The sequence below is a fragment of the Ambystoma mexicanum genome, chromosome 6p (assembly GCF_040938575.1).
Source record: "Ambystoma mexicanum isolate Mex_15411 chromosome 6p, UKY_AmexF1_1, whole genome shotgun sequence".
Classification (NCBI taxonomy): Eukaryota; Metazoa; Chordata; class Amphibia; order Caudata; family Ambystomatidae; genus Ambystoma; species Ambystoma mexicanum.
Window position 1 is genome coordinate 1,348,656,907 of NC_090935.1, and position 144,179 is coordinate 1,348,801,085.

The following is a 144,179-nucleotide window of genomic DNA, read 5'->3' on the forward strand; positions in this document are numbered from 1 at the left end:
TACTTCCATCGCTGACTTGTTTTCAAATACTCAACACAATGTTTAAAATAAAGGACATTGCACATAAACATTGGCCAGTTCTTTCACAAGTGAAGAGTTTGAGATGACTATTTGATGAATATCCGGTATTTGCCTATGCAAGAAGCAAGGATCTTAAAGACATGTTGGTACAGAGTGATACTAAGATCATAAAGAATAACGGCACAAGGACGTGCACTTACCCATGTTTACAATATGTACATTGTGGAAATGTCCTTAAGGGCCATTTGATTCACCACCCAAACTCGGGAGAAAAGATTATTCTTAGTCATTATGCAAGTCTTGACAGTATAAATGTGATGTATCCATGTCCATGTGGAAAATACTATGTTGGAAAATCATTTAGCAAATCTTCTAGAAATTACGATGAAATGAACACAACTCTAATTTATTCACAAAGAACCTCAAATCATCTGTGGTTCAACATTTCTTAGAAGAGGAGCACCAAGTGTCTCAAATGAAATTCCAGATTTTGGAAGTAGTGCTTCCTGCACCAGCGCAACATGCAGACAACTTCAAACCACCACATCATCGTACTAAGCATTGAATGACCAGGACTTTGCATCGCAGCTTTCATCGAACCGCTGGATCATCGCCTCAGTCCTTGGCCAGAGCAAGCAGTACTTATGGGTTTGAACCATATGCGATTGTCGAACCGCTCCTGGTGATTCATCGACCTGCATCGCTCACCACCACCTTTGTACCGCATGGAGCACCGCTCGAACTGGACTGGCCACCTAGGATCAATGTGATCACTGCATTCAAGACCAGTTCTACACGCAAGCATTGCATCTTGATTACTGATAGCACCATGGTCCATTTTCTTGGGCCCTCGAGACTGGTTAAAGTCCATGTTGCATCCTTTTCCTAAAGAACATAATCTTTTGATTGACATTACTGAAATTCTTGCCTTTTTCCTCCCTGCCAAACCATCCGGAAGGCCTACACATATTTCTTCTCATTTCCTGTCTTCTTTAACAGGGGTGGGGTTTTATAGTGTTTTTAGCAGTTAGTTGTATAATTGATTTGTTTAATTAAAGTATATATTTTTAAAGAACCTTGATTGGGCATTCCTTTGTTTTGGAACTGTTGTACTATTGCTGTTTGGGTTAAGGATGAGGGCTGAGTAGGAGGTTCAGCTGCTACTCATCGGTGTACTCCTGCGGCCAGAAGTAATTTCATCATACTGACTCTCAACTCCTTGATCCAATCCCCGTGTTGGTGCTGTAGGAGAATACCGGGAAAGGTTCAGAATGGCACCCTGACTATTAGGATTCTTTTTGCTGTCACCATAATTTGAACACTCTGGGCCTGAAGAAAAGTCACAATATGTGCATACTTCTTTGACGCTGCCAGGTTCTAAATCTATTATGCAACAGTGGCAGCACTTATGGGAGTTCTCATGGTTAGACCCCGGTCTTATGATTCCCATTCATAGTAACATTAAAGGTATTAACTCATGCCTCAGGATTTCCATACATGGCAGACAGTATCACTCTAAGACAGTTCAACATTTTCCCTTCTTGTTTTTATGGTTTTCTTTCCTTTATTTACTTTTAGCTTGTACAATGCCCTGTATTTGTGTAGGAAATGCTAAATAAATATAAAAATCTACATCGCGATAATAGGGTTTAATCTTTGAGAGTATCATATGAATACTGGCAGTAGTATCTGGCAATTACCAGCTACTGTGAAATACCACAAATTTGGCCAGCGTAAAATACCCACTGATCATAAAATACACTCTGTTGGCTTACCACAAATGGTAAAATTACCATTGTCAGTCAAAGTCATATATTCTGTCGAAAGGTGGTGGTAACTACAGCAGAGAAGAAGAGGGAGGGAGAGATGATGATCACAGGATAATGAACCCCCACCCCCCCAACAAGTTACTGCCTGAGGCGCAAACAAGGACTATAAGTTAAGGAAGGGTCATTATCCCAAATGATCATGACCCTTCCTGGGGTCACTAAAGCTATTAGCACATGCAGTTGTGCAACCAAAAAATGGAAATGTGTATAGGTTGCTGCTAAAGGGAGAATGTTTGGAATGAGGTCATTACCAGGGCATTTTGATTTGCTGAGAGTCCATCTTTCATTGAACCCATGTACTAACAGGCAAAATAATTGCCATACAAAAATAAAGGAAAGGCCATGAGATAGCCCCAATTTACAACCAGATTTCTTCAAATTAAAGCTTTCCTCTATTTGTAGGAGATCACTTGACCCTCCCCATTGTGCGCATGTTGGATAACATAGTGCACACTGTAGATTTTTTAGCATGCTAGTACAATATCTGAGGGCGAAGAGGCCCATGGAGGCATCTCTGAAACTCTACGCTGCCCTTATCAACCCCACTCATATGGCAAGATAGGATTCTATGACACGAACTCAGGTGAGGCAAGCAATGGGGTAAATGCATGCAGGTGACTACCAGCGTTAGCACTTATGTGCTGCTTGGTCACCGGCAGGGCAACATCAATATTTACAATGTAGAGTTTAGAGGATAGAGTAGCAGCAAGGGAAATGGACTTTACTCTTCACTTGTACTCTCAGTTTTGCTAAAAATGTAAATTCCTCTTGCAAATTATGATTTGAAGACAGTATTGACTATTTTCAAATTAATTCCTATAAAATCTGCCTGCTTTTAGCAGTTACTAAATGGAGGCTGATTCTATAGGAATCCATTCGCTTTGCACCAGTGGCGTAACACAAAATGTGGGGGCCCCCCTGCGAGCCATGCTGAGGGGGCCCCCCAACTCGGCAACAAATCACGGGTTGCGCCACACTCTGGGCCGGCCTAGACTGTCACGCTTGCACAATACGCATGAACGTGCTGCTGAAGGGGTATGCCGCACACTGCACTAGGAAAAAGATATAAATATGTGTTTTAATGCAATATACAGCACACTTTCTGAGATAAATTGGCTATAAAGCCAGAGTGTTTGCAATTGTTTTGTAGGGTAACACAATCCAATACATGCAAGTCACCAACAGTGCACAGGAACATTAATGCTTCCAACTGGCTGCACAATGTAGACCAGTGTAAACACGTAATAATAACATTATAGTACAGAATGCCAGGCCACATTTAGACATACCTAGACTGTTTTCAGCAAAATGCCAGTCAAAGCAATAACACTCATCAAGAAGAGAGCACACAATAAAGCATGTGTCTCCATGGCCTCGAACAACACGGCCAAACTCTTTAAAATCTGCAAGGAACTGGTCAATCCTGTTGTGGTCTATACCTCTTCTGTTCCCTCCCATGCCCTCTGTACAGCTCTGGCCTCTCATTTCTCTGCTAAATCTCAGGACATCCTGTCCTCTATGTCCTCTTCCTCTCTTGGCCCATTTTCACCATCTCTTCTCTCCTCCTCCTTTTTCCTCTTTCTCTCTGACAACACCTGCCGAGGTTTCTAGACAAGTCCGATCTATGAAAGTGTCGTCCAAACAGGTGCTCCGCTGCTCCTCCAGAACCATCAAAGCCCATATTGACACCCTCGCTCCAGCCTTGGCCGATTTCTGTAATCACTCTTTCGCCACTGCAATGTTCCCCTCTCCCTTTGAGCACTCCCTTGTGCACCCACTCCTCAAGAAGCAGTCTGCTGATCCTACCTGCTGGAAAACTATCGCTCAATCTCCACCTTTCCTGAGCAAACTCTTGGAAAAGCTTGCCATCTCCCAGCTTACTCTCCACACTGAATCTGTTGGTTGTCTCCATGACCATCAGTCTGGCTTCAGAGCTGCCAGAGGCATGGAAACTGCTCTCCTTAACACCTGTGCTGCTCTCTAACCTCGATTCCAGCATTCCTTCTATTCTCATCCTTCATCTTTCCTCTGCTTTCGACAGGGTCAACATCGCCATCCTGATCAATCGACTCTGTGAGAACCTGGGCATCACAGATCAGACCCTAGAGTGACTGACCTACTTCCACTTGGACCGCCACTCCGCTCCCAGGTCGATCGTGGTCCCATTCTCTCCGCCACCTCTCTCTACCTGTGGCATTCCCCAGGGCTCTATCCTCTCACGCTGGTTTTTCAACCTCTACTTGGCCACTTTGGCCTCCCTGATCTCTACCTTATCCTCTAACTTTCAGTGTTGTGCGGATGACTCGGCTTACCTTCAGGCTCCCCTCATCCTCCTCTCCTCTCTTGCTCATTCCTGACTGTCTATCCACGATTCAGGATTGGTGCGCCTCCAACAATCTCTGCCTTAATGCCAGTAAAACAGAGATCCCTCTCATTGGGACCCTTGCCACTGTGTTTCCTCTCTCACTATAGCAGACCACCTTGGGCCCTCTTCCTTTGCCTTCCTGCGAGGCAAAAAACCTTGGTGTCATCTTCAACGCCACACTCTCTTTCTCTCCTAACATCTCGGACATCACCAAGAAGTCCCACTACCAGCTGCTCCTCCTCAAAGGGATTCTTCCCTTTCTCACTCTCCACCAGAAGCTCACTGTCTCTAAGCTGGACTACTGCAACAGCCACTTTCTCAATCTGTCTTCCTCTAGTCTCCGTCATCTGCAAATGATCCAGAACAGGACTGCAAGACTTAGCCTTGGCCTCAAGCCCTGGGATTGTATTTCTCCAGCCCTGAAATCTCTCCACTGGCTGCAAGGATCAAGTTCAAGAACCTTTGCATTACCCACAAGGCTTTCTGGGGCCAGTGCCAACACTAAATCCAATTCTCTCTTCCAAAATACCTTCTTTCTCTAACCCTTCACTCAGCTACCTCCAACTCTCTAAGGCTTAGACATTTCTCCAGGCAGAGAGTGGGGGTAGACCTCTCTCCTCTGCTGGTGCCTCCAACTGGAATGGCCTCCCTGCCCCTCTCAAACTTGAGGCGGACAACCTGAAGTTTCGGAAGCAGCTAAAAGCTTTCCTCTTCTCTGCTGCTTTCGCTCTCTCTCCCCCCCTGCTGACCTACCTGACCTACCTGTCTGCTGTACTGACTGGCTGCTTGGCTACCCTCAGAGTCTCTCTGAGTCCAGGCTCTTTCTTGATTGGTCACCCTTGCACTGCCTCCGGGCCTACCATGCACTTAGGGGCTGTAACTGTAACCCTGCAGTCCATTGTTCTCCTTGCACAACCAATAGCTGCTCTGCCCTGGCTGCACTTACTGAGAGCATTGCTGCCCTGTTTTCCCCTCCCCTCTCACTTGCACTTCCCTGCTCCCTTTTCCCTTGCACTTCTCGTTCTCACAATGACACAAGGCCTAGTGAGATCGTTTGTCTTGTCCTCCCTCTATCATCCCTCCCTTGTGTACACTTGTGTACAGGCGTGTTATAAATGACTTGAATCACATCATATCATTTTATCACAGATGCCCAGAAAAATATACAATGCCGCAGTAAGAAATGGCTAGACTGGCAGCACCCAAATGCCAATCTAGCCAGGTAATTAAAGTTAGCAGGACTACTTTATCAGAAATGTCCAGTTAAAAGAAAGTCATACCAAAGTGAGGAATGACTAGACTGGCTAAATCAAAATGCCTCTCTAGCCACTAATACCACATATCATGCCTCCTTAGCCTGGACATGGACAACCATTATGATTTATCACACAATCCTGCCCCCCCACACATCCACTCTCCCTCCCACCCACTACCCCAACCTCCACAAACAGCTCCTTGGCCCAGAATTACCTCTGTGTCCCTCTTCCTTGTCCCAGAGCTTTCGTATGAGGCTCCTTGCCTCATAGGTAAGTACTGGGATGAGGAACAGTCGGACTAGGAGTGATGAAGATTACAGGTAGCTAAATCAGGCATTACCTCCATGTACCTCTACCTCTTCCCAGCACTTTTGTATGAGGCAGAGTGCCTCAAACACACGTACTGCCTCGTATATAAGTACTGGGACGAGGAAGAATAGGGCTAGGAGTAAGCAAGGCATTAAACACAAGTAGTAGCGCAACACCATTGAGTTGACTGGGCTTCAGCACTACCCCCCCTGACATTTTGGGCTATATTGACTCAAATTGGCTAACCTTTAGAGCAGTTGCCAGACCGAACAGGACACAGATTTTAAACGGCACCTGGTTTTTGCTGTTAACAATAACCCAGCAATTACCAACGTAAAGCATTTCACTGTTAGTACCTGCATTCAAATGCCACATTGTTTAGGCGATTGAAATCGTGATGTGGGTTTAGTACTTGCATGCTAGGGGAGTGATTGGAAGGGTAGAGACGGAACAGGAGACTTATAGGAGAGAGTTAACTGCTTGTAACATTGAATCTGCACTAGAATAGTCTCATTAAAATGCGTAAATAATTTGGATGCGCCCACACAAATAAGTTTCCCCCTCCCCACCGCATGTGACGTTAGCGCCTCTCCCAACATTTGAAGGGTTAGCCCCCCCGAAATGAAGGTTTTCTTGTGCCCCTGTACACAAGCACACACACCATTCACCTTATACACACCCAGTCATCCACACATTTAAGTGTGCACCCTTTCACCATACACTCACACAGGTAGCCACCTATACATTTAAGTGTGAACCCTTTCACCATGCAGGCACACCCACACAGCCACCCATACATTTAAGTGTGCACCCTTTCACCATACACACACAGGCAGCCGGCTATACATTTGAGTGTGCACCCTTTCACCATAGACTCATACACGCACACCTCATGGAGTTGAGGGGGGGCCCTATTACTTAAAAAAGAAATTGGGGCTCATTACGGGTCCAGCGGTAACTGTGCCGGTGCTACCGGCGGGTTGCCGCCAGACCCATAATAAATTACTATGGCCTGACTTCCCGGTGCCACCGTGCTATTTCAAGTCCGGCGGCTGGGAAATCAGGTGCCGGTAATTTCGTTAAACCCCAGACTCCACGGGAATGGGGACACAGAAGCACCTGCACCATTGTTAACGGTGCCGGTGCTTCCGTGACAGGTCTGCCTACCGTGGCTGCTGTGCCTGGCAGGGTCAGACCTGTCGGGCACGGCAGCCCCACCAGGCAGACCTGTAATATGCCGGTCCAGAAACAACAGTGCCTGTAAGCTTACCAGCACCGTTGTTTCCGGACCGGCATGGTCAGAATGAGCCCCATTGTTTCTTTTTTAAGTCACTATAACTTCATTAAGAAATTATTTCAGTTAAGGACCGAACCATAATCAAAATAATTTCTTTATGATGGCTGAGTGGCTTCAAAAACAAACAATTTCTTTTTGAAGGCATAGGGTTCCCCCCCCCACCCCCACCCCATGACATGGAGGCCTCCAGCCTAGGGTCTTCCATGTCATGGGGCACGGGGGCCCTCAGACTTCAAAAAGAAAGTTTCTTTTTGTAGTCACTCTGCCTTCATAAAGAAATTATTTCTGTTACAGAAATGTTCTTTATGAATGCAGAGTGAATTTCAAAAGAAACTTTTTTTTTTTTAGAAAAAAATATTTTCATTTTTTTTTTATTTTTTTTTTTACTGGGGCCCCCTCCCAGCCATGTGCTGGTGGGGCCCCCCACACCGCGGGCCCCCCCGCACCGCAGGGGCTGCGGGGGCCCCTGTTACGCCAGTGCTTTGCACCTGCATGAAATTCTCAGGTAGGTGTGGAACAAAATGCACTGTGAGAGGGAGGAGGAAAGCATGGGTGAGATGTTAACTCCACTTCTTGCCCCTTCTTCGCCTTAAAAGCAATTGAAAATGGGCTGGTAAGTCAATGTGCTTTTGTAGCTTTCATGCCCCGGAGGCAGGGCGGATATGGCCTTTAATAGCGCCCCACCACCCTCGTGTTTCATAGGCCCAAGCGAAGGGAGCTCCTCAGCTCCGGCTGTGGGCAATTAAAGCCCATGCCTGCCCCACCGCCGGGGCATGAAATCTATTTGCACCCCGGTGTTTACCAGGGTGCAAATAGTTTTCATTTTGTTTCCTTCTGACAGGAGATAAGCTCTGCGGAAGCACATCTCCTGTTGGAGAAGTTTCTTTTTTTATGGCCGTGCTATTAAAATTGACAAGTGACTAGTTCCCTTTTCGCATGAAGGCAGCGATGGAAAATAAGTTCCAAAATGGCCGCCATCCATTTTTTATGACATTTGTTTATAAACAACGTTGCAGGCGGTGAATGGACAATCACGCCTGGGAAAGGTGGATTGTGATTGGTAAATCTGCCTTTCCCGTGTCCGAATGTACTTTTCCGACCCCTTTTAAAAGGTAATGCCCAAAGTAAAAATCAAACGCTGTTCGACATGTGAGTATGTTGGTCAGCGTTTATAATTGTAATTGTACATGATGTCTGCCATACAGCGTTCATAGTTACAATGCAATTACAATGCAGGGCAAGAAGCTTGTGGAATTAAAAGTAAACCCAGCTTGGCATGCAAGCATGTCAGGAAGCGTTTACTCACTTTGTGAACACTCTTTCCCAAAAGCAGCATACACAGTTGTATGCGACTTTTGCCCAGCGCATTTGTGCTCCACCATGCAAATGATGAACATTTACCGGAGGGGACCTGGCAACACCCGAGTGCAAACGTGCCAGATCACCGCTGGCAAATAACTAACAGGAGCAACATGAGCTTCAAAGTTCCACTGAGCACTAATGTCATTAAACTATCATATGGGGCTATTTTGGGGCTACTTTTGAGGACATTGAAAATCACCCGAATGATATGATATTCTGATGCACCACTTTTGTTAATTTGACCATGAGTGCATGTGTGGAATTACAAACTCTGGTGTGCTGTTGATCATGGGATTGTGGTTTTCCTGGCAGGGGCTACAGGGGAGCCGAAGGCAATGAGGAAAGTCCCATTGCAAGTAAAGGTACTTTCACAAAATTGGCCTTTACCGGGAGGTGTGGGGGGGGGGTGCCCGGGCTCCGGAGCATTTGCATACTTGGCGCTCCTGCTGTTCATCACAAGACAATATTGGGATCTAATGACGATCTTGTAGTCTGGAAAACCTCTAAATTCCTAAAGACTCCTTGTGAGTTTGGCATGAATTCCTGCGGTAATACAGCATGGGCGATACAGCGGTGACTACCACCACACAAAAGCATGCTCATTCTTCACATATAAGACAAGCACTATTCTCAAATACTGTGGCCAGATTCTAGAAAACGAGCACACATTCATGAAGCACAGAGGTTGCGTTTTTAAGGTTTTGGCTAAAGCGGCACCTATGTGTCAGAACCGTTGGCAGTGCTGGAGGGGAGATACAGTGGCACATGCCATGGGACGCAGTGGCAGACGTCCTTTGGTTATGAACCCACCCATTCACCACACTCAGGCTTGCTAATGCATATATGCATTTATGCCCATTCCCACCCATTTCCGTCCAAACCAGGCCCCGGGGTTATTTTGCTTGCTTGCCTTCTTTCTGCTCTCCCAACTTACGTATATGTTTCTCTCAATGTAATATTCTTGAATCCCCAAATTTTAATCTGACTCTTCGCTTCCTGTGTATATTAAAATATTGAGATGAAAGTGTGCATGCACAAAACACGGCATGCAATGAACAGCTAATGCACTTCATTCTGTGCTGGTCACTCGTACCTGAGTGCAAGCGTTTAGGTTCTGCAATGATACAACAAGTCTGCGTCCTGGAAGCTTGCAGAAACCTAGGGCCTGATTCTGAGGTGTGTGCAAATCTGAGAAAGTGTTCCTCCGTATAAGAGGAACACTTTAATTATAAACACCATATTTTGAAGAAGAAAGAATGTGGTGCATGGACATGAACGCTTCAGCTTTTGCAAGTGCCTGATTTAGGGCTTGAAAACTGCCCTAGCAACCATCAGGAATGCAGGGCAGCCACATGGAGGGGATTCTCCTCCCAGCAGCTCTGGTTTAGAACGACAAAAAAGGAGTAAAAATACGGTAACCTTGAGGTGCCGTTAAACTACACCGCACACTTTTTCCCTTTATAAACCATGCATTTCTCAGAATGCAGCACCACTTTTCTAATTCTCTCTCCCTAAATATCTTCCTTCTCGAGCTCTTCGCTCATCTGCCTCCAACTTCCTCAGGGTCAGTCGCTTCTCCAAGCAACGAGTTGGTGGCAGATCACTCTCTTCGGCAGGGGCCTCTCTCTGAAACAGCCTACCTGCCTCTTTGAAACTCGAGGAGAACCATCTCCGGTTCCGGAAACACCTCAAAACGTTTCTCTTCTGCTTTCCACTACCCCTCCCCTGCTGAATTCCTGTCTGAAACTCCACTGGTTACCTGGCCACCCTTTCTGATCTCTGGCCCAGGCCCCGTCAATTGCCCACCTGCACTGCCTCCCTGGCAACCCCTGCACTTGGGGACCGTTTTCAGTATCCCTTCAGTCCCCCTACCAGCACTTATGTCTGCACTTCCTTGCACTTGCCACTAGCTGGCTGTTTATTTGTCTTATTTATCCTATTTATGTCTATTTATTCCGCTTTCCCATGTACTGCACTTTCCCCTCTCCCTTCCCCCCGTGCACTTCGCCTCCCCTCCCTTCCCATGTGCTTGCACAATCTGAATGACACCTGGCCTAGTAGGATCGTTGTCTGTCCTCCCTCTGTTTCCCCCCCCTTGCCACGTCGTGCCTTGAAACACTTGTGTATAGGCGCGTTATAAACGCCATATCATATCATATCATATCAATGGAAGTTTAAGAAAAAGCACAACCTCTCCCCTCCAATATTTCCACGCATCTCCAAATGATGGTGCTGGAAACTGGAGGGAAGAATGTGGTTATTTCCACACACTTTTTATCACGGGCTCAGACCTCCAGTCGCATCTCCCTCTGTGCTGCTGCCTTGTTGAGGTAATTTATATGGAAATGTTGGGGTGTATATGTCCTGCATGTCTCTCTTCTGTGCCCCATTCAGATGTCAGGTTTAGAATCTTGTGCAAAGCAGAGCATTTAAACGTCCCAAATTCTCCAGGACTATCTTGCCTTTTGGGCTTGTACCGCACAACATTACACATAAATCTCAATGTGAGCCAAGATGGCACCAATATATACAAACATCCTTATGTACCAGGTATGATTTGGTGCACTGGATCTGGATCTGGCACGAGTCTTGTTGTAAGTGATAATAGGCTGCTTGCCAAAATGAACTCCTTTGAACTCCTTTGAAAAAAACAGCAGTAAGATGTGATGATCACAAAATACCTTTATACCTTTATTTATGATCAAAAAATACCTTTACTTTACATTTTTAGAGGCACCCTTTAAGTTGACACGTGTTTCAACCTCGTCACAGGTCTTTTTCAAATCTGGGCACAAGAACATTTATGTCTCTAATGCTGACAATCAATGCCAGTTTAGTTAGAGTTGATTTATATGGGGCCAAATCCCCTGGTCCAGTAATAGATGATGTGGTCCCTGTGTACCTTTGGGATTACTGAGCCTGATGGCACGCCACAATCTGCTCTTTAAGTACCAGTTTTCATCTTAAGTCATTTGAAATGGAAAGTCTGCCTCAATGTTTTCTAAAAGGTAGATTATATTTTTCTATTTAGGAACATTTGACACTTTGAATACATTTTTCAACAATATTAATAATACACATAGCCAAATTAAATTTACCTTTTTTTAGATTCATTTTTGGGTATTAATCAGGATTGGGATCTTGGTTGCTTCTTGTAAACACAGTTTTGATGTACAAAGCTTTTTTCTCACATCTAATAGTTATTTCACTAAGCAACTTGATTGAGCAATGTAAACCGATTGTTACGATTATAGAACTTTCTGCTATTTTGGTGTTATCTAACTACAGAATGTTAAATATCTATTGATGGAATTCAACACATTTAATGAATTGCCAATATAAATTAAAATGCAAATACACACATTTTATGGAATGGGGACCAACAATTTTAACTTAATATCTTCAAATCATTTGGTCTTAAATTGAGAGATATTCAATCTCTTTAATAATTGAATAACACATGAGCGGCATGACAATTCGTGTTACTTACCTCAATCACACACACAAAGAATACTGAAAAGTATACTACATTGATGAACCCGAAATTCATTGAGAATTGTTCATCACAGGATTTTTAACAAATTTGATTTACTATGGAAACTTGATGATTATTTGACTTTCTATGAGTGTTCAACCAATTCATAGTATTAAAAGTTAATGCTATTGCATGCAAACATTATTTGATTATTACCCTTTTATGAGTTGTTACAAGCAATTGTTTTTGCCTTTGTTTCTTTAACTTGTTGATTTAAACACATGAAGTCATTGTGCTATATTTGTGATTTATAGAGCTTGAATATTCATTGAGGATTTTATTATAGAAATATTGCCATAAATTATCTGACAACAAATTATATTTAATTATTTTTGCAAATCATGTTTGCTAGTTATATTCGGTGTAGTGTGCTACACTGTTTGCATATGATTGTTACACAACCTATATTCACAGGTGACCTTTCCCAGGATGGTGTAATTATGGATTCCCAGACACCACAATGGGTTATACTTAGATTTGTCATCTGCCACTAAGTTCTGGGAGCATAAATCATATGATTTAATTTAGGATCAGGTCTGCCCAAAGTTCAAGGTAGATCCTGGCTGTTGGAGCATTTTGCACCACCAGTCTGTTGGCAGGAATTTGTACTACAATGTTTCCAAACGACAAGGCAGCAGCTGAGAGGTTTTAGCAGACATGCCCAGAAGTTACGTGCTAGCACTATACTTTTCAACATGGCACATTAAGAAAGGGTGCTTTGATTAGCAGTTCTCGCTTTCAAAGACAGCTCAACCCGCATCATTTTATTAATAAAAATAAAAACATTTCAGGCTATTCCACCCTCATAGATGGCATTCTGTCACATTACCCCTGCATGTTTGAATGTTACCACAGTACTCATAATGAGGACTTTAGCATATGACCTACGATCTCAGAAATGTACTGTTTCAAATCTGTAGAAAGATATTTTAAGAATCTGTTGTCAAACACGATGTTCTGCTGTGCTATGTTCATTTACAGAAACTCTTACGATAAATCAAAATATGAGATTATTCGTCTTTACGTTTCTGTGAGGGAAACTCAACATTAGTACCCTAACCTCAAAAACATTTATGACATAGCTGTTGTGAAATTGTCAAAATGTATCCTTGTATGCTTGAATCATCTCGGGTGTTTCTCTACATGGAACACTACATCTCTCACAGAATATTCTTGTTGTCATTGTACTGGACTTGTGTCTAAATGCATGTTTTGGGTGTTATGCTTTTTGAAATGTATCCCCATGTGTATAGCGATGACTTTGTTGGCCTCTATTTGTACTCAAAGGGCTCTGTTGAGTCTATAAACTTTTTTTTAGGGCCTCAAGTCTTGCCTAAGGATGCTGCTGCTGCAGGGCACTGAGAGACTAGGCAGGCTGGAGAGAAATCTGGTCCAGGGCTTCCCAGAGTCTTTGAAGGTACATTATTGGTCTTCGTGGCCTAACTCTAGGACTCCCTTTACCAATCACTTCCAATGAACATTCTGTCTTTCTGCCCCATTCGCTTGTCACGCTACTTGCCATTTCTGAACTGTAATCTTATTTCCCTTATTATTCGCAACCCCTTCCACTTTGTTTCTATTCTCCTAGCTCCTCTAAAATTACGTTGGCTATCTCATGATCTATTTTCCTTCTCTAGCTATCCTCCTTTCCGCCATTCTCTGCTGCTTCTATGTTCCTATCTCTTTCCCTTACTGACATATTTTTATTCTCTTGTCCCTTCTTTCTTTACCTCACACTCTCCATGTAGCTTTGCACTCTCGCCCTACCTTATCTTCTTCAACTCGTAAGTCTGTATTTGCTTTATCTCTATCGTTAATCTCCCCTACCCTTTATCTGCTTTGTTTGTATCTTTCTCTGACTCTTTCCTGTCTTCCATATATTATTTTTAAATCATTTTCCTTTCTCTGCTTCCCTTCTTTGGTGAACAATTCTCTATATATGTTGTTGTCTTGGTACCCACGTTCTTGCCTATCCCTATCAAGTAATATCATGTAATGTCATGCTCGCCGCCTTGCACTTCCTACAGCTTTGAATCTGCATTCACTATTTACGCTAATGTATTTGTAGCTTTCTCTTTGCTCCCAGTTGGCCTCCTCTATACATGCTTGTGCACATTTGCATTCTGTGAGGTAGTTTATCTGAGTTGCCTGTTTATTCTGGATTATGTGCACCTTTTTCATACGATATGTGCCCAGCCTTTATACTATGGCCGGTATACCTTTGCTGTGGTTGCTATTAATGCAAAGTGTTTGTACCTATGCTAGAACATAAGCACCGGTGTCATGGACTGTTAGGCAGAATCACTTGCAGTACCCTTTGGGAACACTACACATATTTAAGACTACAAGTGTCAGTACAATTTCACCTTTGGTACAAGCCCGTATACACAGTAATGTGGTAGCAGTGGCTGAGCAGCCAGACTTATCTCAAGAGTAAAGTGAGCAGTACAAGAGGTTACACAAAGGACTAGCAATAACAGTGATTCAAACAAACACTTACTCAAGGTTTCTTGGTAAAAGAATATACATTTATTTACACAGTCAGTTGGAAAACATTCCACTAGACAGAGCAGCTCAATATCACAATCTAATACACTACAATACACAACCAATAGGTTCCTGAACAAGTTCAGCTCCCCTGAAGTGGGAGCAAAATGGCACTTCAGTTACTTTAAAAGGGGGTAAAAAGACACAGTTATAAGAATCAAAAGCACCAATAGGAGGTAGGGAAAATAGTTTCAGTTCACTACATCCAGAAATTCAATTCAATAGGCCTGGGCCAAAGTCAATGGTTCAGAGTCTTGGATAGGATAGCACATTTCTGGTACTAAACGGTTAAGTCTTTGCCACGGTTTTTAGAAGTAGTTTGTCAGACTAAAAGTTAGATGTTGGTATAGGGAAGGACAAGCCTTCAAAGATAGGAAAGTTTCACAAAGTTCTGAACCGCACTTGCACAGTACCTTTTAAATGAAGAAAAGCTGTAGCTGAGGCAGTTGTTCCTGGCAGTTCCTGCAGATCTCGCTGTTCCTGATCTTCAATCGTAGGGACAAGAAGGAGGATGTTGGGAAGTTCCTGCACTGCCTAGGGAAGAGGCCACAGGCTTCGCAAAACATCGGTTTAAGATTTGAGTGCCTTAAAGTCCACAAACTGGTTTCCTTCCCACTGGCTAGCCGGTTTCCAACAGCACTCTGAAGAAAATTCGACCAGTATAGGGACGGTGTCCAGGTGGCTTGCAAGCTGGTTGTTCCCACCAAACTCAAGGGAAGAAGTTAACCTTGAAGGGCTTCTCTGTCGATAGAGTCTCAGGCAATTCGGACCCGAAGCAGGGCTTCACCGGTGAAGCAGGAGTTACAGTAGTTGTCTTCCTTCAGCTCGTCTTCGGTTCTTTTGTTCCAGTGGTCGACTCTGCTTTCCAAGTCCCAGAGACCTGCTTTTAAACAGTTTTCCCCCATTCATTCCAGCCTGGCTGTCACTTAAACAGCAGGATGACTGTCCTTGCCAGACAGCCAGCCGGCCAATCACCACAGAATACATTCAGGTGTCCTAGGAGACTAAACACAGGGAGTTTCGGGCACCTCCCTCACATCCTGTCCACCCCAGACACTCAGGCAACAGGGGAGGGCTTCAGCACTAAAGCCCGGCACAGGCCAACGAACAAAGGGCCCAAACCTGGTTTGGCGCGCAGAGTTAAACACAAGAAGGGTCTTTTCTAAAAGAAACGGCGAAATAAGTCGACTGGAGTCTGTTTTTACAGATAGGTCCTGGGCGCCATATTGGAAAACATGGTTGACCCGATTTTTAGCTACCGGTGTTCGCGGTTGGGAAAAACCATGCTAGTTTGTTAAAAACCACTGCCACCAGCCATTTCAAGTAGAAAAGGGTAACATTTGACTGTTACATGGGGGTTTAGACTCAGGGGATGCTAGGCAACCCGTCCAGCACTCTATAGGAAGATAGTGTGTGCTGAGCCTGTACATTTAAAAAGACTAGTAAAGTCAATTTAACTTTACATGCTCTGGGAGACAGTAGTCAGTCCCAGAGTATTAGGGAGAATTCTCGAGAATGGCTAATTTCCCTTACCTACTGAGTCCCTCAGCAGCTTTGCTGGATTTTTGGGGTTTATTTTTTTCACCTGGTAAGAGTGTGAGCCTTTTTTCCCACTCTTACACGTGTTTTCCTTTGTGTGTGTTTAACATGTTCTTGTGTTCATAGACTGTGGAGCCTCACCTACTCCATAGACATCATCATTTTACTATGTGTTACACAGCACCTTCATTGCAGTGACACAGGGTTGTCTTTTTGGCTTCCCAACTCCGGCTCCATTTTTTGGGACTGACTACTGTCTCCCAGAACATGTAAAGTTGCCATTGACTTTACTAGTCTATTTTAAAACTCACAGACCCAGAACAAACTATCTTCCATAGAGTTCTGGAAAGGGTTAATACTTATCCCTTTTTGTCTGTTTCTCTTGGAGCATTGTTTCGCTCCCTTTTCATAAAAACGTGGTTGGTGGCAGTGGCAGTGGCTACTACCCTATTTTTCCTACCACGGTTATCTAAAATAGCCCTGGTATTGTTTTAGGCTATCTTGGTAGCCTTAAACTTAAACCTGCTAGACCATTTATGTTTTTATACAGTCCTTTCGTGTAGAAGCACTCCTTATGCCCCTGTATGCCTGGGGGGCAAAGGATGTGAGGGAAGGGTATAGGACTCCCTGCACAGTGTCTCCTTGGAGACCCCTGTTGCACTGTGATCTGATTGGCTGTGTTGACTGTCCCGGTGGGACAGCCACCCTGCTGTGTTACTGACAGCCAGGCTGTGTGAATGGGGTAAAACTGCATAAAAAGCAGGTTTCTGGGGCTGGAAAGGCACAGTCGCCACTTGAACGAAAGAACCGAAGAGGAGCTGACAGAAAAGGACCCCTACAACGACTGAACCGCCCGGTGAAGCCCTGCTCAGGTCCGAATCTTCATACTCCAACGACAAGGAAGATCTTCAAGGAATCTTCTCCCCTTGAGCTGGTGGGAACAACCAGTTCACCAAACTGCTCGCCCGGTCTGTAACGCTCACCTGACTCCCACAGAGGCGCTGGCCTGGTTCGCGCTGCTGTGACCTCTTCTAAGGTGATGCACAGGGTTCGGAAGACGGACTGGACCGGGCCCCCAAATCTGGCTTGTCTGGCTCGCAGAAGTATCCTTCTGTAGACGAAAATAGGGGATTAACTGTCTGCGGGGTAATGCAATCAGCCTCCCACTTTCCCCTCTCACCCTCCTAGAAACCCTTCTGTTATTCCTCGTAGCGTCTCACCTTAGGGTCTGGAAGGACGAGCTCTCCATCCTGCTTCTGATGCAGGGGCGCGTTGGTATCCAGTTACTTCACTGGATTTTCGGATTGGTGAGAACCAAACTTGCTTGGCTTCCAGGTAAGTTTTTTGATAAGAGGTTCCCCTTGTGTCCATGCATTAATGTACTAATGCTAGTGTCTTTTTCCCCATAGGGGCCGGGGTACGGAATGCCGGGGAACAGGCACCGACCCGAGATGAGAGGTGAAATCCTTGTAGAAATCAGGTAAGTCTTTAATAGGCGTTTTTTGGTAATGTCTTTTCATTCGCTCATTAACGCTGATATCTCTTTTTCCCCTTAGGGGCCGGGGTCCGGAAATGCCAGGATGCGGCGCGGACCCGAAATGAAGAGGGAATGCATCAACAGGTAAGTCTTAACATGGAGATTTAGCTTTCCTTATTCCCTTCTCTCTCTCACCTTTTGTTCTGGTCTTTTTCTCCCTAGGCGCTGGGGCGTGACTGCGAATCCGGATGTTGCTGCTGAACAAGGAGGCGCCCTGTAAAGGTGAGTTGAATGCGGCGCTGCAGCGATCGACGCAATGAGCTTTTAAATAAAAGTCTTCCTTTTCAGGGTTGTCGGCGAGATGTCTCCGGGATGCGCATTTAGCAGGTAAGGACTTTTCCTTCTTCTGTTCTCTTCTTCTCTTCCTTTGCAGGTGATCCAGGATGCTGGCAGGCGTGGCAGAAGTCAGGATGCAGGAGCAGACACGGTGAGCGTCCAGCTGCTGGATGCAGAACAACGCGAAGCTCGTGTGGCTGTTCGGGTGGGGTTTAAATAGCCTTGGAAGAAGTTCCAGGTATGTATCCTTCCTCCAATCAGGTATGTATCCTTCCCCAACCACGCCCGGATGGTAAATTAGTCCCACAGGTAAAGTAGTTCCTTTCAGGCTTCAAGGAGGCCGGGATCCTGCAGCATGGTCTGCATCAGGTAAGTGCACCCAAGCACTTCCATAATGAGCCTGGCGCCTATGGCGCCAGGACTAATGTCTTTTATGAGCCTGGCGCCATAGGCGCCAGGACACTGTCCAAAGGGCCCCTATATGGGGTTGCTGGGTCCTTCCTTGGGGACTGGATGTCCGCTTTCGGGGACGCAGGGCTTGAACCGGCTCCCCGGCAGCGGGCATCATGACAGCACTCCCCCCCAAGGCCCCTCCCAAGGTTGTTCCCTCCGGGGGTTTTGGTTTGTCTGGGAAGAGTCGGTGGAATTTCCTGACTAATCGAGGTGCATGCACATGGTCGCTGGGTTCCCACGACCTCTCCTGAGGTCCGTACCCCTTCCAATCAATTAGGTAGAACAGTTTTGACCTAAACATTTTTGAGTCTAAAATGTTCTTCACTTCGAATTCGGGCTCCCCATCTATTAGAATAGGTTCTGGAGGTTTGAGTAGTCGGGTTCCGGGTACCACTGGTTTCAGAAGTGACACATGAAAAACAGGGTGAATTCGCATACTAGCTAGTAAATCAAGTTTAACAGCCACTGGGTTAATTATTGCTGTAATAGAATAAGGTCCCAGATATTTTGGGTTAAAGGTTCGAGGCCCTTTGAGTGGTAAATGTCTGGTAGCTAACCACACTTGATCCCCAATCTGATACGGAGGTGCTTCACTCCGATGTAGATCAGCATTCTCCTTGTATTTTCTCTTGGCTTGTTGTAAATGCATAGTTGCCTCTTTGAAGGCTTGGGTAATTGTAGAATGCAGATGTTCTACTGCAGGCATTCCAAGGTTCTGAGGTGAGTCAAGGTTTGAGGTTCGAGGGTGATGCCCAAACAAAGTATGAAAAGGACTGTGGGCAGTTCCAGAGTGTACCGAATTATTAAATGCGTATTCGGCTATCCAAAGAATGTCTTTCCAGTTGCTTTCAGATTGCTGTAACATACACCGTAAGTATTGTCAAGGGTCTGATTTGTCCTCTCGGTCTGACCATCGGTCTGAGGGTGGTGACTGGTCGATAATCTTATGTCGATCTGCGCCATTTGACAACATTTGCGCCAGAAGTGGGAAATGAATTGGCTTCCCCGGTCAGAGATTAGTATAGATGGGAATCCATGTAGCCGAACAATATTTTTGAGGAATTCTTTGGCTAGGACAGAAGCTGAAGGTAAACCTTTCAAAGGAATAAAGTGGGCAATTTTGGAAAACAAATCCACAATTACCAGAATAGTATTGTACCCCGAACAAGGAGGCAGGTCCGTAATAAAATCCATTGATAGGGTGTGCCAGGGTGCTGGCGGTATGTCTAGAGGTTGAAGGAGACCGGCTGGTCTTTTCTTTTGACTTTTATTTTGGGCGCAAACACCACAGGACATCACAAAAGATTTAACATCTTTTCGCCAAGAGGGCCACCAAAATTGTCGTTTCACCTTTTCCTCTGTCTTGGCAATACCGGGGTGTCCCTCTATTAATGCATCATGATAACCGTAAATAACTAGTTCGTGTAATTCCTTATGTGGCAGGAATAAGCGTCCTTGGAAATAAGGTAAACCATTATCTATGGTAAAGTCTGATCCCTTTTGTATCCAATCCTGTAGGGTTGTAGGGTCCAGGAGTTGTTTCACTCTGGCTTGAATGTCTTCAAGCGTCTGTAACAAAGTCATGCCTAGAATCCTCTTTTTGGGAATTATTGGTATGGTTCTGAGTTTGTATCAGATTCTCCCATTCCAATTCGGGATAAGGCGTCTGCTTTGCCATTCTTGCAGCCAGGTCAATAGGTAATCACGAAATCAAATTCAGCGAAAAACAAAGCCCATCGGAGCTGCCGTGATGACTGAGCCTTGGCGGTTTTCAAATACTGTAAATGCCGGTGATCAGTGATCACTGTGATGGTATGTCAAGCGCCAAGCAGATAATGCCGCCAGGCTTTAAAAGCGGACTTAATGGCTAACAGTTTTGTCCGTGATTGCATAATTAACCTCGGGTGCCGAGAATTTTCTGGACCAAAATGCTACGGGATGCAGTTGGTTGGTTTCGGGATCTCTTTGGGACAGGACAGCTCCCATGGTTAGGCTGGATGCGTCAGTCTCGACGACATAAGGGAGATCTGGACGCGGTTGTTTCAATATAGGTGCAGAGGTAAACTTAGCTTTTAAATCCTGAAAGGCCTGCTCGGCTTCTTCAGACCATTCAAAATGTTTATTTTTCCTCAAGAGTGCAGTAATGGGTTGTACCACGCGTGAAAATTCCGGGATAAACCTGCGATAGAAATTGGCAAAGCCGAGCATGCTTTGAACCCCTTTTACAGAGCTAGGTGATGGCCATTTGAGGATGGCATCCACTTTTCTTGAGTCCATTCGGACTCCTTTCGGTGTCAGGATGAAACCTAGAAGCTCGACTTCTGTGGTATGGAAAACACATTTCTCCAATTTAGCAAATAGTTTGTGTTGGCGCAGTTTTTCAAGTACTACCCTGACGTGTTTTCTGTGATCAGATTCCGAAGAGGAGTACACCAGAATGTCATCGATATATACGACAACACAAACATCAAAGAGTTCCCGAAGGACATCATTCATGAAGTATTGGAAGGCAGCAGGCGCGTTACACAATCCGAAAGGCATCACCTGGTACTCGAATAATCCGTATTTAGTACGGAAGGCAGTTTTCCATTTGTCGCCTTCTTTAACTCGTACCAGATGATAAGCCCCCCGGAGATCTAACTTGGTGTATATGCAAGCGTCCTTCACCTGGTCAAGGAGTTCAGGGATCAGAGGCAGAGGATAACGGTTTTTAACCGTTATCTGGTACAATGAGCGGTAATCGATACAAGTTCTAAGGTCGCCTTCTTTTTTGGGCACGGAGAACAAAGCCGAGGATGCCGGGGACTTTGACGGGCGAATAAAACCATTAGCTAGGTATTGATCCAAATATTGTCTCAAATGCAGATTCTCAGGTTCGGTAAGGGCATAAATCCTGCTACAAGGGGGTTGTGCACCGGGCACCAGATCGATTTGGCAATCGTACGATCTGTGAGGAGGTAACGTGTTGGCCTGTTCCTTTTGGAAGACGTCCTGAAAGTCTTGGTATTCCGGAGGTAGTTGCATGGAGGCAGAGGTTACAGATGCTAGATTAATCTTCAGGTTTTCTGGGTAGCAGGTTTGTGTACAATCCAGGAAGGTTATTCTCTTAGCTCGCCAATCAATTCGAGGATTATGTGTCTCTAACCAAGGGATTCCAAGAATAACCTGAAACTGTGGAGCCTTGATTACATCAAACACAACACCCTCCCGATGGCCGTCGGGACCAATAAGAGTCACCTCAGTAGTGGAATGTGTTACCGGTCCAGAGGCAATTTCAGTTCCATCGACTGTGGTGATGACATCTTTGCTAGTTTTAGGACGGAGAGGGAGGTTAATCCTAGAGACCAATTCACGATCCACATAGTTTCCAATAGCCCCACTATCGATGTATGCCTTTATTGCATGCAACCGCTTAGGCTGTTCTGGATCTACGAGAACCATTGGCACAATGAAATGCGAGGTCTGAGAGTTAGTTTTCAAGCTCGGCAAGCGGACCCCTACACTTGTCGGGCGGAGTCGTTTCCCGAAACAGAGTCTTCATGGTTTTTATCAGCGGCTCCTACCGCCTTTCGGGGCAGTTTTGCCGGGCAATCTCGTAGAAAGTGTCCAGAATTCCCACAATAAAGACATAATTTTAAATGCCGCCTCCTTTCACGTTCCTTTTAAGTTAAGGGTCCTTTAACCCCTCCAATTTGCATAGGCTCAGAGACATCAACTCCCTTGGGATTAGCATGGGTCTTGACCAACACCCGGGTCCCAAACCTGGATCGATCTGCTTTTCTGTTTTGAAGTCTGTGAACCAATTGGACCACTAAGTCTATATACTCTGTGCATTTTTGGGGCGGATTTACAACTTGGGCCAAGACATCTTTAAGTTCTCCACGTAGGCCTCGATAAAACAACGTGACTCTTTTATCCTCTGGCCATCCCGTTTCCACAATTAGTCTATTAAAGGTTGCAATATAGGAAAGGAGGTCCTGATTGCCCTGTCGCAGGGATAGAAGTTCGTCATCCAGAGCCTGCGCCTGAGAGTGTCGAGCAAATAACCTTTCCATGCTTGCTTGAAACCTTTGAAAATCACGGAGAATTGGGTCATCTTGAGTAACCAGTGGAACTGACCAATCGGCAGCGCAGCCGCTGAGATATGACAATACAAAGGCTACCTTGGTCTGATCATTAGGGAAGGCCCCAGGTCTGCATAGGAAGTGCAAACGACACTGATTCATGAATACGGCGAATCGTTTGGGGTCCCCAGCAAAGCGTTCAGGTGGGGCCAGCGGCATGTTTCCAGGTAGATTAATCTGCACAAGGTTACTGGAAACCACAGGAGCGGGGTTCCCTCCGGAACCGGGTAGAGGAGTTTGCCCAGCTTGACGTTGCAAAAGCTGTCTGGCCAGGTCATCAGTTCTTTCCTTTGATATTATTAATTCCCTCCTGAGGGCATTAGTCTCTTGACGAGCGGCATGTACTTCGGCCCGTAATTCCCCCAGTAATTGGGCCAACTGATCAGTCTCAGAACTTTCCATAGCGCCTGGGTGGGAATTTGTAGGAAGGCTTTGCGTTCTGTAACGCTCACCTGACTCCCACGGAGGCGCTGGCCTGGTTCGCGCTGCTGTGACCTCTTCTAAGGTGATGCGCAGGGTTCGGAAGACGGACTGGACCGGGCCCCCAAATCTGGCTTGTCTGACTCGCAGAAGTATCCTTCTGTAGGCGAAAATAGGGGATTAACTGTCTGCGGGGTAATGCAATCAGCCTCCCACTTTCCCCTCTCACCCTCCTAGAAACCCTTCTGTGATTCCTCGTAGCGTCTCACCTTAGGGTCTGGAAGGACGAGCTCTCCATCCTGCTTCTGATGCAGGGGCGCGTTGGTATCCAGTTACTTCACTGGATTTTCGGATTGGTGAGAACCAAACTTGCTTGGCTTCCAGGTAAGTTTTTTGATAAGAGGTTCCCCTTGTGTCCATGCATTAATGTACTAATGCTAGTGTCTTTTTCCCCATAGGGGCCGGGGTACAGACTGCCGGGGAACAGGCACCGACCCGAGATGAGAGGTGAAATCCTTGTAGAAATCAGGTAAGTCTTTAATGAGCGTTTTTTGGTAATGTCTTTTCATTCGCTCATTAACGCTGATGTCTCTTTTTCCCCTTAGGGGCCGGGGTCCGGAAATGCCAGGAGGCGGCGCGGACCCGAAATGAAGAGGGAATGCATCAACAGGTAAGTCTTAACATGGAGATTTAGCTTTCCTTATTCCCTTCTCTCTCTCACCTTTTGTTCTGGTCTTTTTCTCCCTAGGCGCTGGGGCGTGACTGCGAATCCGGATGATCGCTGCTGAACATGGAGGCGCCCTGTAAAGGTGAGTGGAATGCGGTGCTGCAGCGATCGACGCGATGAGCTTTTAAATAAAAGTCTTCCTTTTCAGGATTGTCGGCGAGATGTCTCCGGGATGCGGTTTTAGCAGGTAAGGACTTTTCCTTCTTCTGTTCTCTTCTTCTCTTCCTTTGTAGGTGATCCAGGATGCTGGCAGGCGTGGCAGAAGTCAGGATGCAGGAGCAGACATGGTGAGCATCCAGCTGCTAGATGCAGAACAACGCGAAGCTCGTGTGGCTGTTCGGGTGGGGTTTAAATAGCCTTGGAAGAAGTTCCAGGTATGTATCCTTCCTCCAATCAGGTATGTATCCTTCCCCAAACACGCCCAGATGGTAAATTAGTCCCACAGGTAAAGTAGTTCCTTTCAGGCCTCAAGGAGGCCGGGATCCTGCAGCATGGTCTGCATCAGGTAAGTGCACCCAAGCACTTCCATAATGAGCCTGGCGCCTATGGCGCCAGGACTGATGTCTTTTATGAGCCTGGCGCCATAGGCGCCAGGACACTGTCCAAAGGGCCCCTATATGGGGTTGCTGGGTCCTTCCTTGGGGACTGGATGTCCGCTTTCGGGGACGCAGGGCTTGAACCGGCTCCCCGGGAGCGGGCATCATGACAGCGTCTCCCTTCTCTGGTCGAATTTGCTGTACAGAGCTACAGTGAACCGGATAGCCAGGAGGAACGGACCCTGCTTGCGTTTTAAGGAGCGCACCTTTTATTTCGTTGCTTTTCTCTGCTGCTGGTTTCTTCCCTGGGCAGTGCAGGACCCTCCAGTCTTCCTACTTCATGTCAGTGCGACAGTCGCTTCAGGAACCGTGAGCCTGCAGGACCTGCCAGGAACGTCCGCCTCAGCTACAGCCTTCTTCTCCATTTACGGTACTGTTCAAATCCGGTTGTTCGTTAAGTCCAGCAGCGGTGAAGGTCTGTGAAACCTTTTGCCAATCCAAGGGCTTGTCCTTCTCCATTCTTTAAACTAACTTTTCTGGCGACCAGCTTCGTCTCGAACTCTTGGCAAAGACTTAACCGCAAACTACCCTGAACTGTGTGATCTTGAGCAAATACTTTGGCCCATTGACTTTGGGCCAGGCCCCTTTAATCTGATTTTTTCACTGTAGTTCCTTTTTCTAGATTGCCCTGCTTACTTACTTGTTGGTGCTGCTCAATCCTTGCCTAACTTTGTCTTTCCCTCCCTTTTAAATTGTTGGAGTGCCATTTTGCTCACACTTCATTTTGAGCCTTACTTGTCCAGAATCTATTGGGAGTGGTGTAGTGTATTAAGAGTGTGATTTTCCAACTGCTTTACTTTAGTGAAATGTTTTACAACTGATGTGTAAATAAATGTATATTCTTTTACTCAGAAACCTTGTTTGAATCGTAGTAATTGCTCTCCTGTGTTTAACTATTGATACTGCTCACTTACTCTTGAGATAAGTCTGGCTGCTCAGCCTTCGCTAGCACTTTACTATGTAGTACAGACGTGTACCAAAGGTGAATTTTCACTTGTAGCCTTAATTGTGTGTGGTGTTCCCAAAGGGTACTGCATATAATTCTGCCTAGCACAGAGAAGGTATTTAAACCTTGGGGAGTCTGAAAGACACCCCTGTGCCACTGCACTGAAGGTGCTGTGTGACACATAATAAAAAGATTATGCCTATGGAGTTGTTTTAAAACTCCATATCCAAAGAAAACAAAAGTAAAACACACATCAAAATACATGAAAGAGTTGGGAAAAAAAGGCTCACAGGTAAAAATGTAAATCCTAGAAATCCAGCAAAGTTGTTGGGGGTCTCAAAAGGTAAGGGATATTAGCCCATTCTTGTGAATTCTCCCTAACATGGACTGCCAATGTTGCCCTTGAAATGCTACTTGTTTATCATTATGATTACAGCAAGAATGAAGCGGGTAAGGAGACTGAAAGGAAGTACTGATGCTTATTTTGATCGCTGCGATGCAACATATCAATGTATGTGTTGTGATTGCGACAAGGGGGGGCACAACCAGATATTCTGGATCCCTTCATTCCTTTGGTCCGGCGGAGGAGGGCCCCAAAGGTGTCCATGCTACGAGCACCAAAAATGTTTTAACCTGGCCCTTCCCATCTCACATACGGAGCAAAGTTTGAACAAGGTTGTAGGATATGCACCAAGTTCTTAATTTCATAGCTAATTGATTGAGAGTCATAATGCTGCATTGGATATCCTTCAGTTTTATCTGAGCTAGTCATGTCTTCCGTTTTGTGAACATAATGCAACGCGGGACACCAAATGATCTCTTTTAAAAATTGTATCAATACAAATTAATTGAATAAAAGTGGTCAAAGTGCAGAGGTAGATTAATTCAGGTAGTAGTAGTAGTGCAGTGTAACAACTCTTACCTTTCAAGGAGCGGTCAGATTCATGCCGCTTTCATTTGGCTTCTCTGTTTTTCCTTAGTGACACTTGTTGCACTTTGCTATTTGGAAGGTTTAAATCCCAAGCACTGGCAAGCAAGTGCATTGTGTGTGGTGTTGTATCCAAGCAGCCAGCAAACGTGTATAGTATTCTTTGCAACAGGACATCCACTTTCTTCAGCCTGTATTCTCCAACCCATACATACAGCGTAGTCTTCCATACACCACAGCCACTTCCTGCACTTTGCTATGTTTTGCTTTGCTTTTGTAATCCAGAAGATATCAAAATAACCTGGAAGTACCTTGATGGTGATGAAAATGCTGGCTTTTCCTTGGCGCCAGCTGCTAGGTCAACTTGCCAAAACCTGGCCATGGCTTCAAGATACTGGTAACTGCAGCATCGAGCATATGAATGAGCTTTTTGGCTCTGGGTGGGGGATGTACATTTTTCCTAGTGAGAGATTTGAGACCAGAGTATTCTACACAAGAACACGCTCCAGCAGTTACTTTCTTGCTCCCTTTCTTTAGTAACTGCATCACAGGACTATCCCATGGACTGTGGGAAGGCTCAATTGCTCACAGGGTTTAAATCTCGGAAACCTCCTCCTCTGTGCTTTCCATCACCCTTTCTGACAGCAGCTCCCTGTCCACTGTGTCTATATCAAGTGCACACAAGTCTGTTAAAGCTGCACTATGTCAGGACAATACTGCAAACTGCTGCAGGCTCAGGCCGCAAAATACCACATTTCTCCTTCAATCAGATCAGAAAAGATATGTATCCCTCCCACTCATCCATCTGTGACTTCTGTGTGTAGCAGGTCTGGGAGGGTATCACGTTGCGCTTCAGCAGCATCATCGGCTGCATGAAACATCAGCTGCAATGTGATCTCAGATTGCTGACGAGAAAGATTCTGCTGGCCTATGAGAATCTGTCTAAATCAGGTAACGTACCCCACTGACCCTCCAGGGCACAGGGTGGCATCAAGTCCACTAATCTTGAAGGGCACTGGATATGGCAGGTTCAGCAGTCCTATCCATGGCCTGTACTATTCCATACTGGAGTTTGTTCAGGGATGTTTGTGCACCAACTCCTAAGTTCCTCTCACATATTTCTGGGAGTTGTCAATGTACTGGACTATTTTGCATCTAAGCCCTAGTACACAGTCCACTGCCAGAAGAAGGGGTTTGGTGCTTATCCAACAGTCCTTATCTTACCAGACTGGGAACCTACAGCAGGATAATAAGAAGCTCCAAGATACTAAACCCTACTTGGTTCTGTGGGACATATATGTTGGTGAACAAAAGACATGACAACAGAACACCCCATGTTCTACCTACGGACTCTTCCAAGGCACCTATCGTGAATTTAAGGATCTTTTTGAATCTCTAAACTAGTCCATTGTTATGTGTGTGGAAGGATTTGGTTAACCTATCATTTTTATCTTTTCGACATTTATGTTTTTATCTATATTTATTTTTTTAGTCATTTTAATTGTATTTTTCCATATTTATTGTTGCTCTGTTACAAAAAACAAAATTGTACACTGGTGCTTTCATGCATGTATTCAAGTTAGATATGCAGTGCTTTGATGCGTTTAATGGGAAGCTCCTATAGCTGGTTACTTGCAGATGAAGCTATGGCCCATTGTTGTCTTAAAACCAAACAGCATCTCCTTATGCTGACATGATAACCATCTTTGTAGCCCTTTAAATAATTTCAAATTGAAATAAATCTATTTGTTAGCCTTTCCATTGTGCTACTTGCACAACCATTGGCATGCAATTGTAGTCCTGGTCTTGTTTGGAACGTGCCCCACCTCTGTGGCCATTGCTCCTAGGCCAGGATAGGACCACTCTGCAGCCCTCTCCCCACAGTCCAGATGCAGAGAAATGGGCACAGGGCAACCTCTACAAGAACGATTTTACATAGCTACTAGACAAGCAGGAAATGGGCTACCACCTGATTTCCTATACATGTTATACTATGTTGTTATGGTTTCCTATACAAATGGCACCTTTGCTTTATTACGCCAATAGCAGTAACTTCTATTCCCTTTCCATGACTACATGTCTTCATTAGTACCACACTGTCAGGCTCCCGTGGGTCTTCCCTTCTTGAGGGCAGTTCACATCTGTTTTCGCTACCGGACCCTGCAGTGGAAGCTGCCAAGGAGACTAGGGCAGCAAGGGATTCATGTGAACTACAGTTCTCATCAGCCACAGCACCCAGGGAGTCTGATACATGGAGTACAGAACGCAGAAATATAGAGAGCATTCTTGCACCTTCACACGCTTCTCAATGTGGATCTGCTTTCCCATCAATTGATTAGCTGTTTATTTTATACATGTGTTTGGTTTGTTTGTTGGCTTTCCCCACTTTTCAGATTTCCCAGCACCCAGAGATCATTTGGACTTGAATTCTGGTTTTTGGCTCAATGGATTACTGCTAAGGTTTGTTGATTAGGAACCTTTTCTGGATCATTGGGATTATCGGCTTTCTAGGTAAACATTACCTCGAGACCCTAAGACAGAATTTGGGCGAACTGGAGATCTTATGAGAAAGCAGAACATCTTACCGTGTGCATGTTTCTGTATTTTGTTTCTATCCCGCTTATTTGGGTAACTTTCTTTTGACATGTGCACTCTATGTTTGGTTTCATGCCTGTGGGGGTCATCCTGATCCTGTGCAGTGATTTGCGTTTTTCTTTTCCTGGATCCCACATAGGTGTTATATATTCTAGATCCAAACTCGATTGTGTCATCCTCATACTAAAGGACTACTGTTAAATACATTGTGATCTCTCTTTTCTTGCAGCATGGGCAGGAGTTGTTTCTCCCCCCCCCCCACGTTTTCATCTGACTTCTTGGGGCATTGGTTATGGGGCTCTTTCCCATGCCCCGATAGGTCTAAGGAAACATCTGCTAGCGTACGTGAAGGATTGAGTTCAGGAAGGACCTCTGACACCCACTGTAGTGTTCCTGGGCCCTGGTCCATAAGCTTACCCTCACCTAAAGGAATCATGGCTGGACCACCAGGGTGAAATAACAGAACAGTATCCTGCTTCCTCTCCAAGCCACCCACCTAGACGTGGGACCAGAGGAGGTTCCCTGTAGTTGACCCCTTTCCCATGATAACCTGTGACAGGTCATTAACTACCTAACCACCCAATCCCAATGCACCCTAAGCTATATGCCCAAACATAACTATCTCTCTCACGTATCTTAATATATACTGTTCCTTAAACCAATGTACCATATCAACACTCTACTCATATTAACATGCACATTTATACTTTAAATATACCCACACATACATCATGAATTACATAATTTCATTAGGGTGACTGCTGCAGTCAGCCACCCTAAAATGGGAGGCTGGCTGGGTTTCTTTCTCGAGGGGCTCTAGCGGCCCCTTCCCACACACAACACCTTTGATTTGATGATGATGCAATTTAGGTGCTGTCCATTCCTAATGTAGCACCCTTTGCTCTGTGGGGTGCCGCTGTCACCCCTATGAGGGCCTGAGTCCTCATCTTTACTGTGGTGCCCCATCCCATGTGGTGCACAGCAATAACCACCATACACATGCAGGGTTGGACTGGGAAACAAAAGAGGCCCTGCAAATAATTTCCAAAGTGGACCCATATCACACATTTTCAACAAGCCCAATCCCTTTACCTATGGGAACTTTTGGAAATGCACCACAAAAGAGGCCCAGTGTGCCAAGGTCTACTGGGAACTCTCCAGCGCACCCTATAGGCCAGTCCAGCTCTGTACAGAGGGGGGCTTTCATTCTGATGGAGCCCAATGGCCTTGTTGGGTACTGCATAATGACCACTGCAACCCAGAAATGTTAATGTTTGTTCTGCAGTAAACCGTGCCCTTGGAGGGTGCCACACAATCAACGCTGGGGGCTCAGCTCACCCACTCACTCTTCAGGGGCAGGGGGAATCCCCTCCATTCACTGCACCTCTGCAGTGCGGGAGGGTGACCTGCCCCTTTCACTGTCCACGCTCCGGCATGGACTTTGCATTCCACACCAGGGTCTTCACCTGGGCTGCCATGAGGACGTGGCCTGGGACTTTCTTCTTCTCAGGTTCATCCCACCTTAGTCTGGGAAAGCCGGCAGAGCCTCCTTCTTTACCCCACTGACGTAAGGATGTGTGCTGGGTCTTGCTCCGTCAATTGGCCCACCTTGCCTGAATTATGGTGGGACGGTAGCACTAGTGGTTCTCTCCTTGCTCCTGCTCATGTGGTTATGAAGCGTGGACCTTCGAGCCCCACCCGGCTGGCCCTAGGCTGGCCAGTAAGCCTCTAAGGGCTCTCTGACTGGTCCAGGCTGCCTCGGCTGAGTGGCTCTGTGTTCACCGGGACACCATCCCCATGCAACCTGGACCTTGTGGGTGACCAGGAGGAAGCCTGTGGCTCACAGTGCAAGCTAGGCTGCTCCTGGCATATGTGGCACAGGCCACAGGGCTATTTACTCCACAGGGGCTCAAGGCCATGGCACACCAGGAGGCCTCTAGCTCCTTGTCCTGCTCCCTCTCTCACTCTTCCTCCCTTCCCTCTTCTGAAACTCTCCACATCATTACTTGTATTCCCAACAGCCCGGCCCTCCTCCAGAGTTCTGTGCAGTGCCATGTGCCTGGAAATGGGAGACATGTTGATTGTTCATTCATTATCAACATTCCACGGGTCCCGAATGGGAAGGGGACTTTGGTGTCACCAGGACAAGAGGTGTGTCGAAGTAAACTTAGGATAGAACATTTAAATAAAATATGTTTACACCCTGGTGTCTGTATCCTTTTTTTTCAACCTTCCTTCAGGGCATGAACAACACAGCCCTCCGAGTCAGGCCCCAATTGGGCCAGGGGCTACATAAATGCTAATATTCAACATGGAGAGCTAACCAAAACACATATATTTCTATTTGTCTATTCAGGAAAACTGAAAGGAAACAGCCAAGGAAATCACTCATAGATGGAAATAACTGACTTCCATCTCTATTTATGTGTAGAAATCAGTAACAAAATGGAAACTAGGAGCTCTACTTATAGTATACTCCACATGCATCCATCATTCCCTTCCTCTATGGCGAAGCAAGTGGGTCCCTGTATCAGAGAAAACCAACCAGGGCATATGCCAATGCATGGTCCTTTGTGCACCTTAAGAGAACAACTTCTTGTTGCTGGTCCCCAACCAGCAAGATGCACTAGTTTACTGACCCTGTTTGGGTATCCAATTGACCAACAACATTAATCCTTTTTCTCCTATTTGTCAATTCTCAATCCAGGTTCCCTCCCTAGGAGAGGTGATGCTTTCAGTCGCTTACAGTCCTATGGCTTTTAAGTGTTCCCTGCACTTTTTTCGTGACTTCATGTTGGTAGTCTCTGATACCCTGCTTCCTGTCCTCAATTCTGGGGAAAGACATGTTCCTGGGTCTCTAGGCCCATGTACAACCCCATCCTAATCCCAAACAAGAGTAGGAGCTGGAGCAGGTTAGTCCTAGACATAACTCCAGAGCTTTCTCAAAGAGCCTGGCAAACTGAGTAGCCCTCACATCCTGTCCTCACCTGTCTCCTCAATGGGTCACAATGACTATGTTATGATGGGAACCTCTCACACACCTCCTGTCCTTTCCTCTCCAATTGTTCTCTGTCTATATCTCCTCAATGTTTGCTACATGTTCATCTACACCCCTCCCAGGCATGCCCTTGTCAAGAACCAGGTTTCAAGCTTCTCTTATCTTCACCTCTCTCCTCCTTTACAGGCTCCTTTCCAGCGGAATACTGAATATCCTCTCCAATCTCTCTTTGATGTTTCTCCCAGTTCCAACCTCTTTTCCACTTCTTCACATGGCTGGCCACATTTCTACTTCCTACTTGATGTTCCAGCAGACTTAGGAAATAGTGTTCCGTTCTGTATAACATCCCAACAGCCTCCCTCTGCACACAACCCACCTCTCTCTGCCTCCTCGTTATCTCTCTTTCAAGCCTCATTTCCAAAACTCATTCCTTTCTCTTTCTTGTCTACCTCCTATATGGTGTTTTTCCTACAGTTTTTTTTTTGCCTCCTCCTCTTTGCTCTACTTTGATGTTCTCTCCACCTCCTTTATTTACTCTTCCATCCTCTTTATTGTCTTTCTCCACCTCTTCTCCTTTCACCCTTTCGTCTCACCCTCCTTTGTCTTTATTTCTTCACGTTATTTGATCCTACTTGCCTTTCTTTGCTCTCCTCTCCACCTTCTCTCACCCTGTAATCTCCTTCTCACTGCCTCAACCACCTCTCTCGACCTCTCTTCAGTCTCCTCTCCTCCAGCTCCACCTAACCACCTCCTCTCTCTGATTTTCTTCCGCTACCCTCCTGCGAACTCCAGCCACCCCTCCACCTCTTTCACCAACTCACTCCCCCAGCACCACTGTCAAACTGCCCACTACTCTTGTTGGGTCTTAGTCCCATCCATTGTGCCATTCTATTAGGGATTGGGGGCACCTGCAAGTATTTATTGGGGTTGGAAAAGGATTACAGCAGAGGCTATTGAGCATTAAATTCAGCTGAAGAAGTTGTGCACAGCAATGTGGGGCAAGATAATTCCAGGTGCAGCCACCATCTGAACTGTTGTTCTCATCTCCTGGACGCTACTAGCAGATAGCCTTCACGATCACTTCCCACCAGAACCCACCGATAGACTGTCACTGTGCACATCCGTTTGTGTAAGGTATTCAAATGTTTTCATCACTCTGAGCTGCCATAAAGGAGGGTCACAGTACAATGGACCATTAGAATATTGGCTCAATCTAAGCTTCTAACGGTTCCTTAAAGGACCAGCAACATTAAATGTCTGATGTGGTTGGCAGTACTCTACCTTAGTCCTGAGGAAAGATGGCGTGGTCGAGGCTATCCCCTGCATACTCACTCCAGGTCCAGCAACAAAGAGTGGTTGTGGCACATGGTCTCCCATGACCACTCCTCCACGTCCTCAAGGTACAGGTAGGGGATTTCATCACTCCTCGTGCCAGTGAAAGTGTAATTATGGGGTCCTTTCTTTGGTGCGTCTCCTGACTTACAAAAGGCTTCACATGTCAGCTTTCGCCTCTTCATGAGTTCTCTAAAACTCCTCAAATATTGCAGAGGCTGTTACAAAACAGAGCACAAAACTTTGGTTACCAGCCTCCATTTGACAACAAATTCTTGTTGCAAGGTCTAAGTGCCCAACGAGGGCTACTTCTCAAAATAATTCATTCATCTCTTGGAGCTGGAAGGATTGTTCAAGTTATTCAAAACACTTGACATTGTCCTTCTCCCATGGCTCTAAGTGGGCTGGGGCTAGCTGGAGCAGAGCCCCGGCAGGCTCAGAAAAATGATTCTGAGACAGGAAACTGCCGGGTCTCCCTAAAGTCCCCTGGCAGCCCAACCGCTAGAGGCCAAGGCCTTTTTTCTAAAGCCTGAAGCGCTCGCTCATGTGTGAGAGCTTCAGTTTTTAGAAAAAAAGTCCCTTGCTCCATAATGTTGGCACTGGCACCTGCGAGGCATCCCTTTAACCAAGAGATGCCTGTGGGCCGGCACCACCATTATGAAATAGAAGGTGAGCCTGCTGGAAGCTGAGGCCTTTTTTCTAAAGCCTAAAGCTCTCGCTCATTCATGGGAGCTTCAGGGGAGCCTCAGGGTTTAGGAAAAAAGGCAATGGCTTCCAGCGACCTCACCTTTTCATCCTTTTCATCCTTTTCATCCTTAATGGTTGGATGGGCCCCTCGTTAGGCATCCCTTTCATTAAGAGATGCAGCAATCACCATTAAGGCTGGAAATATGGTGTTTTGTCCCCCGCATGCATCTCTTTTATATAACAGATGCAGGGATCATCATCCGTGCAGCTTGGGGTGCAAAGGGGTGCAAAGGGATGCCTGGTAGGTGTTGGTGCCAGCATTAAAAAAGAAAACGAGAGGGAGAGGGGGCTGATCTCTGCAAAGGGATGCCTGGTGGTGGTGTGATCCTACATGCCTCCATCTGATTCGGATCCTAGAACTGTAACATGCTCAGGTCAAAGCTCTACACCTCTTAAGGCACAGGATCTCTACACTTTTGCTCTTCTAATGTTAGCTTCCTTTCCTCTAGAAAGAATTTTCTATATGGTAATGCAGTTGCAGTGATATTACCCTCAGAACTGGATGAATCCTGGACCTGCAGGAAGCAAAGATAGCCAATTCCTATTTAAAAAGTGGTGGGGGATGGTGGTCCTCCTCACTGTTCCATCTTCTTCCCTCTGACCCCCTAGTTGGTCTACCTCTTCCTGGGCCTGAGGATCCCTACCTGCTGCTCCTATCCTCTCAGCCTGCCCAACTTCTTCAAATGCTGGCAGTCTTTTGAAAGGATAGGCTTGATGAGCCATCTGAAATAGAGGTGTCCCATTTCCTGTAATGTTGAAAGTTGCATACACTTCACAATACCATGTACAGATGCAATTCAAAATAAAACGAGTGTTTTCAAAGTTGTCTTTACAGTCGTAAGCAGTCGTGGCCATTCATTACTTAATTCCCCTCACTGCCAGCAGGTTGACAACATTATTTTCTGAGCAGAAGAAATCATGGTGGGGTGGTCACAGGTATCTATGCACCATTCCCAAACGTCATGAATGCACTCTTTTTTCAAATTTATTTTTGTATTGTTTTTATGGCTAAACGAAGTTAACCTTTAACAAACACACCAGGTTAAAAAGAAAAAGCTAAAGTAGAATATAGAGCACAATACATCAAAATGCATGATACATCAAATACAATGTAAAACACAATATTAAGAGGATTATCATAGGCACAAAGAAGACAAAGTAAAAAAGACTCTTTATATAACTCAGGGCCCACTCCAATTGAATCAGATAAAAGATAACCCAGACAACAACAAAGAGGGTAAGCCCACAGAAACGTCATCTAGTTAATTCCCCTCTTCATTTTCTGCCAACCTAAGGGCTTTTAGATAGGTAACCAGAGCTATTGCAGTGGAGGTTGTGTGACTAGATAAACAGGATTCCCACATCCCCTCACTGTCCTCTACAGTCCAGGAGACCAGAAACGTGTGTAAAAAGATCATTCTTTCATGGCCCAATGCTGGAAAAGCACCAAATACGTGTTCCAGGGTTTCAGACATAATTTTCGTTTTTACAGAAGCGACACCCCAACTGATCAACACTCGAATAACCCCTTCTGAACAGAATGTCCTTAGTTGTACACAGGTCCCATCTAAAACTTAAAAATGAACAATGGACCCATTTGCAGGATATACAGCCAAACATGGGGCCAAAATTCCCAGTTACTTGTGATCATGCTTTAGGTGCGAGAGGGAAGGGTATGCATGCAATTTTTCCAAAGTGCGAGACCAGTCTATTTAAAATAAGTGTTTCTTAACAAGCTCTAGATTCTCGCACAAGTCCCTCAGTGATCTAGTCACATTCCCCAGTACCAAGGCACAGTGGTTGTCTATCTCATTAACCCAAGAGCATGTTCTCTTCTCCAAGAGGATTTTTAGATCTTCAAACAAAGAGTCCCTCCCAGGTGTCAATATTTTCCTCAAGAGTGACAACAATGTCCACTCTACATGTGCTGTCAAGGAGGTTATGCCTAATTTGTACGGAATTGCAGCAATAGGAACTGCATTAGGCACCCCCAGCACCCTACACCAAACCAAAGCTTCCAAGCTGGGCAGGATATCTAAAAGGCCAATGAACATACTTCCATCCCGTATGTGATTTTGGGAACTGATTTCCCTTCACAATATTAAAGGGCAGATTTTAAGGTGTAACTACCATATTGGCTATCCACTTTCACCAGTTGATTTATTAGAGGGAGGATATCATCTCTTACCCAAACTTCCAGCTTTGTTCGACCTGGGGTAGCTTGGATGATAAAGCCCAAATATACCCGGGAGTCCACACTCGGAATGACCTCACTCCCAATACACCATTTATAGTTAACTCTACTCCTGCACCTAGAGCACTGGAGGATCTGTGTTTTAGAGAGGTTTATGTTCAGAAAATGAGAGTAAGTACAGGCAGCAAATGAATTCAGCAACCTTTGTAATCTTACCGGGTGACATCAAAGATGAGAACGTTGTCTGCATATGACAACCAATACGGCCTCCATTGGTCAATTACAGGAGACACAAATATGTCCATGATCTACAGGTCAAAGGCGGGAGAGAGGTAAAGCAGCATAAGCATGGCTGTCTGTCCATTGTCCATAAATTGAACTAGTCTAGACTTTAAGTCTCCGTGCCATGGTTCTCCCTAAAAACCGACTGCCATTTGTTCAATATATTATTAAGTTTGAGATATGCCATAACTTGAGTGTATGCCACGTGATCAAGGATCTTGAGCAGGAATGGGGAGTTAGAGATAGGCCGACAATTCAATGGATTAAATGGGCATAGACCTATCTTTTTCAGGATCGGTGTGATCCATGTAACCTTAATACCATCTGGAACACGACTTTCACCGAATGAGGAATTTACAAATTTACATAAGGTACTAATCAATAGAGGAGAACACGTTTTAACAATCATGGCTGGGCACACATCCCCTTTACAATTGATCGGCTTCAGAATTTCTACTATCAGTGCCAGTTCCAATTCAGTCACTGATTTGAAAACAAACCGCTCTTCTGGTTCCCTTAGCTTTTGAGTAACATCAGCAATTTCCTCAAAACTGGGGACCATCACCTTCTTTGCATGTACGATATTAGCTTTAATTGTGTTTAGTCGACCAAACATGGCATCCTGATTCGAAGTACACCATTCAGTATCCCTGGTAATGCCATCTGTTTTAGCCTGACTCAGATTTTCCATTCATTCAGTATTTTGAATAATTCCTTTGGCTGAGATTGTGCCTTATTAATTCTATCATGAAGACATGATTTTTTTGCAAGGACAACAGCTACCTTGCATTTTATTTGCTGCGGTTCTATAAGCCTCCTTACACGACTCAGTGAGGGAATCTTTCCAACTGTATAGGCTTTTGATCTTTGCACTCTTAAGAGTTTGTAGGTCAGGAGGAAACCATACATTAGCCTGCCTCTGGATAACTTTTTTTGTTCTCCAAGGGGCTAAGGCATTTATGGCCTTCCGAACGATGCACTTATATTTCTCTGATAGATCATCCACTGATAGAGAGTCATTCGTATCCTGAGACAGGGATGTTAGCCATGGGCATATGGGGTTAGGAGTCATGGCTAACATTTTTAAAGTTTCTACATGCCACAGTGACTTTAAATTCTTTCCTCTGCATAGTCACCCTATCACACACAAGCCCAAAATGAATGAAAAAATGGTCTGACTAGAGATATCTCTTAGCTAGCTAAGGATATATTATGACCCGCTATGCAGTCCAATATATTACCTTTGTCGTCGGTAGACATTTTTATACATTGTTCAAATCAAATGTCCACTAAGGCATCCTCGAGAGACTTAACTTGTGTGTCACTAGTATCATGCAACCAGTAATTAAAGTACCCTAACAGAATAACTTTCATATTGGGTTTTTATAAAGAAAGCAGTAGGTTACATAGCTGATTAGTCAAGTCATTCATGGTGGACGGAGGCCGATACACAAGAACTGCATTAAGAGTGGTTTCTGTGTCTGTTCTAATTTGTATTTGTAATATATCACATCCATCAAGATTTAGGGAATCAATTCTTCAAATGTCCAGCATGGTTTTAAAGATAAAGGTGGCTCCACCAACTTCACCATCTAATCTATCATGAAAAAGGATGTTGTATCCAAAGGGTATAGCCAGTACGAGTGAGGGGCCGCCTGCCACGCAGCCCCAAGTCTCTGTAAGTGCACATATGTCAATGTCATGGAGGACTATATATGTTGCAATGTCCAGAGCATGTTTAAGTAGGGAGCTGGCGTTAAGTAACAACACTTTTAAGCCCATCATGATTCTAGTCGCTGGGAGGGATGTAACTTACTCCACGGTGTCGGTGCTGAGTGGGTATATCCCCATTCTTCTTTTTTCCTACCTGATCGTTATTTAACTTATTTATTGTTAACATGTCTCTACAGTCTAGGTATCCGTCGCCGTGGTGTAAAGAGCCATCATTATCTGTCTTTACTTGCACCACCGGTGACTGGTTGCTAAACAACTCTCCCTCTAACGGTTTTGAATGTGGCAATGAACTATCATCCCTAGCCGTGTTTCCCTTGCTAATATGTGACGTCAGTGCAACTGTTTCCACATAAAGAGGAACTCACGCCTAGCGACAGAGTGGGTGCGGCAAGGGAGGCCAACTCTTCCCCTTGTGCAGTCCTCATCTCTGACTTAGCTTTGGCCTTTTTCAATTAATCAAGTAATGTTAGCAGCGCACATATCGACTTACTTTGCTGTGTGGAGTCTGTCTTGCACCCCAGAGCGCAAAGGACCGCCACAGACTGGCTTGTCCCTCTCGCGCCGGCGCTCTCGCGCCTGTTGTGCGAATAAGAACTAGTCAGAACTACAATCCCGATGGGAATTGTAGTTCTAATTAGCAAGCAGGGAGCTAAGGCCAATATGTGCGAAGTAGCACAGCAATTTAGTGCAATTGAAATAAATGTCGATTCCACAATCTCCTTCTGTTTAATGCTCCAGATTGTCTAGTTCCAATTGGGAATAACATGAAGCAACAGGTGTAATAAATACAGGAGAAGATGCCTACAAAATCTACAAGAAGCATGCATATATAAGAACGTTTTATCAATTTTATAAAGTATAGATAAGCACTAGAAATGTACATATGATGGGAAGGTATAGGGTGGTTTTGTTGATACACATTTTAAAGTGGTACATTTGGTCGACTGGAATTTGTTTGTGGCCACATTTGCGTAAACTCTCTGGTATTGTAAACATTGCTAATTGCATGGTCCTGACACGGGAGAAACCTCAGCATTGCAGAGTTGATCTTGCATTTCACGTTTCCCTCTTGACACCTGCTGGAGTGTTTCTATTGTCTGTCTGTTATGGTGCCATGTTAGCTGGTAAAAGATAGCACTGCTGAGGTTTGGGTCCAAGATACTTATGATGCTAGGATAATAGTGGTACCCCTAAACTATCCACCAGGTTGGATGGAGTATGGATCAAAACCGTTGATTAAAAGGCTGAATTAGATGTACACTGATTACAGTGGAAACCCTGAAGTCAACATGTGAAATGGGTTTTTAAGGCGAAAAAGGGCACGGTTAAGGGATGGCTGAAATAGACCCTTTGCAATAGATTCAGATTTAGAAGAGCTTCATGTCACCAAGGGGTTCTTACCAGGCAGATGGCCTCATTATTTGGCACTTAGATCTTCCTAAAAGATAATTTGATTGGTGTTGCTTGTTATGGCCGCAAACAACTGCACATTTCTAAGTTGGATGTGCTTTGTTTATGATATGACTGTCTCTGTGCAGAGAAATAGTAATGCCACAAGACCATGCTCAGTGGGAAACTGAGAGTTACAGATGCTGACATTATGTGAGGTACTTGTAAATTGCATGGCAAAAAAGAAGTCCCACGACCCTGCGTTTCCATGGCAACAGGGGTAGATGTGATCATTTCTGGAGCTAAGTCCCTCATTTCTTTCACAGAGCCCTGCTGGGTATTGATTGCTGTTACAGTTCTCTTGAAATTTCTAGAAAAGAAGCTGACTCCATTTTCTAAGGGCGTGAGGGTGCCTTTCTTTTATCGATATCTGACGGCTTTATTTGCCTGGTGTCTGTCTGTCAACTGGCTCCAAGTATGCATTGGTCCACAGGTCTAATGCAATCAACTCAAAAAATAACAGGTGCTTTCAATGGAATCAATGTTTATTGGTTATTTTGTAGAAGTATCTGTTGGGTTTTTACGCGGGTCCCGTAAACCGTCTGGTACAAAGTCACACGGGAGCCGGGATACAGTGCAACCTCTTTATTCCGTGCCTTTAAAGGAACTGCTTCCCCCGAACTTTTCCCCGCCCCCTCCCTAGCCCAACGTCACTTCCCCTTGTCCGGGGAGCTAAGACCGCAACGGCGGTCTGCCCACACAACGATGTGGGCGGGCTGCAGAGCCCTCACCAACGACCCGACAGTATCAAGATCAACATAGCGGAAAGACCATCTTTCGACGGCATGAAGTCCTAGGCGTCATTGAGAAGTGTCCATCAGCTGGAGTTGTCTTGACAGTGCAAACACTTAGCCCAGTCTGCAGGGTGGCTGTGTGACTGAGCTCTGACTGCGAGCTGCAATATAAGGGCGAGGCGAGCCTACATTACCTGCGTACATAGAGAGTGACATGATATGTGCGTTTTAAGATTGCTTTCTTACAGAGTGAGTACAGCGGATTGCCGTTTAATATACTGTCCCTCTCAGTGCAGTCTTAGGTCACAATTGAATCCGATACTGCACAGCAATTTAGCAACGTCGCCAATTGTTATAATCACAGGTTAACAGAATTACTCTTTGTATGAACTCGAGAATCTCCAAGTCTGACTCTTCATTACGTACATTTTGATAAAGGTTAAATGCATGCTTGGATATAAATGACGTGGTCAGGAATACATATATATTTAACATTTCTCGGTCCTACTAGACTGCCATTTCCCCTGTAGCTAAATAGTGCCGAAAGCAATACTCTTTCTAAACACTACACTCTGCAAAGAAGCATACGTTAGAGCAAGCCATATCAGGCCATATGACATGGGCCACAGCGGTAAAGCAAGACATAAAAGCACAACGTAAAGTGTTCATGCATGTCCTACCCTTTGAAGGCGGGGAAGAGGCAGGAAGTAGAACAATGTTCCCGTCTGTCTTCAAAGTACAATTTGTTTTCCACCTGCATGAGACTTTGATACATGCACAAAACGAATGGATTCCTACGGAATTCGATTATAACGGGCACCTGCAGAAAGCCGGAAGGTTCCATAGCAATCCATTGCAAATGCTGCCTGCAAAGCATCATTTGCAAGCAGCACTTATACTTTTTACAAAATGGAGAGTAAAATGGACGAATACATTAGATTTTGCTTGGTTTTAATATGGGCTCCGTTTTGTCAGTGTGAAGAAATGCATTCAGGGCACCCATGGGCACATACATCCAATTGCCAGTGGCCTCCTGCAAGCAATTACCCCTTTTAACAAATTACCGTAAATGCTGCATTTATATTTTTTCAAAACAGAGACCTGAAACAAAGACTGAAGCTGATTTCAAAGGGGGAATGTTACACTAAGGGGAAATATAGGTGGTCCCCACTATGCAATGTATTCTTCAATTGAACATCCAAGAAGAGAGTCCAAGACATGGTTCACAACCAGTTCTGTCACGAGTTTTGACACTCTCCTCCCTGATGGCTACAAGATCCTCACCGAGCCCAGAACCAACCAACCGGAGGTGGAGTAACCCTGATCTTTCTGGAGTGGGTCCCTGCTTCTGTCATTCCTACGCAGGCCTGCACCTCCTTTGAATGCCCGCTCTGCAGGCTCTCTTGGCCTCTCTCAGACTGTGGCCACCATCTACAGGCCACCTGGCTAGGTTGCCCTCTTCCTCTCAAAGTGGGCTGACCTCTCCTCTGACCTCTCCTCTTCTCTTCTCTCCTTGCCTCTACCTCTCAACTTCTCCTCCTCAGAGACCTCAACATCCACCTGGATGCTTCAAATCCCTCCTTTGGGCTCTTCCGCAAACTCTGCAACACTCTCTCCCCGTCTATTCTACCCTATGCCAGACACCCCTTGGATGTTCTCATCACCTCAGACATCCCCCTCTCTAACCCTCTCACCACTCTCTCTTGGACTGACCACTTTCTTCTTTCCACTCACATGAAACTCTTTGTCCAACTGGCAAAGCCCACCCAAGCACTGCCACCTACCTTCTTGGTCATTTGGCCCATGAAACGTATGTCAGTAAATGCCTTTGCCTCTACTTTCTCTGCTCCTCCTACTCCTGCAGCTGACTCACACTCTGACACAGCCCTCTCCAACCTGCATCTTTCTATCTCCAACACTCTGGACATCCTTGCCCCTTTCATGAGAATCCGTCTGAAACCTACCTCCAAGTGCAACTTGTAGTGTTCATCGCTTCAGGTTAGAACTAATGTGGATAGCAGAATGTATAGTACAGAGTGGAATGTGGAATTGAGGTGTAGAATTCTGTAGAAGGGTTCTACGAGGGGCAGTTATAAGAGGTATCAGAGGAGAGAAGTAGCATTGATCTGGTGGGGCCAGTTATCATTACTACTTTAAATAAAGAAGTGTTCCTGTACCAGCTGTGTACAGCAAGTCCTTACTTCAACTCTTGGTATGACTCCAACCTCGCCACCCTGAAACACAAGTGCAGGGTGGCTGAGAGGAAGTGGAGGGCTTCAGGCGCATCCTCTGACAAACTGGCCTGCCGCCTGCTCCAAAGGCAATGCAACTCTCTGTCCTATCCAAGAAGAGAGTCCACATCCCAGCCTGTATCTCTGCAGCCTCTCACAACACTGACAAACTCTTTAAAATCTGCAAGGAGCTGGCCAATCCTTCTGCAGACTGTGCCTCTCCTGTTCCCACCCAGGTCCTCTGCACAACTCTGGCTTCGCACTTCACCACTAAAACTCAGGACATCCTGTCCTTGCTGTCCTCTTCCTCTTGCTCTACCTCTCTCGGCCCCCCTCTGGCCGCCTCTCCCTCACCTCCTCCTTTCTACTCTCAGACAACACCTGACAATGTGTCTAGACAAGTCTGATCTAGGAAAATGTCATCCAAACAGGTGCTCCCCTGCTCCTCCAGAACCATCAAAGACCACATTGACACCCTCACTCCAGCCTTGGGCGATTTCTGCAATCACTCTTTCGCCACTGGATCTTTCCCCTCTGCCCTCATCACTTACTCATGCACCCGCTCCTTAAAAAGCCTTTGTCCGATCCCACCTGTCTGGCAAAGTATCACCCAATCTCTATCACTCCTTTCCTGGGCAAACTCCTTGAACAGCTGGCCATCTCCCAGCTTAGTCTCCACACTGAATCTGTTGGTTGTCTCCATGACCATCAGTCTGGCTTCAGAGCAGCCAGGGGCGCGGAAATTGCTCTCCTGAACACCCGTGAAAATCTGCTCTCTACTCTAGACTCCAGCCTTCCTTCTCTCCTCATCCTCCTTGACATGTCCTCTAATTAGGATGGTGTGATTGACGGCATCAAAAGCAATCAACACTGTGAGAAACTGTGCATCAGGTATCAGGCCCTGGAGTGGTTTACCTCGTTCCTCTTGGACCGACCCTTCCAGGTCCAACTTGGGTCCGTTCACTCCACCATCTCTCTCTCCACATGTGGTGTTCCCCAGGGCTCCTCTCACAATGGCTCTTCAATGTCTACCTTTGATCCACCTGATCTCTACCTTCTCTAACATCCAGTGCTATGCGGATGACAATCAGTTCTCTTTCAGGCTCCCCTCAGCCTCCTCTCGTCTCTCGTTCATTCCTGACTGTATATCCACAATTCAGGATTGGTGCGCCTCCAATGATCTCTTCCTTAATGCCAGTAAGATGGAGATCCTTCTCATTGGGAACCCCTGCTCCTGCTTTCCCCCTCTCACTCTGGCCGCCCTGCTTGGGCCCTCTTCATTCGCCTTCCTTTGAGGCAAAATATTTGGTGTCATCTTTGGCACCACTCTCTCCTTCTCTCCTCACATCACAGACCTTGCCAAGAAGGCCTACTACCAGCTGCACCTACTCAGGTGTTGTTCCTTTTCTCACTTTCCCCCAGAAGCTCACTGTCTCTGCAGCCCTGGTTCTGTCTAGGCTGGACTACTGCAACAGCTCTTTCTCAACCTGCCCTCCTCTACTCTCCGTCCTCTGCAACTAATCATGAACAGGACTGCAAGGCTTAGCCTTGGCCCAGGGATCATATCTCTCAAGTTCAAGACCCTCTGCATTGTCCACAAGGCTTTCTGGGGCTGGGGGCACATACTACATCCAACTTTCTCTTTCAAAATACCTTCCTTCTCGAGCCCTTCGCTCAGCTACCTCCAACTCCCTGAGGGTCAGACGATTCTCCAAGCAGCAGAGAGTGGGGGGGGGGTAGATCTCTCTCTTCTGCAGGTGCCTCCCTCTGGAATGGCCTCCTTGCCCTCTCAAACTTGAGTCGGACCACCTGAAGTTCCATAAGCAGCTGAATACCTTCCTTTTCTCCTCTGCTTTCTTTCTCTCCCTCCACTGCTGACCTTCTTGTCTGCTGTGCCGACTGGTTGCTCGGTACCCTCAGAGTCTCAGTGTATACCAGACTCCTACATGATCAGCCTCCCCTGCATTGCCTCAGTGCCTACTGCACACTTAGGGGCTGTAACTGTAACATCTACAGTCCCCTGCCTCCCTGCACTTACCCAGAGCCGCGCTGCCCTGGCTGCACTTACTCAGAGCAATGCTGCCCTGATTGCACTTCCTCCTCCCTCCCCTGGCACTTCCCCCCGTCCCTTCCCACTGCCCTTTGCGCTGTTGCACTTGCACGATCTAAATGACAAAGGCCTAGTAAGATCATTTGTCTTGTCCTCCCTCTGTCTTCCCTCCGTTGTCTTGTCAGCCTAGAAACACTTGTCCACAGGCGTGTTATAAATGACATATATCATATCATAACATGACCCACACAATCCAACAGAATTCTATTAGAAACGCGTGTTCAGTCAGACTTCATAGAACAAGGGGTCCAACAATGCATAGTAATCTTCGTTAGTATACCGCATCAAGTGATTCACGTGTGCAACATCTTCTTAATCCTTGTTCTGCAGGTCTATGGGACCATTTTTCATATTAACCGAGGCAACCCCTTTAACCTGGAGGTGCTGGTTGATTCCTGGCCAGAATTCAAGACTGTAATCACTCGACCACGGAGCGATGTAAGTTATCCTACGCATAATGCATTCCGTCTGCTCAGTCGGGTCTCATAAAGATTGGGGTGTCTCTTGCTTCCCACTTACTGGTTCATTAAGATGCATGCATAGTTTAACCGCTGATTTCTGCATGCAGTAATTACCATTACCACAAGTGGAAATTCAAGACCCTCTGCATCATTTTGCCTTCGGTGCCATTAAACCAGTAAATTACGAGCATTTTCTGAAATACAAATAATATTTCAGAAAATGAGCATGTGATGTTTTGTAGTTTTATAAAAATAATTCATCTCAACCCCTGCTTTGGATCATGCAGCCATTGGTCCATGTAGAATAATGCACAGAAGGGTTTATAACGCCCCTTCTTTGCATTATACAACAAAGGTGGTGGGAAGGGAGGCATATCCAATGTTCACATTTTCACCTAAAGTCGGGGTCCTTGGCAGATGTTTGTCAGATAAGTTTGAAGACAAAGTTAAAAGATAAATAGGTTTTATCTTGCGGGAAGGTGTTGACATGTTTGCCCTCACCTTTTGTGTGGAGGAAAAAATAGGAGTGTTTTGAAACTTTTCACTTTATAAACATGGGCTGTTCACCAAATGCATTTCCTCTCTGGAATACTGTAGCAAAGTGGCCTTGTGCAGAGATAAACGGAGTCTCATGTCATCCATGGAACATTCAGCAGGGAACATTCACACCACATTCCACGCTCAGAGCACTCATGGCATCACATCCATACTGAGCGGAGTAGATAGGAAGAAGGTACGCCACAACACATCTCCCCGCGTGTGAAATTAGAATGTGAACACAATGAAATAAGCATACACTTCAAAAGTAGCACCAAGGATAACTGTAATATCTTAAAATTACCATTCCAATTCCACCACTTCCAACCCTTGTGCTTTGCACCATCCAGACACCAACTTCCTAAAACCGTCCTTGCATGTCAAAGAAACACATGCCCGCTTTGTCATGGACCATCGGACGCGTCCCTTCTGGACTTCTTGGTCCCTGACCCATAGGGGCTTGCACTCAGCAGTACTCCCACCATGGCCACCGAACGCGGAATACTGTTTACCAGTTTCCACGCTGTACGCATTACGTTCTATAAAGCAGACACGACCCCGCAGCCCTGCGCGTCTCAACGCTACCGCTTGCCGTGGCTAGACGTGTGCTGCCGTAGTTTCGCTTGTGTTTTTCCTTTGAGTCTTGGTTCCCGGTACCCCTATATTCCTCCTCCTTCATTCCTCCTCCTTGCATCCCGGATCTCCGTGCACTCGTCTTCCGTGTGCACTCTTCGCTTTTTCCTGGATTTCCTCAGACTTCCCGGACATCTGAACGTTCCCAGGACTCGGAACGCTGCACGCACGCTGAAACCCGAGAACCTGCACGTTGAGTTATACAAGACCCAAACTCTACTAAAGAAGACTCCATCGAAGAACTCCAACAAAAAACAAAGACAGGTGAGAAGGGGGGAAACCTGTGACAGATTGAGACGCCAACAAACTGATACGGACATGGAGGCTGCAGTTCAAGACCTCATGCGCGGCATGCAAGAAGTTCAGAATCTCAAAGCTGAGAATGCTGCATTAAAACAACTAGTCCTGTCACGTGATTCGCGAGCAAGGAAAGTGTATTGCTGGGCGGAGTAGTGGATAAATATGATGGCTCCTCAAAGAACCTTTGTGGCTTCCTTGGTTCATGTTTAGTGCACTTTACCTTTAAGCCCTACTACTTTTCCACCCCCAGGCCAAAGTTGGGCTTTATGATTTTGCATCTCTCCAGGAATGCGTTAACCTGGGCTACGCCCTTAGTTAATTCTGGAGATGCCATCCTAGTTGATTATGATGGGTTCGTACGGGCTCTAAAAACCATGTTTGACCACCCAGGACAGGTTTACAGTGCCCAAGAACATCTATTAGATTTCTAACAAGGGTCTCAGGACATGCTTACCTATGTAACACGCTTTAAGCAACTGGCCAAGGAAGCAGATTGGTCCCCGGAGGCCTGTTTTACTCTATTCCGGAGAGGACTAATCGAAAAAATAAAAGACGGCTAGCCAGGGTAGCTCGCCCAAGTTCCTTCCAGGCCCTTATGGACTTCTCTTTACAAATAGACTTTAGAATACAGGAAAGGAAGGCAGAAAAGAAGAAAATAAAGATGCCTTACCAAAAGACCTCTATAGAATCTCCCTCTAAACCCAAGCCCACTCCTGCCCCGACCACAGACCCTGAACCCATGCAACTGGGGGCCTTCTGCGGACCCATATCCCCGCAAGAAAGATTGCGACGGATCCACACCGGGCTGTGTATGTGCTGTGCCTCAGATAAACATCTTGTGAGAGAATGTCCTTTGGCCCCTCCACGGCATTCGGGAAACGCCAGCTCCCGATCCTAGATGGAGCACAGCTTCAGGAGAGAGATGTTTGCTCCACATCTATTCCATACTTGAACTCTCCTGGAAAAAACAACCTTTCAATCTTGCAGGCCTTTCTATCGCCGTCCAAGAAAGAAACTTACCCCATTCTGGCATTAGTGGATTGTGGAGCCATTGGGGATTTTTATAGATCAGGATTGGGTCACTACCCACCACATTCCATATGAAACTCGAGACATCATGCAACCTGTAGAGGCCATCGATGGACGACCTCTCTCTTCAGGACCAATCACCCTGCAAACCAAAGAGATCCAGCTCTCGATAAACCATCATCAAGAGATGATCAAGTTTGACATCATAAAGTCTGCCTATTATCCAATGGTACTGGGTATCCCCTGGTTACAGAAGCACAGCCCATACATCAACTGGGCAGCAGGATCCTTGTTTCTTGGCTCCGAACATTGCATGTCTCACTGCCTCAAGATCCTCTGAAGGTACGCTGACAGACCAGCAAGGCCCACTCACGGTCTCAAATATTATCCAGGTCCCCAGAGCCTATCAGGACTACACTGATGTGTTTTCAACTGCCATAGTTCAAGCCCTACCCCCTCACAGAACTGAACACTGCGCTATTGATACTGAACCTTCGGCAGTTATTCCCTTTGGAAGGATGTTCATCCTATTAGAACCAGAGAAAAGGGCCCTCCGAGAATACTTGGATACCAACCTAGAAAATGGCACCATACGACCATCCAAATCCCCAGCGGGAGCTTCGTTGTTTTTTGTTCCCAAGAAAGATACTAAGGAGCTTAGGCCTTGATTATCATGGTCTTAATCAATGCACCCTCAAGGACCGCTACCCATTGCTCTTAATCTTGGATATCCTGGAAGCGGTGAGAGGAGCCGTAATCTTCACGAAATTGTATCTCAGCGGTGCCTACCATCTGATCCGTATAAAGGAAGGGGAATATTGGAAAACGGCCTTTAGAACACCCTTTGGTCACTTTGAATACTTGGTCATGCCCTTCGGACTCGCCAATGCCCCAGCGGTCTTCCAACGTTTTATGGACCGGGTGTTCTACGATATGCTGTTCCTCTTCGTCATAGTTTACCTGGACGACATACTGATATACTCCAAGGACCATCTTAAGCATGAAGAACATGTCAAGGCAGTCTTACAACGGCTACGTGAACATAAACTCCTGGCCAAACCCGAGAAATGCCTTTTTCATGTCTCTACTGTTCACTATCTCGGATTTGTCCTTAGTCCAGAAGGAATTGGAATGGGCCACTCAAAAGTAAATTCCATACTATCCTGGCCTGTTCCAACTTCTGTGAAACAGATTCAATCCTTCCTGGGGCTTGTCAACTTCTACCGGAAATTCATACCTTCCTTTTCGGAGATAGTTCAACCGATCATTACATTGTTGAAGAAAGATACTCCCTTCCTCTGGACCACAGCCCAAGATGAATCGTTCCATCGTTTGAAGTCGGAGTTTACACAAGCCCCCATCTTGGCTCAACCTGACATTGATCGACCTTTCCTAGTGGAGACTGATGCCTCTAACTACGCCATCAGAGCAGTCTTAAAGCGGGAATTCGAAGACAAATTAGAACACCCCATCGCTTATCTCTCGCGAACCCTAACTCCTAGCAAGACCCATTATTCTGTTCTGGAAAAGGAACTGTTGGCCATCCGTCAAGCCTTCACAGAGTGGCGTCATCTACACCTGGGAGCTAAACATCCTGTTCAGGTCCATACGGATCATCGGAATCTCCAAGTCCTACAATCCATGGAATGTTGGAATAGTCGTCAAGCCCGTTGGGCCTTCTTCTTTGCCCAGTACCAGTTCCAAATCCATCATGTACCTGGAACACACAACATAATTGCAGACGCCTTATCCCGACGTCCCGACTATGAAACTCTTGAAGATCGATCCTTCCCAAAGATGTTTCCCCATACAATTTTCGTAGCTCAAGCAATCACTCTCCTGGAAGATATTCAGATTCAAACCCAGTTCTCTGAGATCTGGAAGGAATTTACTGGGAAGAATCGATGGAATCTTAAAACCAAGGCCGAGTATTTGTTCAAGGACAATGGCCTGGTCATTCCCACACAGGGACTGCGACAAAGGATTACAAGCCTCTGTCCTGATACCCTTCATTCAGGACATCGTGGCATTACCAACACTCTCCGTTTAATGCAAAGACAGTTTTGGTGGCCAAAAATGAAACGTGACGTCCAGCAGTATATCCAAGCCTGTGCAGTTTGCAATCAAAACAAGCATGATAACAAGAGGCCGGCGGGTCTCCTACTCCAACCAACGCTACCAACAAGGCCCTGGGAATTTATTGCTACAGACTTTCTTGTGGAACTACCACCTTCCAGGGGATACACAACTATCATGGTTACCATTGATTTATTCACTCACATGGCTCATTTTACACCCTTCTATAAATTACCATCTTCCTCAGAACTTGCCGGAATCTTCCTGGAACACATATTCCGACTTCATGGACCCCCTTCCAAGATCATATCAGATAGGGGTCCTCAATACATATCTCAATTCTGGAAACACTTATGCGGTATACTAGGAATCCAACGTGCCCTCTCCTCAGGTTATCATCCACAGACCAACAGAGCTACAGAACGTGTAAACCAAACCCTGGAGCAGTATCTTTGTTGTTTCACCACCAAGGTCCAGGACGATTGGTCTCTTTTAATACCTGTGGCTGAATTCGCCTACAACAATTCGGATCACTCGGCTGTCAAGACCAGCCCCTTCTTCTGCAGCCAAGGATTCCACCCTTCAGTTCTAGCATCCTTTCTCCCACATCCTACACCAGTTCCTACAGTCGACTACTGGATTGAAATGCTCATCAACGTACACAAGGAAGCCAAAGAACACCTCGAAAGGGCCCAAGCTAACACCAAGCACTATGCAGACTCCAAAAGAAGACCAGGACCTTCCTATGCAGTGGGTGATAAAGTCTGGCTATCCACGAAACTACTGCCTCAACACTTACAACCTAATAAGTTGGCTCCCGGGTACTATGGCCCTTTTTTCATAAAGGAAATCATTAACCCAGTGGTCTTCCGACTCAAATTACTAGACTCCTGGAAGAGGATCCACCCAGAGTTTCACACATCTCTAATGAAACCATACGTCCAGACCTCCCGGTCTGCTCCAAGATCTAGCCCTGTGCTTGTCGACGACCAGCTAGAATACGAAGTGTCCCGAATATGTGACTCCAGGTACAGATGTGGTCAGCTACAGTATCTGGTGGAGTGGAAAGGCTATCCACCCAGTGACCGCACCTGGGAACTGGTCTGAAACCTAAACGCCCCCAGGCTACTTCAAAGGTACCACCTTATACACCCAGGCAAACTCGGAGGAACAGGCCTTTGGAGGAGGCATGCTGTCATGAACCATCAGACGCGTCCTTTCTGGACTTCCTGGTCCCTGAGCCATAGGGGCTTGCACTCAGCAGTACTCCCAACATGGCCACCGAATGCGGAATACTGTTTACCAATTTCCACGCCGTACGCATTACGTTCTATAAAGCAGACACGCCCCCGCAGCCCTGCGCGTCTCAACGCTACCGCTTGCCATGGCTAGACGTGTGCTGCCATAGTTCGCTTGTGTTTTTCCTTTGATTCTTGGTTCCCGGTACCCCTATATTCCTCCTCCTTCATTCCCCCTACTTTTTGTCCTCCTTGCATCCCGGATCTCCGTGCACTCGTCTTCCGTGTGCACTCTTTGCTGTTTCCTGGATTTTCTCAGACTTCCCGGACATCTGAACGTTCCCAGGACTCGGAACGCTGAATGCATGCTGGAACCCAAGGACCTGCACTTTGGGTTATACAAGACCCGAACTCTATGAAAGAAGACTCCATCGAAGAACTCCAACAAACAACAAAGACAGGTGAGAAGGGGGGAAACCTGTGACACGCTTGCGAACGGGACAGAACAACACCAAACCCTGCGACCCCTCAAATTACACAAGATATGAAGACAACACAGCATCAACCATTCCCCTCTCCCTCTGTTTCTACAGTTGCTGCTTAACCTTTGATCACAAAGTAGTTTGATTGATGTGCAGGGCCCTTATGCATCCTCGGGTCCCTGACCCCCCACATTTCATCCCAGCTGCTGGCTATTCTCTGCACTTGCCTCGGCTCACCCTCCTCTACTGGTGGTTGCACTTACCTTGCTTCATAGAACTTCACCTGATGTTCTTCTTGAGTACCACAGCACCTATCCTATACCCCTGTCCCCTCTGCACTTGCACATTCTGGACACTCACAGGCTTTCTGGACACTCACAGGACAGAGTGGGTTCGTCCTCCCCCTCCCCATTGTCTCTTCTTATATCTCTGTATTTAACTATTAACATTGTTTAATTACATTGTCTCTCATCCCCTGTCCCCTCGCTGTTGCCCTATTGGCGCTTTGGAACAGTAGTTGCGTCCTGTATAAGTGTCTAACAAGTGAACAATAAATACACAAATACAATACATTAGAATACGACCCTTGAAACTGTGCCCACTTACACAGCATTGTTGCCATTGTAGCAAAGTGACCATATCCATGGTTAACCCACGGTCCACAAAGTTTCATGTAGAACACAATACAATGAATACCCAGCAATGTAAATGCTTCATGAGTCATAATCTGGCCAGTGTAATAGGCAGGCAGTATTGCAAAGAAAAACTAAAAAACGGTTTCTGCCATGACTGCAGGACTCATAATGAGGTCCCTGGACGTCTTCTTCCTTCTCCGTCTTATGCCACTGCTGGTATGTCACTGGTTGCTAATATTCTTATGTCTTTTTTATTATCTTGTTTCTACAATGCACTCTTAGGAAATGGTGGATGATTCTGATCACTACACCAACTCCTACTTCATCTTCACCAGGGACCCGTCAAATCTCAGAGAAGCCCTGGAGACGTCAGAGGCCATTAACTGGAGGCAAACTCTCCAGATTCAAGGTCGGTAAGGATGGGTTCACCACTTGGAAAATCCTAACAGCCAGTTGAAGTGAAACTAATGATATGGAAGTTGCAGGCACACTAAATAAGAGCACCCTTTGTCGTCACTGTAAACAGTTTCTCCAGGTTAGGATAATTGCATTGCATTAGTCGCCAACCCTTCCACCTTCTTTTAAGAGTTGTGTACACTCACCTGTTTCATTGTAATGCTAACTTAATTTCCTATGGCTGTAGTCACTTTTCTTCCAAGTGTATCTTCCTCATAGAGTTGCTTCCACTAATTCTTTCTTAACCCAGATCAAGTCTGGCACTCATTTTGAGTTGGGTGCAGTGGCTCCCTAAGCAGCACAGTCCGAGTCTGTGCTTTTCTGCCTGCGTGTGTGGCCTTCCACTGTGCCCGATTTTGAGTTGGAGTCGGCAGGACCTTGGCTGCGCAGACAATGGGGAAATCACCATTATTGTAAGGAGGGTAATCATCACTGTGACCTCAAGAGACAGCTTTACATGCTGGTAATGGTAGGTTTCAATTCGGGATTAGGATAATAAAGATACAGGGCCTCATTACGAATTTGTAGGCAGCCATGCCCTTATTAAGGGCATGGCTGCCTCCAAACTCGGCTCCAGGTCCGTGGTCCCTGAATGGGGAAATACCGGGCCATTCTGACTTTGGAGGGCCCGGTATTTCCCCATTCTGGGAACCTGGACCCGGACTAGCCACATTCCCATTTGAGCCCCCATAGGACTCAATGGGAATGGGGAGCATGCTAACGGGCTTGTTAATGACGGGCCCGTTGTTAGCATGCTGGTCCACTCGCGAGACACGCAAAGGACGTCTGGTCTGACCAGACGTCCAGAGCGGGTCCCGCGAGGGATCCTCGTAATGAGGCGGTACTGGTTTAACAGCACCGGCACCTTTACCGGCGCCGTTAACCCCTTACCACCTCACTTGTAATGAGGCCCACAGTCATACTCTATGCTCAGTATGTTCCTACTATATAGATTGTGAGGTGTATAATGTGATGTGTCACCTGTTTTGTTTTTTATCACAAGCAAGCCTATCACTTGCCGTCCCCTCCACCTTCAGCCATATGGCACTATTCCTGTCCCAGAAGGTGGCAGAATGTGGTAAGTTTTGCAGCATGAACAGTGCACTGAGATGAGTGTCATTCACCCACTTTCTTAAAATGTGGCGGGCACCACTTAATCATGCTCTTCCACATTCAGGACAGACGCGGGGAAAGATATATCAAGGCCCCTGTCTCTCTTTCGCTTCACTTGTTTGAGTACAAACAGCAACATAGGGATGGCTTCCCACATAGCTGTACATCTAGAATTGTCAATTGTAAGTCCTGTATCTATTTTGTAGGTTAACAGGTTTTGTTTTTGGCATATTTAATTGCTTAAGCATTGCTACAGAGATGATTAAGAAGATAAAGGATGCTGGGAAACAGAATATGTGGTTAGCATAGCAACTTAAAAATCTTTTAGCATGCATCTGCTACATCACAGATTTTATTTTGTGTACTTCTGGTCACCATTATTTCTTCTAGTTCTTTGTCCTTTTCTTTTGCCAAAGTCCTTCTCCTTTGTCATAGTCCTTCTCCTTAATCATAATCCTTTGATATAGTCCTCCTTTATTATAGTTCATCTTATTTGTCCATGCCCTTCTCCATTGTCCTAGTCCTTCTCCTTCATGATAGTTCTTATTTGTCATGGTCCTTCATCATAGTCTTTCACTCTAGTCCCTTTCCCTCATCATAGTGTTTTATCATAATCCTTCACTGACACTGAAGACCTTATTCAAAATCCTTCTCTTATATTATCATTCCATGTGATAATCCTTCTCGTTCCTCAAAGCCCTCATCCTTCGCCATCACAGTCCTTACCCTCAGTTCTAGTCCCTTTCCGTCCTCATAACACTTTGTCACAGCGCTTCTCTTTCATTATATTCCTTCATATTAATCTTTCTATTTCTTCATAGTTCTTTGCCCTAGTTTTTCAGCTCGAGCCAAGTCCCTCTCCAACATCATATATCTTCTAAATTTGTATAACCATTTGTCATTGTATTTCTCCTTCATAGTCCATTGTCATAGTCCCTCTTCATCATAGTCCTTTGTCCTAGACCTTGTAGCCCATCATAGTACTTTGTTATAGTCCTTAATCAGTAAAGATGTCTTAACCATTAAGGTGTCACCGAATAAGCTGGTTTAGCCTGAGGCAAAGCAATGGTCACCTGATTTATAAGCATGCTCCCAAAACAAATGATTGCAAGGGGGCTGGAAAGCACATCTTTGCGCTACTGTTCAGCCACTCCTAAAATGTGCAGGTCACCTTGGTGACCTGCACACTTCAGCATGAGCTCTAATGAAAAAAGTGCATCCTCTGCGCTTTCTTCATTTGCGCCCTTTATTGAAAATCAAGCCCTTAGTCTCTCACATGGAGCAAGGCTGTACCTTTGAAAGATAGAATCACAGCCTTTCATCCTCTGAGAATGATTAATGATAACAGCTATTATTATAACATTTATAAAAAGGTGTAATATAGCATGAAGTACTATATTAAAACCTATAATTTGTATTATTAATATTATTATGATTATTGATATTATTAACTTTTGACTGAACACAAAGTTCAGGTGGGTATGTTACAAGTGAGTTCCGAATTAGATAGGGGGTGGTTAAATTGTGATTTGAAAAACACTGATGTGCCAATGGTACTTCTAGGGGTTCCAAAATGTTAACTATTATTATTATTATTATTATTATTTTATTATTATTATTATTATTATTGTTCTGGTATTTATAGAGTGGTGAACTAGCTTCAGGAAGCAATAGAGCTCTTTACAATCATAGGGGGAGGTATATAGTGAGGGAAGCAGAGAAACAAGGGAGTGAGGAGCTAATGATGGAGGAGAGCAGCCAATTCGTCAGCAAGGGATTTATTAGCAACCAGGGCAGGAAACGGTGGGGCTCAGATCACTCAGTCTCAGGTAGTGTGGTGAGTGGAGGGTGTGTGGACCTAGGTGTGGACCTAGGTTTCCCAGGTGCACACGAGGCACGGACACCCTGGAAGGTAAACCCTTCACCCTTGGGCATTTACGAGCGGATGTCGACTTAAATCGGGCAAATATTCTAAAATTACTTAGGCAAATCCTAACTTTGGAAAAAATCACTACTCAGGATATCGAGTGTGTGAGCTTTTCATTTGTTGCCCGCACTGAATTGTCCATTGGAGGCCCTCATTCATCACAAGAACAATATTTGAAGAGAGAAATTAGATATTGAAATGTGGATGTTTATTTTACTTTGAGAGGAAGGAAATTAAATCAATACTATGAATGGCTACATTCTACGTGTAATCCTAGACATCAGCTTTAAGAATCAAATCTGGCATGTCCTGATAATCAATCTGTATTGGAACCAAATGATAACTGAATTAGAACTTTTTCTGAAACATATTGCTGAGATACCAGGGTCATGGTTAATGGAGGGAAATGAGCACGTGATTATGGCAGGTGATTTGAATTTGAGTTGCCTGAATATTAAGAAAAAAACAAATACCAAAACCTATTCAGATGGGACTAAATATACGTCAATGTTTAAAGAGTGGGATTTGGCAATAACAAATGAGAGCGTAAGCAGGGATTCTAACACATTGACAACTTGGTAAAGAGGTACCCAATCTTCCAGTATTGAGTATGTCGTTTTGTCAAAATCTATGCTGGAAACTTGTAGTAAATTTGATATCAAAGATTCTGTGCTGAGTGATCACAATATACAGAGCTGTATGTTTGAATTTACTATCGTACAACACATCTCGATAAACCATAGAGATCTGGTGATAAACCCTGGGGGCAACCAAATTCAGGAATTTGCACAGGGTGGAATCCTATGAGTGGCAAAAATTGAGGACTATGTCACTAAGGCTTCATTGGAAGAATTAAAACATTGTGCTCTTTTAGTGGATTTAAGGCTTTTCTGTGGGAAAGAGAATTGCCCAAAAACCTTAAATTTAATAGGGCATCACATGTCATATTTTTGATAAAGAGGTGTGGGTAAAGAAGAAAATATTACGCCAACAATTGCTGATACTGAGGGTAAATCAGACAAATAATGCAGTATATAAAAAGAAGAAACAAGCTCTACTCCAAACCTACAGACATTGGATCAGTTACCATAGAGCTTTGACAGTTGAAATGGATGGTGAACACATGCTAAATATACTGCTCTGAAAAGATAAATGTAACTTTTGGTCATTGATAAATAACCTAAGTAATTGCAAGTGGATAAACAGAGTAACTGCATTAGTGGAGACAGCTCGAAGCTAGGGGTAAGTGCGCCGATTTAAAGCACGTTTTTGGGCTCAATTAGCGCAGCCCTATTAGCACGTGATAATTGTGCCGAAAATTCCACATTGGGTCCAATGGACCCAGTGGGGAATGGGAAATTACAGTTACCGCCCAACCCGTGATCCGGCGGTAATACTACCAGAGGGATGGGCAGTAATGCTAATACAGTTGGGCGGGATCCCAGTTAGGATCCCGCCCAACTCATGATGAAGCCCAAAGTAATTTAGGGAGAACCACCATTTTTATTGAGGCTATCCTCCCTAACCAGGAAATCCGTAGTGGGTTCCATCTGTGTACGTCTGGCTTGATTTTCAAGAGGATTTCTGCGAAATTAGCCCCATATATGGTCGAAATAGTTAGGTCATTTCACTCCGATGTATATTACGTGTCTGTTGCTATCTTAAATGGGGAAATTTTATGTAAGACTTACAGTTGTTCTTTTGTAAGCCCTAAGTTTAACAGTTCTGATTTGGTCATATTGATTTTTAGCCCACTGTGGAGAGTTCTTGCAACACTGGTATTGAGGTGGCTGGGTGCATCAGGGTCAACAACATATTATCTGCGAAAGCTATTATTTTATGTTCTCCCCCTCCCCAAATCCTATCCCTTGTGTTGTCGGGTTTTGCCTTATGCACATTAGTAGCGGTTCTATGTACACTGCGTATAGGAGTGGGGACAGAGGGCATCCCTGTCTCGTCCCTTAAGAGATTTGCACTGTTTCCACTAAGCATGAGTTGATTGAGAGTCTCATCGTGGGTATGCTATAAGCGGCCTTAACCATCTGTAGAAATTGTGGACGCACTCCCATTTGTTCCAGAGCTTCCAATAAAAATGACCACTCGACTTGGTGAAGCACTTTTTCGGCATCAAGCGATATTAATACTGCCGGAATCCTGCAGCGTTCCACTTTTTCTATTAAATGGGATACCCTTCTGGTGTTGTCCCACGTGTGTCTGTCTCGAAAAAACCCTGATTGGTCTGTACCTATTAGGTCTGGTAGGAGAGGCGATAATCGGGCCGCTAAGACCCCTGGGCATGTCTTAGCGTCCAGTTTTAAAAGGGCAATGGGGCGATAGGAACCACAGAGCTCTGGGTCCTTATTGGGTTTAGGGAGTGCTACTAACCTGGCCTCTGCCATTGAGGGGGTTACCATACCTCTCTGAGCGAATGAGTTAAAGAGCCTTGCCAACTTCGGTCTCAATTTGGTGCAGAATTTTTTGTAGAAGCAGGCTGGGTAACCATCTGGGCCAGGAGTTTTGTTCTGCGGTAGACCTTTGATCACAGCCTCCACTTCCTCGCTAGTGATTTCTTCTTCCAGGCGCTCCCTACCAGTATCTAGCAGTTTACCAATTGAGGTCTGCCCAAAATAGTGTTTTACTGTCTGTTGATCAGGGATATCAGATTTGTACAGGGACCCATTGAATTCCTTGAAGGAGCGCGGTATCTTCCCCATATCCGTTGCAATCTCCCATCCCACTGTTTCAGGGCTGTAATGGTGCGGTTTGCCTCTTCCCTTCTCAGTTGTCTGGCCAAGAGTCTGTGAGCTCTCTTTGCGTTAATATAGGACTGCTGTCTGGTACACAATAAGGATCTTTCCGCCCTGCAAAAACGGAGTAGCACCATTTGAACTCTAAGGTCTTTTAACACTTTATATGAAGCCCGACTTTTCTTTTTTGCTAATGTTTGCAAGGTTACTCTTATCTGGGATTCTATTTCTAATTCTATAGCCTCTCTCGTCTTCCTTTTTTGGGACTGTAACGCTATAATTTCCCAAAGTACCACTTTAAATGCCTCCCAGATCCCTTCTTGTGTCGCATTTTCACTCTCGTTCTCCGCAAAAAAAGACCTCTATCCTGTATCCCAGTGCTCTTACCGCCGATTCATCATACATGATCTCTCGAGGGAGTGTCCAGGCCCACAAGCCTCTGGGCGGCTCCCACCTCTGCACTGTAAGTTTTAGTGGTGCGTGGTCTGATAGAGAGATTACGCCCAAGCTTACATCTTCTATCTCTCCCAGGAGAGCTGCCGAAAACCCAGATGTAGTCAATTCTAGAAAATACCTGGTGCATGTGTGAGAAACAGTTATGACCGTTCTCTTCCCCTTTCAATGTGCGCCGCACATCTTTAAGGGCCAGGTTGTCAAAGAAATATCTCAGAATCTTTGGCGGAGGCTAGCTTCCTTGTCCACTCCCTGAACTTCTATCTCTTATGGGGTCCCATGCCAGATTGAAATCTCCTGTGAGGATAATCTCCCCCACTGCAAACCACACATTTTTCCAACTTTAGCATTACTTCTCTAAGGACGTTGGCCTGATTTATATTTGGGGCGCATATGGTCCTGATCCCACCATCTGGGGGTCCTCTTCCGTTTCCGGTAGATAAGGTTAAAAACCACAGAGTTACTTTGTCTGCGTCCCTATCAATGGACAAGCAAGTCACTTCAGTCCTGCCCCACTGGTGGCAGCCATGGTGTTATCCCGGCTTGAATACTGCAACTCCCTGTACCTAGCTCAACCGAAGGGTTTGATCCAGCGGCTGCAACGCTTGCAGAATCTAGCGGCCTGTGTGGCCACTGGCACATCTTTTGGTGCCCATATTTCTCTTGTGCTCAGAGCCCTTCATTGGCTTCCGGTGAACCAGCGGGTCAACTTTAAAGCACTTTGTATAGTTCACTGTGCACTTCACGGCCAGGGTGCTGAATATCTCCAAGCTAAGTTAATTTGATATCTTCCCAGCCGTAGTCTGCGTTCTGCCTCGACTAATCGGCTGGTTATCCCGATCTTTAAGCGGGTCCGGGTCGGTGGTCGGGCGTTTTCCATAGCTGCAGCTACTCTGTGGAATGACATCCCACTTACTATCAAGAAAATTACCAACTATTTAGCCTTCAGAAAGGCCATTAAAAGCCATTTATTTTAGGCTGAGCTGGCGGTAGTTGCAATGACAGTCTCCCCCTCTCTAAGTGCCAAGATGCCCCCGGGCGACCGTGCGCTTTAGAAGTAATGCTAACATAGCATAACAAGGTCGTATATGGAAAAAAGTGCTTAATCTTCCCTCTTCAGCACCTATTGCATCTGTGCGCTATGAACTGGTTATGCTCTCTTTACAATTTTGGTTTCAATGTAGAGTGGTAACTCTCATGGGGAAAATCTGGTCAGCAAACAAGTTCTCGCTGTATAGTGATTTCTGTAAGGACATTCTCGTTGATCCCCAGAATATGTTAGGAATAATGCAGAGATATGTAGATAACAATTTAGAGAACAATCTATACAAAAATTACAAACAACAAGACGATATGATGTCCAATCCTCTTGGGGTTAAAAAAGGATGAAGGAACCAGATTGGATTTATACAATATCGAGGATTAGGATTTTAAAGGTACACTCCAATTTCTGCGGTTCCGCCTTAATCTCTTCTACACTAGGAAAATGTTATATCCATGAGCGCAATCCACTGACGGCTGTCTGTAGCTATTGTAAGGAACATGGGATTGTACAAACGCTAAGAAATTAGTGGTCGAATGTACAATGCCTAGGTAAATTAGGTCAAAATATCTGAGTCGTTTTTTATGCTAAGAGACGAGTGTTCAACTGATGATATTTGGAACCGACTGAACACTGGTAATGAATGATTATTAACTGCAGAAGTTATAAGAATGTTGGATGAATTAGGATTATTAAAGACAGGTGAACTGGTTGTTTTTAGATTAATGTAATTGTTATTGTATATCCTGTGTCTTTTCTACGTATGTATTTAATATGGAATGAATATGCTTTTAACGTAATATTGTTGGATCCTTTTAGAGTAATATTTTATATTTCATAATGTAATTCTTTGTATCTGTTTGTGAAAGATAATTGTATTGATCAAAACACAAATGAAATATTTTGTTTTTAAAAAATGTAGTATTCATAGTGTGCTGCCAGTGGCACTCACAGAGAGAGGGGACATCAGTATTTGGTTACTGTGGATTCAGGAAGCTAACCCTGGGAGGCCAGGAGCCCAAAATGAAGGCTGGCTGGACCTAGAAATGAAGGATCTGCAGCAAGCAGCAGAGCGGGAGGAACAGAGAGTCTGCCAATAGTGTGAAGTCAACACAAAAAGAAGGTGGACCCCTATACTTTTACACAAAACCAACTTGGTGAAGGCTTATTTTAGTAAAACACAGAGCGCTGCATTGCCTTAGAAAAAATGAATTCATTGAAAGCTTATTCAAAATAAAAAAAAACACAACCTAAGATAATTCCACATAATTGGGGTACACGAACAGTCTTCAAATGGTCAGAACAATTAAAGTTACCCCTCCCCCAAATGATATACAATTTGTCTTGTGAGTGGTAGTACAAACAACCACCATTCACATATCGACATTCAAATTCATACTAACACATGTGTTAAACATTAACCCACATGCAGAAGTTAAAACAACAACTGAAACAAATACAAAACAATGGCTAAATTGGTAGCTGAACAGTGTGACCAACTCCCCTATCTGGTTTACATTTCCAGCAGGCGCTGTCAATAGTGAACACTCAGTGCATTTCTCTGTGCCATGTGGCAGATGAGTGGTTTTTACACCTACGTCACTACAGATTGCTACAATTGTGTCTCATACAATTAACGAAGCCTAATCACATATATCTTGTTGACTAGGGCCAACTCGAGTTTCAGCCAACAGTGTGAGAATGATTGACTGGGTCATATACAGCCTTCTTCAGGGCAACGAAACATTTGGAGCATGGAAGCTGGTCAGGAGTTCATTTAGAGATGTCTTTGGACCTCATTCTATTTCATAATAAAATACCATCTTGTTGGATGGGCTGCCTTTCCTCGACAGGTAGGAAAAGCACACTCAGGTCTCGGACGTCCTGGACGTAGTTCCCTCCACCAACTCGAGTTTCGGCCAACATTGTGAGAATGATTGTCTGGGTCATATACAGCCTTCTTCAGGGCAAAGAAACTTTGGAGCATGGAAGCTGGTCAGAAGTTCATTTAGAGATGTCTTTGGACCTCATTCTATTTCATAATAAGATACAATATTGTTGGATGGGCTGCCTTTCCTCGACGGGTAGCAAAAGCACACTCAGTGCTCGGAAGTCCTGGACGAAGTTCCCTCCAACGGGATGCAGTTTAATTCACCCAGTGCACCTGGACCCAGTCCGTACTGTTTGTTTGTTTAATATTATGTTGTTTCTCATTGTCGGAGGTGCTGAGGGCCTCTAAGGGTCCCACTCCTCTAGTGTATTTGTGTGCTAGAGCCCACAGCAGCACACAGAAAGTAAGGAGAGACATGTTTTTCAAGTGTTTTGCCATTAGTGAGCAAGGAAACACATGTTTTAGTTGTGTGCAGTACGTGAAGGGTCACTATTATCAGGGGGTAAAAGGTTCAACCTGCATGCCAGTAGCCAGACATGGACAATTGCCTTTACTCTGTTCTCCGTGTGCACGGGACGCACAGTTCTTTGCTCTCTCGGAGCTGGTTGTTGCTGTCTAGTGGCTGGAGAACATTTTTGAAGTCTTCTAATATTATCTACCTTCATGCCTCTTACAATATATACATAACACTTCAACTATTTCCATATCTGATAACATCTTCCCACTTCCTTACAGCATCCTTCTTCCCCTTGCTCTTATCTATCTATTTCAATTTTCTGAACACAATTACCACATACATTTGGGATTGGCACCCCAGGTCTTTGGGTAGCCCACCTTTCATGGCTTTCTCAAACCTTGCCCACACCATACTTAGGATTGACCAAGCATCGCTCAAGCCTCTCATACACCAAAACCTTACATATACACTCACAAACTCGTCTCCATACTGGTTTACACACCTCTGCCCTGTTTTAATTACAAACTATTCCAGCCAGATCAAACTCTACTACCTCTGATATCACACTATTTTACTCTCAATGCCTTACAACAAAATTGTGGCCTGCGTTCCCTGGGACCGACTTAATGCTCCTAAAGTCGAACAAGGTTTACGTGCTTTGAGACCAGTATGGTAGTGAGCTGGTACAGTATAAACAAAAGAATAATATTAACAATAATAATAACAATAGTCTGTCATCATAGTCCTTCATCCTAGTTCTTCTCTCTGATCATAGTGGTTCGATCCAGTCCTTCTCTGACAACATAGCGCTTTGTCATAGTGTTTTTCTTTCATTATCATACTTTATCAAAGTCCTATTCCTTCATTAAAGCCTTTCATCGTAGTACTTCTCCTTCTTCATAGTCTTCCATCCTAGTTTTTCTAGTTCACTAGCATCCTCCATCTTAATCCTTCTTCCCCCCTAGCCATTTCTGCTTCATTATAGTTCTTCAGCGTAGTCAATTTTCTTCGTCCTTGTCCTTCTCCTTCCTCATAGTCCTTTTCCTTCCTCATAGTCTTTCTTCTTCCTCATTGATCTTTACCTTCGTCATAGTCTTTAAAGAGTCTTGAAAACCCATCACCATATAATCCAGTAGAGAAATCCGGCACTAAAGGTAGATAACAGTTTTATTTGCATAAAGCCTTGTCAAACTTGGTGCACAACTGGCAGAGTAGCCCCTTCTCAAAATTGTGGCCCCCTACCACAGAAACTGCAGAGATTTTATAGGGTTTTCCACAATGACCTCTAAAAATAAATGTCAGTGTATATATTGAGTCAGTTACATTAATAATTGACTTCCCCGCTGAGAGTAGTGGTAGCAAAACGGTTTAATTTCCTAGACAGAGAAAATATACTCTAGGCGGTGAGGACGAAGGGACCTACTAGAGGGGGCAACACTAACGTCATGACCTTTCCGGATTACACTCTGCAGTTGCAATGCGCAAGGAGGTCCTTTGAGGAAGTTAAAAGACAATTGAGAAGCAAACAGCTCAAATACATGCTAATGTTCCCGGCTAAGCTGAGAGTGACAGTGGGGGAATGCCGCGGAGAAGTCTGGGATTGGCTGGAGAGCAGAGGGATACAGCCAACAGGATCATTGGCAAGAAGGCGCCCGGACCCAGGGGCAGGCAGAGGTGGGTGTTGCAGCTGTCGAAGGGGGTGAGAAGAAAGATGGAAAGAGGTGAAGAAGCACCCTGGCATGGACTACAGTATTACAGTGCGCCCCGATGGCTCACTTAACAGGATTCAATTAGGTCTGGCCGAGGAGGTGGCTGAGCCGAAGGCCCCCCAGACGATGAAATTGGTAGGCGATGGAGCAGATTGAAGGTCAAGACTCTCCAGCGATAGACGGTCATCCTACCGCACAGGTAGGCAGTGAAACTGACAGGAATTGGCGGTGCACCTGTGCATGGGTACCCGATGTAGCAAAGGAAGCAGGAAAAGAGGGTGGAGAAGGGGTGTAGCACTGCCAAGCGCAGAAGAGGGTTGAGAGATAATAGGAAGGAATGAAGGGAGTTCCTGGGTGGAAGGGGGAACAGTGGAGAAAGTAGGACGGTTAGGAAGGGGACAGTAGAGGGCAGGAGTGGGGTTTCTTTGAGGGCGACAGAAACTTAGAATGTATGGGTAGAGGGAGGGTGGATAGAGTGGGGAAGGGGAAGAAGTTAGTTAGGGTAGGGAGTTGAGGTAGGATAGGTAGAGCAGAGTGAAGGCCAGCAGATGATGGACAGGTGAAAGAGGGAACAGTAAGGGAATGGGTGTGGGAAGCAACACGGTTTGCAACCCCATCAGATTGGGTAGTAGTGTGCTTCCTGGAATGTTAATGGACTGAACGATAAAGTAAAAAGGAGTATGGTCTTGCAGTACCTGAAGCATCATAAATCTGACTTGATGCTTTTCAAGAAAACGCATCTCATCATAGTTTCCGATCATAGTCCTTTATCCATATCCTTATTTCCCAGCATAGTGCTTCATGCTAGCATATCTCTGACATCATAGTTCTTTGTCATAGTCCTTCACGTTCATTATTATCCTTCATTAAAGTCCTTCTCCTTCTCATAGTACTTCTCCATCATAATTATTCATTCTAGTCCTTCTCCTTTGTCATAGTACTTTGTCATAGTCCTTAGTCACAGTCCTTCGCCATTGTCCTAGTGCTTCTACTTTATCATAGCTATTTTCTTTTCCCATAGCCTTTCATCATAGCCCTTCTCTTTCATCATAGTCCTTCATAAAGTCCTATTTCATCAAAGTCCATTGTAGTTCCGCAGCATGGTCCTTCTTCTTTATTACAATTCTTCACATTCATGCTTCTCTTTTGTTAAAGTCCTTAAATCTAGTCTTTATCCATCATCATAGTCATTTGCACCAGTCCTTTTTCAAACTAGCCGTTTCTCTTAGATCATTGTCTTTTGACATAGTCCTTCTAGTTCATTAAAGTCCTTTGTCATAGACCTTCTCCATAGCCCTAGTATTTTACCATCACCATAGTCTTTGTCCTTGTTCCTATGCCTTTATCATAGTTTTTCTCCTTCATCATAGTCCTTCATCTAGCCGTTCTCCTTCATCATAGCCCATCTTAATCCTTAATCATTTTTCTTTGTCAACAATCTTATGCTTCAATATAGACATTCATGCTAGTCATTGTCCTCCTTCATAGTTCTTCATTCTAGTCCCTCTCCTTCATCACAGGTCTTCTTGTTCATTATAGTCTTTTTGCCATAGTCTTTCTCCTTCATCCTGCATCATTGTCCTTCTCCTTCATTATCATTGTTCATCCAGTCTTTCTCTTTCATTGTAGTCAGTATTTAAATTCCTTCTTCATTATAGTCTTAATCGGAGTGATTTGTCAGAGCTCTCCTACTAAAACATAGCATTAATCCTTCTTCATTCGTCATAGCCTTTCTCCTTCTTCATAGTTATCATTCTATTCCTTCACATGTCTCCTAGTCCTTCTCCTTCATCATATTGCTTTTTCACAGTCCTTTGTCATTGTGCTTCATTACAATATTTCAACATAGTTTTCCTCCCTCATCATAGTCCTTCATCATAGTCCTTTTCCTTTGTCCTGATCCTCCACCTTTATCGCATTCCTTTCCCTTCTCATAATCCTTCATTCTCTTTCATCAAATACTTCTTCCTAATCTGCCTCCTTCTTCATAGCCATTCATCATATTAATGTGATACACTATCCTTTATCCTGATCTGTCTCCTTCATGACAGTCCTTTGTCAGCCCGTCTTCTTCCTCATAGTCCTTTGTCTCACTCCTTCTCCATCATAATCGCTTGTCCTAGAACTTCACTTTTATCATAGTCCTTCTAGAAGGTCCTTTGTCATAGTCTTTCCTCATACTCCTTCATCTTAGTCCATCTCCTTAATCATACTTTCCTTTCTGATCTACCCTAGCAGGTCCAACTTGGCTCCTTCCTATCATCCTCTCTACCTGTGGTGTTCCCCAGGCGTCTAACCTCTCGCCCTGGCTTTTCAACCAATACCTGGCAACTCTCGCCCACTGCATTGCCATTTTCTGCTCAAATTGTCAGTGCTACGCTGACAACACTCAACTCATTTTCAGGCTGCCCTCGGCCTCCTCCTCTCTCTCTCTCTCTCTCTCTCTCTCTCTCTCTTTCTCTCTCTCTCTCTCTCTCTCTCTCTCATCTCTGATTGCCTAACTGCCATTCAAGATTGGTGTGCAGCAAATGATCTTGGTCTGAATGCTAGCAAGACGGAGATCCTCCTCATCGGCACACTTTCACCATCCTTTCCCCTCACTCTCTGGCCGGCTTCCCTTGGCCCTCCTCCTACCCCCACCTGTGAGGCTATGAACCTCGGGGTCATCTTTGACTCCACCCTTTCCTTCTCCGCCCACATCTCTGAGGTCTCTAAAAAGTCAAACTTCCTACTGCACCTCCTCAGAGGTACTCTGCCTTTCTTCTCCTTCCCCCAGAAGCTCATGCTATCCCAAGCTCTGGTTCTCTCTTGGTTGGACTATTGTAACAGCCTCTTTCTAAATCTGCCTGCCTCTACTCTCCGCCCCTCTGCAACTCATCCAGAACAGGACTGTGAGACTTGTCCTTGGCCGCAAGCCCTGGGATCGTATCTCTACAGCTCTGAAATCTCTCCATCGGCTCCCAGTGGATGCAAGGATTAAATTCAAACCCTTCAGCATTGTCCACAAGGCTTTCTGGGGCCTGGGTCCAAAATACCTTCAGCTATCCCTCTGCAAATACCCCCCCCCCCTCTCGAGCTCTTTGCTCCTCTACCTCTAACGCCCTCAGGATCAGTTGTTTTCCAAAGAAATTAGCTGGGAGTAGATCTCTGTCTTTGGCTGGGGCCTCCCTCTGGAACAGCCTCCCTGCCACTCTAAAACTTGAGGAAAACCATCTCCGGTTCCAGAAGCACCTCAAGACCTTCCTCTTTTCTTCTGCCTTCGCTCCCCCTCTCCCCTGCTGATCTGTTCTCTCTTGGCACCATGCACCTGGCCACCCTCTGTCCTCCGGGACCAGGTACCTGCTCACCCTGGCACCCTCCCGCACTGCCTCTGGGCCACCCCTTGCACTGGGGTTTGTATCTGTACCCATATAGCCCCCCTTTTTCTTCCTGCACTTATCAGACCTTCCCTGTCTGCTACCTTAAACCTAGCATTTGCAAATTGCTGGCTGCACTACCACTGTTTGTTGCCGTTATTATTTATTTATTTATTATTATTTATCTGTTTCTCCTCTGCTTCACACTTTCCACTTCTCCCCCCTTCCATGCACTTTTCCCCTCCCTGTCTCCATGCACTTGAGCGTTCTCAATGTCACTGTGCCTAGTAAGATCGCTGTTTTGTTCTCCCCTGTTCCCCTCCCTTGCCTTGTCGCGCTCTGAAACACTTGTGTACGAGCGCGATAGAAATAAAATATCAATATCAATATCAATACATAAATAAATTAAATTACTCCTTCATCCTAGTACTTCATACTAGTGCTTCACCTTCTTCATAGACCTTTCTCATAGTTGTGTATTCTATCCATTCTCCTTTGTCCAGTTCCTTTCCTATCATTCCTTTTCCTTTGTCCTGGTTCTTCTCCATCATAGTCCTTCATTGTAGTCCTTCTTTTCATGATAGTGCTTCACCTAGTCCTTCTCCGTCATCATAGTCCTTTATCCTAGTTCTTCTCTTTTCATGATAGTGCTTCACCTAGTCCTTCTCCTTCATCATAGTGCTTTATCCTAGTCCTTCTCATTTTTCAAAACCTTTCAACCTAGTCCTTCTCCTTTGTCATAATCCTTCAGCATAGTGCTTCACAATAATCCTTCTCTTTTTCTTTGGTCCTTCTCCCTCATCATAGTCTTTCATCAGGGTTTCTCCTTTGTCATAGTCCTTCATCATAGTACTTCCACTTTACTATAGTTCTTCATCCTAGTACTTCTCTTTAATTATAGTCCTTCTCCTTCAGTATAACCCTTCCACCTTGTCCTAGACCTACATACATTGTCCTAGTCCTAGTATACTTCATCATAGTCTTTTGTCACAGGCCTTCTACTTTATCCTATTACTTTGTCATAGTCTTTCTCTCTCATCATATTAATTGACCTTCGGTCTAGTCTTTGTTTGTTCTTTTTGCCCTTCTCTTTGGCCATAGCCATTCATACTAGTCATTCATACTAGTCATTCATCCTTCATTCTAATCCTTCATCCTAATCCTTTGTCCTCATCCTTTTACTCCATTTTAAACCATCTTTTTGTCCTAGTCTTTTCCTTCATGCGCGTTTATTCTCAAACTAGTCTTTGTTCCCTTCCCATTCAATCTAGTCCTTCACCTTCTTCCTTGTCATTCCCCTTCATTCTAGTCCTTTGTCCTGTCAGACTTTGTCCTAGTCCTTCATCCTTATCCTGATCCGTCATTCTTTGTCCTAGTCCTTTGTCCCAGGCCTTTATTACAGTCTTTCTTCCCAGTCTTTCTGCTTTTTCCTTTCCCTTCTCCTTCATCCAAGTCATTCACTATGATTCTAGTGATCCATCTTCCTGATCCTTTATCATCCGTGTTCCCCTCTTTCTTCCTACTCCTTCATTCTAGACCATCTCCTTTGTCATACTTCCCGTGCCAAGGACAGTCACTGCTTGATAAAATCGCCACACCAGACTGGAAATTTGCTGGAGATTTCTATTGAAGCAGATGTGAGTGCCATGCTAATTTTAACTCTGCATTTTAACAGTGCCTTGAAGCTGCCCATGAATCCTAACTTGGCTATATCATGGTTACTCTTTATGTTATGTTATGTATTTGTAAAGCAAAGACAATCACCCAAAAGTCATCATGGCACTAAGATAGAAGAGGAAAGATTCAGAGTAACAGAGAGAAAGTTTAGAAAAGATAAGATTCAGTGATTACGATTAAGACTTGTGTTCTTTTTCTATAGCTATGGAAGTTTATATTAATGCAATCAATGTGCTTTAGTTTGTCAGAAATGTGGCGAATGCCACCTTGGACGCAAAAATAATGTGTTACTTGATGTATTCATGTAAGGAAAAAGTATGTTGACTTGCTGTTTTCTGTCTGTACCACTGTCATCCAATCATTACTGGAGGTTGTAGCCGGGGCTACCACTTAGATGTAAGATTGTACAACCAGACATGGTTTAAGCTGGTACTAGTGCACACCATGATGCTGCCATCTTATGAAGGGGGTGTGGCTCAATCATCATGTACGGTAACTGGAATGGTGCCTGCATTAAAAACAGCAACCGTGATATATTTTTTTATTTTTTATTGTTAATATTTAAATAAAATGAGAACTAGAATGAATAGGAATCACATTCATGATTATCTGGCTGTTGTCAAACACAGATTTGCGGATGCAAATGGAGACATTTCTAATCATTCCTGGCTTGCAACAGGGTAAATGGTCTCTTTCATTCTGACACAAAATCAGAGTAGCAGGCAATAAAGGTGCAGTTCCTCACGCGTTGCCAGTGTTGGGCTCATAGCCTGCACCACTGCACAGAAGAGGTCACAGATTCACTCCATGATCTCTCGCCGAAGCAAAACCAACTGTTTTGAACCCTGGCACTCTGCAAGCCGAGGCTTGGCCTAGGAGCCTGTGAGCATTACCCTGGATCCAGGAGGCTTGGGGAAACTAGAGCCAATACGACACACAGATACAAACCCCAAACAACCCCTTCAGCCCCTTCCCGTTCACAGAGAACTGGCTGACAGGGACATCATTTGGGGTTCGGCAGGGGTCGCAACTGTGACCCCCGAGGTTTCCCTTGCTACCCCCGTGGTCTCTCTTGCTACCCCTAAAAAAAATATATATATTTTTTTGAAATGTAAGCCTTGTGGCTCTTTGTTTACGGAGTGACTGTATTTCTTGTTCAGGCCCCTTAAACAAAATAAACAAAATACTAATAATGGGTTGCACTTTGAGCAGTGACCCTAAATAAGAAACAATAGGCATAACAAATACTTTGTCTTTGTCTTTCTGGAATTCTATACAATAATTGCTAGACTCATGAAAGGTTTATTTCAGGCACACTTCAGGGGTGAGTCACTGATTTAGTCTGTTCTTAAACACCTCAACTCAGCCTTTCATCCTTCTGAGGTTGATAAATGGGTTCCAACACAGGTTGTATGTATATTTGTTCTATATAAAGTGCTTAAGCCTAAGTGCTTTATAATAACTCATCATTATCATTTGGCCTTGGATGGCTGCTTGCATTCACAGTAATTTGGTAATATGGGCCTATACACACTGATATTAACGATACATATGGTGATCCGTTCCTGTATGAAATGTATATCACATTATATTAATATTCTAACCATAATTTTCGTTGTGTACTCAGGAACAATGCTGTGTGATGCCTCTTCCTCTTTTGTCAAGGAGCGAAAGGTCGTGTTCCTTCGCTTCCCGTGATGTCACTTCAGGGATGGGTCAAATTACATCATTTCCTGCGATGTCATCAGAGGTCAAGGGTCGTGTGATGTCACTTCCGCTACCTCTGGCATTTTGGTGAAATGATGTCCCTGCCTGACATCTGAACATAAATGTAAGTTCAAGCTTGTAGCTTATGAGACTCCACCTATAAGAGGCAGACGCAAGAATGCTGCATATTCTAGAGGAGAGCAGGGTGGTTAAGGGGGGTCTTTAGCAGCACTAAAGTTATGCAACTTCAACATGCTAATGTACACCGTCAGGCACAAAGATGCTGAGATGTAGTGGAGGGGTGAGAGCAGGGGCGTTGCTAGGGGGGGGCTAAGGGGGCTATAGCCCCTGATCTTTTGGTTGTAGCCCCGGATAGAATCTCAGGATCTACAGCCAAAAGACTAGCTAGCCCCCAGTCCCAACAGTTCCGACATCAGCTTAGCCCCGGGTCTTTTCCAGACCTAGCAACTCCCCTGGGTGAGAGTCAGGTGTGAGGGAGTGAGGCTAAACATAGAACCTTATAAGATGGCAACCCAATTTGCCTGCAAGCAATCAACATCTCCTTTCTTTTTAGTTTTTGCTGAAAGTCGGCGAAACCACATTTGTGAACAAAATAACATTGTTAAATGCACGCACGGACACATGCGCACACACGAACACCACTTGTATCTCAGTAGCCATTTTGATTACTGTCTCTGTGGATGGGTTAGAATGATGAAGACCATTTGAACGACAAACCAAATATTCAACCATTGAACTAGAGTTTACACATTAGTTTACAGAGTATATGAATTAGTATCTGTTCTGAAAAATGGAGAAAGGCCAACAGGCTAAATCCAGCATTTTCTATCTTCCCCTCACCTGACACAATGCTCGTCCCACCCATGCAATAATGTGTATAACAACTACAAGGCGACAGTTGCAGCACTTTAACTCCAAATATTTTAATCGACAATAATTACAGACGCCTCTTGGAGCCATGGAGGGCCAGGCGGACATCTGCTTGCTTAGGCTTCTACACTACATCCCGGGGCACCCCTACTGTTATCCCGACTTGGTTGAGTGGTGAGTGAGCTCAGTGAATACAAATAATAAATAGTGGAGTTGAAATTAACCCAGACAGGTGCATCTCTCGAACAAAGTGGTATGCTGCTTGACAAAGGTCTCAGACCCCATGCCCCACACGTGTTTTGCCATTGAGGCCCTGAAAGAATGCCCGCCTTTCAGCACTGGTCAGGCCCCTGTTGCATATTGAGTCTGCTCACCCTCCCGATTGGCTGGCTGGTCTTCTTCCACCAATCCCAGTGGGAGCCGGCCTGAGACACAGAAGACCTGCAACGAAGACCCCTGTCGGCCCCCTGGCTGCCACCGGACCGCTGCCCCCCTCCCTGGTCCCCGGTGATGTTGTTGTGCTCCCCCTCCCTGGTTCCCTGTGATGTTGTTGTGCCCCACATCCCTTCCTGGTCCCTGTGATGTCGTTGTGCCCCTCTGGTCCCCCATGATGTCGTTGTGCCCCCCTCCCCAGGTCCCCTGTGATGTCGTTGTGCCCTCAACCCCCCTCCCTGGTCCCCTGTGATGTCATTTCCCCCCTGTCCCCCCATGATGTCGTTGTGCCCCCCACTCCCGTGTCCCCCATGATGTTGTTGTGCCCCCCTCCCTGGTCCCCTGTGATGTTGTTGTGCCCCCACCCCCCTCCCTGTTCCCCTGTGATGTTCCTTGTGCACCCCACACCTCTCCCTGTTCCCCGTTGTTGTTCATTGTGCCCCCACACCCCTCCCTGTGATGTTCCTTGTGCCCCACCCCCTCCCTGGTTCCCTGTGATGTTCCTTGTGCCCCCAACCCCCTCCCTGGTTCCCCATAATTTTGTTGTGCCCTCTCACCCCCTCCCTGGTCCCCAGTGATGTTTCTTGTGCCCCCCAACCCCATTGCCGGTCCGCTTTGATGATCTTTGTGCCCCCACCCCCCGTCCTTGGTCCCATGTGATGCTGCTGTGTCCCACACCCCCCTCCGTGGTCCCCTTTGATGTTCTTTGTGCCCCCACCCCCTCCTTGGTCCCCCCTTGATGTTGTTGTGCCCAGCACCCCCCTCCCTGGTCCCCTGTGATGTTCCTCGTGCCCCCCACCCCGCTCCCTCGACCCCCATGATGTCAATGCACCCCCAACCCCTCCCTGGTCCCCTGTGATGTTCCTTGTGCCCTCCACCCCCTCCCTGGTCCCCTGTGATGTTCCTTGTGCCTCCCTTCCCTGGTCCCCCATTAGGTTTGTTGTGCCCTCCACGCCCTCCCTGATATCGTTGTTCCCCCTCCCCTTCCTGGTCCCCCGTGATGTTTTTTGTGCCCCCACCCCCTCCCTGGTCCCACATGATGTCGTTGTGCCCCTCTCCCTGATCTCCTGTGATGTTCGGTGTGCCTCCCTCCAGCTCCCTGGACCCTGTGATGTCCTTGTGCCCCCCACTCCCCTCTCTGGTCCCCTGTGATGTTCCTTGTGCTTACCCCCCCCCCTCTGGTCCCCTGGGATTTCATTGTGCCCCCAACCATCCCATGTCTCCTGGGATGTTTCTTCGGCCCCCCACACCTCTTCCTGGTCTCCCTTGTTGTCGTTGTGCCCCCACACCCCCCCTGGACCCCCGTGATGTTCCTTGTGCCCTCCACCCCCTCCCCGGTCCCCCGTGATGTTGTTGTGCCCCCCTTCCCTGGTCCCCCGTTAGGTTTGTTGTGCCCTCTGTTAGGGAGAATTCTCATTTATGGCTAATTTCCCTCACCTAGTGAGTCCCTCAGCAGCTTTGCTGGATTTCTGGGGTTTATTTTTTCCACCTGGTAAGAGTGTGAGTCTTTTTTCCACTCTTACATGTGTTTTCCAATGTGTATTTCTACTGTCTGTGTGATCTTGGGCTCTGGAGCTACACCACTCCACGAGCCCCACTTTTTGTGTGTGTTACACAGCACCTTCAGTGCAGTGACACAGGGTTATCTATGCGACTTCCCACTGACTCCATTTTTCTGGGGCTGACTACTGTCCCCCAGAAACAGGTAAAGTTGCCATTTACTTTATGTAGTCATTTAAACTGCAGACCCAATACACCCCATCTTAATGGAGTATTGGAAAGGGTTAATTCCTACCCCTTTTTGTCTGTGCCTCGCTGAGGTTTATTTTGCTCTCTTAAGACTAAGGGCCTCATTACACGGAAGGCGGTGATCCAGGGTGCTATTAGCACCCTGGACCATGCCGGTAAATTACCGGCACCGCCTTGGCGGTAAGGGGATTTACCGCCCCATTCCAAGGTCGGTGGGGCGGTAAATCCCCCTTCCGCCATTGCCCTTCCCCATTCCCATTTCTGCCCCATAGGGCTCTATGGGAATGGGGAAGGCGCTAATTACGGCACCGCAATTTTGCGGTGCCGTAATTAGCTCCGAGGTCCCTTAGCGGGTTGGTTTTTAACGCCTGCAAAAAGCAGGCGTTAAAGCACCAACCCGCTAAGGGACCTCGTAGTACGGCGGTAAGGGTTAACGGTCACCGTTGCCATTAACGGTGACCGTTAACCCTTACCGCCGTCCGTGTAATGAGGCCCTAAGACTTGGCTGGTGGCAGTGGTATCTACCCTAACTTTTGTACCGTGATTATACTATATAAACGTGGTATTGTTTTAGGCTATTGTACACATTATCTTCTTTCACTCCTCATCTTCACTTCCTTCTACCCCCTCCTTGATTTTCCTCCAAGTTTCTCATTCACTTTCTTTATCACCTCCTACATCCCCTTCAGATGTTTCTCCACCAATCTGCTTCTCTCAATAACTATTCTTCCAGAGCGGTTTCCTTTCCTCTATTGCCCTATCCCTACTCCATCTCTTTTCACTGTTTGCCAGATCCTCATCCAGAAGTTCATCCTCCTCTTCCAAACCTCCTACTGAGTTTCTACTCTCCCCTCCTTCTGGATCCCTCCCTTCCCAAAATACTCGATGCCACTGCTCCCAGCTTTATGGGTTACTTATGAGATGTTCTCCACAGTCATCTATGTTGCTGTCTTCCAAAATGTTTGGCCTTTTACTGCCCCAGCCCTATGCCATACCAGACCTCTGATCCCTTTTCCCAGACCTCCGGGTCCCTTACTTCCCCCCTTCAGAGTCGTTATCTTCCCAGGCTCTTGGATCTTCCTTTCCTTGCCTCAATTTACGGGCACTCCTGTCGCCGGCTCCTACTCCATCTCCAACTCCTTCTCCAGCTCCTGATTATCACTCCACCCAGACCCAAATGCAGTCTTCTTTCTAACTCCCACCACCTTATGACAAAGTCTCTTTTTAAGGCTTTGGCCCTACCTTTCAGCCTCCCTCTGGTGTAGGGGAACTCCAGTGTGTTTCCTCAGGTATCCAGGATGGAGATTGACTATACACTGTACCCCTGGTAATGACTTGAAGCCCTGAAAAGGGACTTAATATTGCATTGCCTGTCCCCTTGAGTGTTTTTCTTGCTGCCTGCCAAACAGTGGCCTTACCCTTGAGGTGCACTTTTTTAGCCTGTGTCTGTGGAGCTCCTGCATGGTGACTAATGGTTGGTTTGAGTTCTAGCTCCAGCTACATGCTCGACTCTTTCTCTCTGCAGTTTTATATACAGCTCCAATCCTGACACAACAGCGGCCAGGCGTACTGTCATAGCCAGATCGTCAGTCCCACTTGATTCCCTGGAAGGGCAAAGAGCATCTAAGGTGGAGATATAACAAGATCCTGACTCCTCTGAAAGGCATGGTGGTGGTATCCAGGGTATCCTCCCATGCCACCCCTATGCCCAGCATCATCTGGCTTCTGGAGGCAACTGGCCATATGGGTGACCCACCAATCCATCAGCAAGGACAGGTTGGGGACTTTGGAACAGAGTGCATGAGTGAGAGTGTATATGGGCATGTGTGGACATGCGCATGTCCCTATTTCTCTGTGAAAGGTTGTGTGTTGGTGTGAAAGAGTATCTTTACTCATGTTGGAACTCAGAGATAAATGAAGCATATCAGTTGACTGCTTGAGCACGTGAGGTTACTGTTTGGCCATTCCATAGCAGGGCATAGGAAGGTGCAAAATAGGTGAAGGTGCCTGGGTATATTATGGCATTATGTACTGCTTCGACCTGGGTATATGTTGGCAATACCTGCCTTACAGTAGGAGTGCTTGGCAATATCAAGCCAGTACTTGGACCATGATCGTATAACCCTGGGCATTTTATGGTACTATGGGCTTATTATTCCAAAATCTATTATATAATTGCTGCATTTAGACATAAGATGACAATGCATGGCATATGGTAGGAGTACGAATAGGGCATCGGTGCGTTATGCCAAAGCTGGCACCTGAACACGCAGTGGAATTTGCCACTATGATGCCACTTGCCTGGGCATGCAGTGGCATTGCTACACCACAACACTGATGCACTCCTTCATATAACACCCCAGCCATACAAATATTCACTCATGCAGCCACACATGTACACATCATACATACTTTACATTACATTACAACATTTGTAATGCACACTATGGACCCTGAGGCATGAAGGCGCAGACAATTGGACATACAACACAGAGAGAAACATATAGATAGACTACGGTGCCTAAAGTCTATCGCAGAGCCAAAGGTGAGAGTCCACAACAAGATTTAGGAGAATAGCAGCGTTTTCAAATCTCCCTTAAAAACTTGCAGTGAGCTTTGGCTTCTCATTGTCACCGGTAACTGATTCTAGAGCTTAGACACTATCAAAAAGTATGCACCATTCTCTGCTTTCAATGTTCTGCACCGGGGAGGAACAAATAGTTCTGATTGCAAGACCTCAAAGCCCTACCATTAACTTTGTCAATGATATACCTCTGTAGGTAGGGTGGCATCTGGCTGAGTCTACACTTAAAGGTGATAACCAATACCCTAAACTTGACCCGAGCCTCCTTTGGTAGCCAGTGAAGGGAAAGCCTAGCTTCCGAGACATGATCTCGGCGGGATAGTTGTATCCCTTATCACTAGTTGGTCAGCGGGGGAGGAACTATCTCCTGTTCTTTCAGGTTTTTGAAGATTCCTTTCGCGTCCGACTGGGCATTGGCAATTCTGATATTGTGGAAATTCTTTTTTGCATCCAGAATAGCAGATTTGTACACCTTTACTAGGTTTTTATAGACTGTTACAGAGGCTGAGCTCGGGGATAATTTCCAAGAGTAAAACGCCTTCATTGTCAGAGTTTTTTGTTTTCAAAGCTCTATTGAAAAACAAGGTTTGCTTCTATTTTCCTCTTCATTTTGTTTTTTATGCTTCATTGGAGCTAGGATATTTGAAATATTTGGCATATTTGATGCTAGGCATGTAGACATAACCTGAAGAGAAGACTCTGTCGAGAAATTGAGAAAACGATCTAATAAAGGTTCAGTGTTATTTACTGGGAGGCGTTTTAAATTGCGTGACATAGATGCCAAATTCCTAGATTTCACAGGGAACGAGACAGAAAGAGTGAAGTGCACAAAAAAAATGGTCAGACCACGGACAAGGCGTGGTATGCACATTGTCACAGATGATATTAAAGACCGCAAGCCAGTCCAATATATGGCCCAGCACATGAGAAGGTGTTGCCACTTGCTTTGCGAAGCGTAAGTCTGATAGGGACTGTTGTAACTCTCTAGCAGGCTGATCGTCACCGTCACCCAGCCAATGATTAATATCGCATAGGATAATGAAACGAGAAGTAGATATCATGAGGGGTAATACAAAGCTACTAATGGCTTCTGCCAAATTTACCTTCAGAGAGGGGGGGGCGATATAAGAGAAGAATATTTATGGTAGATTCCGCATTCAATCCTACTTTTATATGGAGGGAGTCAATTCCCTCTAAGATATGTCCTGGGGATTCCAATACTGATAGTGACTCTTCCAAGATAAAAGCCACACCCCCACCTCTACCCTCAACTCTATCCTTTCGGATCATTACATAACCTGTCGGGATCGCTAAGTTAAATGTGGGACCAGCAGCGCTAGATCCCCAGGTCTCCGTCAAAGCGCATAGATCTAGGTTGTGATGTTCTATATAATTGGAGATCTCAATAGCGTGCTTGACAAGAGTTTGAGTGTTGGGTAGCATACACAAAGCTCAATAGCACGCTTAGCTGGCTTAGCTTCCTGCCTATGTAATACTTGCAGGACGGTAATTCCCTGTTTTTCACCTATACCTATAGGCAAAGAATCGTGCACATCCAATGTAACAATTCGGGGCCGAGTCTTACAAACATTCAGGGATAGTGCGGTTTTAACAAGGTCAGAACAAGCCTCAGCCAGGTCCTCAATAGCAGTGGAGGACACTATCTACTCAATGGCTACGTCAACATCCTCAACCGTCCATTGGAAAGGTGGTGATGTACGTATAATTACAGAAGAATTACTACACAGCATGCTAGTAAGCTGAGGGGCGCCTACCTTTAATACTGAAGAAATATCGGATGAGCGGGAAAGAGATTTGTTTCTCTCTGCGATAATGGCAGCAAGGACTTCTGCCAAACCCATGGGGACTAGTGACCGGAAACGCCCTCCTGCGTGGACTGGCGCTGACTGGCTAAGCCCGTCCGTGCCGGCGTGTTCGCGGAGGGTTTTGGGCAAAAAGAACGTCCGGGAATCGCTACTCATTCTGGTTAGTGTAGTTCCTGCTATACACAGCATGCAGGGTTTAGAGGCAACCCTGATTCTGCTCACCCTGTGAGTACTTGCAGACACAATTACAAAGATCACTCCGACCTAAACAGGATTATTCACTAAAAATGAACACAGTTAATACAAACAATTTGAAACACACACCTATGCACATACACACTTTCATCCACCCTCTAAAACATACCCAGATATAAACTACAAAACAAGCCAGACATATAATGAAAAAAATGTATATATTTTTAACGTAGAATTCAACATGGAGCTCCGGCACCTTATTGCCCTCTTCCCTGCTACACTCACCCCACACTTTCCCGCCATCATAATTTACGATTCGGGTACAAAAACCTATTCCCTCGTAAATTTGATTATGGCAACGAAATGTGAAATTGTGTTACTCATTGACGAAATCTACCTGTTGTTACTCTAAACCTGAAGACAATATTTTGTCAGCCAATTCAAGTTATAGTGATTTTTCGACAGTCAAAGTTTCTGCATCCAAAAGTATCGACACAAAGGCATTGAAAAAAAAAAAGTTTCGAATGCATTTTTTTTAATTTTTTTTAATGGGGGGTTCCCCCCCAACCCCTGTTTTCTTTTTAAAACCTGTAACATTAAAAAAAATGCATTCGACATTTGTATGTTGAAACTAATTTTTCGAAAATATAACTGGATACCTTGTCTTCATTCTATTTTGAAATGTTCTCTCCTGGAGCCACTTTTCAGGCATGTTGCTTTGATAAAAAAAAGTCTCTAACATAATCTAGCATAGATTTCAGAGACACAACACATAGACATTGTTTTCCACAATGTAACCATACAAATGACTGCCATGGCCTAAAGTGACTCTTTTGAAAATGCAGCAATGCAGATCAGCAGTTGCAACCTGTCAACGTCAACTAATGTTATTAGCCTAATGTTGCATTCTCTCTGCCTCTCAACTCACATGTCTTTGGCCGGTGTCACTCGCCTTGTAAGCAGCTGATTTACCCACAAAGCCCCCTTCCTGCCTAGAGACATCAATGGACTCTCCACCGCCAAAAATAAAATTGGGTGATTTCCCCCACAGTAGTGGCACAAAAGGTTGAGAGCTATGCTATCTTCCGCTCTGCCTCTATCTCTTTCTCTCTCTTTTTGTACCCATCTCCGACCCTCTCTCATGCTCTCACTCTTTTTTGTCTCTGTTGTGTGTGGAGGAATTGTGGGTCTGACACCTATGTCAATAGACCCTCCACTCCCCACCCAACCTGAGACTGGGAGATCTGCTCCCACTGTTTCGTTCCCCGGTTGCTCGTAGATCCCTCACTACCAAATTGCCTGGCCTCCCCTGTTGTTAGCTCTCCAATCCCTTGTATATCTGCGTTCCCCAATGTGTACTTCCCCCTATGACTGTAAAGCGCTCTGTTGATTCTCGAAGCGAGGCCGCTGTTAATAAATACCCTAATAATGATAATATGTGTGTGTTTTCATCCTGTCTCCCCTGTGAACCCTAACCTTTTTTTAATCAACTGCTGAATCGGTTAAAGACTTTGTCCAGACTATTTATTTCCTTCTGCATTTTAGTGCAACCATGGTACTATAGTTGATGTCACGTTTATCAGTGAGATTTAAACTCTCAGTTATACACCTGTGCTTCGTCATGAAACTAAAGTGTGTAAGACCCAGATACAGCCAAATATAGATGATAGAGAGCTAGCTTGCAAATCTGAGGAAGACAAATGGGGCGGGTGTTGCAAGAGGACTATGGGCTGGAGCTGGCTCCCGGCTGTACCATAAGACAATGAAAGGTGGGCATGTACTAACAAGAGCATTATCTCATATTAGAACTCTGGCGGGGAGCGTGGGGAGCTGGCCCACGAGGATCTTTTCGCAGGTACTAGCCTGGGTTCTGATTCGCCTGAATCACTACCATCTCTCTCCTTGCCCTCTCGCCTGGCACCACGAACCATCCCAGCACTCACAAACATCACCTGTGAGTCCAAGTGCTCTTTAGAATTTTACAAAAGTATGCAGTGATCCCTCAAGCTGCAGCTAAGTACTGCAGTCCCTTTTCCTTGTTGATGACATCATGGTGCAGCACAGCTTGAGGGATCACTGCGTAAGATTTGTTTTCGGTTTATTTTTCAAAAGAGCCCTTATAGCACCCCTGTGTGCCAATGGCAGTATTCACTTCGGTCGTGGGCAGTCCCTGCCCTTAACGGCACTGTCACTGCGTTAAGTGACCCTCACTTCGCTCATGCCCTTAACATGGGTGGCGGGCTGTTATCAGCAGGGTAGAACCACTGCCTCAGTGATTATCCCCTCATTGGTAGAGATGTTTTATGGAAGTTAAACAGATCAGTAGGTCATGTGATGTGCACGCATGCACTGTCTGCAACATTCCATGGATATCGTTGCATCCTGCTCTGATGCACTCTCTCTCTACTCCTTTACAGGGCTCCAGGGGACCATAGGGAAGGTTCTGACCAGTATCTCAACTTCCAAGGCATTCAGCCTTAATACCACTCGCACAATTCTATATGTGAAGGACACACGAGGACCAGAGGCCCCCGAAAGTATTACTGGGAATCCTATGGCGCATGAGAGGGGCATGGGAACCGGAGTGGCGACAGCAACTCTACAAAGCAAAAGGTACATTCTTCAATTTCAGAGGGAATATTTTATTCTAATCCATGCCATGAAACCATAAAAACACCAGAACTGAAGCACTTTACATGTGTGTTGCTATTGTATCCTTATGTCGACTGGCTGTGTAAGTACATTCAAGCCTACGATGGATAGCGGGGATCACCTAAACAACACCATTCATGGAAGGTATGCAGCTGATTGGCTTGCTGATAAAAGAAAAAAACACACAGAACTGTTGTCATGTAGTTGTGCTGTATCATGTCTATACTGCAGCCGTTGTAGCATTGGAATGTGATCATAAGTCAATATCTGCAACCCATTGAGGGTGGGTTCAGATCCCTGGCACACCCACAAACGTAGATGTAATTAATTCAGAAGAAAATGCTTATCCGACTTTCAAACATGGCACCTGTTTAGACACCCTGTTTAAAATCCCAGCGTGTCACAAGTGCCTCCTGTCTTAGTGAGCACAGATGCTTGCCCATGGATTGTTTAGGCTCATTACAAAGAAGGTGTTCAAGGTGTGATATTCGCAATTACCCAGTAACAATTTCTTCTACAGATGCCCCCAGAAAGGAAAAAGATGCTTTCACTCTTCATTAACTGCTCATCTACTCCTAAAACAGGATGACAATACAGTAACAAAAGTGACAATCTCTACTATTTACAAGAACAGAGGATAAATCGTGCAGAATCTGTGCTGTTTACTGGGTTGAAGGGTAAATAGTGAAGAATCTCTACTATTTACAAGGATGAAGGATAAATCATGCAGAATCTTTGCTGTTTACCAGGACGAAGGATAAAATTGGAAATGAGACCTGTATTTAATCCATTAAGTGTTACAGGCCCAGAAATGTATTCGCCATATGTCATCTCTCTTTATAAGAGTTGCTCAACCATTTTGACACAGTCAACCATGAAATCCTCATCAGGAGATTGGAAGAAATAGGAATCACCGACCTGGCCCTACTATGGATGTAATCCTTCTTAACAAACAGAACAGAAACCGTATGGATCAAGCCTTACAAATCCACCACAAGGGAATCCACCTGTGGAGTACTTCAAGGGTCCTCCTTCTCGCCACTGCTCCTCAACATATACCTGATGCCTCTAATTAAGGTCATTAAAAAACACGGCCTCACTTGCTATAACTACGCTGATGACACACATATTGCCTACAAAATACAAGACCAACAGGAAGGAAACACAACACTAGAAGGACGCCTACAAGAACTCTACAGCTAGAGGAACAGGAACAGTGACAGCCTCAAACTCAACCCGGGCAAAACAGAAATAATGATCATACCCAAAAACGGGGAAAACAATCACTACATCCCACGGCTGACGGAAATGGGAACAGCACTGATTCCTACAACGATAGTTTGTTGTCCATTAAGACTCCCAGGTTCTTCACTAACACTGGAGCCACAAGTAAACACTATAATCAAGAAATGTTTCTTCCTCTTACACACACTAAAAAGGATTTTACCATTCCTCTATATCACCCACAAAACACTCACCAACATCGCATTCACCACGTCCAGAGCAGACGACACCAACAGCCTGTACCTAGGAATGCCAGACTGACTATTTAAAAAACTCCAGCGATCAAGCAACGACATACGACTAGAACCAAAATCTTACAACAAAAGAGAACATAGGGGAACTTTGTTCTCTCACCTGGCAGCGATATCCTGGAATCACCTACCCAAAAGATACGCAACACAAATGATCATCCGAAATTCAGAAAATTGCTCAAAACTTGGCTTTTTGCGGCAGAAACAGGATTAAACTACTGTAAAAGATTAGAACCCTTCTGGAACAAGATACCCAGGGATGAAATCATAACCCTAAATCAACCCCACATAACGCTAACCCACAGAAAAACCTGGTTATGTTAAACCCCCACACAGGACGGGCAGGCAGGGACCAGAGTCCTCTAACCGAAACATCTCGGACCCAGGATAAGGGAGCACAAAAACGCAAGGATATAGAAGTAAAAGAGGGAGAGAGAGAGATTCCTCATACACCTTTCATACACAAATCCAGACAACCACCTCTCTGCACAGCAATCCACACTCACTTCACCACATTGAAACAACAGACTTACAACACATAACAAAGCACATCAGCACATGGGAGCTCGCACAGACCCGTAAACCACGCTTAAGTTCAGCGAACGATGCAAACCGAACCGCAGCTGCCAACACATCACAATTTCTCTCGTTCCTATTCCCAACTACACCCTACTAACCCCCTACCACACATAATTATTTCACAATATCCTTGTCAGATCTGCCAGAGCGCCTGTGGACCACTCCAGTGGTGACGGTGCGCAGTACAAATACCTTTAACATTAACATTTTATTATTGGAAGGACTGGGAGTGAACGGTCAAAAGATGTCGATTAGTTTATGTAGATGTCAGCCCTTTCAAGTTCTTCCTCAGATTCTATTGCAGAAACCTCCCCCTTACCTGAAGAACTGCAGCTGCTGGCTGGTTCCTTTCAACTTCATCGTTTGTTATACCCCTTTTTTTATGGAGATAGGGCCTGCCTCGGAGAGAAGCCACTATGCCTGAGATACGAATTGAGAGGCGAGTGGCTTCCTGACCGGAGCAGCCAAAAACGAGGAAAAGCCAGGCTTGGCATAAAAAAAACAACCGTAGAGTGGCATGTGTCCGTGCTTCTCAGGATTGTAGGCGGGTGCAGGTATGTTGTGTAGATTCAATATTTGAAGGTGGAATTCCACGGGGGATCCAGCAGCAAGTGCACAGATGAAAGAGGAAGCACAATGGGTGTACGGAGGACTTGAGTTATTCCAGGTAAGCAGGCTAAACCACTGAAAGGCAGAGAGGATTGAGAGCCAAGAGGAATGCAAAGAAATCCAGGGGGTGAGCCAAAGAAGAGGGAGCCTCTGAAAGAGAGAGACGCGGAGAGAGCCAGGAGGGAGAAGACGGAGGGAGACCATGAGAGGTAGGCGTTTTAGAGAGAACGGACTGAAGCGGGAGGCCGCTCCGCGGGAGAGGGCAGCTGAGAGGCGGAAAACGGGGAGAAGCCTGGGCAGAGTGCGAGGCAAGAAAGGTGTTCGGAAAGCCAAACGGAAATCAAGAAACACTCGCGAAGCGCAGACCCAAACAGGCTAACTGGGTTGCAACGTGAAGGGCTGCTAGAAGAGAAGGACTAAATGGTTTCGGCAGCCATGAAAGAGAAAGAAAAGACTAGATCGCTACGATCCATGCTGACGGAATGTAGCGGCCCGTTATGGCGGAATAAACCCCACCTCTTCCACAAGCGCCAGAATGGGCGTGTGACAGCAGATCAAGAGTGGGGCAATGGAGGGGGGGGGTCTGGGAACATTCCAATCTGATTGAGAGGATATGCTATAAATGAAGTGTTTTTACAAGACACAGTTGGTATGAAAGGAAGCCTTAATAATGTGTTTTGGATAAAGAAAATGAAGGGGGAGGAAGTCATTGGGGAACGGAGATGGTGAGGTAGATTCGTGGGAGGTCAGAGAGAGAGGGGGTTGCTAAAGCAGAGTGTAGACTGGAGGATTGGACGATGAGCTCATGAGTGACCTGGGAATGGTCAGGGAGATAGTGGAGTCTACCTATCATTGATGGGCCTTACTCATATTGGAGTGGTTGAGGTTGTCCCTTATGACAGCTGGGATTTCAACCAGATCTTTTCAATTAACAGGACCAGTTCAAAGAAGAAGAGATCTAGCATGCCAGTAGGGCAGTAGATGAGGGGTGGGGGCAAGTAGTTGGACGGAGAGGCATTCAAAGGCATAACAGGTACAGTCAGAGTGGGGAAGAGGGAGGCTGCTGTTGTGCCCTGCTGGTAATTAGACCAACACAACTCTTTTTTTTTATTAAGTCAAAGAGAGTAGGAGAAGGAGTGACAATCATCAATATGGACAAATGCTGTCAGAGGGGACGCAGGGATGGGTGGAGGCTGGTTGGCACACAAGTGCTGTAAGGAAGGGGGGGGTTGAGGGTAGGAAATCTAAGAGAGAAAGGAGCTTACTGATGTAGAGGAGTAGTCAACGTGTACACAGGCGGCCATCTTCACCTCATGAAGGGTGGTTCTGCACCATTTAGCCTTTGTCCTGGGAAATAGTAGAGATTCTCCACTATTTACACATTGTGCTTGTAAATGGAAGAAATCCTACAAATAATAAATATTCTGCATCTTTTACCCTTTGCTCTGGTCAATAGCAGAGGTTCTGCACGATTTACTCTTCATCCTTGTAAATAATAGAGATTAAGCACTATTTACCCTTTGTCCTTGTAAATAGAAGAGATTCTGCACTATTTACCTTTCATCCTTGTAAACAGTAGAGGTTCTGCACTATTTAGCCTTTGTCCTGGGAAATAGTAGAGATTCTGCACTATTTACCTTTCATCCTTGTAAACAGTAGAGGTTCTGCACTATTTAGCCTTTGTCTTGGGAAATAGTAGAGATTCTAATGTATTTAATGTATTAATACTTTGTGCTTGCAAATTGTAGAAATCCTACAAATAATAAACATTCTGCACCATTTACCCTTTGCGCTGGTCAATAACAGATATTCTGCTAGATTTACTATTTGTCCTTGCACACAGCAGGGATTATGCACTATTTACCGTTTGTCCTTGTAAACAGCAAAGATTCTGCACTATTTACCGTTTTTCCTTCAGAAAATAGCAGAGATTCTGCGCTATGTATCCTGCGTCCTTTGCGAATAGACGCTACCTTTCCCCTTTTGCCTGCATTTTCTTTCAGCCATGACTATTGCTTCTCAAATACATGCTTCAGTAATAAAGTAATAACCGTCACATTGTCGAAATAGGAAATTATGTTCATGACAGGTCAGTGCTGGGTAACTCCAGACATACACATATGAATGCACTAAGGGGGCTAAAACGATCCTAACATGTTACAGGCCATTGTTAATAATTTAGCAAACTACTGTTTCTTGTATTTCAGCGGCGCGCAGTCGCCCTTTGCAGTCTCCCCTTTGCATGTCTCCCATGCAGAATTGGTGGATGGAAGCTGGGCGTTTGGAGGTAACGCGAGGAGCGTAAGATACATCCAGCGCTGCATACAGCACTTCCCCAGCATCTGCATGTTGGGACCGGATGGGCAGCCCATCTCCTGGTCTGTCATGGAGCAGTCATGTGAGATCCGGATGGGAAGTACCCGTCCCAACTTCCGCCGAGCAGGGCTGGCCAGGAAGCTCACCAGCATTTTCAGCGACTCTCTTGGGAGAAGGAACTTTCCACTCTATGTTCATGTGGCAGAAGAGAACACCAAGGCTCATGGGGTAGCACTAGGTGCAGGGTTCGCTATAGCCAGCTGCCCATGGTATCAATGGAATTGTAGGCCAGTTCAAAGCTCCTTATAGTCCAGTGCAATAGGTTACAGTGGGCATTCAAACACAATCTCTGTGCCCATTGCCAGCATGTCAGTTGATGTGGCATTACTCGATTCTTTCCTGCTCTTTAGCACTTGAGATAAGGGACGACATGAGGCCCAATACACATTCCATATGCAGGGACGTAATTTGGGGGTCGCCAGAGGAGGCAACTGCGACCTCTGAGGTCTCGCTTGCGACCTCTGGGGTCTCCCTTGTGACCTCTAAAAAAAAAAAAAAAGGGGGGGGGGTTCTCCTTTTTTTTGTAATGCAAGCTCCTGGGCTGTGGCCAGCAACATGTGGCTCTTTACTTTTGGAGTGGCTGGCTTTCTTGTTCAGGCCCCTTAAAAAAAATAAGAAAAATAAGAACAGGAGTGCCGCAAGTCTAACACTTTCAGCACTGACCCTAAATAAGAAAGAATAGGAAACCAAATAATGTGTCTTTCTGGAATTCTATGCAATAATTGCTAGACTCATTAAAGGTTTATTTCAGGCACACTTCAGGGGGTGAGTCACTGATTTAGTCTGTTCTTCTTAAAGCCTCAGCTCAGCCTTTCATCCTTCTTTTGTCGATAAATGAGTATCAACAGAGGTTGGGTGATATTGGGTGTATATTTTTTCTATATAAAGCGCTTAAGCGTAAGTGCTATATAATAACACATCATTATCATTTGGTCATGGACGTCTGCTTGCATTCACAGTAATTTGGTAATATGGGCCTATACACACTGATCTTAACGATACATATGGTGATCCATTCTGTATGAAATGACATCACATTATCGTGATATCGTAGCCATATTTTTCATAGTGTACAATGCTATTTGATGCCACTTCCTATTTTGTCAACGGATGGAAGGTCGTGTTCCACTGCTTCCCACGATATCACTTTGGGGTGGGGTCAAATTACATCACTTCCTGTGATGTCATCAGGGGGTCAAGGGTCGTGTGATGTCACTTCCACTACCCCTGGCATTTTGGTGAAGTACGTCCCTGTCCATATGCCTTCCATTCTTGAGGGCTAAGCCCCTACACCCATTCAATATGAAGCGTCTCTTACGTCTTCAATAAGCCTCCAGAGAATATCAACTATTGCAGCACCAGTTTCCATTGGCTAATGCCCATTTGAGTTGCAGCACTGGAATACAAAGGGGGAGTTTTAAACCTCAAATGGTATTCTGAGTGAGTAGTTCATTAGTTTATCCTTAGTTTTTGTCAGACATTTGCAGGTATGTGTATAATTATATTTCACCAGGAAGTGTTGTAATCTCCATTCAGTCATTCTAACAGTAAAATGTGCAGATTAGTTTAGATATTCACAATGGAACATGACTGGGAATTAAAAGACAAAGAATAGCCCCATCGCTTTAAATACAGGAGAATGTCAGAATGTTTTCAAACGGACTAATTTAAAATGACACTCTTGCATAGTAACAGACATTGAAAGCCATGCATTTATGGAGACATGTGTAAATCTAGATATGTATCTGGGCCATCTCCAGCCGTAAACATCTGGGCCACAGTTTGAATGTTGATGCAGGGGCCTTGAACATACAGGTGTTATGACAAGTAGAAGCAGATGAACGGAAGGTATAGGTACATGTTTGCATCACACAAAGCGCAGCGCATACAGAAATTGTGTACAGCACCTACTTAAAGAAACATCCAAAATCATTTTTTTAATACGATACAGTCCAGTTAATTATGTGCAAAGCCTGTATGTGAATGTTTCAGAAGTGAGTTAGCTGCGTGACCACAATAAAACCTGAAATTAGAAGCATGCTATGTTATTTTATAAGCTCTATATATTTATTGCGCATTGCCTAATCTAAGCGCTACACCTGCCCTTACTCCCAATGAGGCAGCATAGGTCTGACCCAAATAACAGTTTTGCCAGTGAAGAATCTTAAGAAAAAAACTTTATTGGGCCTGATTCATGGAAAAGAGATCCCACAAAGCCTGCTGCTGAGAACGACTGGCGCGCTCCGCATATTCATGGAATTGTCTGGGCAAAGTAACCGTATGCGCAAGTCGCGTCCGGAACGCCCCAGACCCTCCCAACGCAAAGATAAAACAGCCAGAAACAGCTACCTTTGTGTGCTCCTTGGGCGTGAACACTTACCACCTTGAAACAGTGCATGGGGTCCCCCGCAACCAGGTCTGCACCTCAGGGACACTGTGCGGGGTTCCCCGTAACTGTGCACACCAACATGTGTACGAATTTCCGCAACTCAGATGAAACTCAGAAAAATGTGCATGTGAATCCATGTAAACCATTCTTGCACCCCGCTAAACTGTGTACGCGCGCACCCATAAGTTAGTTCAGAATCCCGGCTGCATACACGCACGCCTAAATCCAACATGCAATCTCACCTCTGCACGGTAAATCCTATGTGCAAGTGTCTGTATGCCTGCATTCGGGTGGGATGTAGGATGAGGGCTTTGCATGTCCATTTCCTTGACGAGAGGCTGCACGGTCGGATCCATGAATATGTCTTGTTCCGCCCATTTGTGGGTGTGTGATGGACTGCCTGTGGGCTGTCCCTTGTAATTCCCACATTTTCCCTTGTTCTTCCTCATTTTGCGAGTTCCGTCCCCTACTCTGCCCTCTTTGCAGGCAACACCCTCGCTCTGCATGGTGTATCGCGAAGGCACTCGGCTGCTCACAGAGACGTACCGAACTTGCGTGAAGTCCGCGCAAAGTACAGAAATGTCCTGCGCAGTCGATTCCATGAAGCGACGAAGGGGGTTTCACGTGTGGTTTGGCATGTAAAGTCCCCATTTCCCACGCAATTAATTCCATGAAGTGGCGGGTTTACCTCCAGCATTATGCTGGAGGTAAATCTGCTGCTTGAAGGACAAATATTGGCGTAATTACCACAGCGGAATTCTGCTTGCTGTAATTCCACTGAAATCCTCATGGAGTATGATGGGCTCCCAAAATGGGGATGAACACCACCCTTCCACAACTTGTAATCCCGTCGTAAACCCCCGAGACCAAGTGGAGGTAACACTTGCAGATTTACCACGGAATTACCACCAAACGCATAATGAGGCAGAGTTTCTCAAAATGATTTAGAAAGTGGTTTTGTCTAAAGAATGGTTTCCAACAAATTAGTTGTAATTTCATTGACGCCTGAACTCATGCACTCAACAATAACAAGGAAGGCCTAGGCCAGTGATGAATCCGGTGGGAGAACAGAGTTGTGTTCCTGAACTCTGAGACCATGGCTCATGTCCGGTGATTCCAGATTTGCACCGTAGTGCCATAAAAGACACTGTTCAGTGGTGAACTGAAAACCTCTATGTCCATATATGGCAAAGTAACATTTAAACAGCAAAAGGCATGGAGCACTATGATAACATTGGCTGCATATTTTACAATGAGAACTAGCTCTCAGATTGAATGCTGAGCTTACATTTGCACAGAATATACTAAAGGAAAGGAATGTGCATATGTACACGGCATGTCAATGAGAGTTGTCTGATTGTGTAGTTTATAATGAATATGAACTCAACAAAGGGGAATCAAATATATTACACATCTGGAAACACCATGCTTAACTGTCATATTTTACAAACTATTGATTTTAGGAGCATTTTCATACATATTGGCCACACAAATTGTTTAGAGCTATTCACTAAGAATTTCATTGAGGCGATGCGACTTGCACGCTGATTCATGGAATTATTTGAGCGTAAAACGCTCATTTGTGCGCCATTCTTCCCGAAAATCCCCAAACCTCAAACGGGGATTATCGGGCAGAATGGCGCGCAAATAATTCCATGAATCAGGGAGTACGTTTTGTGTTTTTGCTTAGAATACGCTAACCGTCCTCCACAGAGAGTTGAGTCACTATGAAGTAAAAAAGCTGCAATTACAGACAATACATATAATAACAAAGTCAGGGAAGCATATCTTATCTAAAATCTTAGGCTGTGATATCACAATACAATGGTGGGTGAGCGAGGATACCCTACCTGATGGCATTGCTATTCTCTAATGAATGGAAGGAGGGTCCAGGATTAATAAGACCTCCCATTGAGAAGAATTTGCAAACTCTCCACCAGCGAAAGTGTAGGAGTTTATATGACTGAATTCCAACACACTGGGCCTCATTACGACCCTGGCGGAACGGGTTAAACGGCGCCGTAAAAGACTGCGGCGCCGTTCAACCCGTTCCGCCACATTACGAGGTCCCCTCGCGGGACACGTTAAGCACGCCTGGGAAAACCAGGCGTGCATACCGGGTCCCGCGAGGGGAAGAGGGAGCAAAAAACGGGCTATCTCGTAATGGCCCGTTGTTTACTCCCTCTCCCATTCCCATTCAGCCCTATGGGGGTTGAAATGGGAATGGGGATGAACCGTGTCCGTGTCCTCGAGTGAGGAATTACGGGCCATCCGAACTCGGAATGGTCCGGTAAGTCCTCATTCCGAGGACACGGACACGGATGCGGTTTTGCCGGCAGCCATGCCGCAAATTGCGGCATGGCTACCGGCATAACTTGTAATGAGGGCCACTGTTTCCCTGGACCATGTTTCTGGTTCTGATGTTTACATACACCCACTTACCTTTGGTTATGAATTGTACCGAGGCTCCCAATTCTCTTGTGTTTCCCAAATCCTATTCCTGCACAGTTTCACAATTGATCCCAGTGGAGTTAATAATTATGTGTGAGGGATACCCCTGCTCCACTTGGCAACCCTCTATGTTTTCCATTCTCTCTATATGTAGGGGAAACTATTGAAACTCACCTAAAGCCATTGTCTCCTCTTCACACTTTGAAAAGGCTCTCTGGCTTTCTATGGGTCATCTGCATTTGTTTCCATACCAATAACGTGGATGGCCAGTCATAGCAGCAAATATGGCAAGACCATGAGGCATGTCTACTGAAAAGCCATGGCAAGTGTCACCGGCGTAATCACTCTGACCCAGTAGATACATGTTAGCCAAGATTGTCTAATTCCCATATAGGCTTGTGGCAATGCGGAAATATCAGTCTCTGTAAATTTACGTATTCATAATTTTACGGTGCTGACTATTCATAACATCGCAATTTTGGCACACACGTTTGATTTTTATTTATTTATTTAATTTATTTATTTTAATATTTATATTGTGCCGGTAGCTTGCAAGCCTCGGGCGCAGAAACAAGGACACGAAGGACAGACCATAGGACATTAGACAGTGAGGACGGGACGACCATATAAGTTTACTCTGGCTAGGAATAGACTGGGGGAATTTTATTTGAAGATGTGCGTTTTTACCAGTTTGCGAAAACGGGTATAGTTGGTTTCCAGTCTTAGATGATCCAGAAGACTGTTCCAGAGACTGGCTGCAAGGGTTGGAAAGGCTCTGCCTAAGCCGCTTTTGAGTTTGTGTGGAGCCGCTGCGATTTTACCAAGTTGGGACGATCTCAGTGTTCTATTTGGAACATATGGTTTAATCTTTGTTTTTAGGTAGATTGGTGCTTTTCCGTAGATACATCTGTGAGGGATGGTTAAGGACTTGAAGTGTACCCGGTCTTCGATTTTGAGCCAGTGGAGCTCCCTTCTGGAGTTGCTGATATGCTCTGTTCTAGTTTTGTGCTTGACAATTCTTACTGCGTTGTTCTGTACAACTTGGTAGCTTTGTAGACACTGCTTGGAGGCACCCAGGACAAGGGCGTTGCCATAATCAAGGCACGACATGATGGTGGCTCTTGCTATGGTCGCGCAGTTGTCCTCTGATATGAAAGGTCTGATAGCTTTTATTAGTCGAAGGTGGTAAGCACAGTTTTTTTTTATATACTGTACTTGGGCGTCCGCCCCCAGAGAAGTTTCCAGCAGCATACCAAGGGTTTTAACCTTAACTAGGACCGGTATGGTTGTATCATGGTAAGTTACTCACTATCTTTCTGATAGTTGCCACTTAATTCAAACACCAGCTGCGTGTCGTCAGCGTAGCTTGTAAAATAGGTGTTGATATGATCGAGAACAAGGAATAAGTACCTCAAGTAGAGGTTAAATAGCAGTGGTGACATGCTCGCCCCTTGGGGAACTCCACAGAGGATTTCTTTTTCCAAGGAGAACTTGTCCCCCCAGTGCATAGCATTGATGGAGAATTGTGTGGCTGAAAAGGACGACATGGGGCTGCCCCACCGACATTTTAGAACCAATAAAAGCCCTCTACTCGAATACCACAGTTTGCGTGAGGCTAACTCAAGCAGGGCTCCTAACAAAACAAATTCCTAAACTCTGAGGATTAAAACAGGGATGTCCCTTAGCAGCCGATTTATTCAATCTTTTTATCTCGGATATAAAAGATCCAATGTCATCTGATGGATCATTCCCACCTAAATTTTAAAAGTCTGCATTGGGGTGGATGTTATACAGAGATGACCTTATCATCTTGGATCAAACCCATATTGGTTTACAGAGAAAAAAAGAAATTAAATACTTATATCCAAACCAATTTTATAAAGATTAATGTCTCCAAATCTGCTATCCTGATTTTCCAAAAACTAAATGGGATACGAAAACAACAAAGCTTCCAGTGGCAGATTGGAACTCAAAGACTAACCCAAGTTACCAACATGAGATATCTCTGTGTTGACATTAATCTAAGTGTGAATGATGTACTGAGGAATTAAAACCTAAAGTAAAAAATGCTACCCAGGGCTCCATAATACACAAAACATGTGGAAAAAATCTCACTACTGCCAACTGTGAAATTCTACAGACAAAAAGTAATTCCTGTACTGACATACGGCGCAGAAGCTTCCCTATGCCTACAGGAAGATATGGAGTTTCTTGGGAGGCCTATTTTGTCAGCAAATACTCAAACTTCCATCCTGCGTGTCTTCGTCCATTATAAAATAGGAACAGGGCCTCACCTCTATCTATGCAGCAGTAGTCTGGAAATCTTTGTCCTTGCTCAGAAAGTTGATCATGGAAAATCAACCAATCCAATTACATGCCAAAACTGATGCTCGTAGATTATTGGCCTAATTCACAGAGGTGTTCTATAATGGTGCAATCCCATAGGGAAACACTCTGTGAATCAGGCTCAAAGTATACTTCAGAAAGAGACATTAATGCATCTAGTTCTCTGCTGCCCTATGCTCAAAGACCAAAGAACCAGCTTCCTTGGGCCCCTTGCAAACGAGCTAAAAATCCCTGATGTTGATGCCCGGCCGGTTCTGTTGTGTTTAAAGGGGCCGACCTTAAATGGAGTCTTGCACTAACATCATTTGTACGTGAACTGCTTAATACAGTGCAGACAAAGAACTTAGCGAAACCTGAGAACTAGTCAATAACTTAAACGTTAATATTTTATTCCAATAGACTGTATTTTTATTGTAAATAATATTTTGTATGAATTGGTGAAGGTTTGTAATAAACCATACGCCAAAAAAAAATCACAATTTTCTTACTTTATTGTCAGAAGTCCCAGGCGGACTTCCTTCATATGGAAATGTGTAGCGGAATCCCCCTGAGGTTGTGCTTGGTTTAAAATGATTGTAATTGTTTTTTATAACGCACTTAATACCAAAGAGGTTTCTAAGTGCAGACCTGGGATATGTACCTGTGCTGCTCTGTGTCGTCTTGGCCCCTGAGCTATCCTCCCCACCCATAAATGTTTGAACAACCTGGATATTGATTACCATTTACACATTTCCAATATTTTAATTCAAGTTCAGATACGCATATAAACATGCTAAGATACTTTCATAAGGTCCTGCTCAAAGGATAAGCTCTGAAATGTTGCTCTCATTTGATGCCGAGTATACACAACAATTGTTTTATTAGCGAAATATCCATAGTCAGAATTGTATTCAATTATGATGAAAGCCATGGACAGCTGCTCCCAGTGGTCACATTATATTCTAGCATGCGCTTATGGTCTATGCATAGAACAATTTTAACTAATTTCGATGCAATCTCATTTTACAAAAACTGCCTGCCCAGTGTGCTGCATGCATGAGGTGAGAATGAATCATTAGACTAAGTGTTGCCCTCCATTAGAAACAAACAGAGAAAAATTGCCCTAATTGGTTGTTGCTTGATTAGTACCTGGCGAAGGACGATCGGATTGTATCAAACGATCTGATTGGCCCTCGCCAGGTCGTTACCCTGCCGACAAAGACTCACCTTCTGATAAAAGGCCAGCACAATTCCTAGTTCTCTGTCAGTTGGGGTTGGCAGTTGAAGGTAGGAACAGGGATGAGTAAAACAAGGCCAGAACAGGAGGGCTTGTGATGTAGCCACTTGAAACAAGGATGCACACAACTGCTCTATTTCTTTGCCTGTTTGTGCATTTTATTTTGTATTGTTCTTGTTTGTTTAGCACAAGTTCTTAAAGTTTGACTTCTCGTTCGAGAAACCCTCTGCGATTGCTTGCTTTTTGAATCCATTCCTCTTACCTTTCCGACTCCAAAAAAAAGAAAATAATAAAGAAACCCCTTGTGATGTTTTGGTTTTTGAAACTATTTCGTTTACCATTTCTCCTTCCAAAACAAAATGATAACAAGAAAAGAATTACTCTTTGTGAAAACTCGTTGTGGAAAACTTTGTCATTCTCTTTTTGCTTCTCGTTCCTTTAAACTTCTCTTGAAAGAATTAGATACATTCTGTGAAACTCTTTGTCGAAACCCTTGTGAACGCCTTTCCCTTAGTGATGTTCACAACTGTTAACATGGAATAAGAAAAGAAACAAGCGGGTTTCATTTGGAGCATACTATCTTCATATCAGGCGAAGGTAGTGGATTTTGGGGTATGTTTGGTTATAGAGGCACACACCATTGAGATTGAGGGTGACATCAGATCCAAGGACATAGAGATAAAAGCCCTGGGGAATGATATAGATGGGGAGCCAGCAAATGTTGGGAAAGATCAGCCATAAAAGGAGGTGAAAAGGGTGCATGCAGTCATTGTACGTGGTGCCTGGAATTATGTTGGAGGCGGAGTGTGATTTTGTGGATGCACCCATTTAGTGTGACTGCAATGTGCATCAACTTTTAGTGGTGGAATTAAAATTCTATTAAGGCCCACATGGCCTCCATTACCCAGGGGAACCAGAGGAAGCCATCTTGTCTGGAGATGTAGGTTGTTCCGCACCAAATCAAAGCAACATGATAAAGACACCAGCCACAGGGACCGTACGGGAACTTACAGGAACTTTTCTGCTGTTATGTCTTCCTGGGACCCTAATTGCCTTAAGACCCCTTGGAAAGGTGGCTGTGGCTGCTGTGTATGGCCGATTTTGTTCATTCCATTTCCACAATGGCCCCAGGCTCCATGAGCCATAGAGTTCTGTTTCTCATTGTCATGAAATGAAATCCCTGAAACTAATTTCATGTACAACTGGGGTGCAGGTTCTCATGAATAGGGTGTTGTTGGATTGAGGTAGGCACCATCCATGGGCCTGTTGTAATCTATTGGAGCCATATATTTCACAACAGCAAGTCCCACTTACCAGCCCTGCTCAACTTCTTTGAGTGTGATATGAAGACAACAACAGTTCTTAATCATTTGCGAGTGTGTGATTGTTCACCATGCACCAACACATGACTTCTCCTGTGGCCAGATCACAGGGGGCGGCTTATGGATTTTATGGCAACTTTGACAAGTGCTGCAGTCCCGACAGACTGCATACTGAACTGTAGTGTAGTGTATCATTATCCCTACCTGTGTGAGATGAGTCAGATAGATATGCATCCAACATCTGAGCTCCTCAGTTGGGTATGGCCTTGTGGACCCAACTGCATTGAGGATTCCGTTTTAATGAGGAATGTATCACCAGGCTTTCCTTCCTATGCCAATCACTTTCCTCATTAGTGTTCATAAATGATAAGTCAGGTGGTAGGTTACAAGAGCATTGTAATTCCTGATGGTGAATTATATGTTATTCTTGACAATTCTAGTGATGTGTTGAGCACATCGTCCTTGCATTTTGTTCATGAAATTTAATTTCTTCCTGATTAATAACTGCATCTTTGCACAATGTATCTGGTCATGAAAAGCAGCCACTTCGATCTTGAATTGTGCACTATGAGATGATACCGGGAGGTATTCAGTATTATTCGGGCCGTGGACTAATGCATCCACTACAGGGCCTATATTTGACCTCGTGGTCACAGGCTCGAATCCCAGCAGGTCTACTCAGCCCTTTATCCTTCTGATGTCAATAAAATGAGTACCATTAGTTTGGGTAACAATAAACATCTCTTATCTGTCTTCTTGTAATTATCGACAGCGTGGGCGGACCCAGGCAGGTACTTCCCCGTCCAAAAGGATGATGTGCACCGCCCCACCAATCTTACACACAACCCTCACTTTCTCATAACTCCTCCCACCGCCCGTCTGCCCCACACAATCTAACAGCACACTGCTCCTTTCTCTGCCTCTCACCCCGACTCCTCCCAGCAAAGCCTTCCCACTCAGTTCAGCCACTCCCAGCGCAGACATCCGAAACTTCATCAACTCTCTCTCCTCAACATGCCTCTCAAACGCAAGCAGAAAATGTCCCACAGTCTCAGGAACCCCACACACCACACAGTCCCTCGACTCACGCTTCCCCACTCGAAACAGACTGTCATTCTCTCTTATCTGTCAATAGGGCCAAGATGCTCTTTGGGGATGAACGTACACTCTACAAATACACATGTTATCTATAGTTCAAGCTGTGTGTGGATCCCCACACAAGACTGGGATCACAACCATCGGCAGCTGTTCGGTATCCCCATCGCCCACCGAATCGTGAACAGTTATTATGTTGGAGAGGTATAGTTGTAACAAGTACACCACCACCATTAACTCAATGGGTGATGCAGTGTGTTCTTGAGGAGTCCACCAAGCATCACCACTGGGTGATGCTTGGTGACCTCTTCAAAAGGGCATAGTAGCCATCAGATAGCATTTTTCAATGCATTGCTTAAAGGATGTCCCATCTAAAATTCAGAAGTGATTAGGGCAATCATCAGTGATGATGATGGTGATGGTATTGGATTTCACTTAGCCAATCAAACATGCACAGTGTGGAATTGTAAATGGTGCGAAATGCTACCTTCAAGTTGCAATGTGGCAACTTCATGGTGTAGCTGGAATTTGTGTAGCATATTTCATGCACTTTAGGGACCATTGAAATGTGAGATGATCCTCTTGGTCGTGCCAATCACTTCCTTGCCCGGCGTGCTATTGCTGGTTAAACATGGCACCACAAGTGAATGTGCGAAGCAAGAAAAATGCAGCTGGGCTTTTTCAGCAGCAACTAAGTCCAGCTGTCACAAACATAAACCCAGTTCAATCACCACCCCTACCTACTCCAGGATGTGGACCCTGCTTAAAATCCTTGCAATCTAAAAAGCGGTCTGGTGCCAAAATGCATGTACTTGCCACCTCCTGATTGTTTCCTGATCAGACCCACATGGCAGGGGGATGGAAGGTTGCTGTTAGTGCACTCACAGACACCCTCTCAATGCCATGCCCACCTGTACGCATGTTCATTCTGAAGGAGACATTCTGCCCTTAGGAGTGATGTAGTGCCAGCCCCACTGTGAAAAGTACCTCATTGTGTACAGACTTGCCTGAAAAGTAACATAGAGTGGGAACTTCCCAGTAGTGCCTGACCTTACAAATAATCCAGAGGAAACAGGTTTTTAACTAAAACAAATATGAATAAGTCCATAAACAACATTACTGCTAAGCAAGCAGTATGCAAGCATAGTCTGTCATGCAGTCTATGTTATTGTAGTTCATGAACACATGCCTCCATCACAATGCCCTGGTGCTTAGGGGTATACATGTTGAAGCAAAGCTGGGGTTCAGTGTCCTGAACAATGCTGTCAAACCAGCAATGTCTTCTGGAATACCAGTATGGGATGGGGCTTGAATAGTGATTGGCTACTTACAAAAGGGCTGCAGACAGTAGGGGTTGTGGGTGTTAATCACTGTCCTGTAGAAGGTGTTTCATCATACACAACCATGAAGATATGCTATACAAATGGGTCCCAGATTTTGCAGACATGTGGGTGAGATGTTTGTTCCGGGTTTAAAAACAGTTGGCACTTCAGACTTTCACAGATGTCTAAGACCTGTCCTACTATGCCCCAGGCATGCGACGGTGGCGGTGGGGTTGGTGGTCTGGCTTCCGCATGCAGATATTTATACTTTCAGATCTTATATATATACTGTGTATACAAAAACAATGCACACAGTTGGAGGGGTGTCTTTGTCTTTCTCTCCCCCTCTCTGTAACATTGTCACTGTCTTCCCTCTCCTCCTCACTATCCGTGATGCTGCAGCCTGGATTGGGAGGCCTCATGATCTCCAGCTCATCATCACTATTTACAGATTCACAGGGTGAGGGTAATGGTGTACAAGAGCTTCCTTACCTTGCTTCTCTTCACTGAGAGTTATGTCTTCTGGTTTGTCCTGCTCCTTTACTATTCGTTGTTTCTCACGGGTTATCAGTAGATACAACCTGCAGCTCTCCTCCTTCTGCCCCAGAGACAGAGGACTGAAACTCATCTGACGGCGATACCTGAGCAAATGCTACTACCACTTGCATGGCTATTACTGTTGAATGTGACATTGGCTCCTCCAATTTTCCATGCACTTTTCTGGATTCCCCAGTGCACAAACCAGATGTTGCAGCTGATGTAAAACAATGTCTTTCTGCATGCCTCACCCTGGCATGCTTAGGTGTGCCAGGCTTGTTGATACAATACATGGTTATCTCTCTTTTCTCTGATAAGAAATATTACATATGTGTATGCCACACAGGTTTATTTCTGAGTTCCTCTGCTTCCAAGTACTAGCGGGCCTATATGATGGCAGATTTGTGAAGTACTTATTTACAGCCACTGAGTATTATCCAGTAAAACCCCTCCAGAGAATTCTAAAACCTGTTCTCCAAAACTAGAATATTGTCTCATCACAGAAAAAAAAACACTAAGTTACAGCAACTGAATGCAATCTCCGACTTCCAAAAACAGTATTGAACCTCTTCTTCACATCCAGTAACTTAATGTAGGATTTTCGCTCATCTGCGACAAGCTGCACAACCAATATTTGTACTCTTCTGCCTCCAAAGAATTCTATGACTTTTTGTTTACCAGTAGTATATTGGGTTGTCACAAAAATGATGGCATATTTATTTAGAGCAACTGAATATAAATAGTGTTTGTCCCCAAACATTTCAAACACGTTTTCTTAAAAACAAATATTTTGTCTTATCCATCAAAAAAGTGTGGATCCCCGGTACAACCACAGAATATGCCGTCCAGCCTCCAAAGAAATCTAAGACTATTTCTTTGCAACTAGTATTTTGACTGATCAAAAAAAAGATTGCACACTCATTTGCAGACATTGAATACAATCTTCACCTGCGCCAAACTATTCTAAAAATGTTTCTCTTCATCTAATTGATTTGTCTTCTAACGCTCAGGTATATCCACTAAATGTAATATCATCCGGGCTCCAGAGAACTCTAAAACCTTGTCTTTGCAACTAGCACACACATCTTGTTGAACATTCTTAAAAGTGTTCCATGTGCTACCACACATTTCCAAGTGAGATCTGGGTAGTCCTGTGGGTTCCCTTGGATTTTTCCTCCAGACCGACTCTGCCCGAAACTCCTTTAAGAGGGGTGTTTCAGTACATTTTAATGTGCATGCCAAATTCAGATATGTATATATATTTTTAAATGTGTGGAAAATAAACACATTCCACTGTGCATCTATGGAACCGCCACAGAGGAAGGTAATTTCTAAATCGTTCATGCGTGTTTGGCATGGAACAGAAACAACATGACCTGCTGCTGTCCCACTTTTGTTATCATCCCTTAAAAAGTGACAGAAATGCTTTAGAATTTTGTTAGACATCTCACAATGGCAGGTCCCTTTAAAAGACCATCATGATGAAATGTACTCCAGGGATGCACTTCGGTGTAGGCAGTGCATACATGTTTCTGACACTTATGTATGCAAGGGTTTAGAAATACTCTACACACATTTATTATTAGCATTTTTTGTTTGTGAATTTGGCACCACAGTTTTATTTTCCTAAAATGATTACAATATTTTTCAGATGCAAACAGTAGAGTAGTGTATCATTATCCCTACCCGTGTGAGATGAGCCAGACAGATCTGCATCCATCATCTGAGCTCCTTAGTTTGGGGTATGCCCTTGTTTTAATAAGGAGTGTGTCCACAGGCTTTCCTTCCTGTATCTATCGCTTTCCTCATTAGTGTTCATAAATGATAGTTCAGGTGGTAGGTCATAAGAGCAATGTATTTCCTGATGGTGAATTTGATGTTATTCTTGACAACTCTAATGTTGTGTTGAGCACATTGTCCTCACACCAGGTACACTCAGAAAGATTTGTGACCACCAGACTGAACTTATCCATGACAAGATTGTCGAAGTTGCCTTGCATTACATACTAACATACTTGTCAAGGTCAACAAGCGCTGCACTTAGATGAAACTTCAATATTAGCATGCCCACACTCAGAATTGTGAATATTAGCCTGCGTCACATCTAGATAAGACTTTGAATGTTAGCATGTCCAGACTTAGATAGAATTGTGAATATTAGCATATGCACACTTAGATAGAATTGTGAATACTGGCATGTCCAGACTTAGATAGAATTGTGAATATTAGCATGTCCACACTTAGATAGAATTGTGAATGTTAGCCTGCGTCACATCTAGATAGGACCTTGAATATTAGCATGTCCACACTTAGATAGAATTGTGAATATTGGCATGTCCACACTTAGATAGAATTGTGAATATTGGCATGTTCGGAATTAGATGGAATTTGTGAATATTAGCATGTCCACACTTAGATAGAATTGTGAACATTGGCCTGCGTTACATCTAGATAGGACTTTGAATGTTAGCATGCCAGCACTTAGGTGAAACATGAATGTTAGTATGTCCACACTTAGAATTGTGAATGTTAGCATGTCCAGACTTAGATAGAACTGTGAATATTAGCATGTCCACACTTAGATAGAATTGTGAATGTTAGCCTGTGTCAAATCTAGATAGCACTTTGAATATTAGCATGTCCACACTTAGATAGAATTGTGAATATTGGCATGTCCACACTTAGAATTGTGAATATTGGCCTGCGTTGCATCCAGATGGGACTTTGATGTTAGCATGTCCACACTTGGACAGAATTGTGAATGCTAGCCTGTCCACACTTGGATGGAGTTGTGAATGTTGGCCTGCGTCGCATCTAGATAGGCCTTTAAATATTAGCATACCCGCACTTAGGTGAAAACTGACAGGGTAATTCATAGAATTTCGCAGAAAAGTGTCGCAAGCGGCTGGCGCAGAGTGTCCGCGTGCGATTGACTGCGCCAGGCACGTGCGATAAAACCGATTTCTGCGCACAGCGTATTCATGGATTTCATGCTCCCAAACCAGCCGTGGCGCAGAGTATCGCAGCGACCCTGCAGCAGCGCCAGTAACGCCCCCAAGAACGCCCTCGCGCAAGGAAAAGCCAGCAAAATCGCGAAATCATCGCAAAGGGCTGCGCTAACTCTGGACCAGTTTACAGGGCAGCCAAACAGCCAGGGTACGTGTATTACAGGGGTACGCGGGAAGTTTAACACGCGATTAGCCAGGGTACGTGCATTACAGGGGTACGCGGGAAGTTTAACACGCGATTGGCCAGGGTACGTGTATTACAGGGGTACGCGGGAAGTTTAACACGCGATTAGCCAGGGTAAGTGTATTACAGGGGTACGCGGGAAGTTCAACACGCAATTAGCCAGGGTACGTGTATTACAGGGGTACGCGGGAAGTTTAACACGCGATTGGCCAGGGTACGTGTATTACAGGGGTACGCGGGAAGTTTAACACGCGATTGGCCAGGGTACGTGTATTACAGGGGTACGCGGGAAGTTATACACGCGATTATCCAGGGTACGTGTATTACAGGGATACGCGGGAAGTTTAACACGCGATTAGCCAGGGTAAGTGTATTACAGGGGTACACGTGAAGTCATACACGCGATTAGCCAGGGTACGTGTATTACATGGGTACGCGGGAAGTTTAACACGCGATTGGCCAGGGTACGTGTATTACAGGGGTACGCGGGAAGTTTAACACGCGATTAGCCAGGGTAAGTGTATTACAGGGGTACGCGGGAAGTTCAACACGCAATTAGCCAGGGTACGTGTATTACAGGGGTACGCGGGAAGTTTAACACGCGATTAGCCAGGGTAAGTGTATTACAGGGGTACGCGGGAAGTTCAACACGCAATTAGCCAGGGTACGTGTATTACAGGGGTACGCGGGAAGTTTAACACGCGATTGGCCAGGGTACGTGTATTACAGGGGTACGCGGGAAGTTTAACACGCGATTGGCCAGGGTACGTGTATTACAGGGGTACGCGGAAAGTTATACACGCGATTAGCCAGGGTACGTGTATTACAGGGGTACGCGGGAAGTTTAACACGCGATTGGCCAGGGTACGTGTATTACAGGGGTACGCGGGAAGTTATACACGCGATTAGCCAGGGTACGTGTATTACAGGGGTACGCGGGAAGTTTAACACGCGATTGGCCAGGGTACGTGTATTACAGGGGTACGCGGGAAGTTATACACGCGATTAGCCAGGGTACGTGTATTACAGGGGTACGCGGGAAGTTTAACACGCGATTGGCCAGGGTACGTGTATTACAGGGGTACGCGGGAAGTTATACACGCGATTAGCCAGGGTACGTGTATTACAGGGGTACGCGGGAAGTTATACACGCGATTAGCCAGGGTACGTGTATTACAGGGGTACGCGGGAAGTTTAACACGCGATTAGGCTGGGTGGGTCCTCACAGGTGTTCCCTGTACACCCTCCACGGCCCCTGCAGGCAGCCTACAAAACAGGGGACTACCCTGCACACCTGCTCATGTCCCCCTGCACCCCCACCCCCCCAGCAGTGCAGGGGCAGCCTCCACCAGGCCCCCACTCATGTCTCCCACCACCCCCACCCTCCCGCCACCAGGGGCAGCCTCCACCAGGCCCCCACCCATGTCTCCCACTCTCCACCAAGCCCCCACCCATGTCTCCCACCACCCCCACCAGTGCAGGGGCACCCTCCACCAGGCCCCCACCCATGTCTCCCAACACCCCCACCCACCAGCACTGTGGGGCACGTGGCCAGCAGGCAGTCAGGCAGCAGCAGATGGCAGGTGGGAGCGTGCTCAGGGCTCTGGGGGGGCAGTAATTTCGCCTCCTGGCCAGGAGCGTGGTCTCTCGTGTGTGAACGCGTGGACAGCCTGATAGGTAGTGAAATCCCACACGTCAGCAAAGGCCCTTAGCGCGTAAACCCGTCAACAGCATATGCGCGCCTATAGTCACCTGCACGTGCAGGAAATTGTTGCGTGACACGTCCCAGTGTCAAAGCGTGTGATTGGTGAAAATGGATGTACACGTAGAAGTGACAAAGCGTGTGATTGGTGAAAATGGATCTACACGCAGGAGTGACAAAGCGTGTGATTGGTGAACGTACACGCCGCGTAAGTGACGCTGTACGTGTGGGCCTGTATATAAGGTACATGTAGAACACCATTTCCTTGTACGTGCTTTTCGTGGAGAGCGAGTGGGTGAAATCTGTACTTCTTGTCGTTTCACACGCGATTTACTTCACGGCGTTTCCAGTTCGTATTCCCTGTTACCTCTGACAGCTTTTTCTCTTTTTTCTCTATTACTGGTTTACCTGGGCCTGTTCCCTCAAACAGTGCCCCCTTCTACTGTTGTCCTGTCTTCTCAGACAGCGTACACATCTTCTTTTGGCGGGGGTTTAGCCAGCCAAACGCGCTCATTCTTCACGCTCTTTTACCTGGCAGACGGTGAGTCACGCACGTATCCAACTTCTGTGCTTGCCCCGTGTGTTGCCTACCCCTTCAGAGGTCATTCTAGGCTGCGTGTGACACGCATACGTTCATTCTTGTGTTACTGGGTGCCACAGCGTAGTGCAGGTTTTTCTTTCTGCACACGTGGTCTAGGAGGGGTTGCGTGCACGTCATCTCCCTTTTTTGGGCCTCCTGTGCGTTGCGTGACCCGTCATCTTTCCCCAGGGGTTACAATCAGCCGTGCTAGAGCACTAGGGTACAATTACCATCTGGTACCCAACCCCTTTGACCCCCAATTGCCCAGGACAATTGTCTACAGCCACTCCCATACGCACATTAATATCAGTGCCATGGCTGGGAGGCGAGGATTCCGTAAGGGTGGCAAAGGTGGAAGAGCCACAAGTGGTGGCCGTGGTGGATCCGGTAGGGGACGTGGTCGTAACTTGCAGGGTGAGCCTGTCCCCCCATGTGTGGAGGACCAGTCAAGGGCACCCATCATCCCCCCCCCTTCCCCCCCTCCCCCCCTCCCGTTGAGGCTGAAGTGGCTGACACCATCCATGCTCAGCCCTTGTTGGACCAGCCCATTGTGGCACCAGACCTGGCTGACTCCATGGCTGACTTCCAGGTCAGCAGGGCTACGACACGTGCGCTGGTGCACGTTGATGCCATCATGCCACGTGGATCTGGGGCAGCAAGGTCATCTGCTGCACCAAGGAGGCAGGGCGGAGTGGCTGCAGGGGCAGCTGCGGCTCCATCCACCCCAGCCCTCACACACCCAGCCAGGACAGTGTCGGTCCTAGTCCATGCTGCTGACATTCCCCCTGACACCATCACACTAGAGCCAATGCCTGCACCAACTCCCATGCTGAGTGTGCAATCCCACACTCCTGATACAGAGTCCACCAGGGCTCCTGCCCCTAGTGTCCAGAGCGGCGCAGGACACTCAGGATCACCACCACCTTCCAAGCGGAAGAGGAAGAGTGCTCGTCCGGCACAGGCTGATGCCCCAGACACGGCTACACAGTCCGGCCCGTCCAGGAAGCCCAGCTTCACGGATGACGAACTGAATGCACTTGTCGAGTATGTGTCCGGACATGACAACGAGATGGTCATTGTTGCAGGATCCAAGACCACACCTGCACAACGCCAGGCACACTGGCAGACCGTTGCGGACATCGTAAGTGCCCTTGGAATCGTGAGGCGCACAGCCAATGATTGCTATAAGCGCTGGAATGACCTAAAGCGCAGGGCAAAGAGTAAGCTGGCCTCAAGTCATGCCGCAACTCTAGTGACTGGAGGTGGGTCTCCAGTAGTAGACATGGAACTCACTCCACATGAGTCAGTCGCTGGGACCTACGTCACGGAGGAACAGATCCAAGGCGTGGGAGATCTGGCTGATTACGAGGCATTGTCCGGTGAGTGCACATGCATGTGTGTGTCATACATGTGCATGGTGTGTGTGTGAGGGCTTCTGTTTGGGTGGCAGGAGAGAGTGTGTGCGCCTCAGTCGTATGGGTCAGCCATGTGCTTCATGCAATACTTCCTGCGCAGCTGCATTTGGCCATAGCAGTATCCCTTCTGCCAACAGTAGACATCTAGCACAACTGCACGCCAGTTGCCCTTGAAGTGTCACCTTGACACAACAGATTTGCTTATTTTTCACTGTTCATTCAGTCAGTTTGTTTGCATTCCACCACTTTCACTAGGCATGTCGCTGTCCACTAGTCACATGTCTGACATGGGTATGGTAAAGGGGAGTGACTTTGTTACCTGGATATCATTTGTACACACATGTCCCTGTGCAATTTGACCATTACAGACTGGCAGCTCCAGGTGAAAAATCTGACCTGTTAGAATCAGAAAAGCTATTACATGCGGGAACTGGACTGAATGAATAGGTGCTGCCCTCCTCTCCATCTTCACTCAATAGCAATGGTACATGCCATCTGTGTGATGGCATGTGTGTTTCACCTGCCAATCACAGGCCAATGTGTGATGCCACTGCCAGGCAGCATGCAGAAAATTTGTTCATCTTCCATCTTGGTGTCATCAGTGTGTGCCGTTTGCCTGCACTTCATACGCAGTGTGGGTGCATGCATGGGAGGGTTTTAGTCATGTGGGACATGTCAATCAAGTACTGGTTCTCTTGCTTCTCAGCCCTCAATGTGTGCCATGGTGCTAATGCCTGTTTCCATTACTTTGTTTTCATGTCTTTGCAGGGGAAGACGCACCTGATACTGCTGGGGTTGTGGAGATGGTGCAGACCCAGGAGGTGTCCCAGGGCCGACCAACCACCAGTGAGGGACGTGGTGTGGTGGTGGGGGAGAACCCACAAGTGCTGCAGGTCGTGCTCTCAAGGGGTGTCTCTGGCTGCACCTCCCCCAAGCTGTACTCAGGTGTTGATTCGGATGAGACCTACGTGCCGTCGCAGGTGAGTGTTCCAGGGAGGGATTCTGTTCTGTCTCACCCACCTGCACCAGGGTCAGTACCCTCCATGGGGATGTCAGTGTTGGCAGCTACGCCTTCGGTGGTTACGGATGCAGGGTCACACTCCGCGACATCTGATCCTGTTCCTGGGCCAGCAGATCAGAGGGGGAATGCAGTCCTGCAGCCTCAGGCAGTGCCGGCACAGCAAGGCGCAGTTCGCCTTGCCCCAGACAGGTGTGGTGCCCGCCGACGTGGTGGCCGTACGCCACCTGGCAATACCGCATGGGAGCAATCCATTTACGGTATGGCTACCCAACAGGCTGCATCATCCGAGATGATGGCTCAGGCCATGGATAGGGTGGCCACTTCCATTGTCCCCCCAGAAAGGCTGATGGAGCGACTAGAGCAGGCAACTGACTCCATCTGCCAGTCACACAGGGAGGACATGTTGGGGTCCAACAGGGACAGGCGGGCGGCACTGGCGACTCTGCAGGAGGCCATCTCCATTGAGTCCCAGGGCCACAGGGAAGCCCTGAGGCAGGAGCTCCTACACCTCAGGACGACTCTTGTTGAGCTTGAGGCTTCAACACACCAAAGGACAGAACAGCAGCTGGAGCGTCTCACCCGTACGCTCTCAGCTGAGATGCAGGCAACGAGGGCGGAGGTCCGGGCATCCCGTGAGTTGTTGCATGGGGACCTCCGCACACTCATCCTCCAGAACCAGACCTACCACACCCGCATGCTTGCAGCCATGGAGGAGCAGACTAGGGCCTTGCGTGGGCTGCCTCCCATAGTGCAACCACCTCCGGATGCAGCTGCACAGGGTGATAATAGCGACAGCAGTGACACTCCCACAATAGGGTAGCCGTGTGGGCCATGAGCCCATGGAGGTGTTTTATTTTCCCAGGATCCACGCAGGTGGGTTCTGGTGTGCATCCTGTCCTCGGACCTCCTGGGTGGCCTCCCCAACCCCCCCGGGCCCATCAATGGCCATTTTTGATTGTTTCTTATTTTTATTTTGATTTTGATTTCTTTTATTCCCAATTTTTTTGGGAGGATCTGTTGGCTCCGATCTGTTGGCTCCGATCTGTTGGCTCCGATCTGTTGGCTCCGATCTGTTGGCTCCGATCTGTTGGCTCCGATCTGTTGGCTTCCGTGGTTCCTGTGGGCATACGCTGCATTGTGGCTGGGCACATGCAGGCTTGTAATGTATTTGGTTCAGATGCTTGGGTTTGAGTCACACACACCCCTCCTGCTTCCCGTTTCCATGGGCTTGCAAAGGGTGTGCCCAAGTGACAGTGAATTACACAGTGACGTTGGACTCCCATGAGCTGTGTGGCCAGTCTGTAGTCAATACTGTGTATACATTCCTAGTGCATATTGCTGTTGTGTTGTACACTGCATGTTGCATTGATGTGTAACTCTTCTTCTGTGTCTACCTCCCAATTTGCAGGTCCCTTCCTCAAGTCCACACAAGGACCTCTAGTCTGGCGATGGGGACCATGTTGGCAGCAGTGCACCTACAACTCTACATGGCGCCAACACTGCACAGTTGGTAGTGGTGGGAGTGCAGGCATTTCCAGGTGGTGAGACTACTAATATGTTACATTTTTGATGTCATGTTAATGGTACTACGTGCTCAAGTATGTTGTTGGTCCGGCATTGCTGTGAGCATTTCAGGTGTTGCAGGTTTCTAATAGTGCCACTGTACATAGTGAGAGTGATGTCATGTTGTGGGGATTACTTTGTTTACCTGCAATTAGCATGACATGGCACGGTGTGTCGTGTGGCAGTGCTGGGGTTGGGTTGGCTGACATGGCACTGTCCTCTTGTTGCATTTTGCAAGTGGGTATTCATTTTAGCTGCTTCAATGTGTAACTTCACAAAACTGCATTGGTGGTGTCTGTGTGGGTAGGGATGCACACATTGTGACACTTCCAGGTGAACAATCTCAGGCTGACATGGAATTCCCGGTTCATTCTCCACACATTCAGGATCAGTGTCAGGTTGAGTCATCATTGATTGTCAGATGGAATGTGCCAGGGCAGTGTGCACTCCACAGGGGTGTGATTTCTATGTGAAGTAATTAGCCACTAGCTGTGTACGGGCTGCCTCCCCCCGTGCCCTTTCCCCTCCCATGCGCAGCGGCTGTGCATGTGGTTGGGGATGTGGGGCCACCACCATGTCCACGGCCAGGCCCCGGCGTGTTGCAACGTTGTGCAGGACACATGCTGCCACTATGATCCTGCACACTACTGGGGGAGCGTATAACAGCTGCCCGCCAGAACGGTCAAGGGAGCGAAAGCGTGACTTCAGCACTCCGAATGTGCGCTCCACTATGCCCCTGGTTGTAATGTGGGCTGTGTTAAATCTTACCTGGGGTGGCGTGGTGGGGTTCCGAATTGGCGTCATCATGTGGGGGCTGAGAGGGTAGGCACTGTCCCCTGTGGAGGTGGGGATTGGTATCATTGGTGAGGTTGTGACCTTGCTCAGTATCCAACATGCATGCATGTGCAGTGGCATACATACTCACCAAGCAGCCATGTATCGCCATGCCGCCCAGCTTCTAGGTCCCGGCTTAGGGTGGACATTCGGTAAATGAAGCTGTCGTGGGTGGAGCCGGGATAGTTTGCATATACTGAGGTGATGATTCCCTTGGCATTACATGCTACCTGCACGTTGATGGAATGCCAGTGCTTGCGGTTCCTATAGATGTGCTCAGATGCCCTGGGGGGACGTAGAGCCACATGGGTGCAGTCGATGGCACCTAGCACTTTGGGGAATCGTGCCACTGCGTAAAAATCCAGGGCGGCAGCATGCCTTTCTGCAGGTGTTCTGGGCAGGTATATGTGCCTGCGGACTGATGGGCGTGCAGTCATGATGTTCAAGACCTGGTGTAGGCAGCGTGACTGGGTGGCCTGTGACACCCCACCCACTATGGCACTTGTCCGCTGAAATGATCCAGTGGCTAAGAAGTGCAGTACATTGAGGACCTTCTCCAGGGGGCTGAGTGCTTGGGAGCACAGGGTGGGTGATGTGAGGTCATCCTCCCACTCAGTCACCAGGTCCAGTATGATGTGTGGTGGAAACCTGTACCTCCCATACACCTGGTCATCAGGCATCCCGAAAAGGCTGGTTCTGGGTGTGAATATTCTGGCCCTGACTATCCTCCTCCTCCTCCTTTGGTAGCCCACTGCCACTGCTGCTAGGAACGGTATGTTCATCCTGGCGTCTGAGCTTGTTATTGTTAAAGTCCGCAATTTATGCTTAGCGCGTGTTCTAGGCGAGCGTGTGACCCGCGCAGCCCTGGAATCCTGTTCCCAGTCCAATAGCGTGTGGAAATTCACACGCACCACGGGATACAGCGTGTGACCCGCGCAGCCCTGGAATCCTGTTCCCAGTCCAATAGCGTGTGGAAATTCACACGCACCACGGGATACAGCGTGTGACCCGCGCAGCCCTGGAATCCTGTTCCCAGTCCAATAGCGTGTGGAAATTCACACGCACCACGGGATACAGCGTGTGACCCGCGCAGCCCTGGAATCCTGTTCCCAGTCCAATAGCGTGTGGAAATTCACACGCACCACGGGATACAGCGTGTGACCCGCGCAGCCCTGGAATCCTGTTCCCAGTCCAATAGCGTGTGGAAATTCACACGCACCACGGGATACAGGTTCGCTGACGTACTTGCGTGTGTAAGTGGCCGCGCACCCATTAAATACACGTACATAGGCCAATCGCGTGTACGCGCACTTTTGTCCAATTACACGCGATGACACTCTGACGTGCAGTATCTCCACGTGTGCCCCGTCATCACGTCCTGAGTGGGGAACACCCGTGCGGGTCACGTCACAGACGCGCTTACGCGCTGAGGGACTCTGGTCCAATAGAATCGCGTATGCGTGCTGACGCGCTTACGCGCTAAGGGCCTTTCCTCGGATTTCACGCTGACGTGCAGGATTTTCACGTGCCAAATCACTCCGTATCAAGCTGGCCACGCGAAAACACACGGAAGCCCACGCTCCTGCCCAGAAGGCCGAGTTACTGCCCCCCAGTGCCCCGAGCAGCCTCCCACGTGCCATCTGCTGCTGCCTGCCTGCCTGCTGCCACCGTGCCCTGCCATTTGGTGCCTGCACATCAGCCATCTGCAGGGGTCCAGTTGCTGTGTCCACCCCTGCTGGAACTGAAGACTCCCGACTGGTATTACATCGCTCCACAGCCCAGCCCCAGGACCCAGTTGCCCACCCACACCTGCCTCTGGGGTTGCCATGTCGGGCACTTCCACATCTGGCACCAGTGGCAACCCCAGGCCAGAGGGGCAGAGGGGCACCAGCTTCACTGTCACCGAAGTTGGTGTCCTGGTGGAGCATGTCCTGGGGCAGTATGATGCCCTCTTTGGATCGTCCCGCGCCAGCAAGGAAGGACGGCAGAGGATCTGGGCCGACTGTGTGGTTGCCATCAACGCGGAGGGGGTGGCAACCCGCGACGTCCTGAAGATCAAGAAGCGCTGGGAGGACTTGAGGTCCAGGACCCTTGTGAAGGCCCGGCGCCTCGTGGAGGGGGGCCGGGGCCGCATGAGTACCATCCAGATGAGGGTCCTGGAACGCGTACGCCCAGCGCTCCACGCCCAGATCCTTGAGAGGGAGGCCCGTCTGGAGTTGAGCGGTAAGTGTCCATGCATTACTGTGTGAGACAGGGCATGTTGCGGTGTGCTGGTTCTATGATACTTGCCTGTATGTGTGCCATAGCCCATGTATGCATGTATGTGTGCAGGGACATCATGGTAATGCATGTGCGACCAGTGATGTGTGATGCACATGGTTGTTGCATGTGTTGATATGCCGCATGGGGAGCCCTAATCAGATTATGAACATGAGAGCATGCCAGTCTCTGTACCTGAACATGGGTGGGGGTGAGGGATGGGTGCTGATGCCAGGTACATATATGGTAGCCATGTCTGTGTGCCTGACCTGCGTGTCTGTGACTTGTGCATGCCATGGATGCATGACACATGTGTGTGACAATGCAGAGATTCAGTAAAGCAGCAAAATTACCCTTGTATCCGCTGTGTTTGGTGTGTTTGGGGCCAGATGGATGTGACTGAGGTGATGTGTGTGCATGTGATGGGCATGAGGCATGATGCATGTGAGTTACATATCATTGAATGTTTCAAGAGTCCATTGGACATGCATGGAAATGTCCATGGCATGCACCATGCCTGTTACTGTGTGTGTTTTGCCTGGACTGGCCCATGTGTTGTGGAGGGACATGATGGAAGTGTACTTTGACAGTGGTGCTCATCTGCTATTGCTTCCTGTCTAGGGGACCATTGTACAGTGCCCTGATGCTTGTGTTCTTTGTCTCCCTCTACGCAGCGGCTAGTGAAGAAGAGGGCGGAGACGGCGCTGTGGAGCAAGGCGGCGGGGATGCCCCCACGGCTGCAGCGGAAGGGGTGGGTGAGCCCCCACAGGGGCCTGCTACGGTGGGAGACGGTGAGGAGCCATCCAGGTTGGTGGTTTGCACAGAGGAGGAGGAGGCCGCCACTGGGGCACACATGGGGCCTGGTGGGGGCATCCCTGCTGGTGCAAGTGGTGCAGTCCAGGGCCAGGGGCAGGAGGCAGCACAGGTCACCGTGGAGAGGCCTGTGCATGTCGCTGTCCCTGACCCTGTGAGTGCACCACCATGCACCAGCAGGGATGCCCCGTCCCAGGCCTGTCCGCAGGTAGAGGGGATGTCCATGTCACCTGACTCCCCTCCACCTGCGGACGTGGGAACCCCTGGCCGTGCGGAGAAGGTCCTGATTGGGGTCGCGTTGCGCACGGCTGCGATTCGTGATGCCGTGCGTGCTTCCCGGGAGGAGCACGCACGTCATCACGAAGTGCACCGTGCCGACGTGGCCCAATTGGGATCGGCCATGTTCGGGGGTTTCCTGCATGTGTTGGCCAATGTGGCGGCCCTCTCCTCCTCTGTGCAGGCTATCCACCAGTCGTTCTCCTTGCCGTCTTCCAGCCCAGATGCCACCAGGGCCCCCTGTGGACCTGCCCCGACCAATGCAGCCAGCTCGGTGGGGATCCCATCCCTGCCACAGTCGGGAGTCAGAGATCCAGCAGGGGTGGACACCAGAGCAACTGGACCCCAGCAGATGGAGGATGTGACGGCATCATCGGGCAGGGCACGTGCACGACGGCGTTGGTGGTTTCCATCAGCCTGGATGCCGTCGTGCTGGCACAGGCAGTTGCGTCGGAGGCAGCAGCAGGCTCAACGTGGGAGGCATCATGGCTCGGGGCCATCAACATCAGGGGTGCAGGCATCGGCCGGAGGGCAGGAGAACCCTGGAATGGGAGTGGCTTCCGTGTGGGAGAGGTTGTGCCAGCGGATAGGTGCGGAGCGGCAGCGGGCAGAGGAGGAACGGCTCACGATGGTCAGGGCGGAGGACTCCATGCGGAGGGCGCTGAGGCGGGCTGAGTGCCTCGAGGGTCTTCGCAGGGAGTTTGAGCTTGACACTGCGTTATCCCTGCGGGACCTCGGGGCCAGGGAACATGCCCGCCTCCAAGCCATTGACCAGGAGTTCGAGGATGCCCTGGCCCATGACGACAACCAGTGAGCCGTCCGAATAGCCCGCTGCCTTTGTATATAGTTGTATAGTTAGGGTTAGGTTTCCTTTGTTTTTTTGAATTTTTTTTGGGTTGCGATTGGACAATGCACCACTTTTTTGTATATAGTTCCATTTTTAGTTAGTAGTCAGTTAGGTTTAATTTGGTAGGGCTCATGGACCCAGGATTATCTTCTTGATTGGCTTATTTTAATTTTTCATAATTTTTTCTTGGACATTCATCTTGTTTTGTTTGATTTGCTTTGTGTTTTTTCTTATTTGCTGTTCAATACATATTATTTTTTTAATCTTCAATGTGTCGTATCATCTCATTGCTTTCAGGCATGTCATGTTGGGTGTTTTGTCATTCACTTGCAGCCATTGTGTGTGACAGACATGTGTTAAATTGCATTATTTACATTGGGGGTGTAACATGTAATTGGCTTTGATATGTGGGTGGGTGTGATAGTTGGTTGGGCCTTTTGGCAGGGGAGGATGGGCATTACGGACATGATTGGGGAATGTTGGGACCCAGGTGCAGGGGGGCATGGATTGGACATGGGTGGGGGCCTGCTGGCAGGTGCCCCACAGTGCTGGGGGGTGGGGGGGTGGGAGACATGGGTGGGGGCCTGCTAGCAGGTGCCCCACAGTGCTGGGGGGTGGGGGGGTGGGGAACATGGGTGGGGGCCTGCTGGCAGGTGCCCCTGCACTGCTGGGGGGTGGGGGTGGTGGGAGACATGGGTGGGGCCTGGTGGAGGGTGCCCCTGCACTGCTGGGGGGTGGGAGGGTGGCAGACATGGGTGGGGGCCTGGTGGAGGGTGCCCCTGCACTGCTGTGGGGTGGGAGACATGGGTGGGGGCCTGGTGGAGGGTGCCCCTGCACTGCTGGGGGGTGGGGGGGTGGGGAACATGAGTTGGACATGGGTGGGGGCCTGCTGGCAGGTGCCCCACAGTGCTGAGGGGTGAGGGGGGGTGGGAGACATGGGTGGGAGCCTGGTGGAGGGTGCCCCTGCACTGCTGGGGGGTTGGGGGGTGGGAGACATGGATGGGGGCCTGGGGGAGGGTGCCCCTGCACTGCTGGGGGGTGGGGGGGTGGGAAACATGGGTGGGGGCCTGCTGGCAGGTGCCCCAGAGTGCTGGGGAGTCGGGGGTGGGAGACATGGGTGGGGGCCTGCTGGCAGGTGCCCCACAGTGCTGGGGGGTGTGGGGGGTGGGGAACATGAGTTGGACATGGGTGGGGGCCTGCTGGCAGGTGCCCCACAGTGCTGGGGGGTGTGGGGGGTGGGGAACATGAGTTGGACATGGGTGGGGGCCTGCTGGCAGGTGCCCCACAGTGCTGGGGGGTGGGGGGGTGAGGAACATGAGTTGGACATGGGTGGGGGCCTGGTGGTGGGTGCCCCTGCACTGCTGGGGGGTGGGGGGGTGGGAGACATGGGTGGGGGCCTGCTGGCAGGTGCCCCACAGTGCTGGGGGGTGGGAGGGGTGGGGAACATGAGTTGGACATGGGTGGGGGCCTGGTGGTGGGTGCCCCTGCACTGCTGGGGGGTGGGGGGTGGGAGACATGGGTGGGGGCCTGCTGGCAGGTGCCCCACAGTGCTGGGGGGTTGGGGGGGTGGGGAACATGAGTTGGACATGGGTGGGAGCCTGCTGGCAGGTGCCCCACAGTGCTGGGGGGTGGGGGGGTGGGAGACATGGGTGGGGGCCTGCTAGCAGGTGCCCCACAGTGCTGGGGGGTGGGGGGGTGGGGAACATGGGTGGGGGCCTGCTGGCAGGTGCCCCACAGTGCTGGGGGGTGGGGGTGGTGGGAGACATGAGTGGGGCCCTGGTGGAGGGTGACCCTGGTGGCTGGGGTTTGGGGGTGGTGGGAGACATGAGTTGGACATGGGTGGGGGCCTGCTGGCAGGTGCCCCACAGTGCTGGGGGGTGGGGGTGGTGGGAGACATGAGTGGGGCCCTGGTGGAGGGTGACCCTGGTGGCTGGGGTTTGGGGGTGGTGGGAGACATGAGTTGGACATGGGTGGGGGCCTGCTGGCAGGTGCCCCACAGTGCTGGGGGGTGGGGGTGGTGGGAGACATGAGTGGGGCCCTGGTGGAGGGTGACCCTGGTGGCTGGGGTTTGGGGGTGGTGGGAGACATGAGTTGGACATGGGTGGGGGCCTGCTGGCAGGTGCCCCACAGTGCTGGGGGGTGGGGGTGCAAGGGGACATGTGTTGGTGTTCATTAGTTCAAGGAGACATGTGCCTTTGCTGGGGGGCATGTCCATGTTGGGTGGGCTGCCTGCGGGACATGACCAGGGATGCAGGGTAGTCCCCTGTGGTGTGGGCTGCCTGCAGGGGCCATGGAGGGTGTACAGGGTACACCTGGGAGGAGCCACACTGTCAAATCACATGTGGAACTTCCCGCGCACCCCTGAAATACACGCGCCCAGGCTATTCGCGTGTGGAACTTCCCGCGCACCCCTCAAATTCACGCGCCCAGGCTATTCGCGTGTGGAACTTCCCGCGCACCCCTGAAATACACGCGCCCAGGCTATTCGCGTGTGGAACTTCCCGCGCACCCCTGAAATACACGCGCCCAGGCTATTCGCGTGTGGAACTTCCCGCGCACCCCTGAAATACACGCGCCCAGGCTATTCGCGTGTGGAACTTCCCGCGAACCCCTGAAATACACGCGCCCAGGCTATTCGCGTGTGGAACTTCCCGCGAACCCCTGAAATACACGCGCCCAGGCTATTCGCGTGTGGAACTTCCCGCGCACCCCTCAAATTCACGCGCCCAGGCTATTCGCGTGTGGAACTTCCCGCGCACCCCTGAAATACACGCGCCCAGGCTATTCGCGTGTGGAACTTCCCGCGCACCCCTGAAATACACGCGCCCAGGCTATTCGCGTGTGGAACTTCCCGCGCACCCCTGAAATACACGCGCCCAGGCTATTCGCGTGTGGAACTTCCCGCGAACCCCTGAAATACACGCGCCCAGGCTATTCGCGTGTGGAACTTCCCGCGAACCCCTGAAATACACGCGCCCAGGCTATTCGCGTGTGGAACTTCCCGCGCACCCCTCAAATTCACGCGCCCAGGCTGTTCGCGTGTGGAACTTCCCGCGCACCCCTGAAATACACGCGCCCAGGCTATTCGCGTGTGGAACTTCCCGCGAACCCCTGTAATACACGTAGCCCGCTCCCCCAGGCCCGATCGCGTGAGGAACTTCCCGCGCACCCCTCAAATTCACGCGCCCAGGCTATTCGCGTGTGGAACTTCCCGCGCACCCCTGAAATACACGCGCCCAGGCTATTCGCGTGTGGAACTTCCCGCGAACCCCTGAAATACACGCGCCCAGGCTATTCGCGTGTGGAACTTCCCGCGCACCCCTGAAATACACGCGCCCAGGCTGTTCGCGTGTGGAACTTCCCGCGCACCCCTGAAATACACGCGCCCAGGCTATTCGCGTGTGGAACTTCCCGCGAACCCCTGTAATACACGTAGCCCGCTCCCCCAGGCCCGATCGCGTGAGGAACTTCCCGCGCACCCCTCAAATTCACGCGCCCAGGCTATTCGTGTGTGAAACTTCACGCGAACCCCTGAAATATACGTAGCACGCTCCCCCAGGCCCGATCGCGTGTGGAAGTTCACGCGAACCCCTGTAATACACGAAGCCCGCTCCCCCAGGCCCGATCGCGTGAGGAACTTCCCGCGCACCCCTCAAATTCACGCGCCCAGGCTATTCGCGTGTGGAACTTCCCGCGCACCCCTGAAATACACGCGCCCAGGCTATTCGCGTGTGGAACTTCCCGCGAACCCCTGAAATACACGCGCCCAGGCTATTCGCGTGTGGAACTTCCCGCGCACCCCTCAAATTCACGCGCCCAGGCTGTTCGCGTGTGGGACTTCCCGCGCACCCCTGAAATACACGCGCCCAGGCTATTCGCGTGTGGAACTTCCCGGGAACCCCTGTAATACACGTAGCCCGCTCCCCCAGACCCGATCGCGTGAGGAACTTCCCGCGCACCCCTCAAATTCACGCGCCCAGGCTATTCGCGTGTGAAACTTCACGCGAACCCCTGAAATATACGTAGCACGCTCCCCCAGGCCCGATCGCGTGTGGAACTTCACGCGAACCCCTGTAATACACGAAGCCCGCTCCCCCAGGCCCGATCGCGTGAGGAACTTCACACGAACCCCTGTAATACACGTAGCCCGCTCCCCCAGGCCCGATCGCGTGAGGAACTTCACGCGAACCCCTGTTATACACGTAGCCCGCTCCCCCAGGCCCGATCGCGTGAGGAACTTCACGCGAACCCCTGTAATACATGAAGCCCGCTCCCCCAGGCCCGATCGCGTGTGGAACTTCACGCGAACCCCTGTAATACACGTAGCCCGCTCCCCCAGGCCCGATCGCGTGAATAACTTCACGCGAACCCCTGTGATGCACGTACCCTGCAAATCGCGTGTGACACTTCCCGCGCACCCCGGTATACATGCACACGTATTTTTTGTCAGCGGGTGTCCGTGTTTGTGGGTACCCCTTTGCACGTCATTTTTCCTGGAGGGCCACAGTATGGGACATTCATCATGGCAGTATATAGGTGCTATTTGTTGGCGCACCTTTTGGCGCACATTTCTTACAGCCGCAGAGACGCTACCGCCTCCTTTCTTGTGGCGGTCGTGTTTGTGCCTGTGCGCTGGTTTGAGCGTGCGCTTTTTTCCCCTATTCTATTCCATGAATACGTGTTGTAGGCGAGCGTGTGGGCGTTCCGCGCACTTGTGCCCTGTACTTCCCCCGTGACGCCCACGTTTTGGCAAGTTGTTCCCCATTCCGAGTGTTACGCCCGTGTTCCGCCTACTTTTATTGCGTGCGCCGCGCTATGTGCGATTTTCGCTGTGGCCTGTGCGATTTTCGCTGTGACCTGGCGCACGCTGTTAGATGGCCTGTGCGCTAACGTGCGCCGCGCACTTTTTATCGCACATCCGCTGGTTTTCTCGCGCACGGCCTTCCATGAATCGACGTGCGCTGCTTTTCGTGCGATTTTCGCACGTTCACTGCGATTTTCGCTATTCCACTGCGATTCGCACGTTTATGCCCACTTGCGCCGCGCTAATTATTCCATGAATCGGCCTGTGAATGTTAGCATGCCCGCACTTAGATAGAATTGTGAATATTGGCATGTCCACACTTAGATAGAATTGTTAATGTTAGCCTGTGTTGCATCTAGATAGGACTTTGAATGTTGGCATGCCTGCAAGTGGGTGAAACTTGAATGTTGGCAAATGCCACACTTAGAGTTGTGGATATTGGCCTGCTCCGCATCCGGATGGGACTGTGAATGTTGGCATGCCTACACCTAGATGGAATCCTAAGCATTGGCCTGCACCGCATCCAGATAGAGTTGTGAGGGTCAACAGGTGTCACACTTGGACAGAACTGTGAATGTTAGAATGCTAAAGGTTAGGTAACCCACTAACCAATATAAGCTCAAACTCTGCATAATTATCTCACTAAAAAAACTCACACAACCATCTCTCACACAACAAGCCGCACGCACTTCACAACACTGCAACAACACATAAACCGGAGCAACAGCACACGCGGACTGACACCGATCCAATACCCGCACCAAAGCTCAGCATCTGGTGTATACCGAGTTGAAGCTGCCAACAGAACCCCACTCCTCTCACTATCCTACTCCCTCTTCACCTTACTAACCCATCCCACCTTATCATTTACAGATCCACCAGAGCGCCTGGGGACCAATTCCGTTGGTGACAGTGCGCGGTACAAATTCGTTTTATCATTTAACATAGGTGTTTTCTTCATGCCATTTAATTTCTTCCTGATTAATATCTGCATCTTTGCACATTTGATCTGTTTATGAAAAACAGCCACTATGATCTTGAATTTTGCACCATGAGATGATGCCGGGAGGTATTCAGTATTATCTGGGCTGTGGACTAATGCATCCACTACAGGGGTCTATGTTTGATCTCATGGTCACAGGTTTGAATCCCGGCAGGACCACTCAGCCCTTCATCCTTCTGCGGTCAATAAAATGAGTATCATTAATTTGGGTAACAATAAGCATCTGTTAATAGCACCAAGATGTTGTTTGGGGATGAACATATGCTCTACAAATACACATGTTATCTATAGTTCAAGCTCTGTGTGTATCCCCACACAAGACTGGGATCACAACCATTGCCAGCTGTTCGGTATCCCCATCGCCCACCGAATCGTGAACACTTATTATGTTGGACAGGTATAGTTGTAGCAAGTACACCCGCAGCATTAACTCATTGGGTGATGCAGTGTGTTCTTGAGGAGTGCACCAAGCATTATCACTGGGTGATGCTTGGTGACCTCCTCAAAAGGGTATAGTAGCCATCAGATAGCATTTTTCAATGCATTGCTTAAAGGATGTCCCATCTAAAATTCAGAAGGGATTAGGGCAATCATCAGTGATGATGATGGTGATGGTATTGGATTTCACTTAGCCAATCAAACATGTACAGTGTGGAATTGTAAATGGTGTGAAATGCTATCTTGAAGTTGCAATGTGGCAACTTGATGGTATAGCTGGGATTTGTGTAGCATATTTCATGCACTTTAGGGACCACTGAAATGTGAGATGATCCTCTTGGTCGTGCCAATCACTTCCTTGCCCGGCGTGCTATTGCTGGTTAAACATGGCACCACAAGTGAATGTGCGAAGCAAGAAAAATGCAGCTGGGCTTTTTCAGCAGCAACTAAGTCCAGCTGTCACAAACATAAACCCAGTTCAATCACCACCCCTACCTACTCCAGGATGTGGACCCTGCTTAAAATCCTTGCAATCTAAAAAGCGGTCTGGTGCCAAAATGCATGTACTTGCCACCTCCTGATTGTTTCCTGATCAGACCCACATGGCAGGGGGATGGAAGGTCACTGTTAGTGCACTCACAGACACCCTCTCAATGCCATGCCCACCTGTACGCATGTTCATTCTGAAGGAGACATTCTGCCCTTAGGAGTGATGTAGTGCCAGCCCCACTGTGAAAAGTACCTCATTGTGTACAGACTTGCCTGAAAAGTAACATAGACTGGGAACTTCCCAGTAGTGCCTGACCTTACAAATAATCCAGAGGAAACAGGTTTTTAACTAAAACAAATATGAATAAGTCCATAAACAACATTACTGCTAAGCAAGCAGTATGCAAGCATAGTCTGTCATGCAGTCTATGTTATTGTAGTTCATGAACACATGCCTCCATCACAATGCCCTGGTGCTTAGGGGTATACATGTTGAAGCAAAGCTGGGGTTCAGTGTCCTGAACAATGCTGTCAAACCAGCAATGTCTTCTGGAATACCAGTATGGGATGGGGCTTGAATAGTGATTGGCTACTTACAAAAGGGCTGCAGACAGTAGGGGTTGTGGGTGTTAATCACTGTCCTGTAGAAGGTGTTTCATCATACACAACCATGAAGATATGCTATACAAATGGGTCCCAGATTTTGCAGACATGTGGGTGAGATGTTTGTTCCGGGTTTAAAAACAGTTGGCACTTCAGACTTTCACAGATGTCTAAGACCTGTCCTACTATGCCCCAGGCATGCGACGGTGGCGGTGGGGTTGGTGGTCTGGCTTCCGCATGCAGATATTTATACTTTCAGATCTTATATATATACTGTGTATACAAAAACAATGCACACAGTTGGAGGGGTGTCTTTGTCTTTCTCACCCCCTCTCTGTAACATTGTCACTGTCTTCCCTCTCCTCCTCACTATCAGTGATGCTGCAGCCTGGATTGGGAGGCCTCATGATCTCCAGCTCATCATCACTATTTACAGATTCACAGGGTGAGGGTAATGGTGTACAAGAGCTTCCTTACCTTGCTTCTCTTCACTGAGAGTTATGTCTTCTGGTTTGTCCTGCTCCTTTACTATTCGTTGTTTCTCACGGGTTATCAGAAGATACAACCTGCAGCTCTCCTCCTTCTGCCCCAGAGACAGAGGACTGAAACTCATCTGACGGCGATACCTGAGCAAATGCTACTACCACTTGCATGGCTAGTACTGTTGAATGTGACATTGGCTCCTCCAATTTTCCATGCACTTTTCTGGATTCCCCAGTGCACAAAGCAGATGTTGCAGCTGATGTAAAACAATGTCTTTCTGCATGCCTCACCCTGGCATGCCTAGGTGTGCCAGGCTTGTTGATAAACAATATGGTTATCTCTCTTTTCTCTGATAAGAAATATTACATATGTGTGTGCCACACAGGTTTATTTCTGAGTTCCTCTGCTTCCAAGTACTAGCGGGCCTATATGATGGCAGATTTGTGAAGTACTTATTTACAGCCACTGAGTATTATCCAGTAAAACCCCTCCAGAGAATTCTAAAACCTGTTCTCCAAAACTAGAATATTGTCTCATCACAGAAAAAAAAACACTAAGTTACAGCAACTGAATGCAATCTCCGACTTCCAAAAACAGTATTGAACCTCTTCTTCACATCCAGCAACTTAATGTAGGATTTTCGCTCATCTGCGACAAGCTGCACAAACAATATTTGTACTCTTCTGCCTCCAAAGAATTCTGTGACTTTTTGTTTACCAGGGTAAATTGGGTTGTCACAAAAATGATGGCATATTTATTTAAAGCAACTGAATATAAATAGTGTTTGTCCCCAAACATTTCAAACACGTTTTCTTAAAAACAAATATTTTGTCTTATCCATCAAAAAAGTGTGGATCCCCAGTACAACCACAGAATATGCCGTCCAGCCTCCAAAGAAATCTAAGACTATTTCTTTGCAACTAGTATTTTGACTGATCAAAACAAAGATTGCACACTCATTTGCAGACATTGAATACAATCTTCACATGCGCCAAACTATTCTAAAAATGTTTCTCTTCATCTAATTGATTTGACTTCTAACGCTCAGGTATATCCACTAAATGTAATATCATCCGGGCTCCAGAAAACTCTAAAACCTTGTCTTTGCAACTAGCACACACATCTTGTTGAACATTCTTAAAAGTGTTCCATGTGCTACCACACATTTCCAAGTGAGATCTGGGTAGTCTTGGGGGTTCCCTTGGATTTTTCCTCCAGACCGACTCTGCCCGAAACTCCTTTAAGAGGGGTGTTTCAGTACATTTTAATGTGCATGCCAAATTCGGATAATGTATATATGTTAAAATGGGTGGGAAATAAACACATTCCACTGTGCATCTATGGAACCGGCACAGAGGAAGGTAATTTCTAAATCGTTCATGCGTGTTTGGCATGGAACAGAAACAACATGACCTGCTGCTGTCCCACTTTTGTTATCATCCCTTAAAAAGTGACAGAAATGCTTTAGAATTTTGTTAGACATCTCACAATGGCAGGTCCCTTTACAAGACCATCATGATGAAATGTACTCCAGGGATGCACTTCGGTGTAGGCAGTGCATACATGTTTCCGACACTTAGGTATGCAAGGGTTTAGAAATACTCTACACACATTTATTATTAGCATTTTTTTGTTTGTGAATTTGGCACCACAGTTTTATTTTCCTAAAATGATTACAATATTTTTCAGATGCAAACAGTAGAGTAGTGTATCATTATCCCTACCCGTGTGAGATGAGCCAGACAGATCTGCATCCATCATCTGAGCTCCTTAGTTCGGGGTATGCCCTTGTTTTAATAAGGAGTGTGTCCACAGGCTTTCCTTCCTGTACCTATCGCTTTCCTCATTAGTGTTCATAAATGATAGTTCAGGTGGTAGGTCATAAGAGCAATGTATTTCCTGATGGTGAATTTGATGTTATTCTTGACAACTCTAATGTTGTGTTGAGCACATTGTCCTCACACCAGGTACAATCAGAAAGATTTGTGACCACCAGACTGAACTTATTCATGACAAGATTGTCGAAGTTGCCTTGCATTACATACTAACATACTTGTCAAGGTCAACAAGCGCTGCACTTAGATGAAACTTCAATATTAGCATGCCCACACTCAGAATTGTGAATATTAGCCTGCGTCACATCTAGATAAGACTTTGAATGTTAGCATGTCCAGACTTAGATAGAATTGTGAATATTAGCATATGCACACTTAGATAGAATTGTGAATACTGGCATGTCCAGACTTAGATAGAATTGTGAATATTAGCATGTCCACACTTAGATAGAATTGTGAATGTTAGCCTGCGTCACATCTAGATAGGACCTTGAATATTAGCATGTCCACACTTAGATAGAATTGTGAATATTGGCATGTCCACACTTAGATAGAATTGTGAATATTGGCATGTTCGGAATTAGATGGAATTTGTGAATATTAGCATGTCCACACTTAGATAGAATTGTGAACATTGGCCTGCGTTACATCTAGATAGGGCTTTGAATGTTAGCATGCCAGCACTTAGGTGAAACATGAATGTTAGTATGTCCACACTTAGAATTGTGAATGTTAGCATGTCCAGACTTAGATAGAACTGTGAATATTAGCATGTCCACACTTAGATAGAATTGTGAATGTTAGCCTGTGTCAAATCTAGATAGCACTTTGAATATTAGCATGTCCACACTTAGATAGAATTGTGAATATTGGCATGTCCACACTTAGAATTGTGAATATTGGCCTGCGTTGCATCCAGATGGGACTTTGATGTTAGCATGTCCACACTTGGACAGAATTGTGAATGCTAGCCTGTCCACACTTGGATGGAGTTGTGAATGTTGGCCTGCGTCGCATCTAGATAGGCCTTTAAATATTAGCATACCCGCACTTAGGTGAAAACTGAATGTTAGCATGCCCGCACTTAGATAGAATTGTGAATATTGGCATGTCCACACTTAGATAGAATTGTTAATGTTAGCCTGTGTTGCATCTAGATAGGACTTTGAATGTTGGCATGCCTGCAAGTGGGTGAAACTTGAATGTTGGCAAATGCCACACTTAGAGTTGTGGATATTGGCCTGCTCCGCATCCGGATGGGACTGTGAATGTTGGCATGCCTACACCTAGATGGAATCCTAAGCATTGGCCTGCACCGCATCCAGATAGAGTTGTGAGGGTCAACAGGTGTCACACTTGGACAGAACTGTGAATGTTAGAATGCTAAAGGTTAGGTAACCCACTAACCAATATAAGCTCAAACTCTGCATAATTATCTCACTAAAAAAACTCACACAACCATCTCTCACACAACAAGCCGCACGCACTTCACAACACTGCAACAACACATAAACCGGAGCAACAGCACACGCGGACTGACACCGATCCAATACCCGCACTAAAGCTCAGCATCTGGTGTATACCGAGTTGAAGCTGCCAACAGAACCCCACTCCTCTCACTATCCTACTCCCTCTTCACCTTACTAACCCATCCCACCTTATCATTTACAGATCCACCAGAGCGCCTGGGGACCAATTCCGTTGGTGACAGTGCGCGGTACAAATTCGTTTTATCATTTAACATAGGTGTTTTCTTCATGCCATTTAATTTCTTCCTGATTAATATCTGCATCTTTGCACATTTGATCTGTTTATGAAAAACAGCCACTATGATCTTGAATTTTGCACCATGAGATGATGCCGGGAGGTATTCAGTATTATCCGGGCTGTGGACTAATGCATCCACTACAGGGGTCTATGTTTGATCTCATGGTCACAGGTTTGAATCCCAGCAGGACCACTCAGCCCTTCATCCTTCTGCGGTCAATAAAATGAGTATCATTAATTTGGGTAACAATAAGCATCTGTTAATAGCACCAAGATGTTGTTTGGGGATGAACATATGCTCTACAAATACACATGTTATCTATAGTTCAAGCTCTGTGTGTATCCCCACACAAGACTGGGATCACAACCATTGCCAGCTGTTCGGTATCCCCATCGCCCACCGAATCGTGAACACTTATTATGTTGGACAGGTATAGTTGTAGCAAGTACACCCGCAGCATTAACTCATTGGGTGATGCAGTGTGTTCTTGAGGAGTGCACCAAGCATTATCACTGGGTGATGCTTGGTGACCTCCTCAAAAGGGTATAGTAGCCATCAGATAGCATTTTTCAATGCATTGCTTAAAGGATGTCCCATCTAAAATTCAGAAGTGATTAGGGCAATCATCAGTGATGATGATGGTGATGGTATTGGATTTCACTTAGCCAATCAAACATGTACAGTGTGGAATTGTAAATGGTGTGAAATGCTATCTTGAAGTTGCAATGTGGCAACTTGATGGTATAGCTGGGATTTGTGTAGCATATTTCATGCACTTTAGGGACCACTGAAATGTGAGATGATCCTCTTGGTCGTGCCAATCACTTCCTTGCCCGGCGTGCTATTGCTGGTTAAACATGGCACCACAAGTCAATGTGCGAAGCAAGAAAAATGCAGCTGGGCTTTTTCAGCAGCAACTAAGTCCAGCTGTCACAAACATAAACCCAGTTCAATCACCACCCCTACCTACTCCAGGATGTGGACCCTGCTTAAAATCCTTGCAATCTAAAAAGCGGTCTGGTGCCAAAATGCATGTACTTGCCACCTCCTGATTGTTTCCTGATCAGACCCACATGGCAGGGGGATGGAAGGTCGCGGTTACTGCACTGACAGACACCCTCTCAATGCCATGCCCACCTGTACGCATGTTCATTCTGAAGGAGACATTCTGCCCTTAGGAGTGATGTAGTGCCAGCCCCACTGTGAAAAGTACCTCATTGTGTACAGACTTGCCTGAAAAGTAACATAGACTGGGAACTTCCCAGTAGTGCCTGACCTTACAAATAATCCAGAGGAAACAGGTTTTTAACTAAAACAAATATGAATAAGTCCATAAACAACATTACCGCTAAGCAAGCAGTATGCAAGCATAGTCTGTCATGCAGTCTATGTTATTGTAGTTCATGAACACATGCCTCCATCACAATGCCCTGGTGCTTAGGGGTATACATGTTGAAGCAAAGCTGGGGTTCAATGTCCTGAACAATGCTGTCAAACCAGCAATGTCTTCTGGAATACCAGTATGGGATGGGGCTTGAATAGTGATTGGCTACTTACAAAAGGGCTGCAGACAGTAGGGGTTGTGGGTGTTAATCACTGTCCTGTAGAAGGTGTTTCATCATACACAACCATGAAGATATGCTATACAAATGGGTCCCAGATTTTGCAGACATGTGGGTGAGATGTTTGTTCCGGGTTTAAAAACGGTTGGCACTTCAGACTTTCACAGATGTCTAAGACCTGTCCTACTATGCCCCAGGCATGCGACGGTGGCGGTGGGGTTGGCGGTCTGGCTTCCGCATGCAGATATTTATACTTTCAGATCTTATATATATACTGTGTATACAAAAACAATGCACACAGTTGGAGGGGTGTCTTTGTCTTTCTCTCCCCCTCTCTGTAACATTGTCACTGTCTTCCCTCTCCTCCTCACTATCAGTGATGCTGCAGCCTGGATTGGGAGGCCTCATGATCTCCAGCTCATCATCACTATTTACAGATTCACAGGGTGAGGGTAATGGTGTACAAGAGCTTCCTTACCTTGCTTCTCTTCACTGAGAGTTATGTCTTCTGGTTTGTCCTGCTCCTTTATTATTCGTTGTTTCTCACGGGTTATCAGTAGATACAACCTGCAGCTCTCCTCCTTCTGCCCCAGAGACAGAGGACTGAAACTCATCTGACGGCGATACCTGAGCAAATGCTACTACCACTTGCATGGCTAGTACTGTTGAATGTGACATTGACTCCTCCAATTTTCCATGCACTTTTCTGGATTCCCCAGTGCACAAAGCAGATGTTGCAGCTGATGTAAAACAATGTCTTTCTGCATGCCTCACCCTGGCATGCCTAGGTGTGCCAGGCTTGTTGATACAATACATGGTTATCTCTCTTTTCTCTGATAAGAAATATTACATATGTGTGTGCCACACAGGTTTATTTCTGAGTTCCTCTGCTTCCAAGTACTAGCGGGCCTATATGATGGCAGATTTGTGAAGTACTTATTTACAGCCACTGAGTATTATCCAGTAAAACCCCTCCAGAGAATTCTAAAACCTGTTCTCCAAAACTAGAATATTGTCTCATCACAGAAAAAAAAACACTAAGTTACAGCAACTGAATGCAATCTCCGACTTCCAAAAACAGTATTGAACCTCTTCTTCACATCCAGTAACTTAATGTAGGATTTTCGCTCATCTGCGACAAGCTGCACAAACAATATTTGTACTCTTCTGCCTCCAAAGAATTCTGTGACTTTTTGTTTACCAGTAGTATATTGGGTTGTCACAAAAATGATGGCATATTTATTTAAAGCAACTGAATATAAATAGTGTTTGTCCCCAAACATTTCAAACACGTTTTCTTAAAAACAAATATTTTGTCTTATCCATCAAAAAAGTGTGGATCCCCAGTACAACCACAGAATATGCCGTCCAGCCTCCAAAGAAATCTAAGACTATTTCTTTGCAACTAGTATTTTGACTGATCAAAACAAAGATTGCACACTCATTTGCAGACATTGAATACAATCTTCACATGCGCCAAACTATTCTAAAAATGTTTCTCTTCATCTTATTGATTTGACTTCTAACGCTCAGGTATATCCACTAAATGTAATGTCATCCGGGCTCCAGAGAACTCTAGAACCTTGTCTTTGCAACTAGCACACACATCTTGTTGAACATTCTTAAAAGTGCTACCACACATTTCCAAGTGAGATCTGGATAGTCTTGGGGGTTCCTTTGGATTTTTCCTCCAGACCGACTCTGCCCGAAACTCCTTTAAGAGGGGTGTTTCAGTACATTTTAATGTGCATGCCAAATTCGGATAATGTATATATGTTAAAATGGGTGGGAAATAAACACATTCCACTGTGCATCTATGGAACCGGCACAGAGGAAGGTAATTTCTAAATCGTTCATGCGTGTTTGGCATGGAACAGAAACAACATGACCTGCTGCTGTCCCACTTTTGTTATCATCCCTTAAAAAGTGACAGAAATGCTTTAGAATTTTGTTAGACATCTCACAATGGCAGGTCCCTTTAAAAGACCATCATGATGAAATGTACTCCAGGGATGCACTTCGGTGTAGGCAGTGCATACATGTTTCTGACACTTATGTATGCAAGGGTTTAGAAATACTCTACACACATTTATTATTAGCATTTTTTTGTTTGTGAATTTGGCACCACAGTTTTATTTTCCTAAAATGATTACAATATTTTTCAGATGCAAACAGTAGAGTAGTGTATCATTATCCCTACCCGTGTGAGATGAGCCAGACAGATCTGCATCCATCATCTGAGCTCCTTAGTTTGGGTTATGCCCTTGTTTTAATAAGGAGTGTGTCCACAGGCTTTCCTTCCTGTACCTATCGCTTTCCTCATTAGTGTTCATAAATGATAGTTCAGGTGGTAGGTCATAAGAGCAATGTATTTCCTGATGGTGAATTTGATGTTATTCTTGACAACTCTAATGTTGTGTTGAGCACATTGTCCTCACACCAGGTACACTCAGAAAGATTTGTGACCACCAGACTGAACTTATTCATGACAAGATTGTCGAAGTTGCCTTGCATTACATACTAACATACTTGTCAAGGTCAACAAGCGCTGCACTTAGATGAAACTTCAATATTAGCATGCCCACACTCAGAATTGTGAATATTAGCCTGCGTCACATCTAGATAAGACTTTGAATGTTAGCATGTCCAGACTTAGATAGAATTGTGAATATTAGCATATGCACACTTAGATAGAATTGTGAATACTGGCATGTCCAGACTTAGATAGAATTGTGAATATTAGCATGTCCACACTTAGATAGAATTGTGAATGTTAGCCTGCGTCAAATCTAGATAGGACCTTGAATATTAGCATGTCCACACTTAGATAGAATTGTGAATATTGGCATGTCCACACTTAGATAGAATTGTGAATATTGGCATGTTCGGAATTAGATAGAATTTGTGAATATTAGCATGTCCACACTTAGATAGAATTGTGAACATTGGCCTGCGTTACATCTAGATAGGACTTTGAATGTTAGCATGCCAGCACTTAGGTGAAACATGAATGTTAGTATGGCCACACTTAGAATTGTGAATGTTAGCATGTCCAGACTTAGATAGAACTGTGAATATTAGCATGTCCACACTTAGATAGAATTGTGAATGTTAGCCTGTGTCAAATCTAGATAGCACTTTGAATATTAGCATGTCCACACTTAGATAGAATTGTGAATATTGGCATGTCCACACTTAGAATTGTGAATATTGGCCTGCGTTGCATCCAGATGGGACTTTGATGTTAGCATGTCCACAATTGGACAGAATTGTGAATGCTAGCCTGTCCACATTTGGATGGAGTTGTGAATGTTGGCCTGCGTCGCATCTAGATAGACCTTTAAATATTAGCATACCCGCACTTAGGTGAAAACTGAATGTTAGCATGCCCGCACTTAGATAGAATTGTGAATATTGGTATGTCCACACTTAGATAGAATTGTTAATGTTAGCCTGTGTTGCATCTAGATAGGACTTTGAATGTTGGCATGCCTGCAAGTGGGTGAAACTTGAATGTTGGCAAATGCCACACTTAGAGTTGTGGATATTGGCCTGCTCCACATCCGGACGGGACTGTGAATGTTGGCATGCCTACACCTAGATGGAATTCTAAGCAGTGGCCTGCACCGCATCCAGATAGAGTTGTGAGGGTCAACAGGTGTCACACTTGGACAGAACTGTGAATGTTAGCATGCTAAAGGTTAGGTAACCCACTAACCAATATAAGCTCGAACACTGCATAATTATCTCACTAAAAAAACTCACACAACCATCTCTCACACAACAAGCCGCACACACTTCACAACACTGCAACAACACATAAACCGGAGCAACAGCACACGCGGACTGACACCGACCCAATACCCGCACCAAAGCTCAGCATCTGGTGTATACCAGTTGAAGCTGCCAACAGAACCCCACTCCTCTCACTATCCTACTCCCTCTTCACCTTACTAACCCATCCCACCTTATCATTTACAGATCCACCAGAGCGCCTGGGGACCAATTCCGTTGGTGACAGTGCGCGGTACAAATTCGTTTTATCATTTAACATAGGTGTTTTCTTCATGCCATTTAATTTCTTCCTGATTAATATCTGCATCTTTGCACATTTGATCTGTTTATGAAAAACGGCCACTATGATCTTGAATTTTGCACCATGAGATGATGCCGGGAGGTATTCAGTATTATCCGGGCTGTGGACTAATGCATCCACTACAGGGGTCTATGTTTGATCTAATGGTCACAGGTTTGAATCCCGGCAGGACCACTCAGCCCTTCATCCTTCTGCGGTCAATAAAATGAGTATCATTAATTTGGGTAACAATAAGCATCTGTTAATAGCACCAAGATGTTCTTTGGGATACATGTTCTTTGTAGATATGCTCTACAAATACATATGTTCTCTATAGTTCAAGCTCTGTGTGTATCCCCACACAAGACTGGGATCACAACCATTGCCAGCTGTTCGGTATCCCCATCGCCCACCGAATCGTGAACACTTATTATGTTGGACAGGTATAGTTGTAGCAAGTACACCAGCAGCATTAACTCATTGGGTGATGCAGTGTGTTCTTGAGGAGTGCACCAAGCATTATCACTGGGTGATGCTTGGTGACCTCCTCAAAAGGGTATAGTAGCTATCAGATAGCATTTTTCAATGCATTGCTTAAAGGATGTTCCATCTAAAATTCAGAAGTGATTAGGGCAATCATCAGTGATGATGATGGTGATGGTATTGGATTTCACTTAGCCAATCAAACATGCACAGTGTGGAATTGTAAATGGTGTGAAATGCTACCTTCAAGTTGCAATGTGGCAACTTGATGGTATAGCTGGGATTTGTGTAGCATATTTCATGCACTTTAGGGACCACTGAAATGTGAGATGATCCTCTTGGTCGGGCCAATCACTTCCTTGCCCGGCGTGCTATTGCTGGTTAAACATGGCACCACAAGTGAATGTGCGAAGCAAGAAAAATGCAGCTGGGCTTTTTCAGCAGCAACTAAGTCCAGCTGTCACAAACATAAACCCAGTTCAATCACCACCCCTACCTACTCCAGGATGTGGACCCTGCTTAAAATCCTTGCAATCTAAAAAGCGGTCTGGTGCCAAAATGCATGTACTTGCCACCTCCTGATTGTTTCCTGATCAGACCCACATGGCAGGGGGATGGAAGGTCGCGGTTACTGCACTGACAGACACCCTCTCAATGCCATGCCCACCTGTACGCATGTTCATTCTGAAGGAGACATTCTGCCCTTAGGAGTGATGTAGTGCCAGACCCACTGTGAAAAGTACCTCATTGTGTACAGACTTGCCTGAAAAGTAACATAGACTGGGAACTTCCCAGTAGTGCCTGACCTTACAAATAATCCAGAGGAAACAGGTTTTTAACTAAAACAAATATGAATAAGTCCATAAACAACATTACCGCTAAGCAAGCAGTATGCAAGCATAGTCTGTCATGCAGTCTATGTTATTGTAGTTCATGAACACATGCCTCCATCACAATGCCCTGGTGCTTAGGGGTATACATGTTGAAGCAAAGCTGGGGTTCAGTGTCCTGAACAATGCTGTCAAACCAGCAATGTCTTCTGGAATACCAGTATGGGATGGGGCTTGAATAGTGATTGGCTACTTACAAAAGGGCTGCAGACAGTAGGGGTTGTGGGTGTTAATCACTGTCCTGTAGAAGGTGTTTCATCATACACAACCATGAAGATATGGTATACAAATGGGTCCCAGTTTTTGCAGACATGTGGGTGAGATGTTTGTTCCGGGTTTAAAAATGGTTGGCACTTCAGACTTTCACAGATGTCTAAGACCTGTCCTACTATGCCCCAGGCATGCGACGGTGGCGGTGGGGTTGGTGGTCTGGCTTCCGCATGCAGATATTTATACTTTCAGATCTTATATATATACTGTGTATACAAAAACAATGCACACAGTTGGAGGGGTGTCTTTGTCTTTCTCTCCCCCTCTCTGTAACATTGTCACTGTCTTCCCTCTCCTCCTCACTATCAGTGATGCTGCAGCCTGGATTGGGAGGCCTCATGATCTCCAGCTCATCATCACTATTTACAGATTCACAGGGTGAGGGTAATGGTGTACAAGAGCTTCCTTACCTTGCTTCTCTTCACTGAGAGTTATGTCTTCTGGTTTGTCCTGCTCCTTTACTATTCGTTGTTTCTCACGGGTTATCAGTAGATACAACCTGCAGCTCTCCTCCTTCTGCCCCAGAGACAGAGGACTGAAACTCATCTGATGGCGATACCTGAGCAAATGCTACTACCACTTGCATGGCTAGTACTGTTGAATGTGACATTGACTCCTCCAATTTTCCATGCACTTTTCTGGATTCCCCAGTGCACAAAGCAGATGTTGCAGCTGATGTAAAACAATGTCTTTCTGCATGCCTCACCCTGGCATGCTTAGGTGTGCCAGGCTTGTTGATACAATACATGGTTATCTCTCTTTTCTCTGATAAGAAATATTACATATGTGTATGCCACACAGGTTTATTTCTGAGTTCCTCTGCTTCCAAGTACTAGCGGGCCTATATGATGGCAGATTTGTGAAGTACTTATTTACAGCCACTGAGTATACTCCAGTAAAACCCCTCCAGAGAATTCTAAAACCTGTTCTCCAAAACTAAAATATTGTCTCATCACAGAAAAAAAACACTAAGTTACAGCAACTGAATGCAATCTCCGACTTCCAAAAACAGTATTGAACCTCTTCTTCACATCCAGTAACTTAATGTAGGATTTTCGCTCATCTGCGACAAGCTGCACAACCAATATTTGTACTCTTCTGCCTCCAAAGAATTCTATGACTTTTTGTTTACCAGTAGTATATTGGGTTGTCACAAAAAGGATGGCATATTTATTTAGAGCAACTGAATATAAATAGTGTTTGTCCCCAAACATTTCAAACACGTTTTCTTAAAAACAAATATTTTGTCTTATCCATCAAAAAAGTGTGGATCCCCAGTACAACCACAGAATATGCCGTCCAGCCTCCAAAGACATCTAAGACTATTTCTTTGCAACTAGTATTTTGACTGATCAAAAAAAAGATTGCACACTCATTTGCAGACATTACAACTCAGGCGTTAAGGGTTAACGCCGTCGTTAACCCTTAACGCCTGATTCCGATTTTAACGGCTGCTTTTAGCAGCCGTTAAAATTCATGGCGCTAAACCGCCTTGGTGCTAATTACGCCACCGTAATTTACAGTGGCGTAATTAGCGCCTTCCCCTCTCCCATTATGCCCTATGGGGCAAAAATGGGAATGGGGAAGGGTAAAATGGGAAATGGGGATTCACCGCCCCACTCACCTTGGAATGGGGCGGTAAATACGCCATCCACCATGGTGTAAACATAGTTTACACCATGCTGGTAAAGTTGGCGTACTTACCGCCTGGGTCGTAATGACCCACATTGAATACAATCTTCACCTGCGCCAAACTATTCTAAAAATGTTTCTCTTCATCTAATTGATTTGTCTTCTAACGCTCAGGTATATCCACTAAATGTAATATCATACGGGCTCCAGAGAACTCTAAAACCTTGTCTTTGCAACTAGCACACACATCTTGTTGAACATTCTTAAAAGTGTTCCATGTGCTACCACACATTTCCAAGTGAGATCTGGGTAGTCCTGTGGGTTCCCTTGGATTTTTCCTCCAGACCGACTCTGCCCGAAATTCCTTTAAGAGGGGTGTTTCAGTACATTTTAATGTGCATGCCAAATTCAGATAATGTATATATGTTAAAATGGGTGGGAAATAAACACATTCCACTGTGCATCTATGGAACCAGCACAGAGGAAGGTAATTTCTAAATCGTTCATGCGTGTTTGGCATGGAACAGAAACAACATGACTTGCTGCTGTCCCACTTTTGTTATCATCCCTTAAAAAGTGACAGAAATGCTTTATAATTTTGTTAGACATCTCACAATGGCAGGTCCCTTTAAAAGACCATCATGATGAAATGTACTCCAGGGATGCACTTCGGTGTAGGCAGTGCATACATGTTTCTGACACTTATGTATGCAAGGGTTTAGAAATACTCTACACACATTTATTATTAGCATTTTTTTTTTAATTTGGCACCACAGTTTTATTTTCCTAAAATGATTACAATATTTTTCAGATGCAAACAAACTGTTCATTTGGATTCATTTCCTAATAACATGGCGAGGTGCATACCATTTGTCATTTAAATACATTTCTTTCTTTGAGCATCTGTGGCAGAAAAGGTTCTGGAGTTATGACCTTTTCAATTAATTTATTGCGAGCCCAGGTCTGCAGAAATATTTGTGCGGGGACAGAACCCTTCTCAGCGCCCTGTTATTACCACAGCACATTTTAATGGTATTCATTTAAGAGCAGTGGTTGTGGCTTGGTCCAATATCAGTTCAAATCAATCATGTATTTTTTTGTGACGCGCCAAAGGAAGACTTGGCCCATGTTTTACTGTTTTGCCCAGCTTTCTTGTTAATCAGAGAGCGCACGCTTAAACCACCTTTGCGGTGCCAGGGATTCCCTCAGTTTGACCAGCTCTGAGCTACCTGTTAAGGTTTGGGGTTTACTATTATTTTTAATGAATGCGTTAACTTTGAGGACATATCTAACAAAAATTGTTTGAATTGAAGGTTCTTTTATTTTAAAATTTTGCAATGTTTTTATGATGGCGGCGTGATGTTTATTTTTTTGTATTGGGTGAGGTGTAATTATCTTGTCAATTATCGTTGTTTTTATGGGAACGTGTTGTATTCCCAAAATAAACTTTTCTACTACATTAACTTTACACTTATTTTGCTTTGAACATGTGCTGGAAGAAAAAGGTTAGACATCTTCAACCCAATGTTTACTGCAGCGTTACATCACCTTAAATTGCAATGATCTACACCCAAATCTGTCATCTGAATCTCCTAAATGGTCGGCCAAACCCAAATGAGCCAAATACAGTGAAAATGAAAAACATTTGATATTCCCACATTATGGATGCGCTCCCACCAAAACCCTTCGAAAAGTGGATAATCCTCTGGCGAATTTCCTTAACAGTAAATGTTCTGAAATGCCACTAAAGTGAAGGTTTCAAGAATTTAATCTTCATAGCATGTGCGGTATCAGAGTAAAATGCCAACACGTGTTTCGACCTATCTTGGTCTTTTTCAAGGCAAAGCTCATTATTTAGAAGCTATGAATATACATCTTGAATGTATTAATTTAGCATTCCAAAATTTATGAATGTGAATCAATTAGCATGGTACGGGCTGACTGAAGGGCTCACACAGACGTGAGATTATGCGGAACAATCCAGGCGGGACGTTGTTTCGAAGGAGAATGTGCTAATTGATTCACATTCATAAATTTTGGAATAGGAAGAATTCTCGGGCTGAATAATACATTCAAGATGTATATTCATAGCTTCTAAATAATGAGCTTTGCCTTGAAAAAGACCAAGATAGGTCGAAACACGTGTTGGCATTTTACTCTGATACCGCACATGCTATGAAGATTAAATTCTTGAAACCTTCACTTTAGTGGCATTTCAGAACATTTACTGTTAAGGAAATTCGCCAGAGGATTATCCACTTTTCGAAGGGTTTTGGTGGGAGCGCATCCATAATGTGGGAATATCAAATGTTTTTCTTGTCTTGCTAAGTGGGTTTGAGGTGCCCGCTCTTTTCCACAGGGTGCTGCACCCCAATCTTCGAGGTTTAATTGACTTGTTTCTTCTTTATATCAAATTGCTCAAGCGCTATTCACCTGGCACACCCCAACACCCTTTGTTCTACAGTGAAAATGAGGTGATTCGTGGTTTGGCTGTATTTATTCACCCATGCTCACTCATACGCCCCCATATCAGTCACAAGAAGTTGGAACATCTGGTTCAACCACTGAATGAATTTTCCTACTTCCATTGAAAGCATAGACAATATTGTTACATCATCACGGAAAGACAGCAGACACAGACACTGAAAGGACACTCTTGAGCACAACTCAAGTCCATCACACAGCCACTTGCCAGGTACCTCTAGTTCCATGCATTGTGTGGTCTAGACATGACTATCAAAATAAAGCCTGCATTTTAAACCAAGGCTTACATTGCAGAAATGTTCACTTACTGAAAAATAATCGCTTCCATGTGTTAATATCCCCGCAAAAATATCGGCATACAAAAATATTGCCTTATTTTTGCGGCAATATTAAGGCATGGAACTTGCGGGGCCAACCCCCGCAACCCCAGTATTATTTTAAAAGGAGCAGGGGACACCCCGGCAACCCCTGCTCCCAAAAAACCCTAATATTATACCCACTAAAAATATCACCTATGGCCGTTCCGGCAACTATATATTCAGCGATATTTTTGGTGGGGATAATATTACCTGATACCAAACAATCACAGATAGAAAACACATATCCCTACAACAACAACCTTATTACTTGCCCCTCAGCCAATTTACCTTTGCATTTCTGTATTTGTTAATCTTCTGGATAGCGCCCCTTTCTAATCTCCATCCTACCCCCAACCCTTATCTTTAATATCAACAAACTAAGGTCTGGTGACACAGTGTACACTACCTCTTGGACAAGGTTCAGGTGCCATAAAACCGCTGGTGGCAGTGAGCACAGTATAAATATTTGATAACATAACATACCAGCTAATGTCACTCTATAAAATATTAGTACCCGGTGGGGAGGTCAGCCTCCCAGCCAATCAGGAGGCTCAGAACAGGGGCTTCACCAAATGGTAAAGCTCTGCTCCAAGCCTCCTCGGAAGCGGGAGGCTCCCATCTTCCCCTCTGGGACTCAGGTAAATGCACCCCCATGCTGCCGTGCATCAGCTTCCCCACTCCCCTTTTGTGCATATTCAATCCCCCCATCCCACTTACCTGGCTCACCCTGGTCCCTCACCACACTACTGTTCCTGGTGCATCCCTGTCGCAGCCGGCATGGAAAGGGAGAAGGGACTGAGTGTAGTTCCCTACTTCCTCTTCCATAGTGGATATTTTGGATTGTAGTTTCTTTCAAGTTGAGAAATGGTAAACACATCATTTCTCAACTTGAAAGAAACCACGACTAGTATACCAGTACAACGTGACAGAATACTGATAGCAATACACCCCAGGTTGGGGTAATTACTGGCCAGGTAATCTTTAAGCTTCAACAATTGTTGTAAGGAAGAAATTGCAGTATCAGTAAAATCGGGTTAAATCCCTGCAATTAGTATATGTGAAACAATGTAAGTCGGCGCCTCGCCGAGTGAGAATAGGGCTTTCATTATTGATTAACCTGTCTTGGGGATGACCCAAATGAGGTCGAAACACATGTTGGCTGAGAAATTTTGCCAAATGGACAATTAAAATATGATTGACATATTATATTATTGATGACAGTTATAATTGTTTTTCTAACAATCAACATTGAATTTACATTGTACATTTGATCGGAGCTAAACAATAGGGGAGAGCGCTAACAACCAACACCCAACTTCCTTCCTTTGCCTTTTCACAATAGGATGGCACACTTAGTTATTCAGCCATTGAATATAATCTATACTTTCTTCCAAACAAGTATAATATCTTTTCTTCAAACTAGTGTTTCTGTCTCATGATCATAACAGTGGACACCCGTAGAACAACCACTGAATGTTTTCCATGCTGTCAAACAATTTTAAAAGCCTTCATTCATAACTTGTGTTTTGACATTGAACGAAAAGATGGCACAGCCACTGAATAAAATCTCCTCTTGCCACTTAAGAAATATACCACTTTTTCTTTGCAACTATTATTTAACAAATCAGTCACACAAAATGTGGCACCGCATTACAATTGCTGAATGGGCTCTCCTGCCTTCAAAGAATTCTAAAGCTTTTTTTTCACAGCTAGTGTTTTGATCTCACCCAAAAAAATGGCAACCTCGGTTACAGCCACTGAATGCAATTTATGCCTGCCCTCAGAGAATTCTCAGACTTATTCTTCAGGACTAGTACTTCCACCCTTATGTCACAGACAGTAAGCATAACCAGTGCAATCACTGAATGAAGTCTCCTCCTGCCTAGCAATACTACCTCCCTTTTTAACAAGTAAATTGTCATGTCACAAAACGATCACACAACAATTTACAGCCAGTTAATGTAATCTCCACAAAAGTCAGCACACCCAGTACAACCACTGAATGTACTCTCCTCTCACCAAGATATTCAAATACTTTTTCTTCCAAACGACTATTTTGTATCATAACACAAACTTGGCAGACTCAGTTACAGCCACTGAATATAACATCCTCCCACCTCAGAAGAACTCTAAGATATTTTCTTTGCAACTAGTATTTTGTCTCACTACTACAAGATGGTACAGAAGATAAACTACTCCTGCTGCCAAATCAGTCTAAAACTATGTCTTGGCCATTAGTAACTTGACTCCTGGAATAAAAGATGGAAGATTTAGTTGCAGCCACTAAATAGGCCACCCTCGTGCTCCCAAATAATTCTGAGTCTTTTTCTTTGCTTCTAGAATTTTCTGTCACCACAACACTCAATAAATATATCCCTGTCTCTAAATAATTCTAACAGTTTTCTTCAAAAAGGGGGCCCATACACTGAAAGTAAACTCCTCTAGCCCCAGAGAACTCACAATCCAGTTATTTGTAACTAGTATTTTCGTTTGTCCATCAGAAAAAGCTGGTACACCAGTACAAGCATTGAAATAACTCTCCTGATTACAAATTATTCAAAGACGTTTTCTTCACAATTAGTATATTGAGACTTATTACGAATTTTGGCAGTAATTGCACAGGAATCACTGCCAAACTCGTTTACTGTCACCACCACTCAGTCCCAAGATTTTACCATGGGATTTTGTGTGGGATAACAGCACTGTTAGTCCCAATGTTTAGAGTCCATAGAACTGCATGGGGTTTTTGTCTGATTTACTGGTATTTCGGTCGCAGTATGCTGTAGGTAAAACCTCCACCTCAAGTGCAGGCTCAGAATTCGAAGCTTGTATAACCAATTCCATTACTGACATGTTACTGTCATTGTTCCTTCAACACCAAATGTGTAATGTGGTCCATTCCCCATGATTACACGTTTGGCGATAATTCTAGTGGAATTAATACAAAACACGTCTACCATTACTGCCACTCGGTCCTGCAAATTAATTTTGGGATTAGGAGTGGTGATACAGTGGGTTTTGTCCCCATTTAGCAATGCAGTAAAACTGGCAGTGATTCCATTACTGCCAATGAAGGCAGAAATAAAGTCATTACCACCAGAAATGTACTACACTGCCGAACTATAATGAGTGGGGTTGTATTGTCCCAAAAAGGTGGCAGACCCCATTACAGCCACTGGATGTTCTCTCTTCTTTCCCCCGAAGAATGCTAAGGCTTTTTCAACATAACTAGTCATTTTTCTAGGTTATCAGAGAAAAGTGACATAAATAGCTCAACAGCTGAGTTTACTCACATGCCTTCACGAATTAGAGGACTAATCCTTAGCAACTAGTATTTTGTCTCCTCACAAAAAGATGGCACACTCAGTTACAGCCAATGATGTTATCTCATCCTGCACCCAAATAATTCTAAGACTTTTTGTTTGCAACTAGTAGTTTCTCTCATTACATAAAGATGGCAAACTCAGGTGCAGTGACTAAATGTAATCTCCTTCTGCCCCTAAAAAATGCTTCAATCTTTAGTTGTAACTACAATTTTTTTCTCATCCATCATAAGCTACGGCATGTATTCTCCTGGCTCCTGCACATTCCTGCATCAAAGAATTATATTTCTTCACTGTTCAAATTCTGTCCTCAAAAGAATTCTAAGACTTTTTCTTTGCAAATACTATTATATCTCATCACAAAAATATGTCAGCCTTTGACTGTAATCCCTTCCTGTCTCCCAAGTACTCTGACACTTTTTCTTTGCAACTTGTATATTTTCCATTGCAAACAGAAAGATCGTTTTAGTTGCAACCACTAAAAATAATAACCTACTGCTTTAAACGAATGTAAGGCTTTCCCATTGCATTCAGTATTTTTCTTTTCCACAAAAAGAAGGCACGTGTTTAGAGCCAATATTAGATCAGAATTAGGACTCGGACAGCAAGACATAGTTTAGATATTTTATTTGGGTTCAATTCAAATAATATTTTGTTAGATCTAGAGGCTCAATCCCTATTCTATAAAAGAAAGTTTAAAGGGTGCTTGTCAGGACGTCAGTAACATAATAATAAAGTTCTCTGTCCAGAATCCTATTCCAGCCTGTTCACTTTCCCTATCTCCAAAACAAACCAATCCAAACAAGAAAAATAAGAAAGGGAGGCTTTTTCAGGGATGGCTGCGAGTGTCTGACCCCACCTTGCCCCCTTTAGTATAGGCCTATGCCCATAGTTCAAGTTTTAAAAAAAGGCAGTTTAGTGTGCTGGAAGGTTCCCCTGTGGTTACGGCCCAGGTCTCGCTCCCTTCCTTCCCACTCTGGGATTCTTTCAGTCTTTCTCCCCTCTCTGGGGTTCTCAGGCTCTCCACTCTGTGGGGCTCTGTTTCTTCTGACTCCCTGCTCTGGGTTCTGTTTCATCTCACACCCCACTCTGGGGTTTCAGTCTTTCCCTCTCTCCACTCTGACTTTTCAATTATTCTCTTTCCATGCTCTGGTATCCTGTTACTTCTTTTTCACTCCCCATGTGGAGTTCTGTTCCTTCTGTGCCCATATTCGAGGGATTCAGTCTTTCTCACTCGACACTATGGGACTTCAATCCTTCTCTTCACTCCTTGCTCTGGGGTACTGTTTATTTCCACGCCATTCTCTTGGGTCCTGTTTCTTCATGCTTCCCCCCTCCCGGGTTTCTCTCTCTGCCTCTCACTAGATTGCCTGTCTTCCCCTATTGCTGAGAAATGGTTCACCTGGCTTCCGGTGGCAGAGATCCTCTGTAGGGACATTTAGTTTCTCCTCCTTTTCTGCCAGTACAGAGCTGCTTATTTGGCTCTTCAACTGGGCAATGCACCGCTCTTCTTGGGCTTCTCTCTTGCATTGTGGCATCCTTTCAGTGCTGCTCCCACAAGGCATCTGCTGTCTGGCATTGAGCAGGCACGTACAGGACATTCCGTGGCAGTGCTCTTCAGGAGGGGCTTCAGGTCTCTCCTCCTCTTCTGCCAACAAGGAGCCACTTACATGACTCTTCCACTGGGTGCCACATTGTTCTCCCTGCTGTGCCCGCTACACTCTCCCGCAGAGTGTTCTAACTCGGAAACGCATATGCTGGTGTTTGCTCTCTGTTCCTGGGCACACCTCATGTGGCCGTATCATGCAGTTAATCCCCACAGGGACACCTGAAGCTCCTCCATGATTGGTCATCTCACACACACTCCTCCAGTGGGCTGGTTCACTAATCTGCCATCCAACAAAGAATTGTGGAAGATTGAGCATCAGAAGCCAAGTCAGCCATGAGCAAAGGGGGTATATGGCTATTACAAAACCTCACATAACCTATAAAGGTGTTAGTAAGAAGGGGGAGGTCTGATGACTTATACTACTATTGGGGTATCTGTACTCTAAGGGGGAGTCACCTCTAGAGAAATCCTGCTTACCTTGTCCCCTAAGGGGTGTTAAGCATAGCAGGCTCACCTTCCTAGTACCAAAGGGTGTAGCTCCCTGGATTCATCCAATATCCTGAACCATTGATTTTCAGCTCTTCTCTAGACGGTTTAGAGGATAGCTGCTGAGGTAATGCACTAAAAGCTGGCCTTTACCCTTCCTATGCTCGATAATAAATAATAAGGCTTGAGATCTAGAAACCAGCTCATTACCCCGGTCTTGCTTTCTGTATGTAGGGACATCCAGGTAAGGGGAGAGTGCTCTGTGATGAGTCTGAACTTTCCAACAGTCCGAAAAAACTGTAAACTGTTTATGCCCCATTTAATGACCAGGGCTTCTAACTCTACAGTTGCATAATTGTGTTCCCTGTGAAATAATTTCTGACTTGTGTATAATGCAGGGCGTTCTTGAATTTCATGCTACTCAGGCAGGACAGTCTAACCCTACATTGCAGTCGCCAGTCTGAAGTATGAACTCCTTATTAAAGTCCTGCATTTTGAGTACGGGTTCTTAACAAAGGGCCTAATCAAGAGAATCCAGGCTATCCCGGTTTTCCGGGGGTCCAGATTCGTTTTTTAGGTTATGAATATTTAAACTTGTCTGGGAGACTGGCAGCAATGGCAGAAAAGCTTGGGATAAACCACCGGTAATTGGCGGCCAGCCCTTGGAAGGCTCTACGCTCCCTCTTGGTCTTTGGGGTTGAAGCGAGGGTCACAGCTTTTACTTTTTCAGATAAGGGATGTACTAATTCATTGCCCACAAAGTACCCTGGGTATACTATGGCACTTTGGGCCAAGTGACAATTTATTCGGTTAGCTGTGAGTCCTGCCCATTTTAAAGCTCTAATAATCTCAAATAAGTGGTGTAGATGTTCCTGCCAACTCGAGCTATGGATTACTATATCGTCTGACTAGACCCCCGAAAAGGAAGTGTAATGTCTCAAGACTCTATCTATTAGCCTTTGGAATGTGGCATAGGCTCCATACAGCCCAAATGGGAGAACGTTAAGTTGGTACAACTCATGGGGATTGCTAAAGGCTGTCTTTTCACTGTCTACTGGGTTAAAGGGACTTGCGAAGAAACATTTTGTTAAGTCCAAGGTGGTGATGAACTGGGCAGTCCCGACACGCTCTATCAACTAATTGATTCTGGAAATAGGATAATTATTGATAACTGAGATAGATTTTAGTTTTTGTAAATCTGTGCAAAATTGCCATGACTCATCCGGTTTGGCTAATAGAAGAATCAAGGAAGACCAGGGGCTTTCGGAAGGTTCTATCACTCCCAGTTTTAAACATTTTTCTATTTCCTGTGATGATTTGTCTCCTGACCTCAGGGATCCGATAGGGCTTCACTTTGACCACTTGCCCAGGAGGCATTCTAATGGAATGGTAAACATTCCGAACTCTTCTAGATTCCTCCGAAAAGACCTTAGGGAATTGTCCCAGTAATTCTTGGAGGTCAGCCTGTTGCTCCCTACTAAGATTATCATGAAGTAAGCTGTGGTTCATCTTTCCCTCCACCAGGAACGCAGCCATAGTTACTGTGTTCTGCTCTACTGTGTCAGTTTTCCAGGGTTTTAACAGTTTGAGGTGATCATTCTGAGTTTTCTGTCTTTGGTCAGGCTGTGATATCCGGTAGTTAAGGAGACTATTACATTCTCTGATTTTATAGGGTCCATGCCACCAAGACACCATCTTACTTGCTGAGGTGGGCAGTAGTTCCAAAGTCCGGTCCCCAACAGAAAATGAATGTGCAACCATTGGATGTTGAGTTGGATTTCATGACGATGATTTTGGGGGGAGGTGAGTTGCTAGAGGATCTCTCTGTTTCACGGAAAAAGTTTCTGCTCCGTGGTGCTAGTTTGGGCAAAAAACTGGTTCAGCGACAAGGGAAGTTGAGATTGCATGAAACGATTTGGGATGATTTTCTGAGTTTGTACTAGTTCTTTGATGGTTATTTGTATATTATATTCTGCGTGTATTTAATTGCTTTGTTTTAATTGTATTAATTGATTTGCTTGTTTATCTTTGTGTAAATCTTATAAATAAATAAATAAATAAATAAATAAATAAATAAAAAAGACTGTGCAACCATCTTTCCATCATTGTGTCATTTTTGTTAGTCCTGGGCCTTGGAAATGTTATGTTAAACTGTTTTATATAGTTTAGTTTAGTTTAGTTTAGTTTAGTTTGTTTATTTATAGAGCGCGTCCGAACTCTCAGGTAGCTGGGCGCATAATCATGTGCAGAGCATAGTTACATATCGTTACACGAACACATGTATAGAAAAAGGGTACATACATTCAATGGACAAAAGGAATGGTACAGAATGTGGCATGAGATAATTACAACGGAAAGAAAGGACCGAGTTACATGGTGGTCCAGTTCATGATTTAAATAGGACATACAGTTCTGGGTAGTGGCGAGAGGAGGCCAGGAATAAGTGTAAGTACATGGCAAGGTGTTTAGGCTGAGAGCCAGGATTTCACCATGGCTCTGAATGGCCAGAAAGAGGCTTCCGATCTGATTGTAAGAGGGAGAGAATTCCAGCATTGAGCTCCGAGCACTGGGAAGCT

The 144,179-nt window shown here is 45.9% G+C and overlaps 1 protein-coding gene across 1 annotated transcript; it reads left to right on the forward strand.

Annotated features, from left to right (window-relative positions):
• The first annotated feature begins 40,050 nt into the window (after nt 1-40,050).
• Nucleotides 40,051-87,865, forward strand: LOC138510405 (glycine N-phenylacetyltransferase-like). Its single transcript, XM_069626037.1, has 5 exons — nt 40,051-40,381; nt 44,804-44,911; nt 52,147-52,273; nt 80,494-80,689; nt 85,659-87,865. Exons 1-5 carry the CDS (start codon nt 40,352-40,354, stop codon nt 86,074-86,076), a joined length of 879 nt encoding a protein of 292 aa, XP_069482138.1. The 5' UTR covers nt 40,051-40,351; the 3' UTR covers nt 86,077-87,865.
• The last annotated feature ends 56,314 nt before the right edge of the window (nt 87,866-144,179 follow it).

Excerpts from the sequence above, each read along its gene's own strand:
- LOC138510405 (XM_069626037.1), top strand. The coding sequence starts at position 40,352 with ATGTGCGTTTTAAGATTGCTTTCTTACAGA. Across the intron at positions 52,274-80,493 it reads GCAAACTCTCCAGATTCAAG|GGCTCCAGGGGACCATAGGG; the intron begins GTCGGTAAGGAT and ends ACTCCTTTACAG. Across the intron at positions 80,690-85,658 it reads GCAACTCTACAAAGCAAAAG|CGGCGCGCAGTCGCCCTTTG; the intron begins GTACATTCTTCA and ends CTTGTATTTCAG.